We start from the raw sequence: 121,896 nt of genomic DNA, 5'->3' as shown, positions 1-121,896 counted from the left end.
CGAGGGAGATTATCAGTGGTCTTGTATGTCTTCCATTTTCTGATGATTGCTCCCACAGTTGATTTTTTCACACCAAGCTGCTTGCCTATTGTAGATTCACTCTTCCCAGTCTGGTGCAGGTCTACAATACTTTTCCTGGTGTCCTTCGAAAGCTCTTTGGTCTTGGCCATGGCGGAGTTTGGAGTCTGACTGTTTGAGGCTGTGGACAGGTGTCTTTTATACAGATGATGAGTTCAAACAGGTGCCATTCATACAGGTAACGAGTGGGGGACAGAAAAGCTTCTTACAGAAGACGTTACAGGTCTGTGAGAGCCAGAGATTTTCCTTGTTTGAGGTGACCAAATACTTATTTTCCACCCTAATTTACGAATAAATTCTTTACAAATCCTACCATGTGGATTCATGGATTTTTTTTTTCACATTCTGTCTCTCACAGTTGAAGTGTACCTCTGGTGCAAATTACTGACCTCTGTCATCATTTTAAGTGGGGGAACTTGCACAATCGGTGGCTGACTAAATACTTTTTTGCCCCACTGTACCTTCAACAATGGGTATCAATCAGCTGGCTCACATAATACTTCACATAACAAAAATATAATATTTGCTCAACTTCTCCTTTAGAACAACTTACAGTATTATTCGGGTATCTTTACTGAGCGGCACATAGAGAAACACAAAGCTCTGTGCTTCTGAGACACTGTTTGAAGTACTTCAATAAATCTTTAAGTTGAACTAGTTCAGAACAGACAAACTGCAAAATGTTTACAATATTAGTACAGAGCATTCAAAGGATCTTGCAAAGAAAAGCGTCTGGACTTCTTTAAGTTGCTTGAAGACGTTTCACCTCTCATCCGAGAAGCTTCTTCAGTTCTAAGGTCAAATGGTGGAGAGTCCCAGATATAAACCTAGTGGGAGTAACCCCCCACAGAGGGACAAAAGGACCCCCTGATGATCCTCTAATCGCCTGAGCCAAGGTGTGAAACTGGGTGTGGGTCTCAATCAGCCAGAGTTTCGGGTGTGTTCATTGTGAAACCTGGCCCCACCTTATCATGCGAATTCCTGAGGTCAGATGGCCCAGGATGTGAGTGGGCGTTAAGGCGTCTGGGAAGAGAACTCAAAACTGGATTATAGATGGCAGAGAGTTGGTGTCGTAAACCCCCGCCTCTGTTCAAAGATGGTCGCTCACAATGGACATAGATGGCTTCTTTCACTCCTCTTTCAAACCATCTGTCCTCTCTGTCCAAAATGTGAACATTGGCATCCTCGAAAGAGTGTCCTTTATCCTTAAGATGCAGATGGACTGCTGAGTCTTGTCCTGTGGAGGTGGCTCTTCTGTGTTGTGCCATGCGCTTGTGAAGTGACTGTTTGGTCTCTCCAATGTAGAGGTCTGAGCATTCCTCGCTGCACTGTACAGCATACACCACATTGTTAAGTTTGTGTTTTGGCGTTTTGACAAAGAAGTCCAGACGCTTTTCTTTGCAAGCTCCTTTGACTACGATGACCTGGATGACTGAGAACCTTCACAGACAGTACAGAGCATTATTATTCTTGTCCAATAAATATACACTGCTTAAAAAAAATAATAAAGGAACGTGTTGAAAATACATTTTACCTCAATGGGGAAAAAATCATGTTGGGTATCCATAGTAATATGGACTATCAAGCTACAGAGGGCTGAAGTCAAAATCACTGTGAAAATTGAAGTTAACAAATGATGGCAGGCTAGTCCATTTTGTTGAAATTCCATTGCGATAACTCAGAATGATACTCATTAGTTTGTATGCCATGACAAAATCAGGGCATGCTTTTACAGTAAGTAATGAGATGATAAATCATGTCCAGTGGGATCTCCTCCCAGCTCTGAAACAGCACATCACTGAGTTCATGGACAGTCTGAGGTGCAACCTGTCAGTGTTAGATGGATAGAAACATAATGTCCAAGAGGATGGATTTAAAAAGGTGAGTGTTGGGACCACCATATCAATTCCTTCATCCTCCAGGAACTGCCTGCATACTCTTACCACATGAGGCCGAGCATTGTCACACACCAGAAGGAACCCAGGACCCATTGTACTAACGTAGGGGCTGACAGTGGGTCTAAGGATTTCATCCTGATACCTAATAGTGGCATTGCTTAGCCAATAGAGGTGTGATAACATGAATATGCCTTCCTGGACCATCACTGACCCACCAGTAAACCAGTCATTCTTAGCCAGTCATCTCATTTCAGCCAGCTAGTAAAATTACACATACACGGCTATGAACTAACACTTTCAATACTATTACATTTTGCTATGAAACAGGACTCAACTAGTTATTATCTTAATTAACCGCCTGTCCACCAAAAAGAAAATAGCTTAAAAGGCAATCCCACTGCAACAAAACAACTTTTGAGAAACAAAGGAGTCCAGTATCTGCTTTAGGTGCGCCTTTCCTTGGATAGAGGTTAGTCTGGTGTATTTGGTCGGCCTTGGTCATATTTAGTTGCTTGCTGTTTTGTGTCTTATGGCCAAGTAGACTCTGTGCCTTTTGTCTGCACTATTGTGGGCTCACCGTCCACAGCTTGGTAGGAGGTATGGTGGGCTGAGAAGAACTGAAACTGATGATGTGTCTTAAGAAGTATGAGCTTTGCATGGAGTGAAGACAGTCAATGGTGTTCCCCACCCTTTCATGTAAAGAGGCTTCATCTGGAGTGGCCATGAAGCAATCATTTAGACTTGTCAGAGAGGTCTCACTGTCAATGTCATGGATGAAGTCAATACCTGTCAAAATTAGAGAAGAAGATATAAAGAAGTAAAAAAAAGGACCATGTAGAGAGAGTTTAATAATCTTTTATTACAAATTATACATAACCTGAGCCGCTGCTAACAAAGTTCTGTTATTATCAATGTTCTATTTAAAATATAGGTTGGAAAAAGTGCAGGGAATTGTTCAACTTATTTAGAAAGACAAACAAAAGAAACCAGAAGTAAGAGATTAACTGAACATCTTCTCAAACCTTTATCTTGTAAATGTCCATTTTATTTCTTTAAGTTACCAGTTGGTTATATTCACTTTCTACCTCCTTACTACTACTACCTCAGTTAACACCAAAAGTTTTTTGCTGTTCTTTGACTACTTGTTTAGACTTGTATTTATCTTCAGAAATTAGTATATCACTGTGTCAGCTCAGGTTGAGCAGTCTGGAGAGAAAGAGGCACAGCTGAGATGGTTTGGGTTTGTGAAAAGGATAGTGGATATATTGCGCAAAGGATGCTGAATATAGAAGTGCCAGACATATTGAAAAGACATGTAAATATTGTATATCGTATAGAGGTTAATACACAAATAAAATTGTCAGTTTAGATCTGACATTTTATCCTGATATTATACAACACAATGACAGTATTGTCTGTTTGTTTGAAGTAGCTGTTTCTTTCATTTTCCTTTTCTATTTTATTGATCTATTCTCCTGCAGGACTTAAGCAGCACACCAATGTTAAAATGTTCTTGTACAACAACGTGTCTTACATAGAAACAAATAAATCATCATTATCATTGGCTGTTTGATCTTAAAGATGTCTCACCTAACATTTCATTTGCTAATCTCACCTTCAAACAACCGGCTGCTTGCTGCTGGGTTGCTTAGTTCGTTTGGTTAACAGCAGCGGCTTCGACTCTAATAAACCCTGTTGCCATGCCAATATTGACATGCTGGAAGTCCCTGAACAGACAGAAGCAGTGCTTGCCAAACCAGTGAGACACTTATCTAAACTGTCTGTTCATATCCACTGTGAGACCACAGTGGCAATAAGCCCACTAGCCATGTGGAACTATATTGCAGAGAGAATCTCAGCTCCCGCTTTATAGCTCTGCTGTTGAAAAACCCATATTTACCAGCAGAGATGAAATTCTGGTTTCACAATATGGGGCGTGCTAAAAACTACAAAACTGGGAGTGTTTGCTGAGTGACTTTACTCTTTTTATTGTTCCAATAAAAAATTTAATATTTCAAGCTGTCTCTCCAAATTATTGATAAATCACCTAGCTTTCTGGAATCGCTGTTATTCTAAAGGACAGATTGTAATGACAGTTACATTTCTAATGTTCTTCTGCCCCACTGACGCAGAAGGACGTCAGTGGTGGCGCGTTTCATTTTGCTACATTAGAGAAAAGTAGCAAAAAAAAGGAACTGGAAATGCAAACAAAGATAAATCCTTACCTTGGCCTAGCCTTTGGCTGTTGTGTTGCTCCTGCTGTTGCTGTTGTCTGCGGGCTAACTTCTTCATCTGCAAATAAATAAATAGCAAACAGTTTGATACATGACTGACAGGCAAACAAGCAGACACACACACACACAACCAAAAACACACATGCAATACTGTGCAAAGTCTTGTGCTGTTTCTTTATATTGTGGTTCTAAGGACCAGTAATTTTTCTAAGCAATGTTCTTAAGGTCTTTCAAAGATATTTTTTGGACATAGTTAGCACTTTAGGTACTTTGTTACTTGCAGCTCATAACTGCAACAAATAATTAGCTCCCACTTATCACAAGTGTTTTCAGGAAAAGGTTTGTATTGTATTGTATTGCCAAATGGATTGAGCAGTTGCCCGGGTATGAGTGTGGGGCAGCATTACAGCATACAGTAAAGAGGACTGTGTCATGTGAAGCAGGGCCACATAGGAGCTTGATAAGACCACTAAAGCAGACAGCCATAGAGACAAAACACAGAGGTGACTCTTGGACTTCCTTTCCTGGGCGGTCCTCATGTGAGCTAATTTCTGTTTTGAAGCTTTATTTTCATGTATGCACATGTTTCAATAAATCACGGCTCCTATTTATCATTTTGTAGCAAAATGTAAAGAAATCAGAGGTAGTTTAAGACTTTTACACAATATTGTACCAATGTATCGGTTAATATGTACAAATAGATTAAATACAAATAGGAATAAATAAGTGGAGACGGCAAAAAATTGAAGTGTTAAATAGATTTATGTGCAAAAGAGCTATGAGCTCATGAGATGACCAGATGTGCAAAAATTATTATTACTAGTTAAAATAGGTCAGCTGTTCAAGAGTCTGATAGCAGTGGGGAAGAAGGAGTTGTTGAGTCGGGATCTTCTAGAGTTCACACTTCTAAACCTTTGTCCCGAGGGCAGAAGTGTGAACAGTCCGTGTTGGGGGTGTGTGGGGTCTTTGAGGATGGAGGCAGCTCTCTTCTGGACTCTGCGATGGTAGATGCTCTGCAGAGAGGGCAGCGGAGTCCTGGTGATCTTCTCTGCAGCTGCTATCACTCTCTGCAGGTCCATAGCAGTAGTGCTGCCGTACCATGCAGTGATGCAGCTGGTCAGGGTGCTCTCCACAATGCAGCTGTAGAACCTGCCAAGGATCTTGGCCAACATACCAAATTTCCTCAGCCTCCTCAGGAAATACAGCCACTGCTGAGCCTTCTTGACCAGCTTTGTGGTGTTCAGTGTCCAGGTGAGGTCCTCTGTGATGTAGACGCCCAGGTATCTAAAGCTGCTCACCCTCTCCACTTCCACACACAAAGTGAGTGACAGTGACAGTATTGAAGGCGGAGCTGTAATCAACAAAAAGTACCGTGATGTATGAGCCTTTGTTGCTGTAGGCTTTATCCAGTGTATTTTTCCACCTTGTTGCACAATCAAATACTGTTCAAACCTGGGGAAATCTGGCCAGGATTTCTGTTGACTGCTTACAGCTCATCCATGGTTGAGTTAGCATTAGCATCGGGTGGTACATACACGGCCGTTACCATGATGACAGTAAACTCATAAGGTATGTAGATAGGTCTGCATTTAACAGTCAAATATTCCAAATCAGAACACTGGCTGTCTACAGTCTTTTGTCTCTTTAGACCAGCTGTCATTGATCTAGATGCATAAACCCCCAATGTTGGTGAAGCAAATACTCGGGAGCGGTGGCTTAAATGTTTTTTTCTTTAACCATGCTACTGGGCCCACCCTGCAGCCTCGCTTTTGCCTCCTTTGTTTACACTTCCTTTTGGGCTTGCTGCAGGCCTGGAGTTCTTATTATGTTCTCCGGAATCCTGTGGAAGTGGTGATAGTCTGACATAGTGTTCCTTGCACAGTGTAATCCCAAACTCAGAAGGTCCTGAGTAGATACTACTCGCCATACAGTAGTAAAAAACACATACATCCACACATATACATGTAAAAAATCTAGAAAAGCAAGCACCGAATGTGGAGAGCAGTAAGCCACTGTGTCTATGTGTGTGTCGATGTCTTGTGGAAGGAGGGAACCTAACATGCATGTCTGTGGAAACCCGGAGTACCTCGAGAGAACCCACAAGGGCACAAGGAGAAGATGCACACTAATTCATATGCTACAGAAGAAAGCTTTGAAAATTTTAAAAGCTTCTAGGTTATTGGGAACCAGATGACAGACTATTCATCATGCTAGAATTTTTAAAACACTATGTTGTTAGACATGCAAGAGCAATGAATGGCTGTTAAATTAAACGGCATGATTATGATATATTTTAGACTTGAGCAAGTATTGCATCAGACCGATGATGGACAATAGTAAAATCCCTGTAGCTAGTGAGACTATGATGAGTTTATTCTCTCAAATGCCACCAAGCCAGACAAATTAGATTAGAAACTCTCAGTACACTGAAGCTTGACTGATGAAAAACTGATTACATAACTAAGGACTTTTGGGAATAAACAGTAAGGGCCCATTGTCAGAGGATGCAATGTGGGGGGCCATCAGCGACTAAGACTTCTGTGAAACACCTAAAGGCTCATTTTAACTATCTTTGCTTAGAAGAAGCAATTTAAAAATTGTAACTGTAGTTCAACAATGTGAATGCTTAGAAGTTACAACCACAAAATTATGAAACTAGGTTATAAATGTATAAATGCTTATAGCTTTGGGGATGTGCTCCTTACCTTTGCTCTCTGGTTCTGGAACCAGACTTGGACCACACGAACACTAAGTCCAGTCTCTGCAGCCAGGGTCTCTCTTACCTGTAAATCACAGCACAATTAAATTTTATTATTATTATTATTATTATTATTATTATTATTATTATTGTTGTTGTTGTTGTCGTTGTTATTATTTTATTATTATTATTAATAAAAATAATATTAATAAAACAATTAATACTATTAGTATTCTTACTTTTTTATTATAACAAATACATTAAAAAAAACCAACATGCTTCCATTAAACAAACTCTTCTGGGCTGTAACTGTGTAATGCATTAACCAGTTTTCTGGCAGTGCAGGCATTTGCTAGTTTTTATTAGCTTTAAATTCTACTACCCTCAGTGTCACCCTTGATAGAGGACAAATGTAGACACACCAGCTCAGAAGTATAAATAAAAACACACACATATATACAACAACATAATCTATTACAATGTAGGCTCTACAGGGTTTCAACCCTCAAGCGTCAATGCAGGACTGACAAAACCCTATTTTAAAAAGAAAAGAAAAGAAAATGACAAAATGTTGCTTGGAAATAAGATAATTTTCATGACAACATAAGTAAGGTTTTGTGCTTAAACATATTAATTTTCTTTGCATATATGTGTTAATAAGTTTAATGAAGTCTCAACTGTTAATTCATTCAACTCCTCATTTTAAATTTGGGTTGTTAAAGCTAGAGGAACTAATTTTTAAGTTTCAGTGTTAAAATAATTTTAAATATTTGCTTGGCTGGTTGTCTTGGGGCCTTTTCCTTCATATTTAAACTGCTACTTTTATTAAGAACATAATACTGTTTTTCTACTATGACTTCTTAGTCATAGTAGAAAAATAGACTTGAGGTGACTGCTGTTAAGCATTGATGCTATATAAACGAAATGATACTGAATTCAAATGTAATGTAAGAAATGAAATGCAATGTAATTGTAGTACTTGATATGTGGTTTTTGACTCAAATATACCAGTATACAATTATAATATACTCTATACCTCTACTCACCTTTCTGCAGGGTTTGGAAGAAACCTCAAAAGAGGCCTTAAAGGCTCTCTGCTGCGGGGTGGTCAGGATGGTGCGTGGGCGTTTGGGCCTTAGGGGTTCTTTGCTGTCACTGCTGCATTTCCTGACTGATAGGGTTTTTTCTGATTTCACATCCTCGTCCTCATCCTCATTCTTATCTGTCACCAGACACAAATAATTCCATTAATCCCTTTGTTTAATTGTTGCTGCAGATTTGACCTGAGTTCAGTTTTTTGCATTGCATGGGAATTTTCCATTTCTAGATAAAGTCATCAATTAGGTACGTTCCTTTTGATTCAGTTCTTTTCTTTAATAATCTGTTATAAAATATTACCTGAGTCTGTGATGTCTGTACTGAGTGTACTGAGCAGGGCCCTCTCTCTCTCATAGTCAGTCTTGCACAGCAGCTGACCTTTTTTCAGTACAAACTCATCTCCTTTACACAGCTGGTGCTGGCAGACACAGCAGCAGAAGCAGCTGAGATGGTAAACACTGTCCAGAGCTCGCATAACAAACTCTGTGGGCGCTATCTTTCCAAGACAGTTGCTGCACTCCACAGCAAACAACCTGAGCACAAGGGGAAGGAAGAACAGTGTTATTGATGCAGCATTTTTAGGGAAAATTGTGTTTGACATATTTTCCTTGCAATTGAATCATTCTAGCAGTTATGTTTCTCCTCCAACAGAGTGCGGAGGAGGAGCAATGAGATAACACAAACACAAAAGCTACCAAGCTAAATCTAATAAAAGTTGTTTTGCCTTCTGACCATAATTCAACACATTTTGCTGCTCAAATTGAAATTCGGGTGAAAAATTATTTGTCACACTGAAAAACCTGATAGTTTCACCGATTATTTTCATTTGAATGGGTTTACAAACTGGCGTACTCAAACAACAGTTTTCAACAGTATTTAAACACAAGAGGCTTCTCTTTAAAATGTCTTCTTTCTACAGTTTTCTCACCATCCCATTACCACTGAAGTGTAAAGTTATTTATCAATTTACAGGATCTCTGTGGCTTTTAAATCACAAAACACTAAGTTTGGTGGATAATTTTCCAGAAATTGTTACTTTAATTAAGGTACCAAAGTAACACCTAGATTAAAAAAAACTGAATCTAGTTTTGGTGTTACTTTTCTGTTACTTTTAGCCACAGCTAACTTTTGTCACAGGAAGCGTCGGTTACCTTTGATTCCACTGAATCACAACCAAGTCTAAATTTCATGGGTGTGTTCATGTCCTGCTAACAATAACTGGAGCTTGCCAATCTTAGAGGCCAGTAGTTTTGTCTTTCTTTTGGTTGTTTCTCTATGAGCCTCTGGTCTAATGGAAAACTGATTAGACCAGAGGAGACTAGTGTGCTATACAAGTTGCTGTAGGATCTGGTATCACTGCTCTGAGAGACGGTTTTTGTACAATGACAATAAAGGGCTAGTCTGTTCTAGTTACCATTGGTATCTTTGTGGTAACAGCACATGAGCTTCTGGACTGGTTCTTATACAACTTGCCTCATTCACCCGTGTCTGTGTGTGTGTGTGTGTGTGTGTGTGTGTGTGTGTGTGTGTGTGTGTGTGTGTGTGTGTGTGTGTGTGTGTGTGTGGGAGGGGGGGGCATGCAAGAACTGAATCTTGGAAAAGAGTTAAAGAGTGGGAGAGGAGGAAAGAGGTAGCATTAGGCAGGTACACAAGAGTTTGGACAGCTGCACTGTTCCTTTCTAATGACACTATCCTTCTCTGTTCAATAGTTTTTTCTCCCATTCCCCATATCTCATTGATCTTCTCTTTCAACCTTTGTCTTACCATCTGTCAATTCAGAAAGTGAGAAGAACATTTGCCATCAAGGCTCTTTAAAAAAAAAAAAGATGGACAGAGTATATAAAGTATAAGACATTGCCTAGTAAAATTAACAAATAAAAATACACCACAATCTGGTTCAAATCACTGTAATTGCAATGTATGCTCATAATAGAGTTGTGTAACAGAACCACGACAGGCCCGATGACGAGTTCATGGTTTTCAGCATTTCTTTATTTAACACTTTTATTCTCCTGGTCGCTGTACAACAACAGTCGGCTGCAGCTCCGCCGCTCACAGCCCGACACATATCAACAACAACAACATAACAGACAGCACAGCTTTTTATGCCGGCAGAGGCGTGATTGCAGATGCCATGCAATTGCATCCATCTCCCCTGCAACAACACCTCAGACCACGCACTGCCGAAGTTGATACACTCCTCATTAAATGGATATAAGCACTAACCCCATGGTGTGAAGGGATAACTAAGAGGGATAGAAAGAGTTGAGTGAAGGTAAATTGCTACATGCTTACAGAACACACTATCAGACAGGAAGGGCTGCTTGCCCTTGGGTGTATGATAACAGGGTGCTCATTTTCATGCATGAAAATAAAACATCCCTGGTAACAACTGTAAGGTAGGGAGGGGTTTTTTTTCATACAGGACAAGATCCCTGACTGGAGGTTAATGACTGCTGTCATGTGGAAGGACCCCAAGGAGAACAAATCAAGTCTAAACCATGGCACCTCCCCATCAATAGCCAATCAAAATTATTTCCGGTTGTCATGTGTCTAATACAGTCCTTGCGGTGACACCGCCCTTCTTGGACTGAGATTGCCCACCCCTGGTCTAATATATGCTTTGAATTATGAACTGTGCTTCACTTCTCCACGTGCAGACTGCCTGACATTGAGAAGTCCACAGCTGTGCAAGCCAAATCTTTAACTGCCTGATAATTGCTAGATTGTCTCCTGAACTACTCTCAGCAAAAAAACGAACACAACACCTTGATTCACTGAGTTATCAATAGTGTGAGCAGTTACACAACTCACCAAGAATGTTTGCAATGCTGTTAACAGATAAATTTGCATAAGTAAAGGAAATTAAAATTCAATTGAGTTCAATTTTATTTATATAGCGCCAAATCACAACAACAGTCGCCTCAAGGTGCTTTATATTATAAGGTAGACCCTACAATAATACATACAGAGAAAAAACCCCAACAATCATATGACCCCCTATGAGCAAGCACTTTGTGACAGTGGGGAAATAAAAAATCCCCTTCAACAGGAAGAAACTTCTGGCAGAACCAGGCTCAGTTAGGGGCGGCCATCTGCTGCAACTGGTTGGGGTGAGAGACCACAGCTTCTCTGCAACTTTAAAAAAACAAAACTTTTCAAGCTTGCATAGACTGCAACAGTTTAAATCCTTGTTTATACCTAAACGTGTAATTTTCACAACCTTTTGTTTTTCAGTTGTTGTGGGCTTTCATATATGCTGTAAACAAAGTGTACTAAAGTAAAATAAAAGCCTGGAAAGAAATGTGTGGAAAATACAGTGTAAGAAGGGTTGGTTAGACTAGTCTACATCCCTAATAATTGTGAATGAAGGGGAAATATTATTTATTCTTTCCTCTGAAATACCCCAAAGATACTCATTGCATTAAAATAAATAAATAAACAACTTTAAAAACATTATATACTGTTTCGCCTTGCCAAGTATCATCAGGAATCAGTAAGTATGTTTAGGCACTCGAAAAATAAGTCCCATGGTGTATTATACAGTGCAATGTGTCATCTTTGAAAGGCAGAGTGAAAACGTCTTTCTCTTTGCAAGCTTTTAGTTAGATTTAGAGGCAGGCAAAAGCAAAGGGTTCATTTTTTTTTATACCAAAACACTTTGAGTCTGTGTCATATATGGAATATAAAAATTATTTTTAAGATCCATATTGTGAGAATCACACATTTACTTTTGTTTAATATTATACAGAAATGACAAAAGGGTTTTTCCACTACTCCTACTCCCTTTTTTCACCGATAGCTCTACTGATAGCTGAGATCATTACCATGCTAAAAACATGTTGAAGTGAGTTTCTAGAGAATCTCTAGGCTTTACTATGAATTTTTGAGCTTTCGCTGAACAAACAGCAAATCCATTCTCTGAATACTGATTTTATTTTCCCTGCCTCCTTCATAGACATCTTTTGATTACTCTGGCTAATTAAAAGTCCATCAAGCTGCCACCCAAAGCCACCACCCACTCATCCACCCAACCTCCTCTTTTAGGTCACCCAGCTCCATGAAGAGGGAGAACAAACAAGACAATAGTGAAGGAACACACACAGTCTGTTTTTACTGCTTCATTCTTTTTCCTCTCCTCTTATCCTCTTTAATCCTGTACCTCTTTATGCTTATTAAGCTGCTGGAAGCATAGGGCACAGGTCCAATGGGTTAAAGCTCCACCAAAGAGTTGACTCTAGCACTGAAAGGCCACAAAGAACTGAAGAGGACTTTGCGTGATTGCACTAATGGTAGTTTTCTATGTTTATAATTCCCTCTATCTATCTATCTATTTTTATTTCATTTTATTATTCACATTATTATCTGATTCAGTATTATGCCAGAGCTGACAGTGGGTTAGAGCCAGGTTGGTGAAAGATGGAAGGAAGAAGAATAGAAAATGAAATTGAACAGAACCCTAAACTGACTCTGGTAGATGTCCCCACCCCAGACAGGGTGTAAAAAGCAGTGGTGTAGGAAGACCCGCCTCATCCCTTCCATACTTGACAGTGTTCAAGGTCGACTGTTTTGTGCATGTGTTGTATGTGAGTGTATGAGGTGTAAATGAGTATGACTGTGTGAAAACTAGAGTGGTAATAAAATTGAGGGGACAGATGCAACATGAGAATACGATTGCTGGCCTCTCCCTGAAAACCCTCAATGTCTAAGGTGCAGGTAAAATAGCAACGAAGAGGCGACTGGAACTATCTCATCAACCTCATCCACCAACCTCTGGATAACACAACTGCCCCCAAGCCCTAAATGTCAAGGCTCTGTGTGCGGGCAGGCAGAGATGAGGATCCAAATGCAGGACTCGGAAAATGGAATGTAACTCAAAAAACCTCAGCTTTATTGCTGGCAGGAAAACAAACATAAAGTGAGGACGGAACACTGAGACCAAGAACACACAGGCATAAACTGATGGTACGACGCGACACTGAGCATGGGAAAACACAGGGCTTATATACGCAGGGTAGTAACGGGGAAATCGGCAACAGGAGGGAGACACAGCTGGGAGAGATCAGGGCTAACGAGACAGGGGGAACAAAGCTGCACATACTAACATCAGACAAGAACAAGAACCTTCAAAGTAAAACAGGAAACAAAACACACTTTACTAAGACACAGACTAGACAGAGACAGACTTGACACTGACCAAAGGCTACTAAATGATAATCATAATCACAACAGTATCAGATCATAAATCATAATATAGAAAAACACCAAGATAACTGAAACACCAAGTACCAGAGAAACATAAAGGAAAATCCATGATGCAAAAGTACCAAAACATAATGAACTCAAAATACTGGGTCCAACGGACCCAGAACCGTGACACTAAAAAATAAAGTCATTATAGCTCATGTGTCATGTGCTCTCATTACTTTATTATTTATTATTTGTTTCATTAATATAAAAGTAACTAGAACTTAAAACAATCTCCAACCTGAAGTCACATCCCTTCCCAGGAAAACTAAAGGAAGAGGAAAAAGGGAAGTAAAATCTGAAAGGAAACTGTAACGTCTACAACCGACTCCGTGATATAACACACTATTTAGACACCATCTCCAACGGAAGTAACACGATATCGTCCTCTCAAATCCACACACGGTGTGCACACTGCTTTGAAAGGCCCAACAGCTTTGTTTGCTCTCCTCTTTTTCCCCTTTATACGCTGTGCCCACAACTATGAGGAGAAACACCTGCTGTCAGAGGGAGGACAAATCCAACAGAGAAAGGGGAGCGAGAGAAAACCACACACATACAGCACCATTGCTGTAACAGTTGTCAGAGGGATGTGGGGGGGAGGTAGACAACTGTACGTGGAAGGAGAGATTTCTTACACCCCACTGCAAGGTAAGGAAAAGCAAATCCGGAACCAACACCAGCAGCAACCGCCGTCCCCAGTCTGGCTCAACAAGTTCCAACAAGCCCATCTAAATGTCCGGTCATCTTGATGTTACACTGTCACACAAAGATTTTTCTGCTTTAACAGCGCGGCTTGTCATTAATAAAACAGCTGTAGCAGTAAGAAGACAAAGAGGTAATTTCATGACACAAATCAGTACATATTTAAAACACACTTTACCTGAAACACTGCTTTTTGTGTTGTCTGTCTGTCTTTTGTCTCTTTCTAATGTGACAGCGCTGACTGGGCTGTTAAATGGGCGCAAGCTGTATTAAAAACTAACTCATCTCTCTTGTGAGGAGTTTCTTGCTAAGTTCTGCAGTGTTTTTGACAAGGGTTCAAACCTCAATGCCTCTGCTTTTTTCCCTGAGGCCATTTGTCTATTGGTCTTTGGATTCTGGCAGAAGACATGGGATTGGAGTAAAAGGCCCCTCATGGAGCTTTCCTATGCACTTTAAATGATGAACTAAAATCATATCCTCGCTTGAATCCCCGCCCTATAAGTGTTTCCAAGTCACTGCTCTCAATGGAAAAAGACTACTCAACATAACTCACAAAACCCAGCTGGCAACTCCCACTGTGTAAGGCAACCACACAGAACAAATATGCTTCTATCTATTTGTTGCACCACTCGCTCCTCTCGTCCTCGGTCATTCATGGCTAAGAGAGAATAATCTCAACACTAAATAGAGAAAAAAAACCATTTATTTCTGGTTGGAGCACTCACTGTCATCAATTCTGTTTGAAAAATACTATCCATCATTCTCCTCTTAGCCTCCCCCATCTCCACCTGATCTAAATGGTAAATGGTTAATGGCCTGCATTTATATAGCGCTTTACTAGTCCCGAAGGACCCCAAAGCGCTTTACACATCCAGGCATTCACCCATTCACACACTGGTGATGGCAAGCTACATTGTAGCCACAGCCACCCTGGGGCGCACTGACAGAGGCGAGGCTGCCGGACACTGGCGCCACCGGTCCCTCTGACCACCACCAGTAGGCAACGGGTGAAGTGTCTTGCCCGATCTAGCTTCAGTACCCCGTGTATCTTGTTTAGATGAAGTATTTTTAAAAAAGCCCTGTCTCTCTTTCTCTTCCTCCTCACAGAATTTACTATCAACTATCAATTTGCTATCAACCTTTATCCTAGTGGACCTTTGCCCACCAGCAGTTTATATAGTTTATCCAAACTGGAAAAAGAAGACATGGAGAAATACATGACAAACTCACTGACTAACATTCTTTCTGTCTTCCAGGCACTTGTCAATGACGCCATTCGGGATATCATCAATCACCTTGTTTTTGCCTACTTGAATTACATCACACAATTCCTTACATGACATTGTGGCTGTGGCTCAGGTGGTAGAGAAGATCAGCTACTGACTGGAAGGTTGGTGGTTTGATCCTTGGCTTCCCCCAGTCTGTATGCCAAATATCCTTGGGAAAGATAGTAACCCCAAGTTAGCTCCATCGGAGCATGAATGTGTGTGAATGTTGCTTAGATTGCACTTGTGTATAGAAGAAAGTGCTTGGGTGAATGAGGCATGTTGTATACAGTGCTTGGAGTACTCCAGGAGAGAAGAAAAGCGCTATCAGTCCATTTACCTTGTGTTCGTTTGTCTTATAGTCAAGCATCTCAGTCATCACTGATGCCGAGTTGTAGATCACCTGCTTGGTTTCGGTGATGATCGCAGTAGAGATTGTTTATAGTGCTGTAGTCACATCTTGTAGAAGACCTTCAGATGATATGGTGACCTTCAGAGTGGACAATGGTGCTTTAAGAGGAGCAGACAGGCCCAAAGAAAATCCCATATAGAGATAATGTGACAGTAAGTCAGCCCGCTATCAGTGTGCTGCTCCTGTCTGGAAGACGCCTCAATACAACAGGCAAGACCACCAAGCTGCAGGATTCCCCCTCCAGCAACACAACAAATAGTGGGAGTAACACACACATTTAATGAAAGCTCTTAAAACATGTGGTTATCCCAATTGGGCTTTCATCAAATCAACAAAGATGAATAAAAAAGAAGGTCAGACACCAACTAGCGAGAAACAGAAAGCCAAACAGAACAACATTGCCATGTTTTGCTTAGCAGATAAACTCAGGAGAATTTTCTTAAAGCATGACATCCCTGTGCACTTCCCACCCAGTGACAGCCTCAGACAAAAATTGGTTCATCCCAAGGACAAAACTCCCAAAGACAAGCTAAACAACATAGTGTCTGCGTTGAAGTGCAGCAAGTAGTGCTCAGACCTCTATATTGCAATGAGCCACACTATAAATACATGGCACAGCATAAAAGAGCCACCTCGACAGGACATGACTCAACTGTCCATCTGCATTTAAACAATAAAATTTAATTTTTCAAGGATACCGATGTTCAAATTTTGGACAGAAAAGACAAATGGTTTGAAAGAGGAGTAAAGTAAGCCATTTATGTCCAGTGTGAATTCCCATTTTTGAACAGAGGGCTTACGACAACAACTGTCTGTCACTACAATGCGATTTTGAGATCTTTTCCCAGCCACCCTAATGTCCACTCACATCTTGCGTTAGGTGATCTCAAGGGCATATGATAGGGTGAGGCAAGGCAGTGGTTTCACCTGAAACCTCTGCTGATAATGACCCACACCCCTTTTCACACCTATTTGCATGTGATGAGGCACATGATCAATAGTGGGTCAACAATGCTCTCAAGGGACAGTCCCCACTTGGGTTTATTATAATGCTCTATTGAAACTCTTACAGTCAGTGCGATTACTGGCTCTTGTATGTTCAGTAAAAAATCCTGAAAATAGTTTTGTGATACATGCCACCAGCAGGTTTCCAACAACATTCAGCTCTTTTACCCATTTTGAGTGGCTTCAACAAAAATACATTATTTTCACTATGAAAATGAACAATGGTTGTGCAACTAATTATTAATTATTTATCAAATGTGTAGCCTATATGCTGTCTTTAAAGTATTAAAAAATAAAACAAAGGAAAAAATGGTATCAATTAAAATGTGTTTCATAGCCTACATCTGTCACCTGATGCCTTATCCTCTTAATTTTGTTGAACCTTAATAGCAATGTTAGTAGAAATGCATCAAAGGCTAGTTTTGAGTGGCCCCAGGTCTGGATTCCAAAAGAAAAAGTAACAGAGGAAAATAATACAGTTTATTTAAAATTGTCTTTGTTTGGTATGCTTAACCTGTTGTGAGAAGTTGCAAACAACAACAAATACATTAATTCATTAATTGAAAAAAGAAAATTGTGGAAAGACATTTCAGAGAAACCACGCTTCATTTGGTGAGAACCGTCCATGTGCAGATAAAAGAAACAGAGCAAATTCACAACTGGTGAGCAGTTCGATCTTTATGTCATCTTAGAAAAGACACTTAGACTGCCATTTGCTTTAGACGGGTGGTGCACGAAGACATTCACAGTAAGGTGTTCAAGTAATTGATTGATTGATTGATTGATTGATTGATTGATTGATTGATTGATTGATCATTTATTTCGAGCATGTCTGATATGAGGTTTCCAACTGATTTTATTGTCAAGTATCAATGCTAAGAAATCTCCTATATATATATGTGTGTGTATGTCTAGTGCATTTGTTATTGCTTCAGTTGCTTCAGTTATTGCCAGTGAAGTTGAGCTCTTTACTCTGAATCCATGAATCCTTACTTCATAGATACCATCAAAGATGGGCTATGACATCTGCAGCAAATTGTCCCAATAAGCTACTTTCAATATGATTAATTTACACAGATGACAGAGTAGTGGCTCCATAGGTTTACTAATACCTCAGGTTTACAGATTTACCTCACAATCAGAAGATCCCCAGTTTGATCCCTGCAAGAGACACAAATCCCTTTGTGGGCAGGGTAAGTGGCATTTCTAGACAAGAGTAGAGGCACCTGATTAAACTGTGTTATCTTCCTTTAAGGCAGCTCCATACAGACGTTTTATGATGAAAGTTTCTAAATAATGAATCTTTTGATAACAAAGATTACAGACCCCTATGATAACACGCATCAATTTCTTCTTTTATTTTCTATCTTCCAAATAAGGTAATAACTAAACTTTAATTTCTAACTCCTTAAAAGAACGTTTACATCAATGCACCACAGTGGATACTTAGAACTGTATTAAAGAGATTTCTGGGATGCCAGTAGCTCCATTTAAAATAAAATTACTGGAAGCATTACAATTAATTATGGAATTGTTAAATTTTAATATTTATTATTTTATGAATCAAGAATAAACGCCTTTCAAAAACAAATAAATAAGACATCTTTTAGGAGTCAAGGTGCATATGGAAAAATGTAACCCGTAAAAAATAAACAGAAAAGCACTTCCTTCTTTTCACGCACTAACCAATGTGCTAGGACTAAACAACAACAAAAAAGCCAGATTATAAAACGTGCTCAAGGTTAAATTTGCATAAAAAGCGCCTTCAAATAAACAAAAACAACCCAATTTATACTCTTTTCTTTTACTTTGAGCCACTGGCTGACTGGGCCCACAGAGGCCAAGTCCATGGATACAGAGAAGCGTTCTTACTGTTGGTAGTCGCTCTTGCAGTACGGCTTTGTGTCTCTGAAGTAGCAGGTGTCGGTGAGCGGTTGCTGGCACGCAGCGCACTGAAGGCACTTCTGGTGCCAGGACGCGCCATTGACCCTCATCAGGAAACGGTCTGAAATGATCTGCGCGCAGCCCTCACACACGGCCTGCTGTCGAAAGTCAGCGCCTGATTGACAACAGAACAGACATGAGCGGCGTGAACGAGAAGGCTACAGCTGATGTAAAAGGGGAGAATGCTCCCAAAACTGCGACTGTGATTTGCACATAGCCCTGTAACTCGGGAATATGAATTATTTGTTAACTGTCCAAGTCATCCAAATAAAGCGCTACCCAGACGAACCTGCATGTCACAAAGCTCTTGCTGGAATATAGAGGTCATCATGTACGCACACAAAAAATATATGTCCATTTTACTGGAAAAAATCTGCAAACCTGGTAACAAAAAAATTAATTCACTTTTTTTTTGCGAATACATAAAAAATGAATTTCTTCTCTTGTTTATTTATACGTTTTCCCTAGAATGGTTCGTTTCAGTAAATCAAGAGAATCGCCTGAGTGAATAAAGAGGACAGAACCTGCTGGGGTTATATATTCGTATTAAACACTACTTATATTTTTATAACGACTAAAGAATTCTCTTAGAGGTTTATTGAGAAAACTAGTGGGAGAGTTTCAGTGTTGTACGCCATAAATGAACACAGGGATTATTCATATCTCTTTAAACCGAAACATAATTTTGAAAACAACAACATAAAACATAACTAAATAAAATAAACAACAAGACTACACAAAACTGCCCCAGAAGCATGAAATATAACAACGTAATTTGAAAGACTTTTTATGTTAGAAATTATGCGTCGTAGCAGCAAACATGTTTCATAAAATCAAGTGGGGAACATGTAGCCATAATAATATCATAAAAATATCAAACTGAAAACACAGTCTCGAACCTGGACAGACACAGAAACAAAGGCGTTGCAAAATTAGCTTACACTCTTCCAAACCTGTCAGGAGATGGGAAAGCCGACCATCCCGTTGTGCAGGCAAAAAAGAAACTCACCGATCTTACCATCCAAAGAACTGGTATCGCTCCGCAGTTGATCCTTCATTTTAAAGTCATTCAACATCTTTAAATAGGTAGTGGAGTTAGCCTTGCTGTTCGACTCGCGCTTCTCCATATAATAGCTACACTTGTTGCAATTCCCATAAGCCGTGAGATCCAGGCCTGTGGCTCGTTTTTCCCATCTACAGTCTCTGCTGCCTGAGAGTAAAATATGGGCAAAATCAAGAGCACATAAATGGTCGCAAAGATGAAACCTTCAACAAGTTTCCCCCTCTTGTAAGTCAAGAGGTCTGCACTGAAACTCTCAAGCACCCCTGAACTTGATATCTCAGCCGTGATCTCTCTATACAGCTGGGCAACGGCAGAGATATGAAGCCTACCCATGCTCTCCGGCACAGCATTTTCTTGGCACTGCTGTGGATAGATCCGCCTGCACACAATGGAAGGAAAGAACAATCCTTTCCAAACTGTGTTGTTTATATGCGACAACTGTATCAGTCGGCAGACACCCCACATATGGTGGTGGCCACAAAAAATGAATTAGTTTGCGTTAATTGTTTACAAACGAATTAAACTCAAAATACAAATAATAGACGGGGCATCGTGACACTCATTTATAATATGTGCAGTTTAACACAACCATATATCTCTCTTTCTCTCGCTCTTGCTTACAATCAAGCTTTCAAAGTAAATACGAGTAACTACATACATGCAACAATAAATATAATAATATATTTATATTATAAATATAATATAAAAATAATATAAATAAAAATACTCCTAGCTGGTGTTATCAACTTGCAATATAAAAACAGAGACAATATCAAAAATATTTTTGCAATACTAAAATTGAATGAAAATGCTAACTTGACAAAACTGAGTCTACAACCCGAGTAACATAACGACTACAATTTTTATCTGAAACTATTTCTTATCCATATTATTAAATATGCAAAATTGGCGTTTAGTGCCCTGTCACGTGACAGCTCTAAACGTCTCCATGCCTAATGGTAATCTATTCACGTGAAAGACAGGTTTGGAGCAGATTGTCAGGATGAATTCTCCTTAAATCTGTGTAGCCTGATGCCCCATAAATCCACAGCCTGCTCTCAAAAACACGCACACGTTCACTTTTGTTTGGCATATGAAATACATCTCACCAATAGTCATATAACGTCGCATATTGTCATACATACAAACTATGTGAGGCGCAGTAAAGAACGATTTGTGTCAGCTGTGTGCGATTTTGTTCGCACAGCCCTCACTGTCACATGTGGAAAGCGTCAGGATATTTGAAGAGCAGGAGGAAGCTTTCACTATCGGGGAAAAATCATTTTGACAAATGAAGGATGTGAGCAGGTCAGGCTTGATACTGAGCCTCAGCACGGCGGAGGATTAATTAAAATAAGACAATTTTAGTAAAATATTACTGAAATAAACAAGCACCGACCAAATAAAACTTTCCGAGGCAGAGGTGCCGCCAGGAATTTGGGACCCCGTGAAAAAAAATACAACATTGGGCTCCACCACTTAATATTGTAAACCATGCCATCTTAAAAATGTTGTTGTTCAGCTGTGCAGACATAGATCAACATTCTGTACAGATTAATAGATTTTTTTAAATTCATGCAAGGTTCATGAGATATGTGCAACTAATTTCTTACATTTTATATATATATATATATACACACACACACACACACACACACACACACACACACACACACACACATCTCATCCACAGGCTCACTGGAGCTTATCCTGGCTACTGAAGGGCAAGAGGCGGGTACGCAGGTCACCAGTCTGATGCAGGACTATCACATAGAGACAGCTATGGACAATTTAGAACAACCAAATAATCTGTGTGGGAATGTTAATTTGGTAGAGATCACCACCTCTGGTCCTTGGATTCCATTGTCCAACAGATATTAGATTTTTCCCTTCTGTAACACACCTGAATAAAACTAGGTGGTTCTTTAACATCTTGTCATGTTCTGTGCATCCCTGTTAACTACCCATAAATTTACCTCAAAAATTGCAATGCACCCTCTCCATCAACAAACACACATCACATACTAAATAAATAACCTGACATATAAAGAAAAATGTTTAGCATCAAAATTGATAGTGCCTTTCCATTGATTTTTCATTTAATTGCTAACCTGGTAAGTAGCGATGGTGTGATGAAGCCCCATCTCGAATATTTCCGGCCAACTGCTTTGCCAAAAGGCAGGTCCCACAACATCTGACACCAGCTGGTCGTTCGATGTACATCAGCCCGATTTACAGCACGGTATATTACCGCATATGGCAATTTAAGATTAATAACAATCTGAAATGCTGGAAAAATCTTCCCATCACATTATTAGGGTGAATAGCTACCATTAAAATTAAAGCCTTACCCCAAGTTATTATTTTTCTCAATTATCCCATTCAAACCACATCCATATGGTTTTAGACTCCAACATTATTAAGTTTTACTGGAAAAACAAAAGAGCCCAAATCAGTCTTTTCACTCTTCATAAAAACAAATGTACAATACAGTAAAATATATTATAAGATAATTCGCTTGGATAGAATTAGATAGATTATAATAACATTAAACTTTCAGACCTCCCCTTTATTACCGTTACAATTAAACGTCATAACTGCTTCCAAGCTGGTAAATCTCCACTACCAGGTGATCTCCTGGCAATAATGTCACTGGTCCCCCAAACTTACTATCCCCTACTCCACCTGCTTTCCTTTTTAATGCAAATCACTAATCCTTCTTTTCACCAGCTTGGAGGTGTCATGGTGAAGGGGGAGGGGGGGGGGGGGGTGTCCTTATATCTCACACTGTTCTGCTCTTCTCTCTCTCTCTTCAGTTCACTTGGGGCCTGGTCCTCTGTGATTCTTGGGGGAGGGGACTGGCCTCTCCTGGTGGATCCATGGGGGATGGCATGTGCTGGATGGCTGCATGGGGGCTAAAGTGCATTTCACAGGTGATTTCCTCATACTTTAAAGGGATAGATGAGGTGCAAGAGATTGGGGGTTGTACGGCAGGAAAAAGGTGGGGGTTGGTAGATCCTGTCAACTCTCTTCTTCCCTGTGCTGCTAATTACCTATGAAGTATGAGGTAATCTTTAATTAAGCCTTCAGGACTTATCTGTTGCCCCTCAAACACTTGTCTTCTGTGCTTTCAGAAAACATGGATGTGTTATTCTTTTTCAGATGAGAAGCTTCAGCATAATGACAAAAATTCCAGACAAGAATTCCCCAAAAATTGAGAAAAAAAGATGAAAAGAAAAACAAGTTGAAAATGAAAATTTCCATAGTTTCAGTTTCAGAAAACTCAGATACATTTGAAAAGTCTTGAAATTAGTTTTACAAAAACATATACAATGGAGTTAGTGACTGACTGAGAAAAATTCTATACATCTTAAACATATACACAATATTGCTAAAAATATTCACTTTTAGTGATATCCCATTCTTAATCTGCAGAGATTAACATGACTTCTATCCACTCTCTACATGTATAATAGCCCCAACTCTTCTGTGAAAACTTTCCACAAGGTTTAGGAATTTATGGGAATTTTTGACCATTTTTCCAGAACCGCATTGCTGAGGTCACCCACTGGTGTTAGATGAAAGGTCCTGGCTCACAGTCTCTGCTCTAATTCAACTCAAAAGTGTTCTGTTGGGTTGAGGTGAAGACTCTGTGCAGGCCAGTCAAGTTCTTCCACACCAGACTCACTCATCCATGTCTTTATGGACCTTGATTCATTTGTGCACTGGTGTGCAGTCATGTTGGAGCAAGAAGGGGCCATCACCAAACCCGTCCTACAAATTTAGTAGCATGAAATTGTGCTTTTCTCTGTAAACGATGAAGGTTGCACAGACAGAAATGTTGTAACTGAATAAAAACAGTGGTAAGCAGCAGTTATGTTATTATATTATGTTTTTCTACATTTTCTTTCTCTAAGCACTTGTCGTTTGATTCAGGTGTGCAGAGGTTTTCCTAAAATTAGCATGAAATTGTGCAAAATGTCTTCTATGAGTTCTAACAGTTCCTTTCACTGTAACTAAAGGACTATGCCAAACTCCTGAAAAAAGCAACAAAAAAACCTCCACACCATAACCCCTGACCACCACCCAACTTTACACTTGGCACAATGTAGTCAGACTGTTCTTGTATTTTTCTCGTACTACTAAGAGTACATCTTGGAGGGGTGAGTGGAGAACAGCTTGTTTATTCTCATTTATCAACGCACATCACCATTTTTCTGATCCTGCACTCTCAGTGTAACCAGGACCAAGCAACTCCTGCCCCCAAAAGTTGATTCTGTTCATCTGGACGTAGCGTTTTCAGTGGGAGAAATGTTTCATCACTCATCTAAACCACTTTTTCATTCTCAGCTGACTGCAGGTTTCCCCAGTATTAGAAACAGTAAATTTGCACAATGACTGAAACTAGCACTACTGAAGGAACAATGGGCTGGGAGGTCAGTTCCTTGATCATTAATATGCAAATTGTCATGACCATTGATCAACAATGACAGATCAAAGCTCATTGATCAAAGACCACTAATCAATGGCATTTCACAGAGAGTTGGGGAATGGCTGCAATCACAGCATTGTAAGATGGCGAAAGATGTACCCTTAGGCCCCCTCCACGATTCAGAGATGGTCTTTCCTTTTTCACGTAAATGGCCTCCTTGACTCCCTGCTCAAACCAGGCGATGATAAGATAAGATAAGATAAGATAGAACTTTATTAATCCCTCGGGTGGGTTCCTCTGGGAAATTCGACTTCCAAAAAGCACAGCAACGACCGAAGTTACAGTTACAGAATTGTTATATATATATACATATATATACATATACATATATATACATATACATATATATATATACACATATATATATACACATATATACATACACATATATACATACATATATATACATACATACATATACATACATATACATACATATACATACATATACATACATATACATACATATACATATATATACATACATATACATATATATACATATATATACATACATATATACATACACATATATATATACATATATATATACACATATATACATATATATATACACATATATACATATATACATACATATATACATATACATATATACATATACATATACACATATACACATACATATACACATATACATATACATATATGTATATATATATATATATGTATATATATGTGTATATATATGTATATGTATATATATGTATATATATATGTATATATATATATATATATATATATATATACATATATACACACACACACACACACACACACACACACACATATAAATACAGAGACAAATATAAATAAAATATACAAAGGGGATAAATAGAATAAATAGGAATAAAATATAAAAATACAAGTGAATTGCACATTTCAAGTATTGAGTCTATTGCACTGTTGACTATTTACAAAAAGTATTGCACAAGGTATTGTACAGTGAGGTGAAGAGGCACTACAGCTTAGTTGTTCCCCCCTCCTTTGTCCTCCTGTTTCCCCTCCCTCTCCCCTCCAGAGAGGAGTTAAACAGTTTGATGGCGTGTGGGACAAAGGAGTTTTTAAGTCTGTTAGTTCTTGTCTTGGGGAGAAGCAACCTGTCACTGAACAGACTCTTCTGATTGTTTATGGCCGTGTGCAGAGGATGCCCAGCATTGTTCATAATGTCCATCAGTTTCTTTAATGTCCTTTTCTCTGCCACTGTCACCAGAGTGTCCAGCTTCATGCCGACCACAGAGCTAGCCTTCCTGATCAGTTTCTCCAGCCTGGATGAGTCCCTCTTTGCTGTGCTGCTCCCCCAGCACACCACAGCATAGAAAAGTACTCCAGCAACCACCGACTGGTAAAACATCCTCAGGAGCTTCCTGCAGATGTTAAAAGACCTCAGCCTCCTGAGGAAGTACAGTCGAGCATGAATCAAGACGTCTTTGCATCCTGCTTACCACCTATTTGACCTGCTGCCCTCCGGTCAGCACCTCAGGTCAATCACGTCCCATACCTCCAGACTTACAACCGGCTTCCTCCTCTGGGCCATTTGGACTGTTAGTATAAGGTGTCCATTTCCTGACTGAGATTAGTTGGAGGCTGCACACAGGATTTGTAACAAGTCTGCAAAAACCAAGATGTGGTCCAATCTACCATGTGTTGGTGAGGCAGTAGCTCTATAAGCTTCTTTGACAATGAAGATGAAGATCAAGGGCTTCATTTGATCTCGTAGGACAGTCAAGACGTGTGAATCCAGTCAGGTAGGACGAGAGAATTTTATGTCAATAGCACCTTTAGAATTATACTTACATATGCATGAATGTATACACACACACACACACACACGTCAGAATCACTGTCCAGGATGAGGCAACAAACATCCACAAATACATCAGGAAGATGGACACAACTTACCACGTTCTTATGGAAGGACAGGCCCCCTGCACAGTGTGTAACACCAGCAGACAGAGGAAGTGGCTCACATTCACTAATCATGGCAGCATAGGAAGAAGCTTTTATGTTTAGAGGTAGGGGTGTACCACAGCAGTTAAGACCCCAGGTGCAGGCTGCTCTAGCAGCAGGGTGAAAGATGGTAGCAGGAAGGGCATACATGGCACGCCATATCCAAGTGACTGACGTAGTATACAGAACCATCTGTGCCTGGAAATCAAAACTTCAACATGGGTGGTCGAGAATGACAGCTAGGATTCTGTGGGACTTCCAGATACAGACATACAAACTGGTGACGGCTAATCAACCGGACATAGTAATGGCAGACAGGTAGAGGAAGACGGCCACAGTGAAAGATGTAGCTATACCGAATGACGATGATAATCAGGAATAAGGAACACAAGAAGCTGATGAAGTACCAAGGCCTGAGAGCAGAACTTGAGAAGATGTGGAGGGTGAAGTTAACAGTGGTGCCAGTGGTAATCACAGAACTCTTTGTAGTGACCCCCAAGCTAGGCGAGTGGCTCCAGTAGATTGCAGAAACAACATCCAAGATTTCTATCCAGAAGAGCGCAGTCCTAGGAACAGCAAAGATGTAGAGCAGTGGTCCCTTTTTTGCACCACGGACCGGTTTATGTCTGACAATATTTTCACGGACTGACCTTTAAGGTGTCGTGGATAAATACAACAAAATAAAACCAGTACCAGAAAACCCAAAATTTATTCACAACACACGGGAATAAAACCCAGAGAAAACGAGTTAACGATTTAAAAAAAACCCAAAAAAACGATAAAAAGCAAGCACCCTGAAAACCATAAATATCACGCCCGAGCCTCAAGTCTTGCGGCCCGGAACCAAACCCGGGGGTTGGGGACCGCTGCTGTAGAGGATACTGGTAGAGGACCTGACCTTGAAGGACCGATCACTCTGAGGGGTGAGGGGAATTTTTATAAGGACTTCAGTTCATCACACTTTATTAAAAGTTAATCAAACACAAATTAAGCTAATGTTGTTTTGTTCAAAGCTTACTAAATGAAACGATTTTGAGACAAATTGATCACTAAAAATATTAACATTAACTGCAATACTGAAACCACTGAACCCAACATGTCACCATGCATACTATTAATACATTAAAGAGATTATTTGTAGTTAATAGTTACATTACTTAGCAAATGAATACTGCAGCCCACCAGGCTGGAAGTAAACAAAGTTGAGAAATATACACGTGTAGCTTATCACACAGCAGGCAGTTACGCACAGCTGAAATACACAGAGCTTCACATAGCCATTTGTCTAACCCTATTAATTTCAGCAGTATAATTAAGTTTCATAGGACACACTGGAAAAAAGAATTTATTTAAGACCAAGTAGGTGCTATACTGAAATACTGACAAAGTAAACAAACAGCAAAAGGAGTTACTCTATTTAATGACTTGATATATTGCAAACATTTTTTCTTGTCACATATGACCTGTGGAAAAAAATAAAAATCAGCAAAATTAAAACTGATTTAATTTTCTTTACATAATCGGTGATGCTACATCATGTGTTTTAAGAAGATGGTGGACAGACTGACCTTCACAGACACCTGTTCAGGCTGAACATAAGGTCAATAATAAGAGCCCAACTTATACTGGCCTATCACATGTTTCTATTAGTGTACATTTTGTTCGATATGAGGAAACATGAAACTTTTTCCTATTACAGGACAGACATGGAGATAATTAAGCTTAATTAACATGAGATAAATTATCACACAATTAGTTTCAAATCCATTTTGTTCACATCAAAGTTGAGAATTAAGTGAACCACTTATTTTCCCTTTAAAAAAAAAAAAATTATAATAGGCCTTTTTAGTGTATTACAGATTCAAAGTATCAAACAGCAATAGTCTACAAATAAAAGTTTCCAATATGACCTTTTTGTAGCAGTTCATAAGAATACAATACGCCAGAGAATACCTCATCTACATGACACATATCCTACTTATTCTCCTGCTTTTCTCTAAACATCTCAAAGGCTCAATGTATAATGTAGGTAGTAAAGAAAAACAAACAAAGTAACTAACTGATACTTATTTTATCTGGTGGTTTTAATAATAGTGGTTAGTGCTATAGACAATTAAAAAATAAAAATAGTTATTTGCATATAACCAGTGGTGACTCTAATCAGGGTCAAAATTCCATAAAGTCACATGGTTCTGAGTTGGTCTTTATTGTCATCACATGTGAAATAGGTGATTTTAATATTAATGGTCAAAAGTTTTGGAACACCCCAATTATTTCAGTTATTTATTGGAATTCAAGTTGCTTAAGTCCAATGAATAACTTGAAATGGAACAAAGGTAAATGGTGAACCGCCAGAGGTTTACAAAAACAACACCAACACCACCCCTACTCCAAACTGAAAAATAAGGTACATTTCAGAGTTATACAAGAGGCCTTTTTTCAGGAAAACAAAAATGTGTTAACAATTTAAAGCTGTTCTACAGCAATGGTGGTTTATGGAGCCTTGAAAGCTGGTGCTACTAATTCCTACAGGTGTTCCAACTTTTCTGGATTACTTCCAACCCCTCTGTCTGCATAAAAGCAGTGTTGGAACACATTGTGTTACCATATTCTCGTGAGCATCAGTTGAAAAAGGCATCGCAATGGAAGAGAGACAGACCATCAAAATGTATGTCTTCCTACAGAGAAACTGCAAAGAAAGGCGTCAATGAGTACAGTTTTCTCCACCATCAAAAGTCACTCAGAAACTGGGGTAAACTCTGACATGAAGAGGTCTGGCAGACCCAAAGCCACAAATGAATCAGAGGACAAGTTTCTGAGAGTTAACAAGCTTGCATGATAGATGGCTCACAGGACAACCCAACCCTTTCGAGCACAGCTTAATAGTGATCGTAGCAGGCAAGTCTCAGTTTCAACTGAAGACTTCAGGCTGCAGGTTTGACAGGACGAGTTGCAGCAAGAAAGACACTGCTAAGACGTCAGAATAAGAGGCTTGCCTGGGCCGCGGCTACCACAACATTCTGTAGCGCCATGCAATAGCCTCTGGTATGTGCCTAGTTGGTCAGGGGTTAGCACAATCTCCAGACTTAAACCCCATCGAGCTGGTTTGGGTACCACACATTTATGGGAACTTATTTAACACATATGGGAAGAACTTTATGAAGAATATTTGATTTCTAATGTAGAAAGAAAGCCATGGGTATGTTCAGCTGTTATATCTGCCAAAGGCTTCTACTTTGATGAGTGAAAAATTTAGAATAAGTCCTTATTTGTACAAGGCTTTCATTTCAGAGTGCAATGAGACATTAAACTGAATCATTTTCAACAAAAACTGGAAAAATTGGGGTATTCTAAAACTTTTGACCAGGAGAGTAAAATTCTGTACACACGTTCCATAACCAATGTACTAAAATAAAACTCTTTGCAATATTATACTTTTACTGGAGCATCCATTTCTGATATAACACCAATGAAGATGAAGGAAACGATGAATATAGCTATGATATTGTTGAGATATAAGGACTAACTATCAGTGCTTTTTAGCTAAAATGTGTGAGGTTTGCTCAATGTTACTCATTCAGTGAAAAGATGTATCAATAAAACATCTATATGCATGCAAAGTAAGGTATTAGAGTATGGTATAAATAGAAAATCTTGATGTGAATACTCCACACAGTGAATATTAGCTGTAGTCATGGTTCTGTCGGGCAAGCTGCTACCTCACAGAAAGAGAAGAAGTGGTTTACAGAATATCTACAGCAATTAGGAAGCACAATAACAACCTCAAAACACAAAAGTGCACTCACAGTCACACCAGTAAATGGCAATACATCTAGAAAACAATGAAAAGCATTTCCCCATCAAGAAGACAAGCTCAACAACAAAACTTAAAGTCACAGTTTTCTTTTAAATTTCTGACACCCTAAGGTGCCTTTATGGTGCGCTTTGATTCAGAACAGTCCATGTCATAAACGAAAAAGGCAACATGACTGGTGTGAGATCCAACAGAAGTCCTCCATGAAAAAAGTACCGTGTGATCCTTTTATCTTATTTCTAACAAGATCTTTTGATGGGACAAGGTTATTTTTTTTCCACCACAATACGACACTTGACCATTTTTCACTTAACAAAAATGTATTTTTGAAGTCATTCGAGTGAGATACTGAAGTATCTCGATGAGCATAAAACGTGTTTTCTTGTCCCAGCTCTGCAGTGTAGTAGTTCGAGTCTGACTGAATTCCATTGTTTTCCATTTCAACAGCACACAGAGGGCCTACAACATGTCCCAGAAGTTAGAAAATCCACAATTTTCGTTGGGAATCTTTCTTTTCATTTACAGATTGAATATCCCCGTTGTAGGTATGTTCTCAGTAGTTGTGTGCACTTCTCTCCGGCTGCTGTCTATAGTGTGGCGATGACTGTTGTTCATATAAGAGATGCTTAGGCCTCAGAACTCAGAGAGGTCCGTGTTGGACTTGGAGGGAGGCGAGCCGCTGCACTATGCTCTGTGCGGAAACTGTAATCATACTTACATAGGGAGAGTTGCATATTATTACTAATTAGTATGGTCTAACAAATTTTCTTATTGTTCACTAAAATCATAATTTCATTTACCTATCTGCAAAATACAGTGTTGATTAACAATCATATACAGTAATTTATTAATCCTCTAGTGGACAATCTGTACTTAAGCAAATACTACTTCATTATTCATCTCTGGAGACCATAAATTATACTATGAGAAATGTAACAAAGTCTTATGTCTACTCACCTCCTTTTCAATCTCAGCCAGTGATTTAATTGTAATACCCATCAGATCCACCTGCTGCAGCTGTACATGGAGAACAGGAATGCTGAGATGTGTGAACAAGCTCAACTTCAAGCATGTTGCAATTGTGTGAGAGTAGTGTTGGGAGACTTGTATTACTACAACGTGACTTATTTGAAGGGTTAAGTCGAATAAAAGTTTGCCATTTTTCTAGGTGCAGTCTGAACATTGTGATAGAGGCTCAACAAATTTATCAGCTCATCACCCAATAAAAGGTTTATGCCACAGCCGCCTTCAATGAACAGAATTGGTAATTTAGAGCAATACTGGTAACACTGCTATTAGCAAAATCCGTTTTTATGTTTCTGTAATAATTGATCTACCAGTATGCCGAAGGCCTTTAAAATATTTTGAATGCTAAAATATATATTTATTGCTACTATCCAGTCATTTTCAAATTTACCATTTCATAAATAAGCATTAAATATATTAAAGCATGTTACATACTAAGAAAAATTAAATTACTTTTAATTTGAATACCATCTGTCATTATGGAAAATGTTACTTAATACTAATCTCTTCCCAACAAGATGCAAGAGTTAATTTGTGCTAGCTAAGCAATAGTGGTATTGACAGTGTACCCTTTAGTGCTTCACTGAGATTTGGCTGAGTGAACTTTGAAGAGGCTCACTCATCACTCTGGATGGCTTGCAACGGCCACAGGATATCACCAGAGAGTGATGAATGAGAAAGGGAGGAGGAATAGCGATGTTTGTGAATGAGAAGTGAAATAACACTGGACAACACTTCCTGAGTGCTGATTGAATGAGGAAGAAACTACAAAAAAAAAAGCTCAAGACCAGAAAAGCTCCCCACTGCTCAGGGACTGTGCAGACCAGCTCTGTGATCATGCGCATGTTTATCCGTGGGAGACATCCTGTGTTGTTCCAGTACTAACCATTTCACACTTGTAATCTTAACTTCCCACCTGATGAAGACAATTAGGGAGGATTGTCCTCAACCACCTCGAAACTCTAGTAAGCATGCTGCTGCCAGACCCCTGTAGTTCACTTTACTCTACTTTTGGTAGAGCTGGGCGATAGAACGATAACGATATGTATCGCGATATAACTTTTTCTCGATAGAAAAATTAAACTATCGCGATAGACCTCGCCACTCTTGTCCTCTTAAAAAAAAAAGAAAAAAAAGAACAGCCAATCCAAATTAAGTAGCGCAGAGCCGAACCAATCACAGCCGCAGCGTCACGTCACGTGACTTGTTACGTACAGCACAAGTGCCAAGCCGCACGTGTGTTTGTTTGGGAAGCAGCCAGCCACCGTACCGCCCGGGTAATGGAGGAAATGAGTGTGCCGACTAGAAAAATCAACCGAGCGTGACCGAAGGGAAAGCAGATGATGGTTCCAATGCCGGAGAGATTGTCGAATGGAAGAGCCATAGAAGTTCCGTAGTGTGAAGGTATTTCGGCTATTTCAAGTCTGACAAAAAACAGAGTAGCGTGCACTGTAAATTGTGCCGAAAGCAAGTCTGGAAATACAATAAACTGGTGCATGCGCTACGGCCACACGTACCCGGGTATTTTTGAAAATGCAGATTTTTCTATGCGTTTGCACCTTTCGTCCACGCGTAAACAGCGTTTTTGGTCACTGAAAACGAAGATTTTTAAGAACTCAGTTTTTGCATTTACGTGTGGATTAGAAAAACGTAGAAAACGCAGCATCAAAGGTGTGCGCATTTTTTGACGTCACACTGTGCGCCACGTTATTGTTTCGGTGAAATGAATTTCTACAATACTGTTACTGTTAATTGTACTCTCTGCAGTGTTTAAATGCTTACATATACACACAGTTACTGTCCGTCCACACATACGACTCGGTTCTGCTTCTATGCCCCAGCTTTGTTTACTTTTTCCCACCGAGGCTTCTAGACTTCTGATTGGCCAACATTTCTGCACGGTTAGGAATCTAGCGCCACCTGCTGCTTTGGCATGTTCATAGCAGCGTTTTCCTTCATTTCTGCCTTTATGTGTGGACGGGATTATTTTTTTAAAACGAAAACGGAAAATCTCAGTTTTCAAAAATACCCGTGTACGTAGCCTCAGTCTCTGACTGGAAGCGCTAATTCGTCATTCGGCTTTTGTCAGACTAAAGTAACTGTTAAAACTGTTTGAAAAGCTAAGCTATACAACAAGGAGAGATTGAGAATTTCCTTTTAGTTCTCAGTTTATTTGATACTGACAAAAGTTAGTCAGTTTTGTCTGTTCTTCTGTAAAACAAACTAAGATTTATTTTTAGAATTAATATTTTGTTTCTAAGTGGAATTGACAATTTAGTCTGTTTTGTTTGTTCTATTTTGAAACTTAAACGCTTTAGCAGCTGCCTTTTGTGTAGTTTGCAATATTTGCCTTTATTTATCTGAAAAAGTCTCATGTTCCTTAAGTACATCTACCCTGTTGAACTTATTATGGGAAATAAATATTTAAATAAAAACAAGCTGCTGATTATTTCACATTTTACTTGTGAGCAACGGCACATTTAAATCTTACAAATATAGTTATTTGGCTTATATCGTGATAGATATCGTTATCGCCTGAAATGAAAAAAACATATCGTGATATGCAAAAATCTTATATCGCCCAGCTCTACGTCCTGGAATTGAGGTGGATGATGCAAGCATCTACCTCAATAGATTACAGTCATGCCTAAGAATACTGGAAGCACTGTGAGGGTCATGTTTTTTGACTTCTCTAGCACTTTCAATACAATTCAACAGGCACTGCTAAGATTGAAAAGCTGAAAAGGAGCAGGAGTCGACCATAACCTTACTTTATGGGTATCGGGCAATTTTTTTTAAAAGCGGTTGTCTGATGGGGAGGTGGCCGCACGGAGTGGGACGGGAAACAGGTTAACAGTCTGAAAACGTGGGCCAGCTCTTTCCTGGCCAGTCCCCTTGACCGCATAGAAGAGGTGGGTGAGAAAAGGATCTAATGGGCATTATGAACAACATCTCTGACCCCCTAAATAAGATTATAGAGGTCCTGAGCAGCTCTTTCAGCAGTAGACCGTTTCAGCCACAATGTAGGGCGGAGCTCTATTGTAGGTCTTTCATCCTAACAACACAGGATAAATACTGTTTAAAAACAAATGTGTATTATTACCACTCTCACTGCACTTTAAGTACATATGAAAATCTTGATGTATTTTACTGTATACAGTAACCATCTATAAATAGTATAGTATTTTTGCTTTTTTGTACACTACTCTTACTTTTTCATCTCTAATTTTCTTTTTATTACTTGTGCTGCTGTAACAAGTTATTTCCCAAGAGTTTGGGATTAAATAAAGTTTATGCCTATTTTTACTGTTACTCAGTTACATTCCTGAACAGAAAAAAATTTTTTTTTTGGTTTGTTGTTATGCTTGATTAATTTCTGACTTCTCAGTGTCCTGGCTTAAGTTTGGGGAATAAAAATATGAATTCATTTAAGTTAATTCTGTACTTTTTAGTTTTAAACAAGCTTTTCACAGATTTCTAAATTGTGGGTATTTTCTTGCTTTTATGACATGTGGGTGTAATAAATTTGTTAAGCACTGTATCCCTTTCTTGCAGGGTACAGCAATCTCAACTAAGAAATATATGTAATCTGATATTCACGTACCAAATACACATCAGACAATGTAATGAAGCTTAGTGTATGAATGTAAGGCTACTTACAGCTTTTGGGCAAATACTGTGGTTGTTGTACTCTTTTTGAGCAGAGATGTTAAAGCAAAACACTGGAAATTGATACAGGGGGACATGTTGGCAAAGTCACTAGGATTAAAACTTAAAACTTACATCAGATGAGGCACAGGCAAACTTCTCAGAGATCATAAAAGGCACCCCGTCCATTGCTGAAAGAGAAAGGTCAAAAAAACGTTACATAATTTCATCTCGTAAAAGAGATCAAGTAGTAACCCATACAAACCATAAACTGAATAACAGCAACGACTTGAGACTGTTAAACAAATGACAGTGTCCACATATACAGAGATGTGGACACGGTCACCTTCAACATGCAGTCTATTATGAAGAGAGAGCTTGAAAGCACACAAAAGTGAAGCTGTTGATGTGTCATTAGGGTTAGGGTAAAGGGCTAGGGAAACCATTATGTCAATGAAGGTCCTCACTAAGATAGTTGAACGGGGTTGTGTGTATATGTGTGTGTATTCATCTTTAAATCAACAAGGGCGACTGAAACTGTAAAGACCTGACCTGTAATAGCATACAGGTTGGAGTTCTGGTGCTCATAGTCTGGTCTGGTAGTATTTTTTCCTCTGAAGCTGGCAGGGAGGGTCATGGAAATATGCCTTGAAACAAAAAGAAAAACATTAAGCACCTCAGTAGTTCAATATATATGTGAAAGTGAGCCAAATAGCTAAGAGTTTAAAGAAACTATCACTATCCACTCCTGCTGTGTCAGCTAGAACTAATCCTGGACTGTCAAATTGCACAGCTAAGCAAAGGAAGTTGGGTTGTACATTAGAGCTGTATCCAAATTTTTGACTATGGCTTGTTGGGTAATTTCTCTTCATCCTAGAGTACTTATTCATACATTGTTATAATGTACTTAATTTGAAAATTATCTTTGCTACAGTAGCTGAAATATATATATTTTTGATGGTGGCTCCTCCTCTTTCACGGGTTTCTGCTGTGATCAATCAATCGATAGATGAAGTGGCTGATGTCCACAAATCCTACTAGTGGCTGGACAAAAACACGCCACAGAGGCAGTAATCATGGAAACACAGGAACAAGCTCTGAGGACAAGATCCATGGAGGCTGCGGTCTATCACATCAGGCAAGATCCCAGGAGCAGGCTGTGTAAAGATGCCTCGGAGAAATCCAGCATATAACAGCAGGGTGCAAGATGCTGGCAGGCAGGGCATTAATGGAACGCCATAACCAAGTGGCCGGCATTAGTATACAGAAAGATCTGAGCAGAGTACCTGGAAGTCTCGAGGTATAAATGGGAGACGCCCCCTAGGATGGTCAGGAATGACAGAGCCAAGATCCTGGAATTCCAGATACAGGCGAACAAAATAGTGGTGGGTAACCAATCAGACATAGTAGTGTTGGACCAGCAGAGGAAAACAGCCGTAGTGATAGATGCAGCAATACCGAATGACAGCTACATCAGGAAGAAGGAACACGAGAAGCACCAAGGACTCAGAGAAGCGCTTGAAAAGATTTGGGGGGGCAAAGGTAACAGTGGTCCCAGTGGTAATCGAAGCACTCCGTGCAGTGACCCAAAGCCTAGCCGAGTGGCTCCAGTAGATCCTAGGAACAAGATCTCTGTCCAGAAGAGCGCAGTCCTACGAACAGCAAAGATATTGCGCAGGACCCTCAAGCCTCTGGTAGAGGACCTGAGCTTAAAGGACAGACCGCCCGCAGGGGCGAGAGGGGATTTTTTAAATATATAATGTTGTGCAAGATCTGAGAGAGAAGACTAAAAAAAAAAAAAAATCCTTTTTAAATCTGTAACGTGCTCTGCTCAATTCTCAATTGTTCCATTAATATTAAAAGAAATTATGTTACTCATTATTTTATTATTTGAACTCTTAAGCACATTTTCTATAAAAGTTTAATTAAATCGCTCCAAATGGACAACTTGGGTTGAAGGAGTTTGAGACAAAATAAAAGAGGCAAGGCTAAGTTGGTTTGGAGATGTGCAGATGAGTATAGTGGTAAAAAGGATGCTGAGTATGGCGCTGCCAGGGAGGAGAAAAAGAGAAAGACCACAGATGTTTACTGGATTTGGTAATATGGACATGGAGGCATACGATCTGGAACAATTGAAATAGGAAGATGACAAGAAAGTTAAGGAAGTTCCTCCACTGATTCATTCAAAGGTGTAAAAATAAATATCCATTGTCAATTTAAACATATCATCATAACAATTTTTGTGACATCTGAAGATACATCTTCTCTGTGTTGGGGCACTCACAAGCGAATGAATCACTACTTGCATGTACAATCCATAACCTCTAGGCAATACCAAGATAAAGTGCTAATCTGTGCAACCTGTATTGTTACAGTGCACTTGCTTTGTTTTGTGTTGTATTTCTCTTTTAAGGTTACAAGAACTAATAAGAGATACATGTGAAGACAATTACATACAAGTACTAGCACATCATTAGAGTGAATTTACTTAAGCATGGGAGCTGGTGGGGCTGATCCTGAGCTGGAGGAATTCACATTCTGGGTGTTGTTGATGGTTTGTGTGTGTGTGGAGTCCTGGGCCCGAGGCACATTTCCCATGCGATACCAGATTCCCATGTTGTTGAGCTCTCTGTCAAACAATGTTAGAAGCATTATTAAGCAGAAAGCGCTGGTTAATGTAAACCTGCTAGTCAAAACGTGTGTGTATTAAATCCATGCCCTCCTTTCCCCTTCATACATTCTCTAAGCAATTATCCTAGAAATGTTTTGGGGACAAAGGTTTTTTTTTTTTTAATAAACACTTTGCCAGAAATGATTTGGATTCTTTAGCTCTCATGTGGAACACATCTGACATACTGGAAGTGTCTTTTCATGTAGAAAACTTTCTGATAGAAATGCCCTGAACATTCCATCATACATTAAAAATGTAAAAAAGATTAATGTGACTTGATTTCTGGAGTAAGTGGAAACTGTTATGCCAAATGGAGTGATTCCATTACAGTACAAACAACTTTTTTATTTATAAACTATTTTCTTCTGTTTAAAAAAAGAAAAAAAAAGAAAACAAAAAGTTAAATTTGACTGGAAGTTGCAATGCTCACCCTATAAAGGTATACTGAGGAGGTGCCTGCTTGGAGCGTCCCAGGATGCGGATATCACAGATGGCTGCCTCTGTGGAGTCCCGTGGAATAAATTTGATGCAGAGTCGCCTCTTCCTGAAGGCCTGCTCCTCTGTTGCAGAAAAGACAAACTGACGGTCATTCCACAACAAGGTGGTTCATGAATAACAAACAATTCTTATTTCAGAGGTTAAAAAGATTAATTATTTTCACATATTCTTACCACACATTGAGGCTCTAAGTGTCTTTCCACTTGAGATAATAACTTACGAGTATCAACAGTTTCCTGGATTGGGATGAAACCCACAGGCAAAGTGTCCTTTATATCAATCAGCTTCATGTCCACAAGAACATTACCTAAATGGCTCTGCAGAGGAAAGAATAGAGTACAAGAATATGGTATTGAGAAAGGAGATGTTTATTGGAGAGGGGGTGGGACACTTATTTAACTGTTGAGGAGGTAAGTAAACTTACATTTTCTTTAGAGAAAACTCTGGTGAAGCAAAGGTATCGGGTCACCTTGGATTTGAAAAGTCCGTCTTTCCACAGGTCAGCATCCAGGCCATCTGTTGTTGTTGAGATCTATAAGCAGAGGGGGATAGATTTTCATTATTCTGAGACAAGAATAACAATATCCGTGGATGATCTCCTCAATCTGTACACTCCTTGCTGAGCTTTAAGACCATCAGGTCAATTACTCGTGGCCCAACCTAAGTTTAGGCTGAAGACCAGAGGTGATCGTGCCTTTGCTTCAGTTGTACCTAAACTTTGGAATAGCCTCCCTGCTTCTATTCGTGCCACAGACTCTATTCAATCCTTCAAATCAAGATTGAAAGCTTACTTATTTAACCTGGCTTTCCCGACCATTTAATACCCTTATTAAACTTATAAATAATTTTATTGCTGGTTTTTAACTTCTTAGTTGATATTTTGTATTCATGAACTGACCTTCCTCCCGATTTGAGGTTCGATACCTATTTTACTTAACTCTTCTGGTCTATTAGTGCATGCCTTCTATCTGTGCTAGTGCCCAATCTGTACTTTGTTAATTGATTTACGTTGATTCTCTGTATAATCAGGAAGCACTTTGGTGTGCCTTTGGGTTTTTAAATGTGTTATATAAATAAAACTGTATTGTATTAACAAGCTAAATTCCTGGTAGGTAACAGAAATTCAAATTTGGTTGATTGCAGTTGTGAAGGTAATAGTTGAAAAGATTTTCCTCATGGCCAATTTTTTAGTCAGCTAAACGAGGGAGAAAAAAAAAAAAAATCACTAAATCACTTGAGAAACAAAAAAACAAAACAACAAAAAAAAAAAAAACTGTAAATTTAAGACACTCAAATATCAAGTTAAATTTGAGAACCGTTTAACGGCCAATGACAAAAACTCTGCAAACAAAGGCATTTGAAAACATTAATCACATTCTTCAATTATGAATCATGCTGCTTAACCGTGCAGGACCTCACATTGTGCATACTGACCACATTACACTCCAAACAGAAAACGAAGACGAAAATAAACCGATGTTAAATAAATAAATATTAAATGTTATAATATAAACTTGCTATAAAAGATGTTCACGTATTATTAAAATATGACAAATTAACATTTGAGAATCTAATGAATTGCAACTGAAAACTGTGGCACAGTGTTCCCGTCTATTCTGGACGATGCGCGCTGTTCAGAAATGCATAACAACTACTTCAATAAAAGTTAAAATCTAACAACATAGCACCTTAACACTAAGTGAGGAGGAGGGACATCTTCCTGTATCCCTTAAATAACAAAACAAGAAACAAGAAAAACGGGAGTCAAGAGGCGGCTTGTAGTGCATTTTGACTCCGTTCTGCTTGTTTGGTGCAGCATTTGTTACAAAGACGCAGGCATCCCCACACCCACTCACTCACCCACTTTGTTTTTGAGTTTTTTGTCTCTTCTTGCCCCACACCACTTTCTCCTCTTTTTTCCTCTCTTGCCAGTCTTGCCTTAGACATCGTCATGCTATACCATATATAACGTAATATGTGAAATAACACAGGAATAAGACAGGACAAGATATTAAGAAAAAAAATGAATATCTAAAATAGTAAATCAATAAATCATCCAGCAATTTTATTCCGCCTATCTGAAGTTGCAGGGGCAGGAGTCTAAGCAGGGAAGCCCAGACATCCCTCTCTGCAGCCACCTCCTCCAGCCTATACTGAGAAATATCGAGTCGTTCCCAGGTCAGCCAATAGATGTAATCTCTTGAGAGTGTTCTGGGTTAGGAGGGAACTGAGGAGGATTAATGGCAAGAAGGCAGCGGGTCCAGATGGCATCAGCTCGAGGGTCGTCAGGTCCTGCGCGGACCAACTGTGTGGGGTGATGGAGCACCTCTTCAACCTGAGCCTGAGGTTGGGAAGAGTCCCACAGCTCTGGAAAACCTCCTGTGTTGTACCAGTGCCAAAGACTTCACGCCCCAAGGACCTCAACAGCTACAGGCCGGTGGCTCTGACATCCCACCTGATGAAGACCCTGGAGCGGTTGGTCCTGGCTCAGCTTCGGCGCCTAATAAGCTCATCACTGGACCCACTTCAGTTTGCCTACCAGCCTGGCATTGGAGCGGATGATGCCGTCATTCACCTCCTACATCGTTCCCTCGCTCACCTGGAGACCGCTGGAAGCACTGTGAGAATCATGTTCTTTGATTTCTCCAGTGCCTTCAACACCATTCTTCCCTCGGTTCTAAAGGACAAGCTGGTGAACTCTGGAGTGGACCATCACCTCACTACCTGGATCCTGGACTACCTCACCGACCGACCACAGTATGTGAGGACTCAGGGCTGTGTGTCGGACAGGGTCGTCTGCAGTACGGGGGCCCCACAGGGAACGGTTCTGGCTCCGTTCCTCTTCACCATCTACACTGCAGACTTCTCCCACAATTCCACCCAGTGCTTCCTGCAGAAGTTCTCTGATGACTCTGCAATAGTCGGCCTCATCACTGATGGGGACGACAAGGAGTACAGAGGTCTGACCCAAGACTTTGTGGACTGGTGCCAGCTGAACTACCTCCAGATCAACGCCAGTAAAACCAAGGAACTGGTGGTAGACTTCCGCAGGCACAAGCATTCTCCACTGCAACCACTGAACATCCAAGGTATGGACATTGAGGCTGTGGACAGCTACAGGTACCTTGGTGTTCATCTGAACAATAGACTGGACTGGACTCATAACTCAGACGCCCTCTACAGGAAAGGGCAGAGCAGGCTGTACCTGCTGCGGAGACTCAGGTCGTTTGGAGTGGAGGGCCCACTCCTGAAGAAATTCTATGACTCTGTTGTGGCTTCTGCTATCTTTTATGGCGTGGTCTGCTGGGGCGGCAGCATCTCTGCTGGGGACAGGAAGAGACTGAACAGGGTGATCCGAAGGGCCAGCTCTGTTCTAGGATGCCCTCTGGACCCAGTGGAGGTGGTGAGTGACAGGAGAACGGCGGCTAAGCTGTCATCCCTGATGGACAACATCTCCCACCCCATGCAGCAGACTGTGACAGCACTGAGCAGCTCCTTCAGTGGGAGACTGCGGCACCCACGGTGTGGGACGGAGAGATTTCGCAGGTCTTTCCTCCCCACTGCTGTCAGACTCCATAATAAAGACTTTAACTGATCAAGCACACACATCCATACATATGCAATAATAATAAGTGCAATAATCCTTTCTGTCATCGTTGTATTTTTACTCAGTTGTATATAGTATTTGTATTTGTATTCTATTTTTATCTTATTGTATATTTATTTTTATTTTATTCTACTGTATATAGTATTTTATTTTATTCTGTACAGTTGTGTACTGTATTTATTCTTATTGTATTCTAATTTTTGCCTCATAACTTTTGCACTGTCCACTTCCTGCTGTGACAAAACAAATTTCCCACGTGTGGGACTAATAAAGGTTATCTTATCTTATCTTATCTTTACCCTGGACCATCTCCCGGTAAGAGAGGAAACACCTTTATCTTACACCTACACTGGCTCCTTTCATCAAGGAGCAGCAGCTCTACTCTGAACTAGGGCTGCCACAAACGATTATTTTGATAGTCGACTAGTCACCGATTATTTTTGCGATTAGTCCACTAATCAGATCATCATCCATTGGACGTAAAACGTACAGCTTATTGCACCAGCAGCATCTGCTCTTATATAACTATCATTAGCTTACAGCTTTAAGTGTTTAAGGTCTGTGCTAACTAAAAATAAAGACAAGATGATAGTTTATTAAATTTTAATGAAATTTGCAGATTGTTTCGGTGAAGTTTAATAAACTCCTTGCTAGGGCTGCTCGATTATGGCAAAAATGATAATCACGATTATTTTCACTGAAATTGAGATCACGATTATTTGACGATATTTATTTAACCCTTTAAGACCTACTATAGAACCAAGTCCACCAGAGCTTATATTATTTTTTTTACATGCTGTAGTGCCATTTGTGGGAGCATTTCAAGTTGCTATACATCAATACAACTGTTATAGCCCATATTTTAATAATATGTATGCATTAAGTCCATAGTAATTACATAAATTGCAAAAAAGTGCAATAAACTACAAAAAAAATTGAAAATCGCTTTTGTTTTGTTTACATATATTTCTACTTGGAGAAATTTAAGAGGCTTATCCCTCAAAACTTTAAATACAATAAAGTTGCAAAAAATAGTTTCCCATCACAGGAAATTTATTTTGAGTGTCTTCATAGTTTTATTTTGGAGATACAGCAATTTTTATATACTGCAGGAAAAACAAAAAACAATCCTATGATGCAAATTTGCAAAGAAAACAGCATGTGCATCATTTCACTGTGGGAAGTGTTACGAACAGCTGATAGGAACGGCAAAGCGTGTTTCTGGAATATTATGTTTTTGTTCCTGCAAGCGCTTTTTATGCAATTTTTGCAAAGCTATATGTGGAACGAAACCGTGACCGAGGACAAGCTGATGGCATCAGATGTAAGTACAACTCCTCCGGTTTCATATGCAAAACAAATTATTGCGCTAGCTTACACGGTTCAGGTTCTACAGGGATTTAACAATAGTTACACAAAACGGAGCGTGCTGCTCTGACCGGCTTTAAAGGGTTAACAATGACTTTAAAAAAATAATATAAAATAGTGTGCAACACCACTGAAGTTTGTTTTTTTAACTCTCTTTTCAACCAACGGCAGTCACTCTCCAAATAACTTCTGCTTAGCTTTCCGAGCTTCCCTCGGGTCCTCTTAATCAGCGGTCTCCAACCTTTTTTGCGCCACGGACCGGTTTATGCCCGACAATATTTTCACGGACCGGCCTTTAAGGTGTCGCGGATAAATGAGGGAGGGGCTAATAATCGGCTCAGTCATTTTTAATGATCGTTGAAAGCCCAGATCGTAATCGTGATTAAAATTCGATTAATTGAGCAGCCCTACTCCTTGCTATCTAAAATATAACAGGACACCGGAGTAAATTCTCGAGCATCTCACACTTCTGATAATCAGTTGTCTGTTTGACGTTTACTCAGCTGTGTAAAAACTTTAACCTCAGCCAAACAGATTTACTCAGGAACAAATAAAATACTGAAAAAAGCCAAACAATAACACTTTTAAGTTATCTAAGTGACTTATATATGTTTAACATGAGTAGCGAAAGACGGCAGTGGGTTTGAAAACGATTTGCCGTGAGTCTGGTGTTCTCACGGGCTCTAGTGAGCCTTGCCCCCGGCTAGCTATCGAGCTAGTGGGTAACAGACGTCTCCGAAAACGTTGGAGCGCTTTTGAAAATATGTGGTGTCTTGATAAACCGAGCAGATATTTGAGGTTTACACAGTTACATTCTTGCCTGAAAATATTATAAACGTTTATTTTGTGGCCCACATAGAATAATAAGAGTAATGTTAAAACTAACTAGCTACTGCCATTGTTGGAAACTGAGCAAGGCCGCGCTATGAATTCTCGACTATTAAATTAGTCGTCGATGATTTTGATAGTCGACGTAATCGTGACTAGTCGACTAATCGTGGCAGCCCTACTCTGAACCCCACACAAATAATTGAACTATTAATCTTATTCTAACGGAAAGCCCATTTTCGTTACTCGTATCCTCAATCTTTTCCTTTCGCTTATGAAAGAACTAACAACAATACATTAGCCCAAAATTAACAGATTAATGGAGTTTCTCAACAATGATGCCACAAATGGCAGCACATGGCTGTATAACATTTAGGCACAACAATTTACCATCACTTCGCATCAATTAAAATGATAGCAATTAGGTTAAATGATTACTACGTCTTGTACTGACTAGTGACAATAGCAACGATTAGTTGCTTGGTTAACAAGTCATGCACATCCCTTATTTTACAGGAAAGAAGGATAGTGATTCTGCTCCTCTTTAACTGTAAACTACCAGGTAAAAAGTTGCTACAAATGCTAAAGCAGCTGCTACTGTTGGCAAACACACACTGTCATCCACCTAATACATGAAGACTAATTCACAGCAAAACACTCTTAAGTCTGGGCTATCATCATATACACAGAGAATAATACATGTGTTTTTCCATAGACATTTGGAATTGGGTGAACAGAAAAAAAATAAATAAAAATAAAAATAAAAATAAAAAACAACCCAGAATCACTATTGGCAAGTTTTAAAAAAAAAAAAAAAAAAAAAAAAAAAGGAATTTGTGCATCACTGAAGTTCAGTCACTGCTTATATTTTCCTAACAACCAGCTAACCATTTTGCTAACCAGAATGTGCACCAAATCAAAAACAGGTTTGTATGTCAGATGTTGGAGTTTATCCACGAGAGAAGCCCTCACTGGGAACACATGCGATTGTTGCTCAATTATTTTTGTCACAATAGAATATTTAAGAAATTTAATTAATTTAAGAAAGCATGTAAGTGCCTCCTTTCATGCGCACACACAAGTACATAAATGTGCAAATTAGATATTTCTGTTACTGCAAAAAATAAAATCTAATAGTGTGGGAAAAATTCTGGTATTTGGCAATTCTGACCAATCATTCTTGAGTTATGTTATGTTGCTTACCACATCATATCCAGTGGGTGCTCTATTTCTAGAGGCTACTACTCCGACTCCAGTGATTGGGTCCATTGGCATCTCTGGCAAAGCTTCAGAAAGGTCCCGAACCTCAGGCATCTTTATAGAGATCTGCAATAAAAATCCCCACAGATGACATTATTGGAAAACAGAAAGTAGGACAATGGGAGAACGGGAATAAACATCAGGATTGATTGGTAAGATAAGACATGTACTTTTCTCTGCTGTTCATACAGGGGAAATTTTTTTACTCTACTTACTGAGCTCCGATCTAACCGTTTTGAACTTATAGTATGGAATAATTTTTTGTACCATAAGTCACAAAGGGAAAAAATATAATCCGAGCAAATAATTTAATTTCTTGGGCACAACTCTGATGTGAATCCTGCTTGCTTAAATCATTAGATTTGTGACTGTTTGGAGGGGAAGCCCAAAGAAAGCAAAGAAAGTGTCCTAATGTGACTGGTCACTTTCATGGACAGCTCAGGTTACTGCATTAAGTGGAGTTACATTGTTGCAGCATCCGTCCCCCAAAAAACCCCACTGTTTTAAATCATATTTGCTTGGAAAATAAAGTTTTCCAATAAAGAAAAAAAAAGGAAAAAAAAAATCCAGATTCTTAAGTATCCATAGGATAGTGCCAAAAAATTATACGGAAAATGATAACATCAAGCGATAACAAAAGTCAATTTCAGTGAGAGATAAAAACACACATATATACAATAAGATGAGGCTAATAGAATATATTCACAGAAGTTTTTGTGATGGTGCAGTTTAACTGAACACTGCACTTTCACAAAAATCTAAACCTATGGGCTCAAAATGTGGTCATAAATATTTTGTACTTGTAAAAAAGATTTGTATGTGTAAAAAAGATTTGTGTGTGCATAAAAAAGATTTGTATGTGTAAAAAGAATTTGTGTGTGCGTAAAAAAGATTTGTGTGTGGACTTAGAAAAAAAAACCCTGCAAGTTACAAGTACGGATTTTTGACCCTATTTTTCTTCCCTTCATCTGATTGGTCAATGTCATGTCAATCACAAATGTAACAATCCAATCAGAGAACAGATGGGTTTGGCTGTCGGAGGGGCGCTTTTTTGAACTGCAGGTCCTTGAAGGGTGATACCGTTTGAAGCTGGAGGATCGCTATATAAATATCCGATAGCAGCTAGGTCCCCTAACTTTCAGCAGCTGTTGAAAGGATAAAGTTGTGGTATGTCAGTGGTTAGAAATACCATTATTACTTTAGGATTAGTTTAACACAAAGTCAGGGCTGACCCAGGACCATTGCTGTGAGTCACAGTGCGCAGCATAAAAGTCCTTTCACATCGGATGCAGGATACGCTGCTAATGCTAACTGCTAACTAAAAGCAAAGGATCCAGAATTTGTTATGCTGGCTGCTGGGCTCTGTGGGTTTTTGCAGCAGCTCTACCTGTACTAGATGCACCTGCTCCTTGTCTTTTCTATCTCTGACTTTATGTCCTCTACAAGAGTTTGTTTTTTTTGCTGGTTCTTCAAATGTTCAATAAAAACATGTATGCTAATTCATAACGAAGAAAGCTTTGTAATGAAGACTGTCATTTCCAAAACACTGCCCGCCCCCACCCCGCGGTCCGCAGCGCTGTTGAAAAGGCTGTGGAAGTCCCTGTATTAAACACGTAGACCTGTGACATAAAAATCACCAAACTTGGACGACCACAGACTGTTTTCCTTCGTGGTGATGAAGGAAAACGCTGGGTTGGCATGTAAAAGGGCATTTATTCCCTTCAAAGACCTGCAGTTCAAAAAAAGCGCCCCTCGACAGCCAAACCCATCTGTTCTCTGATTGGATTGTTACATTTGTGATTGACATGACATTGACCAATCAGATGAAGGGAAGAAAAATAGGGTCAAAAATCTGTACTTGTAACTTGCAGGGTTTTTTTTTCGAAGTCCACACACAAATTCTTTTTACACATACAAATCTTTTTTACGCACACACAAATCTTTTTTACAAGTACAAAATATTTATGACCACATTTTGAGCCCATATAAACCCTCGTATTACTGTAGTATTGTATCTTCTGGATGAGGTAGATGTGTGTTCATGTGTACATTTTTCTGCATCTGTGTGTGTTAGTGAATGAATAAGGCTTTAAGAGTATGTGGGGGCTCCAATGAAGAATAGTGAGCATTTGGACATTTACCCTGAGCTTTGATGCAAAATTTGGTGGGCTGAAAACAGGATATTACAATGGCGTAGATTTTAATAATGAATGCTAATAATTCACAGTGTCTAATATAAAAGCCCCAGGTCAGTGACTGAGTTTTACTATCCCCTGTACATTTTTATTGGCCTGCAAAAAACAAAAACAAAACAAACAAATCCTTTATATTTTTAAATATTAACATTTTATTTCACTTCACTTTAATTTTGAAAAATAATTATTAAAAGACTGGTCTAGCACACCCCCTGCCCCTCTTTAAAGTCCCCTCTGCTTGCTGCAGGTATCACGGCGACAGAAAGTGGAATGTCAGCCGTCAACAAGCTGCGCATTTTAAACATGGTATCAAGGGAGTTTTTCCTTCCCACTGTTGCCAAAGTGCTTGCTCATAGGGGGTCATATGATTGTTGGGTTTTTCTCTGTATCTATGAAGCGCCTTGAGGCGACTTATGTTGTGATTTGGCGCTATATAAATAAAATTGAATTGAATTGAATAGAATATCAAGTTAACAGTTCAGCTGCATTTTTTAATGCAACTTCTGCAGCTTTACCAAGGAGGTTTCCTGTATAAAACAAACAATTGTGGATGGAGCAACTACAAAGTTCACTTTTCTTGATGTTGGAGTTTGTTGATTAGGTGGTTTGATGAATCCAGCCAACAAATATCTCCCCATTAACTGCAGCAGACCAATCTCCGCCTCAACCCAGTATCACAGAGAAATGTGTAATAGACACATCTCACTCCCACTTTTTCCCAGTAAAGGTTTTAATGGTGATTACAGGAATGGTTCTGCATGCTAGGAAAAAAATAAAAAAACCTCTTTCTAATACACATGTACCGGTACTTAAAGACTATTTAAATGAAGTAGTTCAAGCTCTGTTGAAGGAAAAGAGACAGAGTCAGTAATTAAAAAATTCAATTCAATCAGGAGGACACATTTGCTAGCTTTTGACCTTCTGTTGGATTCTGGTCTTGGAAGCTGTTGACGAGCTGCCCTCCATGGATCACTCTGCAGGTCATGCCCTCATATGAACCCTTGATCATAATAATAATAATAATAATAATAATAATAATAATAATAATGGATTGAATTTATATAGGGCTTTTCGAGACCCTAAAAGCGCATTACAATTCCACTATTCATTCACTCTCACATTCACACACTGGTGGAGGCAAGCTATAGTTGTAGCCACAGCTGCCTTGGGGCAGACTGACAGACTGTTGACCATGTTGGCTGGGATGCTATAGTATCAGAGGAGTTTCTCGGTCCACACTGTCAAACACAACTATGACGCGTAGCACTGCGGTCTAATCTGTGCTTGATCAATTCTGTCGGAAGCCTGCTTGCTCATCCCACAGTAGCGACCCGATAGAAGACCTTGTCGTTCAAGGTTCAGCAGCTCACTGCTGAACGACATTTCAGACACTGAGATTCACCCTATAGCTGTCAGCGATCATGGTCCTGTATCTTTAACACTAATGCACAAGAATAATACTACGCCAAGAAAAAACTGGAGATTTAATATATCACTACTTAAAGATGAACACTTTATTAAATATTTTAAAAAAGAGTGGACTTCATATTTGGACTATAATGACACTCCCGAAACATCAGCTTCTGTTCTATGGGAAGCAGGGAAAGCTGTGATGAGAGGTAAAATAATTTCTTTCTCATCACATAAAAAGAAAAAAGAAAACAAAAATATTCAGGAATTAGAAAAAAACATCAAATCACTAGAAGAAGCCTACGCGTCCCACCAAGATCAGGAAACATTGAACAAAATACGCAAAACAAAACTAGAATTAAATGAGATAATTGATAAAAAAAACCCAAAATTCTTAGTACAAAGACTACGCCTACAAAATTATGAACATGGTAATAAATCCGGTCAATTTCTAGCAAACCAGCTAAAAATAAATAAAGAAAAAACAACTATATGTGCTGTTCAAGATTCATCTGGGAACACAATATATGATCCGATACAAATAAACAACATTTTCAGGGATTTCTATAAAACATTGTATTCACCACAAATAAACCATCTAAAAAAGAAATTGATCAGTTTTTGGACAACATAACTCTTCCAAAATTATTGGACACTCAAGCAATGGCACTGGATTCACCACTGACACCAGGTGAACTCCAGGAAGCCCTGATAAGTATGCCCAATAATAAGGCTCCAGGTCCAGACGGCTTTCCTGCAGAATTCTACAAAGAATTCTGGTCGATTCTAGCACCAGTTTTCTACAGAACGTTGTTGGAAATTAAAGAAAAGGGCAGACTTCCATCAAATATGAATTCTGCAAACATTAATCTCCTGCTTAAACCAGGCAAAGACCCTGTATATCCCTCAAGCTATCGTCCAATATCCCTTATAAATGTAGACCTTAAAATAATCTGCAAAGCTCTCTCAAAGAGACTGGAGAAAATAACCCCCCTCTTAATTCATCCTGACCAAACTGGTTTCATAAAAGGTAGGCACTCATCAACAAATACACGTAGATTACTTAATTTGATAGACTACTCATACAGTAAAAACCTAGAAACTACAATATTCTCTTTAGACGCAGAAAAAGCATTTGACAGAGTTAACTGGAAATTTCTATTTGCAACTTTACACAAATTTGGTTTTGGATCCTCTTTCATAAACTGGTTAAAAATATTATATAATTCCCCAACAGCTTGTGTTAGAACAAATGACCAGACATCCTCCAGCTTCTGTCTCTTGAGGGGCACCAGGCAGGGATGCCCACTCTCCCCTTCACTGTTTGCAATTTTTATTGAACCCCTAGCAGCAGCAATTAGACAGAATTCAGTAATTAAGGGCATAAAATGCAAGAACGTGGAACATAAAATCAGCCTTTATGCGGATGATGTGTTACTCTTTCTCCAGAATTCACAAACCAATGTCTCTGGGGTGACTGAATTGATAAACTCTTTTGCAAGAATATCAGATTACTCAATTAACTGGTCAAAATCTACAGTTCTACCGATTAATTGCTCCCTCCATAATTCCTCTTCTACACCACTGCAATCGGGAAATATAAAATATTTAGGTATTAATGTTTCTCCCAAGCTTGCAGATCTAACTAAATTAAACCATATCCCAGTTTTAAAGAAGGTAGAAGATGATCTGGCTAGATGGAAATGTCTACCCATATCACTCATGGGAAGGGTTGCCGCTATAAAAATGATGGTCTTACCAAAAATAAATTATTTATTCTCAATGATCCCAACTAAACCGCCACAAGATTGGTTCAGATCTCTAGATTCATGTATGTCCAAATTCCTTTGGAAAAATAAACCCCCACGTATAAGCTTAAAAACACTACAAAAGACCAAGGATAAAGGAGGAATAGAACTGCCTAACTTTCAGCACTACTTCTTAGCCAACAGGCTTCAGTTTATCTCAGGATGGCTAAAACATACCCTCTTAGATGAACCTTGGCTAGATGTAGAACAAGCACTTTGCAATAATCAAGAGATCTCAGACCTACCATTTATCAGCTCAAACATCCAACGACATGAATGCTTTAAAAGCATCAACATCAGCTCTTCTCTGACAGCATGGTGGGAGTTTCTAAAATTGACGGCGTCTTCATTAATCCCATGCAAACGTACACCTATCTGGAACAACCCTGACATATTACAAAACAATAATATGATAAACTTTTCAGATTGGAGTGGTAAAGGAATCAAATATTTAGAACATATACTAGAAGGAACAGAATTTATTTCATTTGACGGACTAGTTACACAATATGGGATCAACAAGAAAAGATTTTTAGAATATCAACAAATTAAATCCATAGTAAAAAAGAAATTTAAACCGGGTCAAGTTGAACTACAAACACCACCAAGTGTGGTTCAATTTCTTACTCTTAAAACCCCCAAATTACTATCCAAAATATACAGAATGCTTTCTAAAACAGATGAATCAATATCACTTCCTATTGCAAAATGGGAAGCGGATTTATCAGTTAACTTAGACCTAAACTTCTGGTCTCAGATTTGCTTAAAAACCTTTCATCTAATTAGAAATCCCAGTCTTCAATTAATTCAATACAAAATATTACATAGAGTGCACTATACAGGTCATCGGATGTTCAAGATGGGCTTTACGTCTACCAACAACTGCTCACACTGCCAAACCAATTCACCGGACAATTATATCCACGCTCTTTGGTTCTGTCCACCAGTTCAGAAGTTTTGGCGCGAGATATGTGAAGACTTATCGAAGTGTCTGAAATGTAACATTCCAACTTCCCCCTTAGTGTGTTTGTTGGGCAGCTTAGATAATGTCACTTCAGAAAAGAATATATCGCCCATATGGTTTTCACTGCCCTATGCATAGCCAAGAAAACAGTCCTCATGAACTGGAAAAATAAAAATAATCTTAATTCTAACCAATATAGAAATTATCTATTAGATTACATTAGTCTTGATACAGCCTCTGCCACCACATCAGATCAATTGCTCTGGGCTCCTTTGATCAGCTCCATCACCTAGTGGGGGTGGGGGGTCATAGTTTGGTCCCGCCTTCACTGTTGTGATTGGTGTGGGGGTAGGGACAGGCTTAGGGCGTCGGGGGGTTCCCCGGAGGCATCTTCCTTGGGGGGCTCAACCCGGGGTAGCGGTCATGTCCGGTTAGGGGCTCTGTTGGCTCTCAGGTGACTGTTTCCTCGCGGCTGCGTGCAGCGGGGCTAGGGGAGGGTCTGTGCTGACGGACGTGGGTTACTGACCTGGTAGCCTGGCTGCCCCTGGGTGGGTCCGGGATGGGCGTGAGGTTCTGGGGGCGCTCCGTCTCTGGGCTGGGGCCCGGGCCAGGCCTCGGGGGCTTGGGTCCTGGTTGGTGTGTTGCCGGGGTTGTGGGTGGGTGGGTGGGTGCATGGGGGCCCAGCCCTGGAGCAGGGTGCCGCCGGTGCATCGAGCCACCTGGGGGGCTCTTCAACTGGTGGGGAAGATCGTCACATCTTGCAGGAGCTTTCCTCTCCTCAGGGGCTCTCTCTGCAGGAGGGGGAGATACAGGAGAGGTGGAGGAAGATCTCAGCCTGGGTGTTTATTGTCTTATGTAGTCTGGAAGATGAGTGGATGGTGGGGTGGGTGCGGTTTTCTCTGTGGTGGGGTTGGGTGGACTGTCCCGGGCTCTGTGGGGCCGGGAGGCGCTGCTGCGCTGGGCCCCGGTCTGGATGGGCCTGGGCCCCCTTTCCCTGGCGGGTCGCGGAGTCTGGGGGTGCCTACTGGGGTCAGCGGGGGAGCTGGCCCCAGGGAGGGGTCACTTGCCCCCCCCTTCCTTCCTCCCCATCTCCAGCTGCCTCCCTCTTCCCGCTCCACCACAACCACCCACACATGCAGGACCTTGGAGTAGGGGTATGTCACCAGGGGGGTGTCTGTCCCCACGTTGAAGTGAAAATAAAATAAACAATAAAAGGTGAATCAAATGGACCATTACGGCAAGGCTGGGATGGTCAATTTGGTAAAGTAAACCCGTTGGGCATCTTTCTTTGCCTTTAGACAACAATTCTGATGGCAAAAGAGCCAAACGGGACAGGCAAAAAAAAAAAAAGAAAAAAAAAGAAGACCTTGTCTGTTACTGACAGGAGTGCGATGGCCCTGTAGTTGTTACAGCTGCTGAGGTCACCCTTCTTGGGGTGGTTACTCCTCTTTTTCCCCCAGAGCTTCTAGACGAGTGTATACAGCAACTCCACTGGTGCTTCCAAATCTGCTTTGGTATATCGCCAGGTTCAGCAGCCTTCCTGTTCTTCATTAGGGTGATGGACTTCCTGATCTCTTCTCTGGTTGGTCTGCTGCAGTTAATGGGGAGATATTCGTTGGCTGGATTGATGTCTGGTGGATTTGGTGGTGCAGGTCTCTTCAGGAGATCCTCAAAGTGTTCAGACCATCTTTTCATCTGCTGCACTAGTCCTGTGATGGCCTTTCCCTCCTTGTCCTTGTTCTGGCTTGCTGTGCTTCCCACACAATTTCTTGCTTGTGTCGTAGAGCTGCTTCATGTTATCATTGTATGCTGTCTGTTCAGTGTCAGCTTCTAAGTCCATCTATGTAGTTGTTCTTATCCATCCTAATTAGGGCTGCCACGATTAGTCGACTAGTCACGATTACGTCGACTATCAAAATCATCGACGACTAATTTAATAGTTGACGCGTCGTTTGAAGCTTTGTAAGATCCTGAAAGATGCAGGAATAAGTAGTAGGATTTAAGAGTGTAATAACGGACTGAAACAGAAGATGGCAGCACTGCATGTACAAGGATGCCAGCTGCCGTTAAACCCCGAAGAAGAAGAAGCTGTGTCCCACAATTCATAGCGCAGCCCTGCTCAGTTGTCAACAATGGCGGCAGCTAATTAGTTTTAATATTACTCTTATTATTCTTTCTGGGTCACAAAATAAACGTTTAACATATTTTCAGGCAAGAATGTAGCTGTGTAAACCTCAAATATCTGCTCAGTTTGTCAAGACACCACATATTTTCAAAAGCGCTCCAACGTTTTCGGAGACGTCTGTTACCCACTAGCTCGATAGCTCACTAGAGCCCGTGAGGACACTGGACTCACGGCAAATCGTTTTCAAACCCACCGCCGTCTTTCGCTACTCAGGTTAAACATGATATATAAGTCACTTAGATAACTTAAAAATGTTATTGTTTGGCTTTTTTCAGTATTTCATTTGTTCCTGAGTAAATCAGTTTGGCTGAGGTTAAAGTTTTTACACAGCTGAGTAAACGTCAAACAGACAACTGATTATCAGAAGTGTGAGATGCTCAAGAATATACTCCGGTGTCCTGTTATATTTTAGATAGCAAGGAGTTTATTAAACTCCACCGAAACAATCTGCAAATTTCATTAAAATTTAATAAACTATCATCTTGTCTTTATTTTTAGTTAGCACATACCTTAAACACTTAAAGCTGTAAGCTAATGATAGTTATATAAGAGCATTTCTTTTTTTCAGATAAGTAGAGACTGTACTGGGGCTTAGATCATTTTAGTAATTGAGTATCTATTATTGCATCAAAAATCGAATAAGAAATACTTTTGTCTTATTAATGAGCAGTAATAAATATTCAAAAGACAAAAAACAGGTCTTTTAAAATGTTTAAATAGTTCACCTCCTCATAAGACCTTAAATATCTCCAAAATATTGTATATAACCAGATGCGTATCTTAATGATCTTAAAGTATGGTATCACTGTATTAGAGCACTAACTTACAAGAGCCAAGATATACCAAATTGAATCAAAAACTGTGACCCCAAAACTGTGCTATGAACAGAACCACAGATTTTGTAAACTGATCCATCCCCAGTAGATGTCAATAATAATAATTATAAATAGTAATTCAGTGTCTCTAAAGTTAGAAATATCCTGTCTCAGAGTGACGCTGAAAAACTAGTTCATGCATTTATTACTTCCAGGCTGGACTACTGCAATTCATTATTATCAGGACGTCCAAAAAACTTGCTGGAAAGCCTTCAGCTAATCCAAAATGCTGCAGCAAGAGTCCTGACAGGGACTAGAAAGAGAGAGCATATTTCTCTTGTTTTGGCTTCCCTTCATTGGCTTCCTGTTAAATCCAGAATTGAATTCAAAATCCTGCTCCTCACATACAAGGTCTTAAATAATCACGCCCCATCTTATCTTAATGACCTTGTAGTACCATATCACCCTATTAGAGCACTTCGCTCTCGCACTGCAGGCCTACTTGTTGTTCCTAGAGTATTTAAAAGTAGAATGGGAGGGAGAGCCTTCAGTTTTCAGGCCCCTCTTCTGTGGAACCAGCTTCCAGTTTGGATTCGGGAGACAGACACTATCTCAACTTTTAAGATTAGGCTTAAAACTTTCCTTTTTGCTAAAGCATATAGTTAGGGCTGGACCAGGTGACCCTGAATCCTCTCTTAGTTATGCTGCAATAGACGTAGGCTGCCGGGGATTCCCATGATGCATTGGAGTTTTTCCTTTCTTGTCACCTTTATCACGCACTATGTGTTGATAGACCTCTCTGCATTGAATCATATCTGTTATTAACCTCTGTCTCTCTTCCACAGTAGGGCTGGGCCATATTATACCATTCACGGTAATACCGGTATAATGTTAGGCAACGATAGGAAAATGAAATATCGCGATAGAATATGAGTAAAACGCGCATGCGCAGTGCCTTTGTTTTCATACGCACATGGCCGATTGTTGAGTGAAACAGATGAACCAGAATTGGTTTGTAAAAATGGTGCAACTTCAGTGATGTGGAACTGGTTTGGTGTTTGTCCGTCAGATACAGACAAAGCACATTTTTTTGCAGAACGTGCAAGCGGCCGTCGTTATTGTCGTATTTGTCGGACTAAGATGCTCTTAAAGCTGGGAGTAATCTGGGTCCTAAACTCCGTCTTTTTCATGTCAAACAACACTGCAGCATCACTGCGAGTTAAAAACTGTCTAAATTCTTTCATCTTTAATAAAAACAATCAGCATTGCTGCTTTACCAGGTGTAACTATGAAGTTTAACTTCCAGGCATCCATGAAAACAAAATTTATTACATTTAATGGAGTTAGAAGTTAGCAGGAAGCTAGCGGAAGTTAGCTCGCTAGTTTCGCTAGTTACCTAAGCATGATATAGCATGTTCTGACTGAGAGATTTCTGAAAAAAAATCAAACGTACAGCTCTGCTATCACTTCCAACATAAATGAAGACAGGAAACTAAACAGCAGTGACGTTTGTAGGGTTACTGAAGTTGGGCTAGTTGGTATATAATGATGTGCTACGTGATCGCTAGCGACACAGCTATGTTAGCATAACATAAACAGTGAAGCTGGAGGACGAACACTAACACTTTTCCACTTATAAAAGTTAACGTGAAGGTTCCTCATGGCTAGAGACAAATTCAATCGCATGGCAGGATGCTGTAAACGGACCAAACTTCAGTCAGGAGAACAACTGAGATAATCCATCCACAATACGAGGTTAGTCATTAATATACTGCAACAACATGGGAATAGAGCAGCTGCCAGAGAATTCAACATTAATGAATCAATGGTACAGAAGTGGAGGAAGCAAGAAGAATGAGTTTAATAAAGTTTGATTTATCTGACTGCTTTGTTTCGCTTAATGTGCCTTATAATCCCGTGAACCTTATGGTCCGAAAAATACGTACTGCACACTGCAGTTTAATGTTGCAAATCACCTCTTTTTAACTTCAGTGGATATTATACATGGTTATGCTCAGGATATGTCAGCCCATTTCTACTGGAAATGCCTTTTGGTTAAACTTTCAGCAAGGAATTTGCATTTGCACTGTTACATTTTTATAAAGCTTTAATGTACATAAAAACCAGCTTCTTGTTTAAGTGAAAATAAATGGAAGGTTGTCTTTTTGTGCTAGTAATGTTGTGGAGTTGTATTTTGTCTCGCATCAATTATACCGTCAGTTATATCGTTATCGCAAATTTTCAAATATATATCGTGATAAATATTTTTGGCCATATCGCCCTGCTCTATTCCACAGCATGTCTTTTATCCTGTCTTCCTTCTCTCACCCCAACCGGTTGCAGCAGATGGCCCCGCCCCTCCCTGAGCCTGGTTCTGCCAGAGGTTTCTTCCTGTTAAAAGGGAGTTTTTCCTTCCCACTGTCGCCAAAGTGCTTGCTCATAGGGGGTCATATGATTGTTGGGTTTTTCTCTGTATCTATGAAGCGCCTTGAGGCGACTTTTGTTGTGATTTGGCGCTATATAAATAAAATTGAATTGAACTGAACTGAACTGTGTCCAACCAAACAACCCTCAGGACAATGGCTCAGAGTTTTAATGGCCCATGTACATTTTTATTGGCTTGTGAGAAAAAACTTCTATTGCCATATTTTTTAAATCTTGATGCAACAACACAACTGTGTTGTGTTGTTTGTTACGTTGTGATGTGTCATATCGTGTCGTGTTGTGTTATATGTAGTGCCGACGTAGGACAGTTTTTCCAATTTCATTGTACTACTGTACTATGTATGACTGTGCAATGACAATAAAGAGTTATCTTATCTTATCTTATCTTATCTTATTTTACATAAGTCACAAAATAATCTGGGGTATAAACAAACGGCTTACGTAATAAGGACATAAATTTGCTTTTTTTGGTCTCCAGTGAGCTCCTCTGCAAAGGACTGGATTTCTCTTCTACGTCCTAACACTCAAAATTCCAGTGGTGCAATGAGATAAAAAGATGTCACTCAAAAGTTCTCCTCATACAGGACAAGTTACGCATTGATTCGTAGGTTTAACACAAATTACTAACAACAGCCATAACTAAATTATTTATTGTGCGACAATAACTCGACTTCGTTTGTCAACTCTAACTGTGAAATAATAAATAAGCGATCAAGCTAACAAGCTAGTCGGGTAACATAGTGCATCTTCCACACGCCAGCTGCAACCGACCACAGACGTCAGCTATGGTTTTACTGGCCAGCCAACGGTCTGTTATCCCTTGGATCGTTTAAGCGCTTATATCACATACCTCAGTCAATTACACCACCAAAGGCAGCTTCACGTATCACATTCTTGAGAAGACACAGGATTTGCAATAAATGATAATGTTAGCAATCTAACTGGGTTAACCACTTACCGAAACAGGCTAACAGTTGGATGTGAGAGGTTCCCGAAATTTTTCCTCAGTGTTCTGTTTGGTTAGGTCGTTTCACAGCTTTGGAAAAGCTCGCATTGTTAGAAAATTGCCTTATTCATCAAACCAGTGCTAAACACAACCTATTCTGTGCATATCTGCACAACAGTTTTCCAGCTAGCGGTTTCAGGAAGATATCATTGTTCGAAAAGCGGAAAGAACTCGTTCGGATTCGGAGGAGTCGTCGCGGTCTTCTTCTTCTTCTTAATATTTATTGGTTGGCAAGTAGCGAAATTCTTCTTCTTCTTCCCCTGTTTTTTTGGCGGTTGGCAAATAACTTCTAGGTGCAATACCGCCACCTTTTAGATTGGAGTATAGCACAGAATCTATAGTACCGCCAAATACATTTCTTTTTAAAATTCCCGTCTCCTTCAAAAATGTAAAAATATCAGCAAAAACTATATGCCCTGAGTCTCTTTGAAAGTCTCTTTGTTTCTTTTTGTAGTTTATTAGATTTTGGGAACATTTTTTAAAATCTTTTGAAAGCCTTATTCTGTTGTTTAACTGCTAATGTACATTTTTGTGTCCACCATGCAACAAATCCCAAAAGGTTGATTCTTTTCATCTGGGCATAGTGTTTTCAAATCAGAAACCTTGGAATGTTATAGGTGACCGAGTTGATCATACAGACAATTGGTACACCCTACACCCAGTAAACCATATACAGACTTAGTGTAGATTCCCCTGGTATGAGATGTGGTATGAGATCCAGTCAATAGCAGTTTCTTGTTCTAACTGCTTGAGACAATCTATCACCTTCTTCCTGTAACCACTTCCTGGGTCTCGTTTCAGGGGCTCATAAGTATTTTTGTCACTGAGCAGTGACAACATTTTCTCATGATAATCTTTCTGGTGCACAACCGTGCACCTACCCTTGTCTGCCAGATAATGTTATTGTCATTATAAGTGATGTGAGTGCCTTCCTCCCCTCCATGTTGATGTTGGATGCTGGGGGCTTAGCATTGCTGAAACAGGCTCAAACTTTCGTCTGTAGTCCAACTTACTTACCTGGATGATTGAGCATGTTATTATAGCTATTGTATTTTGATAACTGTTTAGGTATTCAGATAACTATTATTATTTTTTAGACACAGGAGAAGCTTCAATTAGTACACCCAGTTATGGAAAACAAAGTGGGGTAATTGCTGCAGTTTAGAACAGGTTTTTGTGTCCCAAGGAACCCAGGATGTTGTCCGGAGCATAGAGCCATAGAAGGTCTTCAGGAGTGGGCCCATCAATCCAAAAGACCTGAGCCCCTGCAGCAGGTACAGCCTGCTCTGTCCTTTCTTGAGGTAGTCCAGTATCCATGTTGTGAGATGATGGTCCACTTCTGAATTCTCCAGTTTGTCCTTAAGGACTGTGGGAATAATAGTGTTAAAGGCACTGGAGAAATAAAAGAACATGATTCTCACAGTGCTCCCAGCAGTCTCCAGGTGAGAGAGGGAACGATGTAGGAGGAGAGTGACAGCATCATCCACTCCAATGCCAAGTTGGCAGGCAAACTGAAGTTGGTTCAGTGATGAGCTCACCAGGGGCTGAAGCTGAGCCAGGACCAACTGATCCAGGGTCTTCATCAGGTAGGATGTCAGAGCTACTGGCCTGTAGCCTTTGAAGTTCTTGGGACGTGGAGTCTTTAGCACTGGTACAACACAAGAGGTTTTTCCAGAGCTGTTGAACTCTCCCCAGCCTCAGGCTCAGTTCGAAGATGTGCTCCATCACCCCACACAGTTGATCTGCGCAGGACCTGACAACCCTTGAGGTGATGCTATCTGATGCAACACCAAAACCTCCGCCACAGAGGGCGGACCCTGGGAGCACACCAACAGACACTCTCATGTAACGTGACAAATACACATATTATACAGCTTATACGGCATTCTCTTAAAATTATGCATGTATTAATAAATTAAGCACTTTATTTTCTTTAGCAGGCTTGACGAAATCGATAAATGTACTCACATCTCTTTAATGACTTTTTGGAAGAATTTAAACATACCTTCAATCATCCTTACACAAAGGAGGATGCAGCCAAATGCTTATTAAACTATTCCAGCAACAACACTGCTGAGCTGATGTAGCTGGGAAGGGTCTGATTAACACAATGGAAAAGCGACAGATGCAAATAATGGCATGTTTATATCGTGGCTCGTTGGAGCATTTCCTTGCGGCTTGTCCATCTCCACTAAATGCTGCCTGCAATACTGTGCAGTTAACACTGTCCAATCGATTTCAGTGCAGAACAAAACGAAATGAACTCTTTCACCATAGGCTCCCCCAGCCTTTGAGCCAATTGTCCAATTACTTTTGGTGTCTTTAAAAAAAGGGTGGCACATTTTAAGGACCTGAATCTTCTGAACTCTTCATTCCAGTTTAAAAGTGGATACCCTCAGACGAAAGGTGAGATTCTACATATTATGTCCATGTCAATTATATAACAATAATTGGAATATGTTTCAGTAAACAGGTAAAAAAAAACACAGTTTCCAAATATATATGGACCTCATTTTAGGTCGAAGCACATAAAATGCCCTCCCTGACTGTCGGGTATATTTTTTACAATTATAATTATAACTAAATAATAATAATAATAATAATAATAATAATAATAATAATAATAATAATAATAATAATAATAATGTTAGACTTAATCAAATTAAGTCACATGATATTTTCATAAACAGTTATATTTTAATAAAAGCGTAATAAGGATAAAAATGTTGCAAAATATGTCGATGACTGAGGCTTTCTGTGAAAACGAAATCAGTCTTTTTTTTCTTTTATCACGAAGTAACGGAACCGGAAGTATAGCCGGGTTGGTTGTGGGTTGGTTGTTAGGCAGAGCATACCAGGTTGAGTTGGTTTGTATTATGACTTTAATGTGGAACATTAGTCGTGATGAACAGAGTTTCTGACTCTATTATGATTATGCTTGTATAATATGGAGAATGGTGGATGTTTCTTTCCCTTGGTGGATACATCTAAAGGTAAGACGTCGTCTTAAACAAGGGAGGTGCAACCAAATGCTGGTCGCGTTAGCTTAAATGAGCTTGCAAGCTACTAGATTGAACCGCTTCTGGTGAAATATTTTTCCAATCCTGATACTAAAAATAAACCTTTTTGCCACTCTAAGCAGGCGGACTGCGATTTAAAAAAGTATTACTTTGAAGTCAGCCGGCTACGATGGTTAGCAAAAAAGACAATAGCTACATCACCTATCATTAAAAACAGCTACGATGAATCATTACGTGAGGTGCTTGTTGGAGGTATCAAACAGTATCACTTGGCATTACACGCCATAACACATTTCGCTTTAGAGAAGAAGACCCTTAAGCTGTCAGCAAGGACAAACCTGACAATACACTACAGCTTTTCATTAGTTGCAGTTAGCGTCGTCTAGAAGCTCTTTGCAATTACTGGATCTTCTAATGTAAGATTAGGCCCGCCGCATACAATTTGAACTATTCAAAACCTAACAATATGTTATTAATAGTTTGACGTTTGTTTACTAAAGTTACAAAAAATCTTGGTGCTCTGGTCCTGATCCTTTATTGGACGTGTTAACGTTGGTATCTCATTCAACCTAGTTTGAGTGTGGGGTTGTTTTGGCCTGGCTTACAGCTCTTATTTACATGTTGAAATTATCAACATCTTTATGTTCAGTGTTAATATCACGGACATTCAAACTTCAGTTTTTGTTTGTTGGTATCAAAGTTCAAACCCATTTAAAGAGATTATTGGCAAAATGACAATCTTTGTTTTAACTGTTGAGACTTTTAAAGCCTCTTCAGCCAAGCTGAGGGCTATACTGTGAAGCAGGAGTTGGGTAAACTATGTGTGTTCAGTATATTTAGGGTATCTCTCCATTGTCTGGATTCACATATCCTAAAATTGATGATCAGGATAACCGATCACACAAAGCTGGTTATCAAGTCACTGTGTTAACGAAGGGTCTCCCCTGTGCATTCACACGAAATGTGTGGCACTGGCAGACATCTGACCAATCACAAAATAGGCGTTTCAGGAATCTTGTGACTCTTCTTCCATAGAAGATTATCCCTCTGAGTGATACCTATACTTTAGATATGTTATCAAATTGCATTAAAAATCTTTATCATAAAAATATACCAGTAAAATGCATCACTGTTTTTAAAAATGACGAGAAAACTCTTTACTTAATCTGGTGATTTGGCGCAAGCAATAATAATTTTAATTCTACTTAACAGTTTTATCACTGAGTGGGATTTTGCTGCCATTGATGATTTTTAAGGCAGCAGCTGCACATTAGAGCTCTACATCTTTAAAATAGATCCATTTAAACATTAAAGTTTACTGTCCCACATCAAACAGCTAGCTGTGTCCTCAACCTTTGATTGGGTGTAAAACAGCCTGTTTCAGTTTAAGTGTTGTTTTCAATAAAATGCATGCTCAAAAGAAATGTTTTGTCTCACTCCCATCCCTTCTTGTTGCATGTTGAAGCTCTACTTGGAACCTTGTTAAGATCCAACCATGCAAAATATGAAAAAAAAAAACCCTACTTTTTTTTGCCCATTTTTCAAGTGGTTAAACTTTTGATCTGGACTGCATAAAGAACAAAAACAAAAGATTGTATAAAATACAATATTAGTCCCTTAAAAGCAAATGCTGCCTTGGCAGAGGTTTGCTTCTTGTTTTAGTTTATTGTATTTATTTATTTAAACTGTGAAAGTTGGAAGTTAAAGTGGGCTTTGGGATGTGTGAATTGAGCTTAGTTTTTAAATATATCAGTTTTAAAAGATTGAGCTGAAATCCTACTTCTAGACTGCAACATGTAATAACAATTTCTTTGCTCTCCTTAGGGACTACTTTGCCTACCTTGGACCTGAAAAAATAGTCATCAAAAGATGGAAAAGGTGACACCTCTCTTGTCATCAGTCAGAGCTGTAACACTCTCAAACAGAGACTGATAAGAAAAGAAAAGGAACCCTTTGGCATACAGGCAAGAGGGTGAGAAGATTTCCAAAGCGAAAAGACACACTTAGCCAAACAGAGGAAATGGCATTCTTGGACAATCCGGCCATTATCCTGGCTCACATCAGACAATCTCATGTGACCAGTGATGATACTGGAATGTGTGAAATGGTGCTAATAGATCAGGATGTTGATCTTGAGAAGTGCCAGCTTTCTCTGGTGCCTGGTAGCAGCTTTGGGTCAACTGGGTCAGGCCTCCTGAATGAGGGGGGCAGTAGTGTGACAGACAGTCATCCCTGTGACCTCTCTCAGTCTATGGACATCACCTCCAGCTGGGACTTTGGCATTCGTCGGCGCTCCAACACAGGTAAACTCATCTTCAGACTTTAGCTTGTTAGTTGGGCCAGCTTTCTGTCAGACCTCCCTCCTGTCATTATGGTGGGAGGCAGCCAGAAAGCCTGTTCTGCTGCTGTTTGAAGGGGTTTTGTGTGGCTAATCAGGGCTAGTGGTTTCACTGAGTTAAATTGTGTGCAGCGCATGTGAAAAGCTTGGGATTACACTGTGGTTCATTGTGCATTTAAGTAATTTATATGATGTGACATATTGCATTAAATATGGTTATGGAGATGACAAATGACACAGCAAAATGAATAATCATTGACTATGTGTCACCCAGCTTCCGTGTGCTCCAAAATCAAGTGCCTACTCTATATAAAACCAAATTTCTGCAAACATTTGATGACAAAACCATGATGACAAAAAGTGAGGGAAACCCACTACTTCAGCAAATGTGGAATTTATTTTTACATTTTCAGTTTTCATATTGTTGTTCTTTGTTGGTGTTATTACCATTACTACTGTGGCTCCAGTGGATCATGGGCATGAATGTAATAGTAATTTGGCACTTTTAATAATGTCTTTAAACTTCATTTTTCAGGATGGAATGGTGATTCAGCATACGTTTTTAATGACTTACCTAAAGACTTGTAGCGAGTTTTACATTGTCATGGACTGAGAGGATGTTGACCAATAAAGAAGCTCAACTGAAATTTGTAGCTGCCCACATGCCCAGGTCAAATGTGGAAAATATCGCTATGGTCAGACAAGACAAAGCTTGAACTATTTGGCTTGCAAGCAATTCAGCTCAATTTTATTTATGTAGCACCAGATCGCAACAACAGTTGTCTCAAGGCGCTTAATATTGTAAGGTAAAGACCATCCCAATAATAACTTAGAGTTTTAGGTCAGACTACAATAACCTCAGTTTTTATGTGAATTTGGAAGCAGAAAATCAGGTCATCCAGGTCTTTATGTCTGTAAGAAATTCCTGCAGTTTAAATAATTTATGTATATTATCTGGCTTCATGGATAAATAAAGTTGGGTATCCCTGTGGAACTCCCTAGGTAACTTTAGTGTGTAAAGAAGACTCCATTTGCATTAACAAATTGGAGTCTGTTAGCTATGATTTAAGCCACTGCACTGCAGTACCTTTAATACCTACAGCACGCTCAAATTGCTGTAATATTATATTATGGTCAACAGTATGGAATGCTGCACTGAGGCCTAGGAGGACAAGCACAGAGATGAGTCCACTGTTTGTCCACATTTGTAACCTTCACTGAAGCTGTTTCTGGGTTACTGACCGCTTAAAGGCCTGTCTTACGTACTCAAGTCATAGAGATAGGTTGATTATGTTTAAGCTTAAAGCATTAATTAATGGTAAATAATGCTTCTTTGAGTAGTCTTGTAGGAATGGGGTCTAAAAAGCACAATTTTGGCTGCAGTGCTGAAGAGAAACCTAGGATGGTTCTTCTTCACTCAGTATAGAATAGTAAGATCTTCCAGCTTTACAGAGGGCTTTTTATAGAGCAAAAAACTAATCTTCCAGGCTAAAGGATGATCTTCTAAATGAGTGAGTTGCAATTTCCTCTCCAGCTTATGAGTTATGCTTTAAGGTGTGTATTTGAAAGTAAAAGGATGTGTGTTTTGAGGAGAAAAGATGAGGCTTTTAGACCCAAGAGCACTGTTCCAACAATACTTGTTTTTTTTTAAAAGTCATTAAAAATATAAACTGTACAATCAGTCCACAGTGGAAAAAGAACAGTCCATCCATTTGGACTGATCTATTTTCTGCTAGGTCTAGGCTACCCCTGCAACCAAGGCCTCCCTTTACCTGACCACCTCCTCTAACTCTTCTGGAAGGAGTATACCAAGACGCTGCCAAGCCAGCTAATCTCTGGGTCATACGTCTCCCTTGGGGCCAGACATGCTTTGGACACCTCCTCTCAGAGCCTTCCAAGAGACCTGAATGCCTGAACAAGCTCAAGTGTCACCTTTCAATGTGGAAGAGCAGCGGCTCCACTGCAAGCCCCTCTCAAGTGGCCAAGCTCTTCAGTCTATATGAAGGCTGAAGCTCTGCTCTGCCATGATTCATAAACAAGATTGTGAGATATTTGAAGCCCTCCACTTGGGGTGGTAATTTATTCCTGTGCAAGAGTGGGCTGAGCAGGGAAAACATTACATAGGCTGTTTTTGTGCTTATGTTTGACTAATGGTGTATCATCGTATTGCTGTAATGCAAGAATATTCCACTATAATACTGCTACTCCTGGCATCTTGTGGCAATATATTCACACTGCGAATTACATGGCTGCCATCAATGACAATAGCTCATTGGAAAAAAATGACTAAGCTATCCTTAACTTTGTTTGCAGTAATAAATACTGCTGCCTCGAAACTGCTCTCACAGATGAAGTTCTTTCTTTTTTTTGTTTGTTTGTTTTTTTGACTCAATAGTCTCAGAAACACAATTGCAGTAAATTTCATTGAAATAGTGTGATATAATTTTGAGGCTATATTGCCTACCCGTAGTTTCACAAATTGTGTGTCCGGATATTTTGCCCTGTGTAAGAAGTTTGTTGTGTTGTCCTTATGTGGTTAGAATCACAGTAAAAATTGTGCTAATTTAATACAGGTCCTGTCTAAATGTGCTCTTTAGTGCTCCTGCTAGCCAGTATAAAAGCAATGTATTATATAATTTGAAAAGCCACAGCTAGTGTTGTGGTATAAGCTGAATAAAAAATAAATAAATAAATAAATGAATAGATAAATTTCATATCATGTGTGAAATTTAGTGTGCTACCAAGCACTGAGAAACTGATGGGACAACAATTCTTCTGAACCATGCTTAAGTTCATTTGTCCTTTTTTATATTTTGTTAATTATTCAAATGGATGAGTAACACAAAAAAACAACCCAATAAAAAAGTTTTCACTCTCAGTTTCAAAATTACTGTATTTCTACTGTTGGAAATTACATTCAGCACTATAAACAAGACCAGAATTTAATAGAATAATTCACCATTTAGATTTGATTATCTTAAAGCACATGCTCTGTTTTTGCTTGCCATTTAATTACTGTTAAGCAATTAAATGGCAAGCACCCATCAGTATTTTACACTCTTAATGCAAAACGATGATGGTGCCCTCCTAACGTATAGAAAGCATCTCTACTTGTGCTTCCAAAACAACTTTGACCCAACAGAAAAAAGGGACTTCGGGGCTGGGGCTGTTCTGCTGAGTCCAGTAATGGGATGCAGGCAGTAGATCTTCTGCATCCCATGGGTGAATGGTTGGGCTTGTTGCTGAATGTCTTAGTTAATCTTAATGGGATATGAGATGAGGACCTCAGGAGTTTTGGAGGGTAGAATGACTCGAAATAATGCTGCGAAGGGTACTTGGTCTCCAGTGTTGTCTATGCGGGGACATCAGAATCCAAAATTGTTAAAATAATCGATGTAATTAACTTCATTTGACAGTGGTATTCATTTTGTTGCTGATTGGGTCATCAGGGATATCCTCAGCTGAGACTATATGCCATGGAAAAAGACTATCTGGCTTAACAGACCTCTCTAACCCACGAGTCTTGCCACCCACCAGAATACAGACTTGGTTGTGTCATGTTCTTCTATTATCCCTATAATCCTAAAGTTTGGTGTTATAATCTAATCTAATCAGTCATCAATTGAGGGTGTTGGTGTACTATATTGTTTGTTTTGTAAAAATTGTCTATAGTGAGGTTAAAGTGAGTTTGCAACTACTTTCAGAAATTTTATTTGGAAGGAAAAGTTGGTTTTGGTGAAAGAGGGAGTCCAAAGGTAGACATTGTCTCCTTTTGGCTCCCTTGACTTTTGTATTAGGTTTTGTAGAGTGACGGGGATGGTTTTGGGTTGTGGGTCGAAAGCTGCAATCCTCTGAGACTTTCAGCCTTGACACTGGATACTGACCTCTTGTGGCTCTCATCAGGACTTCACCAAGATAGCTGTGACAAACCAGTGGCTGCTGGTAAGACACGGATTAACAACCATGCAAGTTTTATTTTATGCTAGCCCTTTTTGAACTGCTATACTTTTTTGTGTACACGACTGTATTTAAAGGGTTGGTCATATTATTAAAAAGATTTACATGCCAGATAGTCAGTGTAGCTTCATGAAAACTGGTCTTTTTCTTTAAAGGCTCAATTAGTGGTACTCTATATGGACAAAAGAAGTGAGTCACATCTCTTAATTTTTTAATTCAGGGGTATAAAATTAAGCACCTAGTCATTCTGAAAGCCTTTGACCCATTTCTCTCAAAAATGTTTATTCTAAAGAGCTCACTTAATTGGTTCTCAACATGGTACTGATATATCACCCTTCCAACATTTATTACCACTATTATTGTGGACTGTTGAGCTGCCTTGGCTTACCTTGGACATAAATTGATCTCTACTGTACTAACAACAAAGGAGCTTGCCCTGCACTCATGTTAGACTACCACTCCTTGTTCTTACTACTCAAAAACAGACCACTTACAGAAAGGGACAAACTGTAACTAAGATGGTTACAGTCTGGCCAAAAGTGGCTGAGTCTACCCTTAAGTGCTGTTTTGCCCGTACTGATTAGAATCCGTATCATCACAAAGCTACCCAGGGTTCCCACACAGAAATAGAAGTATATCCCTCTTCAGTATAAAAAGTTGCATAGTCTGTCACAATATAGAACTTAATAGACGTATACCAAAATAAGAAAACTTTGAATAAAGTTTGGATAAAGGATGACGTTTGTCTCTTGCTGATAGACGTACCTTGCATTTAGATTTGGCGGCACTCTAGCCCACAGATGCAGGTACAAAAGAGCACTGCAAAGAAAAACTATACATGACAAATTGATAATGCCCTCCTATAACACAATCACCTACGGAGCCCGTGGCAAAGAATATGTGCAATAACTGATCACATGAGCACAGACAGTTCCCGTATTGTCCATAATGCTTCACTCCCTGATGTATTAAACCATTTCTATGCCAATTTTGACAGACTCAATACAGAGACTCCCATCAAAACCCTGCCACCACCAGATGGCCATGTACCTCTGCCCTCTGAGGTCAGGTCCTCCCTAAACAGAGTGAATTAACACAAAGCTGCTGGCCCTGACGGTATACCAGAACCCGTGATCAGAGCATGTGGCAGTAAGCTGGCTGAGGTGTTTATTAACATCTTTAACTTGTCCTCAAATGCTTACAAGTCGATGAAGGTTAGAAGGGTGGTGGATCAGTTCTCCAGCTAGTCCAGTCTTGGGAAAGATCCTGAATCCCCAAGTTGTCCCCGATGCAGTCATCAGAGTGCGACTGTTAGAAAGCTCTAACCCTAAACCTCTGTTTAACTAGGAAGATCCCATTTTGATTAAAAACCCTTGAAACCTTTCAAGGGAGACCTGGCCAAGATGGGCAGCAGCAAGTATCACGCAGTTACAAAAATGACACAATTAAACACACACAACAACAACAAAACACACATACACAAAAATGCAAATGAAATTTAATTAAAATGACAAGCAATCTAATTGAAACAGTCGCATGTTATGGATTAAAAACACTTAATGAAAATAATTTTGTCATTTTCCAGTCATTCTGCAGCTCGTTCCAAGCCAAGGGTGCTAAATGGACAAAAGCTCTTTTGCCAAGTTCAGTTTGTGCAAATGGAACAGAAAGCAACAAGTAATCTTATGGACGAAGAGAATAACGACCAGCATGTTTCATTGCAAGGAGGGAACATGTATATAGAAGGCAGCAATCCAGTTATTGCTTTACATCTAAAGCTATATCAATAAGAGTTAAAGGTTCTATCAATGTGTGAGAGACTTGTGGTAAAAAGCTCAGAGTAAAAACGTGCTATAGAAGTAGAAGTAAATTTACTTCACTTTGCCCTTAAACACTACTTAATGATTATAGCTCCGTACCATTACTACCTCTTTCCTTTCTAAGCTGGTAATGAAATTATTTCACCTTGTCCAGCAAATGCAGAGAAAACCCGGTTTTCGTCAACTGCAGAAACTGAACAGGCAACAAGCTTTAAATTCCTTAATCTATGTCATTTTCTATAGATACACCTTCTGTCTAATACAAAAATGTCAATAATCCCTACACTTTCTGAGGAGGTTGAAAAATACCTTGGTAGCATCTCCTACTGCACTGTACAAAGCATTATAACATCTTTGTGTTGTATGGTAACTAGGCGACCGTTGGTCAAAGGGCCCTGCAGTGGGTAGTAAAAGCAGCTGAGCAGTGTTAATAGTGTAACTGTCAGCAACTTGTCATCAAAGACATCTAAAAGTGTTGCATCCGACATGAGTGTAACTCTGTCTCTGACCATATTTCGTAAGTATTTTATCAAATGGACTCTATTAAACACACATTCATACACTATATTATACACAATGACTGAATCTGAAACTGTGATATGCCGCCACTTCAGCAATAACAGACTAGCAATAAGTTACTAATCCTATATTTTATATACATCTTATTCTGTATTTTATTGTATGATATTGTAATGCATTTGAATTTCCCTCCTTTTTAAATCTTTTATCTTATTCTGTGTTTTATCTTACTTTGCTTTCTGCACAATAACATACAACAACATATTGCAAATTTCATTATACCGGCTATGCTTGTTACATGTGTAATAAAATGGTAAAGTCAACTGAATCAAACTTTTGGAGAGCAATGACATCCTCTGTGGTTGGAAATAATGACTGTTCAATGATCTACATTCTATAGAATCAGTTGTTTACAGGAATTTACAATAATTTTCATGATGTGTCGTAAATGATGATCTGTTGTCTGTTTAACTAAGTTTTAGTGACTCTGTTTTTGTATGCAATGAAGTTAATGACCAGCTGTCCTTTCTTTGTAGCCCAAAGACTTGAAAGACTAAGAAAAGAACGACAGAACCAAATCAAATGCAAAAACATTCAGTGGAAAGAGAGGGCGTCCTCCCAGTCAGGTACTGTTCCTAGTCATTTCTAAATACCTTTACTTTTTTAAATTTCACATTTTACAAACTTTGTAACACCATGTTTTACAAACGTTGTTTTTGCTTGTCATTTATATCCCTTAATGTCATTCTGATTACGTAGTTTGCTGAGGATCTGCATGTTCAAATGATTTTGTCTAAAATATGACATCAAATATTCTGTTGCCACAGGGCACAGACCACTTCATTAGTAATATATACTGAAGCATTTATAGAAGAGTATCTTAACATTTTAAGTAATCAAAGACAAAAATCTGTCTTTATTGAACCTGAATCAGTAACTGAACCAGTGAAGTGAATGGCACTTCTATACAGTGGTGTGAAAAAGTGTTTACCTCTTTCCTGATTTCCATTTTTTTTTGTATGTCACACTTAAATGTTTCAGATCATCAAACAAATAACACAACACAGATAACACAAGTAAACAAAATACAGTTTCTAAATGAATGTGTTTATGGCAGAGTTCTAAGACGAAAACCACTGCTGAGCAAAAGGAACATAAAGACTCGTTTCAGTTTTGCCAGAAAACATCGTGACAATCCCCAAGACCTTTGGCTAAGTGCTCTGTGGACTGACTAGACAAAAGTTGAACTTTTTGGAAGGTGTGTGTCCTATTACAGGGTGGTGGATCAAAAAGTCATACACAGTTTCAGAAAAGGAACATCTTACCAACAGTAAAATATCATGGTGATGTGATGGTCTTGGACTGTCTTGCTGCTTCAGGACCCATAAAACTTGCTGTGGTAAATGAACCATGAATTCTGCTCTCTACCAAAACATCCTGAAGGAGAATGTCTGGCTAATTGTTCCTGAACTCAGGCTGAAGCACAATTAGGTTCTGCAGCAGGACTATGATCTAAAACACAACAGTAAGTCCACCTTGCTGTTGTGAGACTTTGGAGTGGCCTGATTCCAACTGAGATTCGGTGGCCATAAAAAGGCGGTTCATGCTCGAAAACCCTCCAGTGTGGCTTAATTACAACCACTCTGCAAAAATGAGTAAGCCAAAGTTCCTCCACATTGCTGGAAAAAAAATCATTGTCAGTTATTGCAAACATTTGATTGCAGTTGTTGCTGCAAATGCTGTTGTTGTGTGGCCCAACCACTTATTAGGTTTAGGGTGCAATAACTTTTTCACACAGGGCCATGTATGTTTGGAATTGTTCCCCGCTTAATAATAAAAACCTTCATTTAAAAACTGCATTTTGTGTTTAGTTTGGTTATCTTTGTCTAAGATTGATATTTGTTTGCTGAGCTGAAACATTTAAGTGTGACAAACATACAAAAAATAGGAAATCGGGAAATGGTCAGATGTTTTTTCACACTGTATCAACACGAGCTGTTTGATAAAATCTCCTTAAATTCTCAGCAAAACCTCTAAGATAATGTGTTTAGATTCAGACACAAAAGCTCTTTAGTTGACAAAACTCCATCAGTATACGTTAACTCTTTTTTTTTTTTTTTCCTTCTTCCTGTTTCTGTGTGTTCTGTCCAGTGGAAGATCTGGGGTCTCTGTTTGAAAAGCGCAACTTTAAAGACAGGCCGCAGACAACTGGAACAAAATCCACTTTGTCACTGAGGCTTGAGCAGTGTCCCCAGCAGCTCAATAATCCCTTCAATGAATACTCTAAATTTGATGGCAAGGTGAATTATTCAACATTTTATTTAGGTTTATTTGGACATTAAATAATAGGATTTGAATCCAGTTTTGTAGAGTGGGGAAAACCTTTGTCTTCAATTTGATTTTCTTCAAGAATTGATAAGCTTTTTCTTTGTATAGGTTTTTCCATATATCATGATAGTCAGGACAGTACTCAATTTTCACTCAATTCAGGTTGAAAATTTTGTTTCTAATTAAATAAGCAGTTATAAATTTTATTGAAGTTATTACCCAAATAATCACAGCACAGTTTCAATCTAATTGTGTATTTATTTCTCCTTTGGCATTTGATGGTAGAATGCCACAGTAGAAATAAATAATTTCATTTGTCTGGTAGGACTTATAGGATCAGCTTTGTGTTTTGAAGTCTGCCTCAAAGGCATATGGTGCTATCAAGCATTCGCAGCAGGTGAATCTGCGCAGCCACAAAATTGACAGACATACGAACGTGCTTGTGCTAATGATCTAATCTGATGACAAAATGTACATCACTTTGACCCATGCTGACTCTAGCAGCCTTGTGGATGTGGAAACTATAACTTGCCTGTTAGTGTTTATTTGAAAAACAATAAGTTAATATTTGTCTACGTTTTGTCTGTTTGTTCGATGTAATGTTTTGTTTTGACTGCACAATCCTCTCTTCACTTTTAGGGCCACATCGGCACCACAGCTACAAAAAAGATAGACGTCTACCTATCAATGCAAATGACTCAGGAGAAAGTACATCCAATGACAGTGGTGACCATCGCCAATGCCCGTGTCCATGACCTCATTGGACTTATCTGTTGGCAATACACAAGCGAGGGACGAGAACCCAAACTCAAGTGAGCACAAAATGGCTAAAAAAATAAAACTGCTACATTTCACAGGATGTCTTTTTCTTTGTAACACACTTTTTCTGTCTCTCTATATCCAAATCCTTCCACCGCATATCCAACAGTGAAAATGTGAATGCTTATTGCCTTCACATTGCTGAAGATGATGGCGAGGTAGACACTGACTTCCCTCCGCTAGACTCCAATGAGCCAATACACAAGTTTGGTTTCAGCACTCTGGCCTTGGTGGAGAAATACTCCTCCCCTGGCATCGCTTCCAGGCAGTCACTGTTTGTTAGAATGTAAGTATGAAATGAGTGATATATCACTTATAACAACAAATGGTGGAAAGCTGATAGAGTTGTCTAATTATAGATACTTACATAAGTCTTGCTAGGACTAAGATAATGATTTCCATCTATGAATAAAACTACATTGTTGGGACAGCACAAAATGACATAAACAACCAGTTTGGCTCTGTAGGTTCACAGTCATCCAGGTAATGGTAGCCTTAAGAGCTAAACAGGAAGGCAACTTAGGTTTTTTTTTTGTTTGTTTGTTTGTTTGTTTGTTTGTTTGTTTGTTTTGGTTTGGTTTTTGTGAAGACGATTCACCTCTCAAACAAGAGGCTTCTTCAGTTTTAAAAGTTGACAGCCAATATATTTAAACAGTAGTTGGGTTGTCCCATAGGAGGTGATTATTGACCCACTATTAATCATGTGCATAATCACATAAGTTGTGAAAAAAGGCATGGGTCATTAGCATCAGGATTTTGGGTAAAACCACTGTGAGACCTTGCCTTGTCCTGTCATGTGACCTATCAAGGTCACCTAACGCAACTTGAGTTTAGAACAACGGTTAGCATCCCCTTTTTAGCTGTTGGCATGGTGATGTTTTGTTTTTTATTTAGAGATTTAATGACCTTTTCTTCAATTGTGATGTTGGATGGAGATGGTCTTGCACTGGAGAGGATAGCTGAAAGCTTCATCCTGATTTCCTCCGGTTGTTAACAACAGAAACAACAATAAGTATCATTAAACTATGAGGATAACCACTAATTTTCTGTTCACAAATTTATATAAGACTGAGGTTATTGTACTTGGCCCTAAAAGTCTTTGAAATATGGTATCTAACCAGATGCCGACTCTGGATGGCATTACCTCGGCCTCGAGTAATACTGCGAGGAATCTTAGACCCTTTTTTTTTTTTTTCTTTTTTTTAAAATATGAGCATGTCATTCAATGCTTATATTAATCATGTCTCAGAGTGATGCTGACTTCTTTGAATTCTAAGCTTGACTACTGTAATTTCTTATTATCAGGATGTCCTATAAACTGATGTAAAAATCAGCTAATCCAAAATGCTGCAGTAGGAATACTGGCGGGGACTAAAAAGAGAGAACATATTTTTTCCTGTGTGGGCTTCCCTTCATTGGCTCCCTGTTAAATCCAGAATCAAATTTAAAATCCTTCACCTCATACAAGGTCCTGAGTAAACAGACCCCATCTTAACCTAATATTCTAATCACACCAATTAAGCCCTTTGCTCTCAGACTGCAAACTTGTTGTTCCTAGAGTATTTAAAAGACGAATGGGACGTAGAGTATTAACTTCCAGGCCCCTTTTCTGTGGAATCAGCTTCAAGTTTGTATTTAGGAGATGGACGCCCTGCCTGATTTGGCGCTATATAAATATTTCCAGTATTAAACGATGTTAGGGTGTGGACAAGTAAATTTTTACAGGCTGATTATTTTGTGCTGCATTTAAATAAATATTTGAATATTTGGCAACAGGAAGGCATTTGTATACAACAGTAATACTGTTTAATTGCTAAAAGTAAGGTCTATGATAATAATTTCTCCAAAAACTATTTAAAGTAAAATGTTCCAAATAAGGTAGTTGAGATTAAAAATACATGAGGTGGCTATTCAAAACAAACAACATATTGAAACTTCCTGCTGTTTGCAAATTGAAAGCAGAACACAGTAGATTATTTATTCAGATTACAATCTTGTCTTCGTGTCTTCAGCTTAGCAGTTTGTGCTAGCACAAAAAGCAGTACTCTGATACTCGCATCTTATTGCTATGAAACAATCAGAACCATTAAATGTTGCTTAATGCATTCTTAATTATTTTCTATTTTTCTATTTTAGAAATGCTGCTCATGGTTTTTCTCTAATTCCGGTGGACAATTTGAAGGTGACTATGAAGGAAATTCTCCAGAAAGCTCTCAAGAAGAGGAAAGGTTCACAGAAAGGCTCGGGTAATGATGTTTGCACCATTTATTCCCTTCTCTCTTTAATGCAAGGAAGACGGTGTGCTGTCTTTTTATGATCTGTTAATCATAAAAGTGTGCTGTTTTCCTTGAATTATCCATAAATATAAACCATAAATATAATCTCTTTTGGATACATTGGGCATAATTCTACATCTTTGTATTTTGTGTCTGAAAATAGTTTTTGGCATGTTTTACTATATACCTCACATTGCTAGATAAGGAGTGATTAACCTACAGACTGCCTAGATTGTAACTTGACTTTCCACTCCGAGTGCCTTGTACAGATACAGGCCCTTAGCAAGCAGTGGCAGTTATGAGAGCTGAGTGTCAGCCATTTTCCAGGCACTTCCCAGATGCTGGGAGTCCTCCCTCCTTCTCCTGGGACATCTCTGCTTTCTACTATGAACACACTTTTCATTAAGTTGCAGAATGTTACCAAGTGTGTGTATGTGAGGATAGCATGTCAGTGATGGAAATAACTATCTCTTTTCATCAGCAAGAGTTTTGTTTCTGAGAGACAGTAATTTTATTAACTGTGTTTGATCTAAAGAAGTCAAACCAAAGAAGGTTCACATTACAGGAATTCAGAGGAGACAAAGGGAATGGCTAGAAATTTAATAATACATAGAATATCTTGGCTCTTAAGAGGGAAGTTTGGTGGAGTAGAGCTGCAGTGACCCTAATGACACTGGTCTCTAATTAGTGACAGCAACCAGTGGTTGTAGAGCCTAAAACGTTTCACTTTTGACACATGAATGAATATGCATTTGACAATTTGACACATGAGACACGCAGACTTCAGGAGGAGTTACAGTATCTGATTAGTCCGAAAGTCATGGGCAAAGGAGAATCCCAGATTATTTTGGATATGCTTCTTTTTTTTAAAAATATATATTTACATATCTACAGTTCCAGTTGTTACCAGTAGCTTTCCTATTAGTTAACATTTCATTCTACTTGAACAACTGCAGCACAGTCAAACAATTAGTCTGGCACTAGTTTGAAAGTAACAACTAAAAACAAGACCCAAGTTGTTGAAAAATAACTTTCTCATAAGAGTTTTGCAATATCAATAAAAGTTGTCAGTGCTGTGTTGATGTAAATACTCTCATTCTCAAACAGGGCCCTTGTATCGTCTCGAGAAGCAGACCGAGCCAAATGTAGCAGTAGACCTGGACTCCTCACTGGAGAGCCAGAGTACCCTGGAATTTTGCCTGGTCAGAGAAAACAGTAAGTGATCTTACAATGACTGTTGTCATGAGACCTCTAGACAGCAAACCTCTTGCATGGACTAAGTAAGGTACATAAAAAAGTTATTATGTTTGGAAAGATAAGTGTCTGGACTTCTTTAAGTTTCTTGACGACATTTCACCTCTTGTCTGAGAAGCTTCTTCAGCTGGCTTCTACACACCTTGGCTTGTGTGATTAGGCAGAGGACCCCAAGAGGGTCCATAACCCTTTTGGGGACATTTCCAAATAGGGCTTAAAATCTGGGACTCTCCACCAATTGCTCTTAGAACTGAAGAAGCTTCTCGGATGAGAAGACCTCTTCAGGAAACTTAAAGAAGTCCTGACGCATATTCTTGATGCCAGAATATGTCAGGTGTGTTGTACAGCTTGCTTTGTCCTTTCATATGATATAGTACTCTATGTGGTTTCTTTAAAAATAATTACACGGCCAACTTTGACCTTGGGCACTAACAGGAAGGTCGAGGTCAGACGCTTAGCCAACCTAGGTACTCATTATCCCCCAAGTCATACTATACTGTGAATTTTAAAGTCAATTCATGAAAAAATACAAAATGTAAACTGATTTTCTGATTTGGTGTGATCTTGATGTTGACCCAATTTTCACCTAAATTAAAATACCTGGAGTTGGTGTGACCTTGACCCAGTTATTATCAAAATGAAATCAGCTGGAGCTATTATTGGTATCTACCGTCCCACAGAATAAAAAAAATGATATTTTGAAAAATGTGGACGCTAGACTGCAAACAAACAAACAAACTGATTACATATTTCCTTCCTTCTGGAAGAGCAACATCAAACTTTAAGTATAGCCCTTGCCCTTCAGGGGTAGTTGCACTCTCTGAGTGCTCTTGTTTTCTTTCTGTCTTCAGGCTCCAGAGGTGAGGAGAGTTCAGAGGAAGACCCTCCTATTGACATCACCACAGTCCAAGACATGTTGAGCAGTCATCACTACAAGTCCTTCAAGATCAGCATGATCCACAAACTGCGTTTCACCACAGATGTCCAGCTAGGTACAAACTGCTTGATGCACGTTATCCGCTTACAAGTTGTAGTCAGTATTTTTTTAATTAAATTCATTGTGTGCAGCTTACAAAGATTTTTTTTTTTAATGGATTTTTTATGATTATTTATACTTGAAATACAATGGATCCCTATTTCTCCACAAAGAATGATGCATCTCATTTTTAGTGATTTTTGAATAGCAGCTGTATTTTTTTTTTAAACAATGAATTTAAAAAAAAAAGTTTTTTGTTTTTTTTAATTCATTGTTTAAACCTTAATATTAAAACAGTTTTTAAAGAACAGTCGAAACAACTAGAGGTAACAAATAAAAAACAAACAAATGGATTGCAAGAATTTATTGCAATTATGCAATGCGTGGCTACCGCAGCATTCTGCAGCGCCAACAGTGAATGTGTATCATGTATGAAATACATTGACCATCATGTTTTACATATGGGTATCTCATCAGGGATTTCAGGAGAAAAACTGGAGATTGATCCTGTCACCAATCAGAAAGCCAGTACTAAGTTCTGGATTCGGCAGAAACCCATTTCCATTGACTCGGACCACCTTTGTGCTTGTGACCTTGTGGAGGAAAGAAGCCCTAGTGAGTGGAGCACAGAAACATTAGGTCACCCTGCACATGTCAACACACTATTCATGTACTTAAACTTTCGTTACCTTTAAGGTTTATTTTGCTTTTATCCATTTATCTACATCTACACTACTCAAAAATTAAAGGAACACTGAGTTCCTTATCCCAGAAGTCAGTTAAACTTCTGGCATATTGATCCGGTCAATTTAAGTAGCTTACGGGGTTATTGATGCATTTCAGCTGTTTTGGTGTTAATGAAATTAATGAAAGGTGCACTAGAAGGCCAAACCATACTGACATTCTTGGTGACATTCAAATAGTTTCATCTCCTGCTCCTATCCTGCAGTCAGCCCAGAATGGTTGTTGGACAAGTTTGTTGTATCATTTTGGTCTAATGAAACATGTTTTTCCTTTACAGGTCATGCAATATTTAAACTCACTTATCTCAGCAATCATGACTACAAGCCTCTCTACTTTGAGTCTGATGCTGCTACTGTCAATGAAATAGTGCTGAAGGTGAGTTTGAGCTGAATGTCTGTGCTGGAACACATTTCTGTGAGGACAAAGATTTAACAGTTTTGATTTAATACCTGCTAAATATGGCAAAGCAGGAGTGGCAAAAGAGACTAAGCAGATCAGAACAATCTCTGTTATGTTAAAAGAACGAGTGTTTACGCAAGTACAGTTTAATGTACGCATTTCCCTTGATGATTTTCCTTTTGTTGGTCAGCTTTGATTAGATTGCAGTACCCTTCAACTCGTTAAAACAACTGCGTCGTTTTTATTTTTAGATCAGAACGATGGAAAGTAGCTCTGTTCCAATGTGTCACCATCAAATGTGAATGTACACCATGAATACAAAGAGACTCGCATGTCTGTAGTTGCTGATGTGTGACACTCTTTGCAGAGATGCTGCACACAGGCAGTGCTTCGAAATATCATGTTTCATGATCCAACAGGACAAAACCAAAACTTATATCCTCGTGCAGTCGGTGAAATGGCTCAATGAGGTCCTTGCCAGTGCGCTCGAATGGAACATCCATTAATAGGAAAGGCTAGTTGGTGCTATTTAACATTCTGAGCAGGATGCACACAAGCAGTGCACATCTCTTCAGATACCCAGCCACTAGAATTGGGTCATAATTTGGTCCAAAGTTTTAGCATACCACAATTATTTCCCATCAAAAACTGTTCCTTTTCAGTGCGAGTGTCAGGACTCAGTTGATAAAGTCTGTCCCTTGTCTCTCCTGTATCTTTTGTGCTATGGACACTACATATTCATAGCTCTTGTTAGTACACCTCCAAACATTGCTCTACCAACCTATTAAACCTGGGTCAGTCAACTAGGAGCTATTTCTGTTAATTTTGCCCGTGTTTTATGTCCACATCACCATGGGATATTTGTAAACGTCACCACGTACGCTTCAACCCACTCTGCTTCCGCCAAAGCCCCAGGGCAAACCAGGTTCTGTTAAATCAGCGTCTGTGTACAGCTCGAGTCAGTCAATGCCAGTTGTGTTATACGGCTGACCACATGGATCACCCAACCTCCTCAGGTGGCTGTCTGCATTTCCAACACTCCTGGACTGATGTGTGCGTGGCTTCCTAAGAGCTGGAAGAAGTGCTTGTAACCTGTAGGTTTTGAGGAGTGAAATGCATGAAGGGTTAACGAGAGTGCCGTTTGGTAGCTTGGGTTGGGTTGATGGGGCAGCAGGTAGTTTTCTCTTTGGTGCTGGCGCTGATTCCTGCAACCTTCAGCCTTTTAGCATAGGCAAAGGGTCAGTCCTCTGCTTCCAGCCTAGAGCTGCTGAAGCAAGGGGGAAATAGCTGAACCAGTCCAGCAGATCTGTCCTTGAAAGTAAATGTTTACTATGACTGCCTGTATTCTTTCCATCTTGTTCGTGCCAAAAAATGCTTTTTTGTGACTAACTGTGTGATTGTTGGGATTTGAAGAAATGAGAGCAAATTATGCGCTTTTGTTTTATGCCGCTAGAAACAAAGTGCGTTAAGATACAATTTTAAAATGGATTCTTTGCTAAGTTGTTTTGTGACACTGTTTAATCCCCTGAGTTTGAAACACCTTCAGCTAATACTGAAGACCAGTTATTAAAGAAAGAAAGAAAGAAACAGCAGAAAGTCTGGATCCTTGGAAAGAAGATGTAAAGAAAAAAGGGGTGGCTCAATAATTTTTCACAGTACTGTAGTGCAGTGTTTGAAATGCAAATGAATGCATCACACAAATCTTTTAAGTCAATTCATAATTAATGCCAGTTTTTCCCAATTTTTTTCAGATAAACTACATCTTGGAGTCCCGGGCTAGCACCTCCCGTGCTGATTACTTTGCCCAGAAACAACGAAAACTGAGCCGCCGGACCAGCTTCAGTTTCCAGAAGGAGAAGAAGACTGGGCAATAGACGGGCTCCTCTGCCACCTGTCAGTTCATTCTCTCTATATAGCCTTGTATATGGAGAGCATCAACCTAAATCTACAATCCCTATAAAGAAGACTGGCAGAAATGCGACAAAGATGAAAATGAGAGGAAGAGAGCAATGGTTAGAAAATGGTCCTGTAGGATGTATGTCTGCTTCAGCAGAGCAAGGTGGAAGTTTCTGAAACTTCACCAGTGTCAAGTCATTCTTTTTCTAACATTGAAAAAAAGACTTGTTTTGGCTGTTGTGTTTTTGTCAGGTTTTTTTTTTTTTTTTTTAACTTTTTGTTCATTCATTGCCTCTGAATCTAAGCTCTGTCCTCCAGGATGGATATGTAGAGCTTCAACAAGTTGGCAATGTGCACCAAAAAAAAAAATCAAAGCTACAGACTGTATTATAGCTTTTGCCCTCCTCGTCTAACAGATTTAACACGATGTGAAAATAAAGGTTTCACATTTTTAATGTATTGTACAGAGATATTTTTTATTTAGGAAATGAAAAGGTGTCTCTGGACTGTGTTGTTGGGTTTATCAGTCTAACATTAAAGCATTTCATTCAGGCATATATTTAAAAAAAAAAAAAAGTTTTAATAGCAAATATTCTTCATGCTTTTAGAAGATCAAACACTTTTAGAAATAAAAAAAAATTGTTAATTTGAAAGTTTTAAAGGGATAAATGGACTGGTTCTTATCTGTGCACTCAAAGCGCCTCATTCATCTGTACAAGCACTTTTTTTCCTCTGATTTTTCTGCTGAAGTGCTTTTTATCTAACATTCAGATACATTCATACTTTGATGGATGCATCAGAGAGCAACTCAGGGTTAGTATTTTGCCCAAGGCTACTTGGCATGCAGGCTGGAGCAGACAAGGATCAAACCACCAACCTTCCGTTTAGTGGATCGCCCGCTCTACCTCCTAAGCCACAGCCACCTCCATATATAAAGATATGACATTTGAATGTCAAACTTTTGATTGCTGGGTTAACTCTTTATCCCTGCTCAATTAACACGGACTGTAAAACAAAGCAACAACTTGCCAGGATAAAAAAATGAAATTCCTTATCAATTCTCATTGCTCCACTTTGAGAACCACCACCGTCTCTAAGCAGGATATCAAAGACATTACATTCTTGCTGAATTCAGGTGTTTGTTTATGTTGGAGGTATTTCCCCTCTTTGTTGTGATCAGTGTTCATTACTAAAGTAAAAAAGTTGTTACACACATACAAAGAACATTTCTCTTAAAAGTAATGCAGCACGTTGATTAATTACTCCCAGGAAAAAGACATTCGTTAAACTACCTTTATAACTACTCGTTACATTACTTCAATCTTACTCTATATAATGATCTTAAACACACTGTCTCATAATTACCAATTAAGAATATAAACCTACAAACTACAGCCCCACACACCAACACAAATCCCTAGTACAGCTGGTACAGCGTCCACATCACTACAGCCGCAGCACCAACCCGTCTGTTGATCCCCCCTCCCATTAACTCATGAACAAGACCCCGAGATTCTCCTGCACTGGGGGCAGGAATTCATCCCAAACCTGGAGCGGGAAGTCCACCCTTTTCCAGTGAAGGACCATGGCCTCAGGTTTGGAGGCGCTGATTCTTATTCTGACCGCTTCACATTTTGCCGTGAACCGTTTTAGTGCGAGCTAGAGGCGATCACCCGATGAAGGCAACAGAGCTGTGTCATCTGCGAAAAGCAGAGATGACCACCCAAGTGAGAGCCTTCCAGCACTTGACTACGCCTAGAAATTCTCTCCATAAAAATTCCGGCCATGCAGCCCAATTTCAACACTGTTAACAGGAAAAGGCAGAACCAGGCTTGGGGTGGGGCAGCCATCTGCTGCAAATGGGTGAGGGGAGGGAGACGAAGCAAAAGTCACATTGAAGAAATCCAGAGATTAATAATGATTAATCATTAAATGTGTGGTGTATAAACGCATTGTAGAAAAAAAGGTGAGTGAAGTAAAAAGATGAATCATGGGAAACGGCCAGTAGCCTAGCAGCACAACTAAGAGATGATTCAGGCTTACATAATCCAGCCCTAAATATATGGTTTATCAGAAAGAACATTTTTAAGCTTAATCTTAAAAGTATAGAAGTCGTCTGTCACCTGAATCCAAACTTGGAAGCTGGTCTTACAGAAGACTTCAGCCTTCCAGTATCCTAGGAAATCACAAAATTCTGTACTGTGAGGTTTTAAGATGGAGCCTGGTTACTTAGGACCGATTTTAAATTTGATTCTGGATTTAACAGGGAGCCACTGAAGAGAAGTCGATATGGGAGAAACATGCTCCTTTCAGTGTTTTTACTATAGTATTTTGGATCAACTGAAGGCTTTTCAGGGAGTTTTTAGGACATCCTGATAATAACAAATTACAATAGTCCAGGATAGATGTAATAAATGCAGGAATTTTTTTTTCAGAATCACTTAAGACTCAATGTTTCTAATTTTAGAGATACTGTGAACGTACAAAACAAGCAGTGTTACATACAGTAAAAGGAGTATTGAACACGTCACCAATTTTCATTATGACAGTTCTCACCAACAAAGGCTCTTTATCAAGTATTAATTACATTTCAGTAAGCGTGTTCAATACTTTTCCCTGTGTAATTTGTCATTATTAGACATAATTTATGGACATTTTTGGTGTGATTACTTTGCATGTGTAGACGTGTTTTGATGCGTTCAATACTTCTTTTACCTGTTGTATTTGTATTTGTAATATGTGTATCAAAGGACACATCCTGTTCAAAACTGACTTCCAGGATTCCTCACAGTGCTACTGAAGGCCATCCAGGGTAAGTATCTAGTTAGACACCATGTTTCTAGGATTTTTAGGACCAGGTACCATCTGAATTTAGAAGCAGAGAATTAGAAGTGATTATTAGTGGTAAGACTACAAAGATGAAGGGATTAGGAACAACAGAAATCAGCCACAAAGTGGTAGACCCTTTAAAAATGGGGTCAGCAGATGCTGAAGTGCATAGTGTGCAGAGGTAACCAACTTTCCATAGTCACTACAGATGAACTCGAGAACAGTTCATAAAGTGCTTTATTAAATGGTTTCCATGAACAAGTAGCTGAATCCAAGCCATACGTCACCAAACATTGCAAACAAGTGTCGGATGCAGTAAATGGACTGATTCTTATATATTGCTATTCCCGGCGTACTCAAAGCACTCTATACAACATGCCACATACACCAGTACTGTCTTCTGTGCTGTTAAGTGCTTACTGACTATCATTCACACTCTGATAGATGCATCGGAGAGCAACTTGGGGTTAATATCTTGCCCAAGGATATTTGGCATGCAAAATAGGGGGAGACAGGGATCGAACAACCAATCAGTTGATGACCTGCTCTATCTCCTGAGCTACAGCCACCCCAAAGTGTAAAGCATACCACGACTGGACTCTAGATCAGTGAGAGACATTATCCCTGGAGTGAAAAATCATGCTTCTAAGTCTGTCAATCTGATCTGAGTCTGGGTTTGGCAGTCGCCAGGAGAACAGTACTTGTCTGCTGCATAGTGCCAAATGTAAAGTTTGGTGGAGGGGGGATTATTTAGTGTTTTTTTTTCCCCCTTTCCTTTTCAGTGGTTCCACTGAAAGGAACTCTTAATGATTCAACATGCTAAGACACTTTGTTAGAACCGTTTGGAAATGGCCACTTCCTGTTCCAACATGCCTGTGCACCAGTGCACAAAGCAACGCCCATAAGACATGGTTCAACAAGTTAGATGTGGAAGGACTTTTGACTGACCTCAACCCAACAGAACACCTTTGGGATGAGTTAAAGTGGAGACTGTAAGCCAGATCTTAGTGTCTGACATCGCAAATATACTTCAGGAAAAACTGTCAACAGTTCCCATAAATACATGGTTGAAACTTTTGTAAAGTCTTCCCAGAAGAGTTGAACCTGCAACACCTACATACGCATTCCAACCAAGTTACCATATTCCCTGCAAATATTAGCAACAGTGTGGTAAAATATAATGCAGATGGCACTGTATGTGTACAAGGTGAGCTGGAAAATGGTAAGCTTAATCATTTTTTGTAATTGTTTGATTTGAAAAAAAAAATCAAACAATCTTGGATTCCATTTTGCCAAGTCAAGTTGATAACCTGTTAAAGGCAGTTTGGTGTCTGCACATCTTGCAGCTTAAGCCTTAAATTCTCTTTTTCGTTTATTGTGGCTGAAATATCTGGATTTGTCGATTAGGTGATAAATTGTAATCTTTGGCTCTCTTCCACAGCGTGTCTTTTGTCCTGTCTTCCTTCTCTCACCCCAGCTGGTTGCAGCAGCTGGCTGTCCCTCCCTGAGCCTGGTTCTGCTGGAGGTTTCTTCCTGTTAAAAGGGAGTTTTTCCCCCCACTGTCACAAAGTGCATGCTCATATGGGGTCATATGAATGTTGGGTTTTTCCAACATTTGTATTATTGTGAGGTCTACCTTACAAAAAGTGGCAGTTAATTCTTCCTTAACTAGGTTCATTAACAAAAACAGGATAACTGATAACAGAATAGCTGATCAGTATATATAGTAGTTATATAATGTGTTACAATCGGCCCAGTTGCTGGCACAAAACGGGAGGTCCTAGAAGCAGACAGAGTGAACTCAGCAATGATTACACAAGTGATTTATTTATTGATGGCAGTGAATAACGACACCTAAACCCTCAACCTAATCTGGTGACAACTATTTACAAGAATCTATGTTCAAAGGGGAATGTGCAGGGCTCCAGGAAGTTTCTCTGGAAACACTGGGGATGTGGGGAAAGCACAAAGGACAGGTTTTTCCAAGGCGGGGAGCACAGAGTCTCTAGGATACAGGGAGAGCAGAGTAAGTGAAGGAAACAAAGGCAGGGAGACCGAAGAGTTAATTAGTAGGTGTTGCTGCTTACTCGTGCTGATCCGAGTGAGTGGTTTTGTGACAGGGAAAGAAGTCCGACCTGTGAGTCCAGTACATTGAAGCAGACGGCAGGCAGAGAGAGTGAAGGTAATCAGTCAAGACTGAGCGGGATCGGTGGCAAATGATGAGGGTTCCCAGCTGCAGGCTGCCAATGGAGTGAGTATTGAAGCAAGCTGTGAGCACAAGGAGAACACAGGTAAGGCCAACGTTGAGACACAGAGATAAGCAGCCTGTTATCACCGTGAGTAGCCAGAGGTGTGGACTCGAGTCACATGACTTGGACTCGAGTCAGACTCGAGTCATTAATTTTATGACTTTAGACTTGACTTGAAAAAATGTTCTAAGACTTGTGACTTGACTTGGACTTTTACACCAATGACTTGGGACTTGAATTGGACTTGAACCGGTTTACTTGAAAAGACTTGATATTTTACCCCAAATATAAAATTTAACATGCATATTATATAGAGATTGAAAATGTGACGTCATTCACGGGTAGAACCGCAAAGGATTCTGGGAACTCGTGGCAAGCGGTAGTAGCGCACGCAGGCTTTCAATTAAAATCAGTTATACAGCGATAAAAAGAAACACAAAAATGTCAAGAAGCTGTTGTATTATTAACTGCAATAGCCGGTCGCATGACAGCCACGGGAAGCCGACGGGTAAAGAGATCGGTTGTTATCGGATTACGTCGTTGAAGAGAAATTGTTCGAGCCATGTTTCCGAAGTAACAAAGAGGCGACGGGTGGCCTGGATTGCAGCCATTCAAAGATCAAATATAACGTCCCAGAACACTCCAGCTCACAGGTTAGTCTGCTCCAAGCATTTACACGAAGGTCAGTGTTTTTTAGTAGTTAATACGTCATTTTCATAACATAATTAGTGATATAGGTTACAAGCAAGTCTGGCGCTGAACAGAAATTGTCGCGCTATGCTCCTTTATTTATTGTGCATAAATAGTGAATTGTCCTGACACAATATTGCGTTTCGCTTCTGTTATTATGGTACATTAACAAAAACATATACTTTTATTCACAGGATAAAACAGGTTTTTTGTATCACATAACTATTTTAGGAACAATTTGGTTTTTCGTTCTTACAAACACATTTCTTTTGAACTTGCCCAACGTTCTCAGTTTTTCAATGCTCAACATTTTCAATTTTGTCCACATGCTGGACAGAATGTAACTGTGTGCTTTCTGCAGATGTACTTCTTGCATTTCTCACAGAAAGTGCTTGTTTTCAAACAGGAACCTTCCTAACTAAGATTTAAAACAAAAGATTTCTACGTCTCCTCCAGTCTCACAAACAGATGACAAACCAAGCAACACACCTGAGTCACTGACTTTCTTAAATCCACTCACTCTCACTGGCTGTTTATTACTAATCACTGTGTAACTGCTGTGAATTCACAGTAACTGCCATCTCCTTACAAATCTTCATTAGATTAACCACACTTATACAGACTGTATATAACTCCAGCCATGTTGATGGATTGCCTGTATTGGCTGGAAATATTAATTTCCAGGGAAAGAACACAGGCAGACGATGCTTACAGGATGTGATGTGACAACACTAATGAAATATTGATGTGTCATATTTGTCCAAGGTGTATTTCATTGTTATGGAAAAAGAGAATATCAAAATCATGATGACCAATTGGAGTGGTGATTTCTATGACTTTGTGTATATAATTTGGGATTTTGAACAAATGTAGGCCAATAAGGAATATATGATATCATTTCATTCTTTTCAATGGTTTATTTGCATGACGCACAAACAGACACAATTGAAAGGTACAAATGTGCATGACACGAATTCAAACGTGGTGCAGATGTGTGTCACCAGTTGATCTGGCTGTGGGCTGTGGCACTTGGCCAGAGGTGGCGCTGGTTGACTCGAGTCCATGTTAGTGCACAAAGTAAACTGCTCGCTTTAGTTGTGAAGCAAAAACGCTGAATTCGGAGACATAAACCGTGCGAGGGGAACGATAACGACGACAAGAGTCTCCCGATCGTTTACTCTTGCTGTCCTGTGAACAACATCGGCGTGGTGTTAATTGTTTGCTGTTTTCGCGATCGCGTCGCGCATGAGGATATCACCAGGTAAACTCGCCACATTTTTAAACATTTTGTTGTTCAACAGCATCAAGACTGACGGAGTGTGTTTGAGACAACCTCACAAGTGTCACAGATGACACATTTGGCGTTTTTTTTTTGCTGGTTTGTCGGTAGCAGCTACTGAAACGCAAGACTGCCACACATCTGTTCGACCAACGCCAGTTGATCTGGAACACCGGTCCTACAACCGCATCCAAGAATAACATGCAGCTTATCTCAGAACTGTCGGTGAAAATTATTCTTGGAGCTAGGTTTAATTGAGGTGCAATTTCACAATTTGTGTATATTTTCTAAGTTCACTATTTTGTCATGTGTTGAGAAAAACACAGATTTTAAAATTACATGGTCTAATATTTACATTTAGCATATAACTGCAACATTATTTTTTCGTTTTTTTTTTTTTTTTTTTTTAAAGACTCGAAAGGACTTGAAATTCAAAGTTTCAGACTTGTGACTTGACTCAGACTTTTACACCAGTGACTTGAGACTCGATCTGACTTGCCTGACATTACTTGAGACTTGAGGATAAAGACTTGAGACTTGCAAAACAATGACTTGGTCCCACCTCTGTGAGTAGCTGACGGATTGGTGAAGGAGAGTAGACCAGGCCGGGTTTAAATGCAGCCTCCACATTGCAGCTGATTAGTCCCAGGTGCGGGAGATTGCCTGACTCCGCCTCAGGGAGGACCCCGGAAGACAGCTGCCAGCCCCGTTGCCACAACCACTGCAGCACTTAATGAAATGCCAGAGCAATTTCCTAAAATTTTGATATTTAATACTGAAGGATGAAGGGAAATCAATTTAGTAACAGTGTTACTTAGCTGATGGTGAGAGTCAAGTGCAAGAAGAATGTTCTTCACAATTGAGTTTTTGACAGCAGTGTAAAATGATCATTTGATTAATTGTTCAAAATGGAAATATGAACATGAGTAAAATTCCACATCAGGACAGCAGTATCAGCAGAAAAATGGAGATACCTGGAATAGCTGTAGTTTAGCTGAATTTGTGAGCCTTTGAGCAGAGAAGTCCAGTTTAAACACTTTGAAGTTCTGGTAGGTTGTCATCTTCACAGCTGAACTCACTTCCTAAATGATAGAGTTGATTAGCTCAATTCAATTTAATTCACTTTTATTTATACAGCGCCAAATCACAACAACAGTTGCTTTATATTGTAAGGTAGATCCTATAATAAAATTCAGCTGTGCTCTCCGGAGTCTATGTGATTGAGGTAAATGGTAAATGAGCGTTTCTTTGTGTGCAGACCCTCTGGACTGTTTTCCCTGGTGTTCCCTGAGTGACAAGTGTTTGCGTGGATTCGTGTTTGGAGAGAGATGAGAGTGTTCACCTGGATTTCCCCCGGAGCCCTGCCCCTCTCACCTTTTGTAGATAGCACTGCCCCGCACCTTTTGTATATGCATTCATTGGATATTGTTCATTAATAAATTCTCTTGTGTGCATCAATCCCCGGAGTCCAGCGCGTGAGTCCACCTTGTACACCGTGACATTGACATTCTGCTGGTACATACCGAGGGAACAAGCTATATGATCAGAAAGTTACTGGAATTAACCCAAAGATAATCTGGTTCAAAATTGATCAGTATCCCCTTCAAGACTGTCACTTTTGCTTTCCAGCATGGTTACATTTTGGGGTGTTTTTTTTTTTTTCTTTCTTTCTTTTTTTTGCCTCTGCAATGATCTCAGCAACCTTTAAACTTGATTTTCAATTTGGAGAAATTAACAAATTTGCATGGAGACAAATTTTCAGAAGTAGGGCAGGTGGTGAAGAAGATTGAGTTGGTGTAGTCAAAAACCCATCTTTTCAATTTCCTGTATAGTGGTAGACAATGGCTTGCCGTTATTCTCAGGTTATAAAGACACCAGAACATTAAAACTCCAGTTTTCCCTGGAACCTGCTGATAGATGAGATCTTGAATTTAAGTATATTTTTATTTATTTTTTGCAGTTGTCAAATCTTTGATTATAACTCATATTCTCTACCATTATGCACAGAGTTCACATTCAATCATGTTTAATTAAGGTGTGTAGCCATGTAATGTCATTTTTTAAAGAAATAGGTATATAAAAATAACTTCTCAGTAAAAACTAAAATTACGATATACACCATTTTAAGTGATTACAATTGACAATATTAGATATTAATTAATATTATCATTATTCTTTATAATGTTGTAGTGCGTCATTATATCACAGATAATTTTGGTATGGCGTAATACAATATGTGGCTTTAAACCAGGGGTGTCAAACTGATTTTACATCGTGCGCCACATAGCCCACTTTGATCTTAAGCGGACCGGACCAAGGACACTCGGGATCCCGTTTCTGTCAGTGTAAAGAAGTTGCATATTTAACTGTTTTTCTGTATGAAAAAAGCTGCTGTCAGCACAACTATTTGGACTTAAAATGTAAGAATTAAATGTGTTAATAAATTACAGAAAAAGTTCTGGTTGCTCAACTTTTTTTCAAGATTAACTTAGATTTTTATAGTAGAAAGTAAAAATAAATAAATAAACTTTTCTGTTTTTCACAAAGTTACAGAGGTTTTATTAGAGATATAGCTAAGCGTTTTATAATTTGTCAGGTTTTGTGAAAGTTGAAAAAGCAGCGGTCGACAACACTACACAACGGTGCGTGACAAGCAAGCGAAAGAAAGCAGAGATTTTTGATGGGAAGGCGGTCCCGAAGCACACTGAGAGATAGAGCTGTCCAGGAAGTTTCGATTAAAAGTAAGAAGGAATTCATCACATTTTTTTCAAAAGTGAAGTGTAGTTTAGGTCTTCTTTTGCTGCTGGTTCACAGAATTTTGGTCAGAGTGACGGAATCCCCATTTTTGGTGAGATGTCGACTTTAACACGTGACGGCATGTCCGGACCCGCGTTTTCTGTTTACATCCCTTTGCGGTATCTGTTTACCCACTCTTTTAGCTTGCATTTAAATCCAGCGCTCCTCCGTTTACGTGGTGTGACGTCTGCCCCCTTCCTTTTTTCACATAATGGTAGAGTCTGACTTTGCAAGTTTGCATTTGATTGGCTGCATGGCGTGCCCATCAAAATAAAGCCAAACTCCTGCCTGCATACATTCTCAGCAGGGCCAACTGCCTTCTGCTGCCCAGCACACCACACACAGCTCTCCTTCCTTCTCCTCTGGGACTCAAGGTGCTGCTTAAATAGGGAAGACATGATTAGAGTGTTGACTGTCAGGCAGCCTCCCCCTGAACCCACTGCCCTGACCCTCCTCCTCCGCAGAGCTAAAAACCACACACTGACATAGAAATGTTTCTTAACATTTACATTTTATCAGCGATTAACAACAATAGTAAGAATGCAGCAGTTACTGTAAAGCTGGCAGCAGCTCACTAAAATTGTGTTGCACATCAGGAGATTTTACCCTGCTAGAATTTCTGGAACAGCTGTGAATTACTGTGAATAAGTCGGCCATCTACCAAACATAAGGTCAGCGGTTTGATCCTCTGCTTCTCCAGTATATATTGAAGTGTTCATGGGGAAAGACAGAACACCAATTTACCCCCCTGTGTATACGTCAGAGTTTGAAGGTGCAGGTGATGAATTAGAAAAAAAAAGAAGCCTTAAAGTGTAAAGACTAAAATACCGTATGAATTTGTGTGTGAATGGATGACTTTATCTTTATCTCAGTTCAGTAAAACTTCAAAAGACTACTCGTCCATTTATTTAAAATAGATTTCAAGAGTACTGTGTCTCTTATAGTATGTTTAAATTATTTAATAACAACACTAACGGGCAAATCAGGAAGGTGCATTGTTGGGGTGGCTGTAGCTCAGGAGGTAGCGCAGGTTGTCTGGCTAATCAAAAGGGTAGTAGTTCAATTCCTGGCTGCTCCATTCTGCATGCCAAATATCCTTGGGCAAGATACTAACCCCGATGCATTCACTGGAGTGTAAATATTCAGTAGAAATGAATGCTCGGGTAAACACGTTATATAGGAACCAGTCTATTTACGTATGCAAACAGAAAATAGGTTGTATGAATTTCCAGTCCGGGGTTTGTGTTGTAATGTTTAGTATTGGAAAATTGCTTGATTTTATTATCATTTTAGTAATCTTAAGCTTTAGCTCTAACAAGGGTTTTGGTTTTGTGCTGGTTCCTATTGGGACGTTTTTGTTATTCCAGTTATGAGTTTTAGTCCATGTCATATTGTTTAATACCTCCTTTTATTTGAATTATTTTATTTTATCCCATCTTGCGTTTCATCAGATTCCCTGTTTTGCTAATTTATACCACTTGATTATTTTGATATGCAATGCTACTTTAGTAGTGTCCAAGAATAAAAAATATTAAGCTGAAATGAGGAAAACCTGAAAGTGTGACCATTTTTGTCACATTTGTGTGAAACTTACAACTTGAACCCTGCTGGGACTTGCTTGTTGTTGCCATGGTGACTCATGTTGCTGATGAAGTCAAGAGAGGTTTGGTAAAATGAGCTGAAATGAAATTTATTTTGTTTAATGGTTTATATGACTATTTTAGATATCTGCTGATAAACACCAGCAGTGGATGAAAATGTTTAAACTTTGCAATGTTTTACCTGATTCCTGTTTTCTTAAAGCACAGGATGATGTGCTCTCTGAGTCAGTGCTCTTATGCTCTTGTTATTCATTCTCTAACACTTGGCCTAAATTCAGTGTGGACTCATTCACACTCTCTGGTGGGTTTTCTAGAGTACTTGCATTGACTGTGCCCACAGTGCACTGGTGTGTGGCACTAATCTGAAGCTCTGCAGACTTGTCAGACTGCCACTAGTCACAGAAGGTGCTGTGCCTAGCAGCTTAATGCCCAGCCAAAAGAAGAAAGCCTAAACAATTTTACACCACTGCATTACAATCTTACAATGGCATTGGACAGTTTAAACACATGCACAGGAGACACACAAGTCCACATGTAAAGATATTCAACGATTTATTGATTGCTGGGCATGCATGGACTGATGAAGGTCATCTTTTCTTTATCATCTGAGGTTTCATCAGGGAGAGGTTCCGAAAGACAATACAAAACAAAGAAAAGAAATCAGAAAGAGGAGGGGAAAGCACTAAGCTAACAAGTATAAGTAACGCAATGTATTGCTTCGTTTTTTGTTGTGGAGATTTCAGAAATTCTCTTTACTTAAAAATGAAAATGGAGAAAAAGCTTCAGAAGTCTATTCATCCATCCATTTCTGCCACTTATCCAGTGGCAGCAGTTTAAGCAGCAATATCCAGAGCTCCCTCTCCCCACCTGTGATATTCACCATTTGGCTTCAGCTGTGCCGTCAATGCATTTCCAAGCCAGTCGAGATCTCTTTTATAATCTCATTATTTTGGGCACAAAAGAAGTGGCAGGCCTATGATCTACAGCAGATGAACAGAGTATGAAAATCATCTCCTTAAGAAAGAGAAAATAACCCAATAAAGACCTGAGATGGGGCTAGTTGATGCATCTACTGCTTGATAAAACTTGAAATCGTCTCAGTGAAGGAGTAGCTGTCCAGAAGGGAAATGGGGAGAGAAAAGGCTGTGTTATGCCAAATTACACAAGAAATAGACTGAAGACCAGTGGCAACAGATTGTATGGAGTAAGGAGTTCACATTTGATCTTTTGTTCCAAATCATTGTTGGTATGTATGACAATAATGAGGATACACAATGATCTGTAGAACACAGTAGATGAAAGCTCTGTCATAGTTGGTCTGCATTTTTAGCCAGTGGTGTTGGGGGTCTTATCAAAGGTAATCAATTATGAACATAGAAAGGTCCTGTTAGATTTTAATCCACCATGCAATATGATCTGGAAAGTATTTGATTGACATTTTTCAGCATGACAGTGATCCCAACCACAGTGTGAATGCACTAGAAGCATACCTGGGTAGAGAAATAGACCATATTGAAACTAGAGCTATCAACGTTAACGCGCTAATGCGTCATCACAATTAAGTCAATTAAAATTTTTAACGTATTTAACCAATCTGCAGCGCAGAATGGACAAACTTTGGACAAACTGCCCGTTGACAGAGACATTTCAGAGATTTTGAGTCATTCTGCACTCCAGATGGGTTAATTTAGTTAAAAATTTTAACTGTGTCAATGGTGATGACAGATTAATCAGCGTTAATGCGTTAAGGTTAACATAACGTTGAAACATAACAACGAAAAAGTGTGTGCATTTGTATTTGTTTCTATATTCTGATTGCAAAAGCTGTCAGACAGGACAGGATATTATTAAAAATAAATAAATAAAAAAATAAAAAACGCCAGAGAGCCAGAAGCCAAAGAAGCGCTTTGGAGTGCCTTCAAGAAGTCTGGCGAAAGAATCCTGAAAAAAAATGAAAGACATTACAAGAGCTCACCTAAGACACTCCAGGCTTTGTTGAAGAATAAAGAGTTTGGCTTTTATATTGTATTTACATGTATGTTTGCCGGTTTCAAAAAATTACTGCACCCATTTCCTATTTTCCCAGCTAAATATAAAAAATGGGGCTTGGTTTCAGAATTTTGCACTGCTGTATTGTAGGGAGGAACGTAGATTAACTCTTAAAAAAAAGAAAGAAAGCTAATTGCTAATTAGACATCCTGTTTTTTTCTGAGTTTTGCATGATCTGACAGGGTGCAGTTGCTGGGACGTCCACTCTGAGGATGATTGGAGCAAAAGATATCAAATTTGGATGCATCACTCTAATCAGACCTGTTGCCTCTGATTTTCAGTTCAGTTCTTACACCAGAAATTTCTCCCTGTTTCCCTTCTTTAAGAATGGCTTCTTGGCAGCCACCTTTCCCACTGAGACCATTCAGATTGATCAACTAGTAGATTTTTTTTGACGCCTTCTTGGAAGAAAAATATGAAGTGACAAGGGGTCAAGACTTTTGCACAGTATTGTGTATGTATATGTATCCCTCTTTTGAAGAAAAATTAAGAACTTGACAGTCTGACCTTGCTAAACATAGCAGGTAAGTAAGTGAAATTTATTTATATAGCACTTTTTAAGACACAAATCTGTTACAAGGTGCTTTACTGGGAATCTAAAACAATATTATAATAATCACATGAACAGCTAGACAGCAGTTCCCATTCCATTTATTATATATGATTTATAAATTGACACACTCAGACACTCACATTGAAAGTATAAAAAATACAAGACTACAGAGTTTTCTAGACTTTTTAGTGAGGTCTCTTCTTCATTGCTTTAATATATTATTTTAACTTAAATGACAAAAATGGGAAATTCCTATTTTTCTTAGGCTAGTTTTGACAAATCCATTCATCAAGCAAGTTACTATCATTTATGTCATTTTAAAATGATATCAGGGCATAGAAAACAGAATCACATGCAGCCAGCAACTTTTTACTGAATCTATACAGCACATCCTATAAATAAAATTGACTTTCGAATATATGTGCTTCAAGTTTCATTGTACTTTGTATTACAAAATGTAAGGAAAGGTGATATCACAAGGGAAAAACTGAAATGTCAAGGAATGATTAAAGGTTGGGCTGACTTTTGAGCACTAGCTAACTGACAGAGTCATGACTTTTTCAAATACACAGGTCAAAAAAGGGCTTGGCTGAACAATTTTCAAATTGCTGCAACACATGACTGATTCTTTAAAACTGATTTAAAAATGTAATCACTGTGCTGGCAGGCATTTGAGATTTAGATACTACAAAAGCAAAGTCGAGAAATGTTCTACGCTTACAAATAATGAACCAACATGGTTGAAGTGTCTTTCACACACCAGGTGACAGTAGCACCTTTGCGCTCTGGAACGCATTCTTTTCTATAGCTTGCATCGTGCAAGAACAGATTACCATTGCGTCAAGAAAAATGCAGTGCAAGCGTGGCAGCTGTGGAGCACTTCTGCATGCGGTGTAATGGAAATTTGTACAACCAAAAGAAAACACAGAATGATGGGGAAAGGTTACACATTACACATAAAGATCACAAGTGGTTGCAAAATAATAATTTTGTAGTACAGACCCAAGCACAGCACAGCACAAATTTTGAGCCATTCGCTCAACCTAGCAATCAGTGCACAAGCCACTTTCTATGTGAAATGGTTTCATTAAGAAATATTTCTAAAACTTCTGAAAACAATGAGTAATATGTAATGATTCCAGTTTGCTAAAACCAAAATAGGAGGGTGTAAGACACAGATGAATTAAAACTAGTGCAGCACAAATACACAGCTAATGTCTCCTTTAAACATGTATGTACCATATAGCTACTACTCTGGCTCACCTTGCTCTAAGAACAACAACCTGCTCCTGCTGTTTACTCATATAGTTTCATTTATTAATATATCTAAAAAATACATAATTTATCGATATCAGACCATTTTGTATGTGCATGGTTTTGTTTGCTTATTTTTGTTGTAGTAGATAACACTCACTATTCACAGTGCTTAAAACTAAACAGTACAGGCCAACACACAGTGTGGCTGATAGCTGGCACCATTCCAATATCCATTAAAATGTAACTCAAGCCCAATACTGCTCAGCTGATTTTGCAAAGCACCCATGAACAACTACTGAATTGAGCCACTCTCCAAAGTACTGTCTCGGGAAAGAGGAAAATAGTGTTTTTGTAAGTGTAGTATTCCTACCAAAGCAGCATACATACATCAGTTTTTGTTTTAAATCTCACTTCAGAGTTGTCTTATTATGAGTATTTATGCTTCCATTAAAATTTTTTATATTTTAGCTCAGTTGCAGCTATTTTTTTTACATATAATATAATATAAAATAATATAATATAATATAATATAATAAGAGAAACTACAATTTCTGTAGTTAATTCGTGAAATAACCTTGCATAGGAAAGTTATATAGTTACGAAAATTATAAATAAATTTCATTTTTTCAGCATGGTATTCACTCACAGAAACGGACAATCATTTAAAGAGGCTATAATTCAAAGAATATACAGAACTTGTTAATTTAAATAAAATGAAAACACCAGAATTTTCCTTTGTGCACACCTTAGCAAAAGAAAATGTATCATAAATGATCAGCGTACTAATAATTAAATTTTATTTAAATTAAGTGTGGCTGATAAAAGGTATGTTAAAAAAATGTAAAAAAATGTATTTTACTCATTCTGCACCTGACAGGAAGTATTCTGATAAAGATTAATACTGACGAAGTAAACATGAATATATATATTATTTTGATAACAAAATAGTTATCTACAAATGTTTTGTTATTGAGTGGATATATAAATATGTATAACAATATATATGTATTTCTATACATATATATTTACAACTAAAGGTGCACTTAAATAATGTCATCAAGGAGATGTGGGGTGCCTATCCAATCCAACGTCCTGGGCTCTGAAGCAGCCATAATCATGCACATAAACTGTTTACCAGTCCTCTTATCAATAGGATAGATTGTAGTAGGAGTGAATCTTCTGTTACTTTCCACAAACTCACAGAGCTGCTGATACACTTGTGGGTATTCGTGGCGCAAGAAAACCCCTCGAATCCTTAACTCTCGTTGTATATTAATGAAACAAATTTCTCTGGCCTTCCGGCCTTCTTCTCCCTCTTTGTCGAGATCTGCTGTTCCTGGGGGTGGAGTAAGGATCAGTGTTTCCATGTCACTCTCTTGCTTGTGAACCTTTCTCTCTGGGCTAAACGAAGCCAATGCTACTTTTGCATATTTTCTGACAGTTGGAGCTTGGTTCCTTGGTGATGGCCCTTCAGGCAACTGCTCACCTACAGCAATGGATACATTTAAGATGAAACATTCGTTTGGGTCATACTCTTTACCAGCTTCCTGCAGTTCTTTACAGTACTCCCCTAGGTTGTCTTTGAAGCTTTCAAGCTCTCGAAGGGACAAATATGTAGGAGACATAAGTAAACTATCCAGACCATACTGCAAGAAGTTACTAGATGACAAAGGGTTAGGAAAACCAAGGAAGAGAACTCCTCTACCTCGAGAAAGGTAGCCAACTTTGGCAATACGGGAGAAGGCTTTGTGGACTTCAACAGTCTCCCGACAGTGTTTGATGATATGACGGCAAGTGCTACCAATTCTTCCATACAGGCAGCTTTCTTTATGAATATCCCAGTCCTCCCTGCGACAATTTCGAGAGCAGTAATAGGTGTAACAGCTATGGCAGGATTTAAAATAAAGGCAGGCATTGAATAGGGTTTCTGTCCTCCGGCATTTGTTGTTAGAGCACATCATTGTATCATCCTCATCTGGGCTCTGATCAGGGGAACACTCGTCTGCACTCTTCATTACATCACTTGCCCCATCTATATCTCGAAAAGCATCAGGATTCATTCGGATCGAGGTGGGTTGTTTGTCCAGAGGAGCTGCTTCTTCTGTGCCTGTCTTTGAACTCTTTCTGGACAAAGACACTGCTTCTTCCTCATCAATTAACTTCTTTAGTTGGTCCAGAATGTCTTCACTTGCCCTTCTGCTGGGTGGCTTATAGTCAGTCACAAGATCAGCCAGAAGTTCATCAAGTTGTTCAAGACTTTGCTGAAGTGAAGCATTGTCATGTGTCTTCTCTTTGGCTGAGCTTTCAAAGTCCCGATGAATCATTTCTGGACTCTCTGTGCTTCTGGTATCAAGAATGTCCCAACTGGCAGATCGTCCTTCAGCCTTATTAAGGCTACTTGATCGAATGTCATTATCTGTGATTGTTATTTCAGGGGTGACAAACCAGAGTTTACTGGAGCTGCTCTTTGATATCTCTGTTGGGCTTTTGTCAATCAGTGAGTTGTCAGACATTGACAAGGCTGCATAGCGTCTTGGTGAACTAGAGAGATTAACAACCACTGGTTGTGGTTTTTCACCAGCAGATCTCTCGGGCTTTCTGGAGTCAAGAAGATCATCATAACTCTGACCTCGCTGTACAGGAAGAGGCTGTTCTCTTTCCACACGTGAGTTCAGAATATTGTCCCAAGACCTTGAGTAAGATTTGGAATCTGTACCAAATCTTTGAGGTTCAACACATGGGTTGGTATACCACGGAGTCAGTGCAGGCTCTTGTTGTACTCTTGTTGGAGTGACTTGAGATGCATGAGAGGGAGGATTGGTGGTGTAACCAGATGCATCTGAACCATACCAGTCATCTGTTTGTGAATGCATTACTCTAGCATGTCTTCTGCCTTCAGTGTAATATGCCCTAGCTGGGACATGGTGCTCTGGTGGCATTGCATACATCTCACTGGAATAATAAAACCTAGGTGGAGCAGTCTGAATTTGATAAGACCTTGGATCATCCCCATAAAATATTCTTGTTGGAGGTGTCTGTATGATATATGGCCATGGTTCATTTGCTGCATAGGGTTTGGGATACCCTGTCTTCATAGAGTATGAATAGGGCTCCATTTCAGAATAATATGGTCTTGTAGCTACAGCATGCACTATTCGAGTTCTTGGATCTTGCACAAATTGGACTTTTGGAGTATATGCTTGTCCAGGTGTGTAACGTTCATCATGAAAGTAAGAACTTGGTTGAGGAGGAGCAGTAGTAACATATCCCCCTGGGTCATCTGCATAAAAGAACTTAGTTGGCACATTAGGACTAGAGTGAGCTCTGCGTTCTCTGCCATAGAAATCACCTGATGAAGGCATCCTCTGCAAGGAAATCTCCATAGGTTGTACATAACTACTTGGCATGCTACGGGAATATTGATAACTTTGTCGACTTTCTGTAACAAATGAGTCAGTGGGAGTAGGCGTTCTAGAATATGAGAAATGACGTGGCACAGTCAGGCTCCTAGTCCCTGCACTGTGGTGTCTCTGCCAGGGTATGTCCATTTGAGGTGTGGCATTTTTCCGTCCTGAATGATGTAATGTTGCATCATCAGGCTTGATGTCAACCCGACACCTGACATGAGGGCTAGTTGCTGGTTTATCCAGACCTTCATCCTCAAAATTATCAGCAGTGTAGTGAGGAGAATATCGACTACTGTCACCCATTTGTGGCTGCAACTTAATGGGATGTACTTCTTGCATATGAGCCCTGGTTGCTGCATAGGAGGGTTCCCTATGTGGTGATACTTCTGGTCTCCGACGGGAGTCTCTATAATCCCTTTGGAACTCTCTGCCCTTCCTTCCTGAAGATGATGATCCTTCAAGAGACACGGCAGTGAAAGTTGTCTGGACTCGAGGTGCACTTTTTGACCTGGTCCTTCGTTTTTGTTCAGGGACAATTACCTCACTGGCCATATCTGTTGTCACTGGCTGAGGAGTCAACCTGTGACTAAAAATGTCAGGAGCAGAAAAACGGTACCTCTGCCGGTGGCCCAACACATTCCAGGCAACATCTTGGTTGGATGCCTGCCTATCTCCTTTCCTGTATGGAGAATCCATAGGATATTTGTGTGATTTGGGGTACTCCAGTGACTTATAGTCAAAGGTACGGCAGTGTCTCTTATTGTCTTTGCTTTTACCGTCCTCCAGTGTGTTGGAATTTATACTATCACATTGTTTGGAAGATTGTAAGGACTTATAGAGTGAAGAAATGGGGATCACTTTTATGTCTTGATGCACCGTTGATACCAGTATGTCAGGTGGGTCTGTGCGTGTCATCTTAAAGGGATTCCTCTAGTTTTCTCCATCAAGTTGCTTTAATGTTGATGTTGCCTGGAGAAAAACAAAGAATTTCAGTCACATTTTGTACAAACATTAATAACGAAAATTTATATTAAATTCTGCAAACTATTCAGCCTTCTAGGACTGTTGTAGATCAAAACAAGATCAGTACTACAAATTTAGTCGAGCAAAATTGTACCGCTCTAAATCATGGAATTGAAAAAGGTCATCAAATTTTTTCTCCATTTCAAGATTAACTTTCCTTGTGAACAACTTGGAATAGAGTTGCTGCTGACACTGATGCAGCTAGTGAGATGCCACTTAGGCAACTACTTAACTAATAAGATATTGAGGGTGGCAACAATCAGTTGGGGGCAGCAGGGAGGGGGCCCCCGTTATCTTCAATCGAATTTCCCACATTGACTAAAACTTAGCAATCCCCAGACCCAATGCCTAGCTGTACACACACACACACACACACACACACACACACACACACACACACACACACACACACACAATGCACAAAGACACATATCTATCCACATCGACCCGACCCTCCAAAATGCATATGAACACATGCCCTCCCAGAGCCAACACTGGAATGCAGCCAGCCTGGCCCCAGATCACCAGCCAACCAGTATGGGGTCTAAATAGTGAGTATGACTGTATGAGAACTAGAGTGCTATTAAAACTGAGGGGACAGATGCAAGATGAGCAGGTCACCCACTGCCCATAACACGAAGAACCCGGGACCCATGCAAACAGCTTGCATGGGTCCTGGGCCCACTTTTCTTATTCTCTCTTCTTCTGTACACCAGAGCACCGCTGCTTCAGTTTTCAGGCCCCTCTTCTGTGGAACCAGCTTCCAGTTTGGATTCGGGAGACAGACACTATCTCTACTTTTAAGATTAGGCTTAAAACTTTCCTTTTTGCTAAAGCATATAGTTAGGGCTGGACCAGGTGACCCTGAATCCTCCCTTAGCTATGCTGCAATAGACATAGGCTGCCGGGGGATTCCCATGATGCATTGAGTTTTTCCTTTCCAGTCACCTTTCTCACTCACTATGTATTAACAGACCTCTCTGCATTGAATCATATCTGTTATTAACCTATGTCGCTCTTCCACAGCATGTCTTTTATCCTGTCTTCCTTCTCTCACCCCAACCGGTCGCAGCAGATGGCCGCCCCTCCCTGAGCCTGGTTCTGCCGGAGGTTTCTTCCTGTTAAAAGGGAGTTTTTCCTTCCCACTGTTGCCAAAGTGCTTGCTCATAGGGGGTCATATGATTGTTGGGTTTTTCTCTGTATCTATGAAGCACCTTGAGGCGACTTATGTTGTGATTTGGCGCTATATAAATAAAATTGAATTGAATTGAATTGAATGCAGACCACCCCTATGGAACCAGGGGCCTAACCAGAAAATCTGCGACCCCCGCATCAGAGCCCCAGGTTGAGCTCCTGGACCTGCAAAGAAGAGGCAAGCCACCCGGCCTGGGGCCAGCACCCATCTCCAGGCCCCTCCAGGCCCCAGGAATCCGCTAGACACCCATAGCCCTAGAGACCACCCCCAGCCACCTGCAATGCAGGCAGGGAGAGGGCACTACAGTCGACAACTATCACCAACAAAGTAATGTACTTGATCAGTGGGGACCAGAGATAAATAAAAGAAACAAGATGATAACAGTAGATCTATACGTAAAATTCTATATTGAGCTATACAGAATCTGTTTTTTTTTTATTATCCTTTCATGATTATAGTTTTAATTAGTGATGTGTAAGGAAGTAAGATGTATATGTGACGTATTTACTTTCCTAGCAAATTCACTTACGTCACCTAAGCTACACAACTACGTGGGGTTGGGATATAGACACTAATTCATATGGATAGGTCCTCATATGGATGGGTCCTGTTCAGCGGTTCTCTGCCAGAACCTATATGACCAGGAACACAAGATCATATAGCATGCATATAGTTATCTGTTGTGTGCATATAGTTATCTGTTGTGTTCACTGTTCAGTGTGTGCATAGTCTGTAAGGCACAGTTGGAGCATCCTTTGTCCTGTGTAGTGTGTTCTATGTATACTTTTGTATTGTATAAGTTGTAAATTGGTGCTTTTAGTCATTTTGAAGGTGTGTAAGCATATTTGTGTCTTGAAGTTTTGGTCTGGATTGATGGAAAGACTTCGCTCCCACTTTGTGGTTGGAAAGGAAATTGAATCATCATTTTAATAATAATATTTTTGATAACAATTTGGGGGTACAGGTAGGGCTGGGCGATATGGCCTAAAATTCATATCTCGATATTCTTTAGCTGGATGGCGATATACGATATATATCTCGAAATTTTTTTAAACCCATAAAGTAAGAACAAAAAGAGAGTTCTTAGTCAAAGCTGTGTCCCAGATGTTGTTTTTGTGCATAACAAAACGCTCACAATTGTGCAGTCAAAATGTAAGCTAACCGACGCTGAGCATAATAACAAAGCCAGACAGATTTCGCAGCTGCTCTGTTCCCAAGTTCTACTGCGTGACTGACAGCCTTGAGTTTTAAATCCGCTTCGTAACCGTGTCTCTTACAGGTGCCATTTGTGGTCCTTATACGCACACAATACGGTAATATTACGTTGAAGAAGGTATGCATTACTCTGTGAGGCTCCAGACTATGGTAGCCATAATGCTCCAACAATCCATCAAGCGGTGCGGCTTCGTATCTTACCAAAGTCGTACTAAAGCATTTTTGACAGATTGCTACCACATAAAATCGGTTTGCAGTCAGTAAGCACAACCAGAATTCATACATAAGGCACACTGTCGATTTTTGAGAAAATGAAAGGATTTTAGTGTAAGGTTATAGTTCAAAAAATACGGTACACGAGTTTTGTAAGGTAGTTTGTTTCGGGGCAGGAGGCTGGGAGACTTCGCGGTCTGGGATACAGCACTCTTCACACCCTCTTCATTTTGCACTTTATGGCGCTGTTGTAAATAGTGAAAATACTAGTAGTGCTAGCTGCACGGCGTCAACATGTTAATGACGTAACCACTAACCGCAACGCTAACGCGTTGACACTGTGCAGCCCCATGCACGGGGCGATCCACGGTAACTCATTAACGGAGATTTGCCGCGTTAATACAGTTATGGAGTTAACGTCATTTTAACGAGAGTAATGCTGCAGCACTAAAATAGTAATCTCCAAATGTTTTCTTTTTACCGACCAGCTGCTCTTTGATAGCTGCTGTGTCCATCTTGTCGTTACCTGCAGGTGAAGCGATGGGGGAGGGGGAGTTGTGTTCAGTGAAGGAGAGAGGCGAGGCCGAGTAACGCAGCGCAGAGACAAAAGTGGATGAAAGAGAGGCAAACTTGCGGTTCCACTATATTGATATAAACGATATTGTCACATCTCTTATCTCATATAAAAATATATTGATATATTTAAAAACTTGATATATCGCCCCGTCCTAGGTACAGGAATGTAATAATTCATAATCAAGTTCAGTTCATTGGGATTAAATCTTTCCTGTTTGATGGATTTCAATTCCTGATATTCAAGAAACTTACTTTTGCTGATGAATTTCTGAAATGAAACAGAGTTTCTATCTTGAATAACATGCAACGGAAATTTGGTATTTCTACACCACCATTGTGTTTTGGCTTTTGTAGAGTTTTAAGACTTATTTGTGGAAATTCTTCCCATGAGAAATATAGGTAAAGTTTTCCAACATGTAAGACCATTTATAGTAGAGGAATATGGTTCAACTGTACCATATCTGAGACCCTGGGAGAAAAATAATTATACCTAAATATCTAAATGTTACCTGACTATAGTGACACAGTGGAGGTGTTCTAAAAATTAAAATTCAGAGGCAACTGTTGATTTGCTCCATTTGATGGAGTAGTTTGATATAGATGAATACTTTTCTATTAATGTGATTGTCCTCAGAAGATAGGTTTGTGTGTTACCAAGGACAAATAATACATCATCAGCATATAAGCTTATCTTACGGTTTGTATTTTCTTTTAATATTTACATTTGTGTCGGACTGCTGCTGATAATGACTCAATGAAAATGACAAAAAAGGAAGTGGCAGAGTGGATAGCCCTGTCTGGTGCCCATTTGTAGATTGATCTTACTTTCCAAAGCTCCAAAGTAAGCAATAATCTATTACATTTATTAGTTTGCATGTGTTAGTGGCTGAGTATCTGCTCCTGATAAAACCTGTTTAGTCAGGGTGTATTATAAATGGAGTGATTTTTTTCTTAATCTTCTTGCAAGGGCTTTGCAAAGTATTCTGTGGTCTAGATTTATGTGTGACATTGGGCAGTAGCTGGATGGTAGTCATTAGTCATCTATCTTTGCATGGTTTAAGAAGTAGACTAATGATGGTAGGGTTCTTAAACTTAAGCTGGTTAAACTTAGAGGTGAGGTGGAGGTGACTTGTACCTCGGCTGCAGAAGAGGATGGGGCAGCATCCTCACCTGGGACAGTGCTAGGGGAGCGGATAGCCATCATTTAATCATCATTTAATTGGGGCTGCTGTAGCTCAGTAGGTAGAACAGGTCACCTAGTAATCAGGAGGTTTTCCAGGAACACCCAGTCAAGTCATAAGCAGAAAGAATAAACAACTGTTGAAACAGACAGGCATAACATTACATGGTTTTGAACTACTAATGCTGCTGAGACCAGTTGGGAACAAGTACAACTTATTGCCAGCAATGTGGACCAAGCTCTCACGACAATGGCTTGTAGTAAATACTCTGTACCCTGAAGGATGTGTTTTATGCCTTCAGGTTCACAAAGCACATGTAGACTGGTTGGGAGAACTCTCTGCAGACTCAAATATCCTCAAGAGGAAAAAGAGCTGGTCCAGTGTTCTACTACCAGGAAAAAGACCACTGAAGCTGATGTTCCAATAGGACAAAGTCTCCTTTCTAGTACCTTGGCATTGACCTTCTTAGGGAGGCTGAGTAGTGTGATGCCCCTATAGTTGGAACACTGTTGGTGATCCCCCTTCTTAAAGACAGGAATCACCACCCTGGTTTCCCAAACAAAAGGTTCTGCTCCAGATTTCCACGTGATATCAACCAAGACAGCCCTACAACAAGTAAGGCCTTAAGGAGGTAGATGGCTCCATTCACCTCTGGTTTGTTGGTTACCACCTCAACAGGCACTGTCACAGAGAGCCTGTGAACTTTCAGCACACTGCAGTGTCTTTAATCTATCTGTTGTGTATATTGCTACCACATTACTTTAAAAAAAATCATCAATGGAGTTGCTAAAAGCTCCACCTGGAAAAACCTCAGGAACTGCCACACCAGTCTGGGTCATTTTGGACTCCATTTATAGTAAAGTTCCTTGGTGGTTCGATTCCTTGTTCCTCCATACCAAAAATCCTCGGACAAGACACTAACCCCCACCTGCTCTCCAATGCATCCATTGGAGTATGAATGCGTATGAATGTATGTTAGTTAGAAAGCACCGACAAAGCATAGACAACAGTGCTTGTGTGAACGGGTGTGTACGGATGAATGTGGCGTGTTGTATAGAGCGCTTTGAGTACTCCAGGAGATTAGAAAAGCGCTATATAAGAATCAGAATCAGTCAACAAACTGCTCGAAATGCATTGACAGAAACAGTTCAGGTATTTTGAGTAATTCTGCACTCTAGATGCGTCAATTGTGTTAAAAATTTTAATTGCGTTTACCGTGATGGCAGATTAATTTGCGTTAACGCGTTAATTTTGACAGCACTAGTAAAAATACATACTCACATACTCACCCAACATTGAGACACACAGAACGCAGTATACACACTCTGCTCCCAGGTCCAGGCACCAACATGCCCAGAGGGGCAATCTGACCCCAGACCAAGGATATGGTTCCCTTTACTCTGGGGTGGAGACTAGCAGACTGCCCCGGTCCCGCAGCAGCAGGGAAGTCCACCAGCCCAGACACCAACCAGACCTCCTCCTGGCCCCCTGCCCCAGAGAGCAAACAGCGAATGGGGGTGTGAGAAGAGGGAAGAAATTAGCGATGAGGAGGCGAGGAAAGGGGTGGGGGGGAAAGTACCCCCCGCCCTGCAGCCAGCCTTCTCGTTGACCCCCATGGGCACACCTGTTCCCCCAAATCCACCAAGGGCAGAGAGCTCAGGTCCATCGAGACCGGGGCTCACAGCAACAGCACTACCATGGCCCACAGAGCCCACATAGCCCATTCGACCCTACTGCAGAGGAAAACTACACCCACCCCAACATTCAGTCAACTCACAGACTACACCTGCAGAGTGTATTCCACAAGAGCAGAAACCACCTGCAAAAGATGGTAACAACCTCCCCGCCATCTAAAGAGGCCCTAGCTCTACAAATGCACCAAAGGCCCCGCGTCAGTGCCAGGCCCCATTGCATGCACCCACGCACAACTCCGGTGATACACCAACCAGGAACCAGGCCCCCAGGCTAGCCAGAACACCAGCTTGGAAACAAAGCACCCACAGAACCCCAAGTCCCCAAGCCTGGCCCGGACCCGCACTGCAATGTCTGCCAGCATAGACCTCCCTGAGCCCTGCTGCATGCAGCCACCATAAAGACACCACCCAAGAGCCACCAGAGCCCCATCCCAGCCAGCACTACAGCCCCCAGGTCAAGACCCCCAAAAAACCCACTCCTAGAGAACCCCCAGACAGTCTGCTTAGGATTTGCAGAAGGCAGTGAGAGCCATGTGGACTGTGTTCATCTCCATAGTGAAATCATTTAAGTCACTCAGCAAGCAAAGGGGAGGCTGAAATGTTACATTTCAGACATTGATAGTCTTCGCATATCCTGCGCTAAAATGTCTGAAAAAGTGGACAGAAGCAGAGAGCGGGGATATAATTGTCAGGTGTATTGTCTTGACAGTGTGCGCAGAAGATGTAAAACCCATCCTGAACATCCGCTGACCTGTATAGTGCACCCTGTGTAGTATTTTATATTGTAGACTGTGATTTCTAATCAAATTAAATGTTTTTAAACATGTCTGAAGAAGAACATGTCAGAAGCTGTTGTCCAAGCTGACTGATAGATCCGCCTCCTATTTCGCAATAGGAAGTGATATTGATTCATTTATTTAGGAGTGTCCTGTATATTTTAGACAGTAATTTGAGGGGTTTTGAGATTAAGGAATTATACCACACTTGGTGGTGTTTATAATTTGACTTGATTAGGCTTAAATTTATTTTTTACTATAGATTTAATTTGTTAATATTCTAAAAATCTATTCTTGATAATTCCATATTGTTTAGCTAATCTGTCAAACGGTATAAAGTCTGTTTTTTCGATTATTCATAACTGTTCAAAGTATTTAATTCGTTTACAACTCAAATCGGCAAAGTTTATCATATCATTGTTCTGTAGTATGTCAGGGTTGTTCCAAATGGGTGTTCGAAGACCATGGGATCAATGAAGACTCAGTCATTTTTAGAAACTCCCACCATGCTGTTAGAGAGGAGCTGATATTGATGCTTTTAAAGCAATGAGCTATCATCATTGAACTACCGTTCATTAGCTCAATGATGATTGAGCTAATGAACGGTAGGATTTAAATCTCTACATTTTCCATAGTTCCAGTTCTACATCCACTACTCACTCCACCACACCAATCTTAGAACTGAAGAAGCTTCTCAGATGAGAGGTGAAACATCTTCAAGAAACTAAAAGAAGTCCAGATGTTTTTCTTTCCAAGCTACTTAGACTACCTAGACATTTTTTGTTCTGTACTGTCAAATGTTTGAGGCATGGGAGCCTTGAAAATCTAAATTATAATACAGTATTAAAAACTGAAGTTGTTATACATGTGTACTTGATTTTTTTTTTATTGCGGTATTAAAAAATATATCACATATACCAAAATACTTATAACTACAGAAGAAGGTAAGAAGACTTTTAAACTGATACAGGAATTCTGTTCAGGAGCAGTATATGGGAGGCTGTGTGTGAAACTCCTTCATCAAAGCTTTTCAGTTGTGCCAACACGCCTAACACAGTTTTTGGTTCAGTAAAAACTACTACTTTCATATTAAATATTCAAATGGACAGATCTGACCAAAAGATGACATTGGGAACAGATGAAATATTTCATGGTAAAAAATAAGATGGAAACATAACAGTGAGAATATGGCATATACTTTATACAGCAGTAAGAAATTACAGCAACAGCAAAAAATTATATACTGTAACAGGCTTCAAAATATAAGCCCGTTGTTCCTGGGAAAATTTGATCTTTTGAAAACATCTCCCAGTGATCTTTTTAAAATAACACACTTATCATGATAATTTAATGCTTGCTAAAGAACCAATACCAAGGAAAAGCAACAAGCAGAAGGGATTTGTTTGGGCCAAGAAACACAAGGAATGGACATTAGACCAGTGAAAATCTGTGCTTTGGTCTGATGAGTCCAAATTTGAGATCTTTGGTTCTACCCGCAGTGTCTTTGTGTCTTTGGTCTCTACATGCACAGTTCCTGTCATTAAGTATGAAGGATGAGGTGTGATGGTGTAGGGGTGCTTTGGTGGTGACACTGTTGGGGAATTTATTCAACACCGAAGGGACACTGAACCAGCATGGCTACTAGGGCTGCCACAAACGATTATTTTGATAGTCGACTAGTCACCGATTATTTTTGCGATTAGTCGACTAATCAGATCATCATCCATTAGACGTAAAACTACAGCTTATTGCACCAGCATGCATCTGCTCTTATATAACTATCATTAGCTTACAGCTTTAAGTGTTTAAGGTCTGTGCTAACTAAAAATAAAGACAAGATGATAGTTTATTGAATTTTAATGAAATTTGCAGATTGTTTCGGTGAAGATTAATAAACTCCTTGCTATCTAAAATATAACAGGACACTGGAGTATATTCTGGAGCATCTCACACTTCTGATAATCAGCTGTCTGCTTGACGTTTATTCAGCTGTGTAAAAACTATAACTTTAATCTCAGACAAACTGATTTACTCAGGAACAAATAAAATACTAAAAAAAAAAGCCAAACAATAACATTTTAAGTTATCTAAGTGACTCATATATATTTAACCTGAGTAGCGAAAGACGGCGGTGGGTTTGAAAACGATTTGCGGGGAGTCCGGTGTTCTCACGGCGCTAGTGAGCCTAGCCCCCGGCTCGCTAATGAGCTAGTGGGTAACAGATGTCTCCGAAAACGTCAGAGCGCTTTTGAAAATATGTGGTGTCCTGATAAACTGAGCAGATATTTGAGGTTTACACAGCTACATTCTCGCCTGAAAATATGTTAAACGTTTATTTTGTGACCCAGAAAGAATAATAAGAGTAACATTAAAACTAACTAGCTGCCGCCATTGTTGGAAACTGCGCTGGGCAGAGTCCCTATGAATTCTGGGACACAGCTGCTTCTTCTTCTTCTTCGGGGTTTAACGGTAGCTGACATCCTTGTACATGCAATGCTGCCATCTTCTGTTTCAGTCCGTTATTACACTCTTAAATCCTGCCACTTATTCCTGCGTCTTTTGTGATCGTACAAAGTTTCAAACGACGCGTCGACTATTAATAAATCAGTCGTCGACGATTTTGATAGTCGACGTAATCGTGACTAGTCGACAAATCGTGGCAGCCCTAATGGCTACCACAGCATCCTGCAGCAGCGTGCCATCCCATCCCAAACACACCTCCAGCCTGTGTAAGGGCTATTTGACCATGAGGGAGAGTGATGGAATGCTGCATCAGATGGCCTGACCTCCACAGTCATCTGACCTAAACCTAATCGAGAAGGTTTGGGAGGTGATGGACCACAGAAAACAGCCAACAAGATCTTGGAAAACCATTTCATGAAGGACATTGACAGAATGTTAGTGTGCAAAGCAGTAATCAATGCAACGAGTGGCTGTTTTGAATAATATAAAATACAAAACATGTTTTAAGTTATTTCACACTTTTTTGTTTACTACATAATTCCATATGTGCTTCTTCACAGTTTTGATGCCTTCAGTGAGAATCTAAAATGTAAATAGTCATTTAATTAAAGAAAAAACATTAAATGAAAAGGTGTGTCCAAATTTTTGACTGTTAGTGTATGCTCGTATCCAGACAACATCTTTTGCAGGGAAGGAATTGTGTGTTTCAGCAAGATAATGCTAAACCAAATACTATATCAATTACATGTAAAATTCATAGTAGAAGATTTCAGGGCTTTCACCATATGCATGTTCAGTTATGATTCTCTTTTAGATACTAAATCATCACACAAAAAGACATATCTCAGCTTGTCTTGTTGTTGCATGTACGAGGGAAAGGCAATAGCAATGACATCCTAATATAACATTTTTATATCAAGTAAAATTTTAGTCCACGGACAACATGATATGGCATAGCCCTAATGAAAAGCAAAAATCTAACTTCATCCCCTCCCAAACTGAAACAAAATAAAAGTAACTAGGACAAACTTATATGACAGCTGGATGTGTGGTTCATTCATTCTCTGTTTGGATTGTGTATAAAGTGTTTTGTTTTGACGAACATATGAAATTTCAAGACCAAAGTTCAACCCAAGACACACTGTACAGCAGACTTGAAGGCTCCATCTCTTTACTTGTTCTCAATCCAGGTGGAGCAGTCTCTGGTATCTTGTGTGTCAGCCCCATAACTGAACTATTACAAGCAAGCTGATTCCTCACCTCTACAAATGCCCTTTTCTTCTCACTTTCCTGCATCCATTGGCAGACAAATGATGTGTGTAGATGATTGACAGTGTGCTGGATCAATGTTTTTTGCTGCAGTTTCCTCACAATATGTCTATTGTTCTTCTTAGACACCTCTGTATGTGGCCTCTCTGTGGCCACATGCCGACCCTATTGCATTACAGCAGAAATCTGACTTTACTGGTCTACAGTGGTAAAATTATTAGTTTGTATTGACCATTTGATAATGGACCAATTAATATGGGCGGCAATAAAGCAATGATGGGTATTGATGGGTGCAATGATAGGCATTTGCCAGTATTTTTGACATCTGTGTATGAGGGCATACATAGTGCTCAGGGCTAGCACTAGCATTTTTTTTTTTAAATAAAATGAACTCTCGTCTCAGAGCCGTGAATCAAGCGTGAATAAACGTCGCATGGGATCGCTGGGGTAGCTAATACTGCGCAGGCTACTATCCTGATTGCTGCAGCACATCCTGCAGCTCCTGCTGCTGCCTGGAGCCTGAATCCTTAAGAGGATGATGTCAGTGTTCGATGATGGGAACACATTAGCCTATCGTCAGCCAGCAGAAAGCACAAAAAAAGTAGCCAAATGAATAATACAAAGAACCAATACCCCATCTATGCTCAGAACATGCAATGCTCTGCGAGCTTCGAGTGATTACAAGCAGTTTAATTATTAGACCATAGATCCGAGAACAAGGTGTACGGTCTGCATGTTGTTCGGCCCGTATTACCGTCGCAGTGTTGTGAAATTAAGCAGAGATTTGCGAGGGGGAGACGATCCAAACGTTCCTGCGTGCATAATAGTGGACAGCGCGATACCGTAAATCAAAAGCTGCATCTTACCGCATCAGTTCGGATTCCCAGCTTGTGCTTATCCATTTTCTGTTAGGGACGTGACACGAGGGAGTGTGATAGTGGTTTCTCAGTGACGACATCGAACATGTGCAAAAGGCAAAGCTGCTCCTTATTGGTCAGAATCTTTAGATTTTTCCTCCTCCTCCTCCCTACTCGGTAGATTGCTGCGTTACCCTGCTGCAACATCCACACGTATGTCGCCGCAACCCGTGCTCCGTCCCCCCTCCCGCTTTCTCTCTCGCGCTCTCTCCCCCTCCATTGCGCCTGTACCACTGACAGCAACACGCCTGAAACCACCCCTTCCAATGAGGCTGAGTGCCTCAGCCTTTCGCCTGACTGCAATGACCATGTACAAAAGAAGCAAAGCTCTGGCGCACATTTACACCGCGGTTCCAAATTATTATGCAAATGACATTTTTCTCTGATTTTCCTAAATAGTCGATCCAAGTGACAGTCAGCATAATTTTCGAGTCATCAAGCATTAGAGTATAATTGGAATGTTACTGAACAAACATCCCAGTGAAAACGGTATGTTTTTCAAAACTAACACACTAACAAAATGCACTATCCCAAATTATGATGCACAGCAGATGTTTCAAAACATTTCATAGGTTGTAAAGAACTGAAAATGGTAATTTGTTAAATTTGCAGCATTAGGATATCATATTTACTGAAATCAAAAGCCTTTTCAATCAAAAACATCTTAAGAGGTCAAGTTACATATTAACATAGGACCCTTTATTTGATAGCAGTTTCGCAATTCTTGCATCCATGGAACTTGTACGTTTTTTGGAGAGTTTCTGCTTGAATGTCTTTGCAGGATGTCAGAATAGCTTCCCAGAGCTCTTGTTTGGATGTGAACTGCCTCCCACCCTCATAGATCTTTTGCTTGAGAATGCTCCAAAGGTTCTCAATAGGATTGAGGTCAGGGGAGGATGGGGGCCACACCATGAGTTTTTCTCCTTTTATGCCAATAGCAGCCAATGATGCAGAGGTATTCCTTGCAGCATGAGATAGTATTCCTTGCAGCATCCTCATGCATGATGATTTTGTTGCAGAAAGAACGGTCTTTTATATTGTACCATGGAAGAAAGTGGTCGGTCAGAAAGTCCACATACTTTGCAGAGGTCAATTTCACACCTTCAGGGAGCCTAAAGGGGCTGACCAGCTTGGAATCCACATGATTCGGGCCGAAAACATGACTCCACCACGTAATTACTGACATCACAGCCTTGTTGGGACATGGTGGCCATCCAACAACCATCCACTACTCTTCCATCTGGACCATCCAGGGTTGCACAGCACTCATCAGTGAACAAGACTGTTTGAAAACTATTCTTCATGTAGTTCTGGGCCCACTGCAGCCGTTTCTGCTTGTGAGCACTGGTTAGGGGTGGCCGAGTAGAAGGTTTATGCATAACTGCAAGCCTCTGGAGGGTCCTACACCTTGACGTTCGTGGGACTCCAGAGGCACCAGCAGCTTCAAATATCTGTTTGCTGCTTTGTAATGGCCTTTTAGCAGCTGCTCTCTTAATCCAATGTATTTGTCTGGCAGAAATCTTCCTCATTGTGCCTTTATCTGCACGAGCCCATGTCTGCTGTGGCTCAGCCACAAATCTCTTAACAGTACAATAATGTGGAACATCCTCCTTTAGTAGTTTTTCATTTCATTGGGCTCACCTGCCAAGCTAATTATCACAGGTGTCCGAGATTGATTTTAGTAATCCAAAGAGCCCTGAGACACAATGCCATCCATGAGTGTAATTGAAAAATAACATTTTTAATCTTCATAACACTTAAATACAATTTGCATAATAATTTGGAACACAGTTTACATTCACATCAATTAATGAGATTTATTAATTTTCTTGCCATCACCTGTCTGTAATAACAACAGCAGCAACAATTAAGGAGTGCTGTGTTTTTCATCCTTAGCACATTATTTTACCAACAGAAAACTCAAAACCCGTTAATATAAAACGACAAACCTGTTCACGTCTAGATTTTCATGCAGCTATGACCATTTTAGGTTTTAGACTGATGTTTGAACAGTTTATAGACCAACTGATTATATTTTAGCTGCAGTTTAAACTAATTAACTGCACATTAATAACACTTCACAGCACATTTAAGGTTAAAAATACATCATTAGTAGGTATGCATAATTACAGATTGACAGTACAGTTACTAAGAAATTTCTATAGTAACCATAAACTTTTCTTTTCTTCAGAAGGTTACAGGGGTTTTATTATAAACATAGCTAAGCCTTTTTCTAATTTGGCAGAATCTGTGAAAGTGGAAATTTCTTCAGTACTGAATGACACAAAATAGGCTTTCTTGTCAGAGGGCATTTTTGGGAGAGGGAAAACTGCTGCAAGTGCACATTCAGGCCTGTGAGACTCAACTAGACACTCAGACACTGAACCATGGCTCTGTGGTACATGCAGACATTTCTGCATCTCTGCCATTCAAAGAAACTTTTATTTTATGAAATATTCAATAGTGGACTGTGATTTTAGGCTTTTTTAAGGCTGCAATTTTCATTCAGTGTTCTCTTAAAAGCCTTATATTTATGCATTTACTATGAGGTTGAAGGCCTGTTAAAGTTTTAAACCTTTTGTCCTCCACAATGGAAAATGGCTGAAAATAATTTCCCTGCCTCTCTGTGTACCTGGCCTGTACTATTACACTTGATGTCTTCGTAGTGTCTTTCCCCCTTCCTTCTTTCACATAATGATCACAGTCTGTCTTTGCATGTGATTGGCTGCATGGTGTGACCATGAAAATAAAGTCCCAGCCTTGCCTGCATGGATTCTCTGCAGGGCTGAACATTCAGCTCCCGCATACCAACGGGCCATTAATAACTGGCATATGAAATTGTCTCACAGGCGGATATAATTGTGTCATCTGGCTCGCTGGCCATGTGTTTGACACCCCTGGTTAAAAGAAAATGATGAGTATTGCACATTTTGGGTGGGTCTTGCATATAAGTATAATATAATAGCTTTACAATTCAATTTTGTTTAATTTGGCTTCAGCCAGAGGTTCCACACTGTCTGGTTTGTCTCCGCCAGCGTTTTCCACACCATCCGATTTGTCTCTGCTGGAGGTCGTCGTGCCATCTGGTCCAGCTCCATCTCCACCAGACGTCAGCACACCTGCTGGCTCCTCCAGGTCCTGCACGGCCTGCAAGGCCACATCCATCCACCAAGTCATGTGGTCGACCTCAGGACCTGCTTCACCTGCGCCACCGCTGCTTCCCACGCAGTCGGCCTCTGGATCTGTTTCGGCACAGCCCCCTTCCATGTGATCGGCCTCAGGACCTGCTTCACCTGCGCCGCCGCCGCTTCCCACGCAGTCGGCCTCTGGATCTGTTTCGGCACTGCCTTCTTCCATGTGATCGGCCTCTGGAACTGTTTTGGCACAGCCCCCTTCCATGCGGTCTGCCTCCTGAAATTTTGGTTCTTTGTTTTGGACTGTTTTCATTTGTTCTGTGTAAATCTGTTAAATCTGTGCATGTGATAGAAACAGAGAAAGGTAACGATGCACCCGTGTTCCTTGGTTCTGTAGATACAGGTTCAGATCCTTGGTCAGTCCTTACTATCAGAAACCACAAAGTTAGATGTCTCTGTTATCCCAGCCCAGATGTATTACTGCATAAACTAATATGTGACAGAGTTATGTAAAGCAGATAGACCAGGTGGTACTCCACTTGATGTGTTGGGTATGTGAAGAGAAACATTATGCAAAGGTGAACAAGAAATACAAGAAAATGTGTTTATTATGAAAGATTTTCACATAGCGTTGTTAAGCAGGCCAGTAATTGTCAAGGGTGTGCACCTTGTGTGTAGAGCAGACAGCATAGACGTGAATGTGTTGAATGAGAACTACCCAAAGCTGGGTCAGGGACTGGGTTTAATGCAGCAACCTTATACTACTAAGTTGAAACCCAATGCTGTGCCTTTTTCCCTAGCCAAGATGGGTCCCCATCCCTTTGTTAGAAAAAGTGAAACAGGAACTGGAAAGAATGGATTCCATGGAAGTAATCAGCAGAGTCGAAGAACCAACAGGTCACTGTGCCAACAAAAAATGACTCAGTTTGCATTTTATGTTGACGTTACTCACCTCAATGAAGCAGTGTGCAGAAAAAAGTCCTGCCTTTGGTTGAACAGGCACTTGGATCCGTGGCTGGAGCAAAAGTCTTCAGTAAGTTGGATGCAAATAGAGGCTTCTGGCAGGTTCCATTGTCACCAGAGTCAGCACACTACACAACGTTCATTACCCTCTTTGGGCGGTACCTTTTGGAATAGCCTCAGCCCCAGAGGATTGTCAGTGATCCTCTATGGGCTGCTGGGAGTGGTTTGTCACATGGATGACATCCTCATTTGGAAATAGGATCAGCAGGAGCACAATGCCAGACTGCACACAGTGCTCAACAAATTGCAACAAAGAGTTAAAACTGTCTGCAGATGCCTCATTCTATGGACTGGGTGACAAATGGAGACCTGTGGCATACGCATCTTGCTCTTTAACGGAAATGGAGCAGAGGCATGCACAAGTGGAGAAGGAGGCGCTTGGATTAACGTGGGAATGTATGAAAGATTTAAAGATTTCTAATCGGGAGACACTTCTTCTTAGAGAATGACCACAAACCACTCGTCAGCCTGCTAGGAAATCAAGCCCTAACCGAGCTCTCCTCACAGCGGACACACTGTCACACGCACCAGTCAATCAAGACCTAAGCTGTGTCCCAATTCAGCGTCTGCACGCTTGAAGTACGCGCACTACGCGTACTACGTACGGTGCGTACTATAAGTACGAGAAGTGCGGAAGTGAGAGGCTTGTGAAATGGGACAGTATACGCTTCGTCGCGCTGTTCAGGTTGCCTAGCAACCATGATACTAACCGCGAGACACGTTACATACAGCTTTGTTTGACAGAGATGAAGGAGAAAAATGTTTTGTTAGTCATTCATTTTTGTCATGACATCACTTTGATTAGTTGAGTATCTGAGGCTGAGACCAGAGGACTGTAAAACATGATTGTTGGGCTTCATTTCTGTGCTGAACAGTCATTTAAGATTAGTTAGTAAATAAGAATTAGTTAATGTTGTTCATGAGACTAAAGTCATCTCACTGTGGTAATGTAAATATAATATGGCCAATATTATAGCATTGTCAGATTATTATGATATATATATAAAACAACACCCAGCACGCCCCTGCGGGCGGTTTATCCTTCAAGCTCGGGTCCTCTACCAGAGGCCTGGGAGCTTGAGGGTCCTGCGCAGTATCTTAGCTGTTCCCAGGACTGCGCTCTTCTGGACAGAGATCTCCGATGTTATTCCCGGGATCTGCTGGAGCCACTCGCCTAGCTTGGGAGTCACCGCACCTAGTGCTCCGATTACCACGGGGACCACCGTTACCTTCACCCTCCACATCCTCTCGAGCTCTTCTCTGAGCCCTTGGTATTTCTCGAGCTTCTCGTGTTCCTTCTTCCTGATGTTGCTGTCATTCGGAACCGCTACATCGATCACTACGGCCGTCTTCTTCTGTTTGTCTACCACCACTATATCCGGTTGGTTAGCCACCACCATTTTGTCCGTCTGTATCTGGAAGTCCCACAGGATCTTAGCTCGGTCATTCTCCACCACCCTTGGGGGCATCTCCCATTTTGACCTCGGGACTTCCAGGTTATACTCGGCACAGATGTTCCTGTACACTATGCCGGCCACTTGGTTATGGCGTTCCATGTATGCCTTGCCTGCTAGCATCTTGCACCCTGCTGTTATGTGCTGGATTGTCTCTGGGGCATCTTTACACAGCCTGCACCTGGGGTCTTGCCTGGTGTGATAGACCCCAGCCTCTATGGATCTTGTGCTCAGAGCTTGTTCTTGTGCTGCCATGATTAGTGCCTCTGTGCTGTCTTTCAGTCCAGCTTTGTCCAGCCACTGGTAGGATTTCTGGATATCAGCCACCTCCTCTATCTGCCGGTGGTACATACCGTGCAGGGGCCTGTCCTTCCATGATGGTTCCTCGTCTCCCTCCTCTTTCTTGGGTTTCTGCTGCCTGAGGTATTCACTGAGCACTCGGTCAGTTGGGGCCATCTTCCCAATGTATTCTTGGATGTTCGTTGTCTCATCCTGGACTGTGGTGCTGACACTCACCAGTCCCCGGCCCCCTTCCTTCCGCTTAGCGTACAGCCTCAGGGTGCTGGACTTGGGGTGAAACCCTCCATGCATGGTAAGGAGCTTTCTTGTCTTTATGTCAGTGGCTTCTATCTCCTCCTTTGGCCAGCCTATTACCCCAGCAGGGTACCTGATCACGGGCAGGGCGTACGTGTTGATGGCCCGGATCTTGTTCTTACCATTCAGCTGACTCCTCAGGACTTGCCTGACCCTCTGCAGGTACTTGGTGGTTGCAGCTTTTCTAGCGGCCTCTTCATGGTTCCCATTCGCCTGCGGGATCCCCAGGTACTTGTAACTGTCCTCTATGTCTGCAATGTTGCCTTCTGGTAGTTCAATCCCCTCAGTTCTGACTACCTTCCCTCTCTTTGTTACCATCCGACTACACTTCTCCAGTCCGAACGACATTCCAATTTCATTGCTGTATAGCCTGGTAGTGTGGATCAGTGAATCGATGTCTCGTTCACTCTTGACATACAGCTTGATGTCATCCATGTACAGGAGGTGGCTGACAACTGCTCCGTTCCGTAGTCGGTATCCGTAGCCCGCAGGGGCGTGCTGGGTGTTTATATATATATATATATATATATATATATATATATATATATATATATATATATATATATATATATATATCACTGACTTTCAGCTTGTTGTGTTTGTGGATATATGACTGACTTTAATTATTAAACATTCGCACATAAATAAGTGACGTCATATTCAGTACTTTTGACAGTTCACTCTTCGGCCGCTCCATCTTATTAGGGAAATTCCATATACATAAATGTAAATTTCAAAACTCAACCCCATCATTTAATTTGTTTTTGATTGAAATTGAATATTACTTAAACTCTCTTAAATTAACTTCCAATAAAAAAGGTTTATCATTGATTGAAATTCATTCAGAAATGTTTAACGAATGAGCTGTCACAACTTTCAAGTACAAAGTTGTTATGAAGTCTGTCACATTTCCCCCCTTTTTTTCTTTTCTATCCTTTATTTATTTATCCTTCTTATTTCATTGTACTGTATATTGTTACTCTTATTTGCCTTGTATGTCTACTGTACAAACTGAACTGGAATGACTGACTGTTTGCGTTATAAGTTCAATAAAGTTTGGAAGAAAAAAAAACCCTCTTCGGCCGCTCCCTTCTGCCGTATTTTGCGGCAACATTATCCACACCCCCCGCCGCGCTATGAATTGTGGGATATATGGGACCACGAAGCGTGCACCGGACCACGCTTGATATTTGGGGAAATCAACGGCGCATTTAGAGTATGCATTTGAAGTACACTTCGAATTGGGATAGCCGTCGTCGCGTGGCGGTGACGTAACCGCACTTGAAATGCGTACTTCAAGCGTGCAGACCCTGAATTGGGACAGAGCCCTAGATTCTAAGGCTACAGCTGAATTACTGGATGACAAAAATATCAGACCAACAGAGGGCGCCTTGCCCGCATCAAACCAATTAGCACCTGCAGCTCTGACTCCAAAGACAGCTGACCCATGTCCTGTCAGAACTAGGTTTGGCAGGCTTGTCATAAAGCCACAAAGACTGGATTTATGAAAGGGAGAAAAAAGGTTTAAATGTAAAGTATATATTCTCTTAAGACTGTGGTGTTATCAAAGGATGGAGGATGTGGTTTATTCTGTTTTAGTGTAACCTTTTTTATTGTGAAAAACTTAACAGGAAGTGAAGGTTGACTGTGAACCAGCAACTTTCTGAAAAGAAATGACTTACAGGGATTTTGACAATAAAGTACGAGTTTGAGTTGCTCAACAAAGTGTCTCTTGAACTCTTATGCCTCTAAACATGACAGCCACGACGGGTTGGGGATGAGTGGATAATGACAACACAGAGACATCCTGTGGAAGCACAGCTGGACTGGCCTTGGGCGGATGGTGATTTCTTTTCTTTTTATAGGCCGATGGGGGTTTTTTTTTGGTTTTTTTGTAACGGTATAAACAATGAAAGGTGGTGGATTGGCCAATTGGTCATGATCAACTCTGGGCTGGACCAATTACAGCCGAGGAGGTCAGATGCACCCTCCCTCTTGCTTGGGCAACAGCTCTGAAAGCAACCATATCACAGACAAACAGAAGAGGTAGCCGCATTGAGGTGAAAAGGAACACAATTTGTTCTGTACTTCAGCTAGAATAAAAAAAAGACACAAAGCTGGAGTTATTCTGTGTCTTTACGCTGTCAGCTGCCTCTTCTTCGCTCATCCTCTCCCCCTCCCTCTCCTGTTGCTACTTCAGTCATGAAATTGATCCATGATCAGCTGATTGGCTTTTCTCTTTTTGTTTGTTTATTGCCCACTTTGTGCCAGAAAGAGGAAACCAACAGATGTCGCGCTAAACAGCAGCAGCACGCTGAGAGATGTCCTTGCTGAATCATCAGGGCTGAACAGGTGATGGAGAAACAGGTTTATCTTTTAGGTGACATGGATGAGTTGAAGGGAAGTTATGAACTGCTTCTGAGAGACAAATAACACCAGGATGCTTTTCAACGTAGCTGACAACTGGTAACTGTGCAGGGGCGGGTCTAGCAAGGTTTTGCCAGGGGGCAGGTAGGGCATTAACAGGGAAAGGGGGGCACAAAGAAATACTTTTTCTTTCTTATTGTCATTTAAAATGTCTAGCTTTTAAAAAATAATTATCTGAATCTTACAACCAAAGTTGTCATCTGATGTAAAATGTATAGAAATACATACATATATATCAACAAGACAGTATACATCAGTGTCACAACAGTGTTTGTTTTCATTCAAAGGCTTTATGGCTTTTTCTATAATACCCGGTGGGCCGATGCCCGGGCCGATTTTTTGTCCCAGTCCATCCCTGTGTGGAAGAGAGACCGATATTAATAATAACAAATAATTAAATGCAGAGAGATGTATAAACACATAGTGAGTGAAAAAGGTGACTGAAGAAGAAGCACTCATTGCATCATGGGAATCTCCCAGCTGCCTAGACCTATTGCAGCATAACTAAGGGAGGATTCAGGGTCACCTGATCCAGTCCTAACTGTGTGCTTTATCAAAAAAAAAAAACAGTAGTCTCAGCGCAAAGATCTCTTATTGGGTGATACTATAAGGTCATTTAAGCCCTCTTTCCATTAGTACCTACTCGGATCCACTCGCCAAGGTTTGCTATGGTTTTCAGGGTTATACATTAGGTCATAGTAACTGGTAACAGGTACTAAAATAGTAGTGATGGGTCGGTCGCGAACGAAATGGCTCTTAGAGCCGGATCTTTGACGTGAACGACGCGAGCCGGCTCCTTATCGCGAGCCGTGGGTTGTTTTTTTTTCTTTCTCTCACCCTCTCTCTCGCACTTTTTTCCGCTTCACTCCGCATGCGAGCCTTGTGCTTTACGCTGGGAAGAGGGGGGAGGGGCGGTAGTTAAACTCAGTAGCACAGGAACAGAGCGGGAGGGAGAGAGAGAGAAAGAGCCAGGGACAACAACGTCACATTAGAAAGGTATAGTAATCATCCACAATAGTGATGATAAATTTGATTCTTTTTACTGAATCGAGTTTTAATGAGTCACTCACCAAAGTGAATCTGTTTTTTTGAGTCATTTGATTCACTGAGTCAGTTGACCAGAGAGTGCAAAAAATGTACATTTTCACTCAAACTTAATTTGTTTCTCTTTTCATGTAAATCCTACTGCTAAGATGAATGATTCTAAAAGAAAACAACTATTTTATAGAGCAAAAAAGAGTAAAAACATTTCTAAAAATTAAGCAATTTCCTATCAAAATTGCTTAATAAACATTTATTTTGTTTATTTTTATTTTATTAGTATTTTCCTTAAATGTGTCAAATATATATTTTCTCATCTAAATGTCCACTGAGCTGTGAGCCAGGGGGCGGTAATGCGCCTTAACATTGGTTGCCAACCAAGAAGAAGAAGAAGCTGTGAGCCAGGAGGGAGGGGGTGAGTGACTCCTGAGTGATTCACTTACGCTTAGGATTCAGCACAGGAGGGAGGGGGTTAGTGAGTCCTGAGTGATTCGCTTACGCTTAGGATTCAGCACAGGAGGGAGGGGGTTAGTGAGTCCTGAGTGATTCGCTTACGCTTAGGATTCAGCACAGGAGGGAGGGGGTTAGTGAGTCCTGAGTGATTCGTTTACGCTTACGATTCAGCACAGGAGGGAGGGGGTTAGTGAGTCCTGAGTGATTCGCTTACGCTTATGATTCAGCACAGGAGGGAGGGGGTTAGTGAGTCCTGAGTGATTCGTTCGCTCTTTGATTTAGCACAGGAGGGAGGGGGTTAGTGAGTCCTGAGTGATTCGCTTACGCTTACAATTCAGCACAGGAAGGGAGGGGGTGAGTAGCTCAAATGTGCTGTTAGCATGTTAGCAGACCAATGCTACTGTGAACCGAGGAGCTATAGACCCTGTGCACGAGAAAATGCTAACTTCCTGGTTGGAGACCGGATGTAGAGTTGTACATTTCCGGTAGCTTTACTTTGCGGTCAATCGCTACTGCAAAGATATACTCCAAAAT

At 40.0% G+C, this 121,896-nt stretch overlaps 4 protein-coding genes and 1 long non-coding RNA gene across 7 annotated transcripts; 1 reads left to right on the top strand and 4 right to left on the bottom strand.

The window, feature by feature from the left end:
- Positions 1-545: 545 nt before the first annotated feature.
- On the bottom strand, positions 546-19,860 carry LOC309712046 (LIM/homeobox protein LMX-1.2-like). Its single transcript, XM_082542631.1, has 7 exons — positions 19,594-19,860; positions 18,513-18,699; positions 8,307-8,539; positions 7,955-8,130; positions 6,916-6,993; positions 4,202-4,268; positions 546-2,762 (listed from the first exon to the last, which is right to left on the bottom strand). Exons 1-7 carry the CDS (start codon positions 19,709-19,711, stop codon positions 2,539-2,541), a joined length of 1,083 nt encoding a protein of 360 aa, XP_082398757.1. The 5' UTR covers positions 19,712-19,860; the 3' UTR covers positions 546-2,538.
- A 7,653-nt stretch (positions 19,861-27,513) lies between these two features.
- On the bottom strand, positions 27,514-57,882 carry mvb12ba (multivesicular body subunit 12Ba). The gene is made up of 10 exons (XM_082539605.1): positions 57,611-57,882; positions 44,774-44,896; positions 38,192-38,299; positions 37,988-38,084; positions 37,700-37,829; positions 37,087-37,227; positions 35,151-35,245; positions 34,734-34,789; positions 30,882-30,941; positions 27,514-30,637 (listed from the first exon to the last, which is right to left on the bottom strand). Exons 2-10 carry the CDS (start codon positions 44,882-44,884, stop codon positions 30,551-30,553), a joined length of 885 nt encoding a protein of 294 aa, XP_082395731.1. The 5' UTR covers positions 44,885-44,896; positions 57,611-57,882; the 3' UTR covers positions 27,514-30,550.
- A 2,582-nt stretch (positions 57,883-60,464) lies between these two features.
- mapkap1 (MAPK associated protein 1) lies at positions 60,465-80,463 on the top strand. The gene is made up of 12 exons (XM_082539600.1): positions 60,465-60,651; positions 62,503-62,981; positions 69,849-69,938; positions 71,464-71,612; positions 72,280-72,452; positions 72,569-72,745; positions 74,596-74,705; positions 75,843-75,950; positions 76,841-76,981; positions 77,443-77,580; positions 77,987-78,084; positions 79,860-80,463. Exons 2-12 carry the CDS (start codon positions 62,699-62,701, stop codon positions 79,980-79,982), a joined length of 1,590 nt encoding a protein of 529 aa, XP_082395726.1. The 5' UTR covers positions 60,465-60,651; positions 62,503-62,698; the 3' UTR covers positions 79,983-80,463.
- Positions 80,464-84,780: 4,317 nt separating this feature from the next.
- On the bottom strand, positions 84,781-88,288 carry LOC309711730. The gene is made up of 3 exons (XR_014278082.1): positions 87,614-88,288; positions 84,921-85,101; positions 84,781-84,838 (listed from the first exon to the last, which is right to left on the bottom strand). It is a non-coding gene; the product is annotated as an uncharacterized lncRNA (long non-coding RNA).
- Positions 88,289-94,017: 5,729 nt separating this feature from the next.
- On the bottom strand, positions 94,018-111,427 carry ajm1 (apical junction component 1 homolog). Of its 3 annotated transcripts, none has more exons than XM_082541995.1 (2): positions 111,186-111,427; positions 94,018-99,683 (listed from the first exon to the last, which is right to left on the bottom strand). In XM_082541995.1, exon 2 carries the CDS (start codon positions 99,627-99,629, stop codon positions 96,351-96,353), a length of 3,279 nt encoding a protein of 1,092 aa, XP_082398121.1. In that variant the 5' UTR covers positions 99,630-99,683; positions 111,186-111,427; the 3' UTR covers positions 94,018-96,350. The 3 variants fall into 3 exon arrangements, with proteins under 3 accessions (XP_082398121.1, XP_082398122.1, XP_082398123.1); XM_082541996.1 differs by lacking the exon at positions 111,186-111,427 and adding an exon at positions 105,407-106,821; XM_082541997.1 differs by lacking the exon at positions 111,186-111,427 and adding an exon at positions 102,846-102,875.
- Positions 111,428-121,896: the final 10,469 nt, after the last annotated feature.

This window comes from Aulonocara stuartgranti (assembly GCF_965226115.1).
Source record: "Aulonocara stuartgranti genome assembly, chromosome: 7".
Lineage (NCBI taxonomy): Eukaryota > Metazoa > Chordata > Actinopteri > Cichliformes > Cichlidae > Aulonocara > Aulonocara stuartgranti.
This window is presented reverse-complemented; position numbering and strand designations above follow the sequence as displayed.

Coding starts and splice junctions, on each gene's coding strand:
- LOC309712046 (XM_082542631.1), bottom strand. CDS start 19,711: ATGGAGAAGCGCGAGTCGAACAGCAAGGCTAACTCCACTACCTATTTA. Junction 8,131..8,306: donor TACAGACATCACAGACTCAG/GTAATATTTTAT, acceptor GTCTGGTGACAG/ATAAGAATGAGGATGAGGAC. Junction 4,269..6,915: donor TCCAGAACCAGAGAGCAAAG/GTAAGGAGCACA, acceptor ATTTATTTGCAG/ATGAAGAAGTTAGCCCGCAG.
- ajm1 (XM_082541995.1), bottom strand. CDS start 99,629: ATGACACGCACAGACCCACCTGACATACTGGTATCAACGGTGCATCAA.
- mvb12ba (XM_082539605.1), bottom strand. CDS start 44,884: ATGCCTGAGGTTCGGGACCTTTCTGAAGCTTTGCCAGAGATGCCAATG. Junction 37,228..37,699: donor CCTCAGTATACCTTTATAGG/GTGAGCATTGCA, acceptor ATTGTTTGACAG/AGAGCTCAACAACATGGGAA. Junction 35,246..37,086: donor CCACCAGCTCCCATGCTTAA/GTAAATTCACTC, acceptor TTTTGTTTCAAG/GCATATTTCCATGACCCTCC.
- mapkap1 (XM_082539600.1), top strand. CDS start 62,699: ATGGCATTCTTGGACAATCCGGCCATTATCCTGGCTCACATCAGACAA. Junction 62,982..69,848: donor TCGTCGGCGCTCCAACACAG/GTAAACTCATCT, acceptor CTTTCTTTGTAG/CCCAAAGACTTGAAAGACTA. Junction 77,581..77,986: donor TGTGGAGGAAAGAAGCCCTA/GTGAGTGGAGCA, acceptor TTTCCTTTACAG/GTCATGCAATATTTAAACTC.